This window comes from Peromyscus leucopus, chromosome 9 (genome assembly GCF_004664715.2).
Source record: "Peromyscus leucopus breed LL Stock chromosome 9, UCI_PerLeu_2.1, whole genome shotgun sequence".
NCBI lineage: Eukaryota > Metazoa > Chordata > Mammalia > Rodentia > Cricetidae > Peromyscus > Peromyscus leucopus.
In genome coordinates this window covers 96104912-96249090 of record NC_051070.1, presented here as the reverse complement: position 1 = coordinate 96249090, position 144179 = coordinate 96104912, and the positions used below count along the sequence as shown (strand labels likewise).

Here is a 144179-nt window from a genome sequence, read left to right as displayed (position 1 = left end):
AGACCCAGAAAGACAAACAAGGTATGTACTCACTTATAAGTGGATATTATCTGTAAAGGAGAACCATACCACAATCCACAGACCCAGAGAGGCTAAGTAACAATGAAAGCTCAAGTGAGGGATACATAAATCCCACTGTGAAGGAGAAATATAATAGGCATTGCCAGTGGACAGGGACAGTGAGCTAGAAGGGTAGGCTGAAGATGGGAACAGGAGGGGTCAGGTGTTGTGCAAGGGAGGTGGAGGACGAGAGTACTGGGAGAGACAACTGTAATCTGGGGCATCCCTGGGATGAGCTAAAAACCTAGAGCAATGGAAACTTCCAGGAATCTATTAAAATGACCCTACCTAAGACTCATAGCAATAGGGGATATGGAGCCTGAACTGGCCATCTTCTATAACCAAGCAAAACTTCCAGTGGAGGCACTGGGACACCAACTCACTACAAACCGTTTGACCTAAAATGTGTCCTACCTACAAAATGTGTTGAGGTAAAGATGGCATAGATGTTGTGGGAGTGGCCCATCTGGAGACCCATAGCCTGAGAGGGAGCTCACCCCTAAGGGTCAGGACCCAGAGGCCCAGGATAGAACAGAGGAGGAGAGGTGGGTGGGAGGGTAGGAGAGGGGAGATAAGGGAAAAGAACCACGAGGAGAGGAAGGAAGGGAGACTTTGATTGGGATATAAAATCACAATAAATAAACAATAACAAAAAGAGGTGGTGATTATTGGTGACACCAGCTTGCAGGCTAAGCAATGCTGCACATTGTCCCCATTGGCTCTACTTGTGTCCTGATGCAGAAGTGAGGCCTCAAGACACAGGACAGCTGGGGCTTGGGAGAACTGGAAGACTTCTGAAGTCTCCTTTTCTAGTTTAGTAACTTAAAGGGCATGTTTGCTCTCGGCTCTCATCTCCACAGCTCAAAGTCCTGGTTACCTCAGTTGTGGCTCATAATTGAATGTGTGATGCTACTTCTGTTTGAAACAGGACTGGTTGTTTCTTTTCTTTCTAATCTTTTTGTTGACCAGACTGTGCACATTTCAGAGATTCAATCAAGAGTTCTGTGCACAAGAGGGAAGGATTGCTCATTCTGCAAGAAGTGCTTTGGTGGTGGCTCCAGCTCTGGGCTGGCTGATTCAGCTAGGGGATCCCATTCAGCTAATGTCTCTAGAACCAAGTGGAATGACCTCATGCCATCACCCCAAGGCCCTTTTCAGGCTTTCCATTTAGAAAATTCATCCCAGGAAACAGTACCTTCTCTACATGATGACTGCACATTCATCTTCAGAAACTTCCTCCTTTGGGGAACAATTCCTTCCCACCTCCAAAAACAAGCTAGATGGATCTGGGAACTGTGACTCCAATCATGTGACTTTTCCTACTGCCTTCTGTCTTCTAGGCTTATTATCCATTAATTTCCCAGTGAAGGCAAGAACCATGTGTTCTTATTATGTCTCCCAAGCTCATTACATGAAAGTTGATTTATACACAACTGTTGGGAAATATTCAATGAGAAAATATCTTTCTGAATGATAATATGATTAGAAGAATATTTAACGGAACCCATTTCTTCACAAAAATAGAAACGGACATAGTAATTCAGAAACCAAAATGCTTTTAGCTCCCTTTTAGAATAGGAAGACACTGGGTATACATCCTGATAGATATAAAGCAATAGTCTTCCCTATAACCATCAATAACCTGTACAGCTACCAGAAAAGGACTAAGTCCTTGCCTTTTCAGGGTCCAAATAGTCCATTAAGAGTTAACTAAGCCAGTGTAATAGTAAATGGAGTCAATACTGCTGTCATGCTCCTATTTATTGTCTACGGTCACAGGTTTTATTATATTCAGCCACAGATTATCCACAACTATGAGTTTCTTTGGTATGAGAATAGATATTCTCCATGATTCAGAGGTTTTCTATATCCTCCACTCCTTGAAATTCTTTTAAATAGATGCATTCTGCTGAGAACTCTCAATGGCATGTGTAATGCATGAAACATATCAAGCCATTCAACTATGAGCCATTGATTCATGCCCTGACATCACTGAATTGAAATTGTTTACTTTTTTTGTTTTGTTTTGTTTTGTTGAGACAGGGTTTCTCTGTGTAGCTTTGCGCCTTTCCTGGATCTCGCTCTGTAGACCAGGCTGGCCTTGAACTCACAAAGATCCGCCTGCCTCTGTCTCCCAAGTGCTGGGATTAAAGGCGTGTGCCACCACCGCCCGGCCGAAATTGTTTACTTTTTAAAACAAGAGGTTCATGGGAGTTTTCATAAAGCAACCCAGAAAGCCAAATTCTATTCATGAAATGTATCATTGCCATGTGGTTCCCATGATGATGAATTTTCTTCTCCACACCAACACAGCCTTTGAAAGGATATTGTGTTAGGTATATGTACTGTCTTAACATTTTCTTTCTACAAAGGAAAAGTGAGAAAAGAGCTCTAAAAAATGGTAAGGACTCTGAGAGGAATATCATTGATCTAAATAAAGTCTTTTAAGGTGTGGTTGACCAAATGATGCACTTGACACCTTGGTCATTCAGATCAGATCAAGATAGAAACACAGGGAGAGACATGCAGTCTATGCTGACCACTGTCACAATAGGAGCAATGATAGCAATTCCCAGAACAGTCAAGTCTTTTGCGCCATGAGAATAGTAATAATTGAATTTCTTTTCATACCCAAACCTCTCTATGTCCTATAATATCTTGATCAACAAATAATACCTGAGCCTCGACTGACCCAAACACTGGAAGCCTGTAATAAACCAAAGAAGCCCTAACTACTGAAAACTGTCTGTGATGCCTGCTAACTCAGGGGACACCGATTAATACATCACTTGAGAGCTGCTATCAAAAGCTCCACAGCCATCTTCCAAAAGCTGTCGATCCTGGAGTGGGTTTTGGTGTCTCTGAATAAAGTGATCTCACCTGGGGCCATCTAGTTTTGTGAAGAAACTGCATCAATGCACTTTAGTCTACATAGTGTTAATCCTGAGATTCATGAGAGAAAAAAACAGTTCCACAATTTTGAGCCAAAATGTAGCAAGCTTTAATTAAATATTGACTATTGTCCAAGTAGATGGACTTTGGCCAGAACTACTCCCTGGAATTGCCAGCTGAGTGGCTCCAACACAAGTTTTGGAAGGGCTCTTATGGACAAAACAATGTGTCCTCCATATTTTCCAATGTGGCCTTGTTATTTTCTAAGAACTACAACTCCCAGCCTTCCAGGAAGTTACCCAGCCCTTGGGCAGGTGGGGCTTACAGGTTAGCTTCGGGTCTTACAATAGGTGAGTAAATTCGCACTCATTGCTTGGTGGCCACTTAAGAGACTGGTAAAAGGAGCCAGAGACAAGCTATCTGGCAGCCACTTTAAAATTATTACTGACATACTTATGAAAATTCTTGTCTAAAACTTCAACGAGGACAAAAGTGAAAAATGAAACAAATGATACTTTGGAAGTATTTTCTATAATTTAAGTATTTCTATCACTCTCATACTTAATAAGAAAGAATAGCTTACAACGAACTCATCAAAACAAAATCTCCATGAATAAATGATATGATCAGGAGGAGGATGAGAAAATGGGGCCTGGAAGGAAAACTTCTTTATAACTGCATTAGTATGAGCTGCTAACCCAGAACACTGTCTAGTCCCAATACAGACAATTAATGGCTAAAAACAGAAGCAAAATAACAATTCTAAAATGTTTTAAAATATTTGATAGTAGCATTTTTTATTTAAGGAAGAGGAGGATAACCATTGTTCTTATGCCTAAAGTCATCATTCTCCACTTTCAACTCAGAAGCCATTTGCTGCCGAATAGCCTGCATGAGCCTTCCAGGTCTGAGTGAGTGCATCCCTGTGCACACTCCAGGCTCTTGCATGATGAGTTTTTAACTGCTTGCTTCTGTATTGTATCTGCTGCTAGACTAAGAACTTCCCAAGTCAGTTTGCTTTCTATCTCTTCTGTCCATATAGATGGCTCACGCGAATACCACTAGGAGTATTAAGAGATGGAAGAATAAATGCTGGAGGCCAACACTAGAGAACATGAATGAACATAACCGAAACTGATGTTAGAATTGATTAGTGACCAGAGATTTTTAAACTCCTGACACATAGGAATTGTAGGTAGCTAGGTTGTCTTATCATTGTCTTCTCAGTCCACAGAGGGGTCGTAGAAAATATTGCTTGGGTCTTGTCTTGCTTGGTTTTATTGCCAACTTGACACTGGGGAGACAAAAAACCTCAGTTGAGGAGTCACCCAAATCAGATTGGCCTGTGGCCATATCTGTGAGAAACTGTCTTGATATGGGAGAATATAGCAGACTGTGAGCAGCACCATCTGTAGGTAGGAAGGTCTGGGCTGTGTAAGAAAACTAACTGAGCATGAGATAGAGTAAGAGCTAGTAAACAGCATTCCCCTGTGTTTTCTGCTCTAGGTTCATGGCTCAAATACCTGTCCTGACTTCCCTTCGTCATGGACTGTGACCTAGAAGTAAAAGCTGGAATAAACCTTTTCCTCCCCCAAGTTGCTTTTGTTTGTGATGCTTATCACAGTAACAAGAAAGGACTGAGACAGATATACAAGTGAACATTTTCTGACTACTTTTCTAACAGAAGACAGAACAGGCTTTTATGAGTTTACCTCACTTTAAAATGCACTGATCATACTGGTTGCTCAACTGACTTTCATGCTATCATGGGTCTTCATGCCTCACAATCAGCTCTCAAAGAAAAGACATTAGACTCCCTCGATGATCCATAGGCTATACTTAGTGGTAGACAGCTGTCATCCCAGCACTGGGAAGACTAGGGCAGGGGTTGGAGGTCAGTCTAGGGCATTCAGAAAGACCATTTCTCAAATGAAAAAATAAAATTTCATCCCTGAACAACCTTAAAATTTGGGGGGATGGAGAGATATCTCAATGGTTAAGAACACCTACTACTTTTCCAAAGAATCTGGGTTCTGTTCCTGGCTTACTGTGTCTGGTGGCTCACAACTGTGTGTAAGTCCACTCCAGGGGGTTGGAAATATCCTTCTGGCCTCTAGGAGCTCTTACACACATGTGGCATGTACTCACACAGGCATACACACATACACATAAAAATAAATCTTTTAAATTGACTATTTTTTTGAATCTCCTACAACTCATGAATACAATTCTCTTCTTTGGGCCTGACAGCTGAAGCTCTCCCCATGCTTATGTAGTCTTATTCAAGAGATTTTACTTATTATGTTATTCAATGAATTCCTTAGGGAAAGCAAACATAATTGTGATTGTCAATGACTGTATCTACTCTATCTCTGATGTGTCATTGAAATATTGAGGAACCCTCTGGTTCTAAATACTGCTGCTGTCTGTGTTCTTTTGTTTCCTGTGTTTTCTTTCCAACCTATGCTACCCTCTTGTTGTTCCACTGAGGGCACTTTAGTGGGGAGAACAGACTCTTGGATCATATTATCTAATAAAGTTCACTACAGAGCTAGTCTCCTGCCCCTGCCCTCATAATATGATTGAGATAGAGTCTTACATTCAAATGGCATCATCTCGGACCTGAAAACATTAGCATTGTTCTGTTGTTGCCTTACCTAAGTCAGAGTGCTGATCTAGTCTGTAATTGTGATAAGCCTGCCATGACTATCTAGGAGACTCTTGATACAGTTGAAATAAAATGAAATGAAAGATGGAAGTAAAACTTCCTTTTAAGCAATCCAGGTTCCATGAATTTTTTCTAAACCTTGACTTTAACATCTTCTGATGTGGCAATCATTTATTTGAGAAAAATCTAATAAATATTCTTTTTTTACCTGAAAAACTTGTTTCCTAGATTTTTATCTGACAGTCAATCCCATGTCCACCATTTATATTTAAATCATTGTCCTAGCACAGAGGATAAGGGGTGGATGTGTTGCTCAGAAAGCCATATTTGCAAATTAACATGATCTATGGTCTTAATTTTGCTGTTGTAAAGAGGAAGATCCAGAGAACTCAGCATGTGAGCAATTCCTCCAACCTCCAATTGCCTCCCCTTTGCATGTGCATTTGCTCCCAGTTGCCAACAACTACAAGGATTGTCCAGACTCAGTCCTCCTGCACTGCAGCTTTCCACCAGCCAGGACTCCTGGTGCCTGGGGATTTGCAAGTCCCAAGGGGAGAGACATGTGAATGCCAGAAGGAAGTGGGAAACAGAAAGACTATTCCCTGATCAAAAGGGAAGCAGCTATGAAGGAGAACCTCAGGGCTCCCCTCTGGGTCAGGAAAAACAATCCTCCAGAGGACTTTACCTGGGGCTGCACACCCTTCTCTGGCTTTCTCACCTTTCCTTTTGTTTCTACATCATCAATGGTCTCTTTGTGGAGCCCTTCACAAATGAATCACTTAGACATGAATCCTGCAGGAAGGACTGCCTCTAGGGAAGTCATCTAAACACAGCCTGTAAGACACAATTATTCTGTGACTTTCACAAATCATCCAGTCATAAGTAGTAGGTTTGTTAGCAACATAATTATTTTGTTCAAACTTAAAAAGATGACTTCAGCTATGCATGAAAATAACCAATGTTATTAAATAATATCTTAGAGTAATTAACAAAATATGTTGTTAAATCACAAAAGAAAAGTGGAAATAAGACTTCACAGTATGCTAAATATTATCAAAGAATGAAAGGAAGTTAGGAAGGAAAGAAGGAGGAAGGAAGGAAGGAAGGGAGGGAAGGAGGGAGGGAGGAGGGAGGGAGGGAGGGAGGGAGGGAGGGAGGGAGGGAGGAAGGAAGTTTGGTTCATATAACATTCGAGTTTTGGGGCTGGAGAGATGGCTCAGAGGTTAAGAGCACTTACTGCTCTTCCAGGGGTCCTGAGTTCAATTCCCAGCATTCACATGGTGGCTCATAACCATCTGTAATGAGATCTGGTGCCCTCTTCTGGTGGGCAGGGGTACATGCAGGCAGAACATTGTATACATAATAAATAAATAAATAAATCTTTAAAAAAAAAAAAACATTCAAGTTATAGTTGAATGTGATGGCATTGCTGCTGAGCTGCACCTGGCCTGGCTCCAGAGAGTAGCACCTAGCCCTAATCCGTCTTTTGTTTAGCAGACACTCTTTGTTTCCCTTGTTGCCCTCTATCTGAATCTTGTCTAGGAGTTTCCCAAGGATACAAAGGCCTATGCAAAACTTGATTCAGGAAACCTGAAAAACCATGGTACCTGATAAATCTAGGATTTTGCACTTGGCATTGTATTGTTGGGAGCCCCTTTCAGATTGTTTTGAACATACGGAAATTAACTCGCTAAACTGTATTGGAGAGAAATAAAATTGACCCTAGGCGAAGGGAAAGTGCTTCAGTCCTTTGAGGCTGGACCCCCCTGCAGCCATAAAGGCTAGATTCATTCTTAAGATGCCTATGAGTCTTCATTCCATGGACCTGCATGAACCCACACACCTGTGCCATGACCACACAGTTACAGTTGAATGATGTTATGGCTATTCTTGATTGTCAACTTGACTATATGTGAAATGAACTACAATCCAGAAATGGAGGACACACCTGTAAGAGATTTTCTGCTTGATTTTGATTTGAAGCAGATAAACACTTGTAGTCCAGACATTTGAGGTAGGAAAACACACATCTGTGATCTGAATCTTGAGGCAAGAAGACATATGCCTTTGAATCTTAAAGCTGGAAGACACAGGCCTTTAATTTACAACATGACATGTCTTTAATCCAAATCTTGAGGAGGGAAGACATACCTTTAATATGGGCCACACCTTCTGCTGGAAGCCTATATAAGGACACAGAAGAAAGAAGCTCTTGCTATTTGCCTGCTTGTCCTCGCCTTGCCAGCACATCCATTACTTCACTGGCATTGAAGCCAACTTCTTCAGGATTCTAGTATATACAGAAGACCAACTGAGACACTCAGCCTTGTGGGACTGAGGAACCTCTAGATTCTTGGACTTTCCATTTATAGCTAGCCATTGTTGGATTAGTTGGACTGCAGCCTATAAGTCATTCAAAAAATCATATGTATGTATGTATGTGTATGTATATATATGTATATATATATATATATATGTGTGTGTGTGTGTATATATATACACTCAATAAGTTCTGTGCCTTTAGGGAACTCTGACTAATACAAATGTATATGCCTCTCCCTTAATTCATATGCTGACAGCTCCCCTGCATAATCTAACCACATCTAGAGGGTCTATGAAGAAGTGATAATGCATAAATGAAGTCATAAGGGCTGGTTCCTATCCCAATGGGGCTAGAACAAGAACAGGAGGAGTCTACTGGGTTTCTCATTGCCACATGAGGATGCAGCAAGGTGGCTCACTGAAGGCCACAAAACGCCCACCACCTCTAACTTTTCATCACCTTGGTAATAGACTATATTAGTTGCTGTTCCATCACCATCACCAAAATACCTGATAGAACAAAAGAAAAAGAATTACTTCAGCTCACTGTTTCAGGGTTGTCTCTCTGTGGTAGTGTGAATGGTGTGTTAGAGCAGGGCCACTCACATCATGATAGACAGGAAGCAGAAATGATGGCTGGCATTCCAGCTTTCCTCTTTCCCTTTTAGTTCTATCTGGGTCTTCAGTATAGCAGATGGTGTCCCCCACATGAATGGCAGGTCATTCTCTCTGGGAACACCCTCACAGACACACCCAGGTATGCTTTACCTCTGTCTGTGCTGGCTAGTCTTAGGTCAACTGATACAAGCTACCATTATCTGAAAGGGGGACTCTCAACTGAGAAAAATGTCTCATTAAGATTGGGCTGTAGGCAAATCTGTAAGGCATTTTCTTAATTAGTGATTGGTATGGGAGGGCCCAGCTCATTGTGGGTGGTGCAATACCTGTACTGGTGTTTCTGAGTTCTATAAGAATGGAGAATGAGCAAGCAATGAGGAGCAAGCCAATAAGTAGCACCCCTCCATGGCCTTTGTATCATCTCATTACTTCAGGTTCCTTTCCAGTTTGAGTTCCTGTCCAGACTTCCTTCAGTGATGAACAGTCATATGGAAGTATAAGTCAAATAAACCCTTTCTTTCCCAAGTTGCTTTTTGGTCATGGTATTTCATTGAAGTATTAGAAACCATAATTAAGACACCTTCCTGGGTATTTCTTAATCTACTCAAGCTGCCAATCAAAATTAACCAGCTCCCTGGAGATATAAAGTTTTAGTTCTTTATGCTACCCAGTCTATAATATGTTGCTATGATAGCCTATATTTGGTAATTTAATATTTATTTGTATATATTAGAAAAACAATTACATGATAAACCATTAAATTGAAAGCTCATAAACAGAGTGGTAGATCAATAAAAGGTCTGTCAAACCAATACAAAGCGTGAGTGATAAGACCAAGAGAGTTAAACTGGAAACCACTAACCACTGTAAACTGCAGGAAAATGTAAAAGAATTCAGCTACTATCACAAAAGCTATTACTTGGAAGAGTCAAGGACTTCTCCAAAGGTCAAGCCATGGCTTAAGGAGTCTTGGTGATATTTTAGCTTTTGTATATATATTAGCCAATTCCTGCAATGATTTCCTTGTATGCTATGTATGTTTCCAAGAACTCATAACAGTGTATTGTAGCTAGAGTTTTCCTGCCTGGCCCACAGTCAGGACAAATCTCTGTCACCTGCCAGTCCCACAGCCGCTCAGAACCAACCAAGTAAACACAGAGACTTATATTGTTTAAACTGTTTGGCCTAATGGCTCAGGCTTCTAGCTATCTAGTTCTTACATCTTAAATTAATCCATTTCTATAAACCTATATCTTGCCACATGGCTTGTGGTTTACCAGCATCTTTACATGTTGCTTGTCATGGCGGCAGCTGGCAGTGCCCCCCAACCTTCCTGTAATCTCAATTCTCCTCTCAGTTAGTCCCGCCTATTCTTCCTGTCTGGCCACTGGCCAATCAGTGTTTTATTTATTGACCAATCAGAGCAATTTGACATACAGACCATCCCACAGCAATGTATTTTATCCAAAATACATATCAAGCATCCAAGGCCAAACAATCTCCTGAATTAACGCAAATTAAGCTCAGACCCTCCTTTCTTATACAGCCTTGGTGGTATTTATACTAACATTATAGACTCCTAACATTTACCTAACTACCTCTAGGAATGTAGTTCAAGCACATAAATTCCCTACTAAACAATTTTAGCTCTTAGATAAGCTCCTCCTTTACCACTCCCCTTTTGCATTGTAAAAGAAAGCCTGAAGGTCACTGCCTAAGGAAAACTCTTGTCTGCCTTTATGACCCTGTAAGAATTCAAGCCTGGTGACCTTGCTTTAGCTAAAGCACTGTTATTGCATGGGTATATAACTGTAATCAGAGACATAAGGAAGATTTGGGCTGAAGAACTAGATGGAGAACTAGAAGAATGAGATGGAAGATAAGAAAGAACCAGATGGGGAAGAATGAGGTGTGAAAGACCAAGATGGCGCAGAACTAAGATGAGAGAATTAAGACAGACTTAGAGGGGACAGCAGATAAATGCAGAGAGAAATCAGGCAGGAAAGGAGCTAGGCACGAGAACAGAACTGAAGCTATGTAGATAGGATTTTATTCCAGAGGAATAAAGTAGATGGACTAAGAGCTCAGTGTATTTAGATTCTATTCCAGAAAATAATTTGTGCCGTTCTCTTCTGTGCCTCTGGGAAGAAGATTAAAGCTGGTTCTTAATAATATTCGAGAAGTAACAGAGACTTTGGTAACACATACATATGTGGAAACTAAACAACATTGTTATAAATAAACAACAGGACAAATGAAGGAAAATTACAAATTAAAAGTACTGGGAATAAATTAAATTAAAGCTAATGGGATGCATTAATTACTAAACACTCCATTGTCTTGATGTACCCAGTTGAACCATTTTCCATAGACATTTGTTCATAAACACACTAAAACAAAAATCAAAACATGGATTTTGCTACAAAGAAGTTTTTGATAGTCACAGCTCTGAAGTGTGCAGAAACTAAATTAACCCACAACAAACTCTTCTTAAGATCTTGCACTTGGTCCTTTCTGAGGCGTGGTGTTGCGTGCTGCGGAGCTCCGCTGTTCGCTCCTGCTGAGGAACAAGTCGGTCAGAAAGCCGCATGGCAGCCATGGCTTTTAAAGATACCGGAAAGACGCCCATGGAGCCCGAGGTGGAGATTCATTGAATTCGAATCACGCTCACCAGCCGCAATGTGAAGTCGCTGGAGAAGGTGTGTACCAAATTGATCAGAAGTGCAAAGGAAAAGGATCTGAAAGTGAAAGGACCAGTGTGCAGGCCTACCAAGACACTGAGAATCACTACAAGAAAAACACCTTGTGGTGAAGGTTCCAAGATGTGGGATCGTTTCCAAATGAGAATCCACAAGCGACTCATTGACTTACACAGTCCTTCGGAGATTGTTAAACAGATTACTTCCATCAGTATTGATCCAGGAGTGGAGGTTGAAGTCACTATTGCGGATGCCTAAGTCAACTAAATTGACTTAATCACTTGTTAAAAAAAAAAAAATCTTGCACTTGGATTTGTATTTATTTCAGTAGGAGTCAGTGCTAAGAGGAGACACAGAAAAACCAGGACTAAGGTTAGCCCAGCATCACAACATACTGAAAAGATTAAGAGGCCAAATGAGTGGGAGGGAATCATAATCATAACCTGCTAAGAATGCTTTACCAAGAAGGCAGTACACTTTGAGCAGAACAGTCTTATAACTGGACAACAGTGGATTGGTGGGTGTGATGCCAACATCCACATTTCCCCACATGAGGTACTAATGGCAAAGCATCAAGAATTAAAATATTTAAGTATTAAAAGTATTATAGCAGTATCTCGAAATAAACATCCATCCATTAGAAGAAGTAATATTAATTTCTTTCCAAAAATAAAATGTTCTAAAACTCTAACTTGAATTTGTCCCACCAGGACAAATTATGTGTTTGATCCAGGGATCTCAGGTGAAAGAAAGCAAAACCAAATGTAGTACAGGTGCAGCCAAAGCAGTGGTCACTGCACAGGCTGCCACTGCAGATGCCTAAAGACCCCAGACCAACACTGTAAACGTCTATCTTAAAAAGACTGTAAGACAAAAAGGAAATGCCTTAAGACAAGGAACAGAAAGGAGGCAGAGATGAGAATGGAACTGTGAAGTCGAGAAGGGAAAATAGCAAAACCAATGTTGGTAGCTAGAAAGAATAACAAAACTGATCAATTTAGCTAGACTGGTGAAGAATAAAAATAGAAGACTAAGATTAATGAAATTAATAGACACTTAAATTAAGAAAGCTCATTACAGGGCTGGAGAGATGGCTCAGAGGTTAAGAACACTGACTATTCTTCCAGAGGTCCTGAGTTCAATTCCCAGCAACCACATGGTGGCTCACAACCACCATCTGTAATGAAATCTAGTGCCCTCTTCTGGCCTGCAGGCATACATGCAGGCAGAACACTGTATACATAATAAATAAATAAATCTTTAAAAAAAAAAAAGAAAGAAAGAAAGAAAGCTCATTACCTACAATAAAGATTATAGGAGAATGCTAAGGATGCCCATTAATAAGTCAGGAAAACTGTTATAGACACAAATTATCAAAACGTATTCCAGAAAATATAAAATATATAAAAGGATTTGTAGCATATAAAATATAGGATTAGTAATTAGCAGTAGTCACTGCTAATTTATCTTTCTCTAAAGATAGTCACTTTAGAGAAAGCCCAACCCCAGATGGCTTCACCATTAAATTCTACCAAACTTTTAAAAAACGTGCTCTAATCATTAACACCTTTTCTGAAGTCAAGAGAAGAGAAAAGCTGTCCTAACTTCTTATCTGCCAGTCAGAATTGTTCCAATGCTCAGTGTAAAGAAGTCACCCTAGAAGAAAAGAGCAGGAGAATGACTTTTCTGAACTTAAACACAGTAAAAACATACACTTGAATCCAGTGATATGAGAGAAGGACCATTCACTATAATTCCCCATGATCAAGAGGACTTACCAATAAAGTACAAAGTTGGCTTAACATGCAAAATTTAATGTACTATGCAGCTTTAAAGATAAAAGACAAAAAATACATGAGCAACTGAATAGATGTAGAAAAATCCAACACTATAATGTCATAAAAGCCCCCAGAGAGGAACAGATGGTTTCCCCAACCTAGTGAAAGATAGTCATAAAAAACATCAAACTTTTAAAGTCATATTGGTAATAATATCTTTAAGAATTTAACTTCAGATATCCATAACAACTAGATGGTGTCTCTAAAATCTTTTTTTATTTAAAAAAAAAATGTACTCATTTTACATACCAACCACAGATCCCCCTCTAATCCCTCCTTCCACTTCCTTCCATCCCATCCCCCTCCCCTCCTCTGAAAAGGTAAGACCTCCATAGGGAGTCAACAAAGCCTGGTACATTCAGTTGAGGCAGATCCAAGCCCTCCCTCTTGCATCAAGAGTGAGCAAGGTGTCCCACCGTAAATAATGGGCTCCAAAAATCCAGCTCATACACCAGGGATGGTTCCTGATCCCACTGCCAGGGGCCCCTTAAACAGATCAAGCTATACAATTGTCTCAATTATGCAGAGGGCCTAGCCCAGTCCCATGTACGCCCCATGGTAGTTGATCTAAAGTTCATGAGTTCCCACCAGCTTGGTTCTGTTGTCTCTGTAGGTTTTCCCATCATGATCTTGATGTCCCCTTGCTCATAGAATCCCTCCTCCCTCTTTGACTGGACTCCTGGAGCTCAACCTGATGCTTGGCTGTGGGTCTCTGCATCTGCTTCCATCAGTTATTAGATGAAGGCTCTATGATGACAGTTAAGGCATTCACCAATCTGATTACTAAATTCTATATGCAACAAAAAGAGCCAAAGTTTCTTGGGGAAATGACAGATTTATTCCAAATCTATTGACAGGCAATGAACAAGCAGAAATCAGAGCTCACACAAGAAGTATTCCTGAAGGGCACTGAATTCTCATCTGAAAAGTTTTGAAGCCAAGTAGAAATTTCAACATACATGTGGGCGCCATGGGCCCTGGCCCCCAACTGTGAGTGGCTGCCGCCTTGCTTGCTGACCTTCACCAGATGTCCTCCCTATTCAGATTCCCTGCCGGTCTCCTTCTCACCTAAGGATCACCGGAGAGCTTACCGGAGGTTCTTTGTTCCTGTATCCTGTATTTTGGTGTAAACAACTTAGATGCAAGAATGTAGAACATTGGGTCTAGAATGTAGACCATTGGTAGCAAACTTCTGCCCTCCGGGGTTCCTCCATTTGTGTTGTAAGCCTGTATTTAAGGTTTCTTCCCTCTTACAATAAAAGGCATTCGGCATTCAGTCGTGGCGAATGACTCGCTGTCTCTTGTCTCTATTTTTAATCCGCAGCCCTTCGCTCGGACATGGTGAACGGGTATCGGTAATGCGGGTGTTACCACTACACATACATAAAAATACAGATCAAATGTTACAGAATCTTTAAATCCTTAAATTCATAGTGATATAAAAAAATATTATTCACCTTTGGAGAAAGCTAAATTAAAAACTTTGAAAACTAGAAAGTTAAAGAAAATACTAAATATTTTAGTTGTCTTTCTCTATATACTCTGAAGTGGGTAATCAAATTAATAAAAGGCTGTCTGTATAGACACACTCCAGCTAATAAAGTAGAGGAGATAGCAGAATTGAGGAAACACCATTTTGAATACCTTTAATAAAATAATGAACAAGCAATAATATCTAATGGCTGTTAGCATATAAAAATAATTGGGCTTTTAATGCCTCCAGATTGAAGTAAATGTCATAAAAATCATATCTGAATCTGACCTAATGTCTTTAACTAACTGAAAAAAGCCACACAAGACAGAAAATAGCTAAACACCACAGACATGCACCAAGCAGACCAGAATATAGGAAATTCTGTAGATATTTCTTCAGAACTGATGATTCATGAGAAAACCAGGCAAATATCAAGACAGGCTTCAAATAACTCAGTTAAGAATTAGGCCTCAGTTCCTGCTCCTTGAAATTAAGCATGCCATTTCTGAAGAAGCCACAAACAAAAGACAATCAATCTTTAATGCTCCTGACAGCAGCTCAAGGTATACTAAGCCTGAGCCAGCCCCCACAGCCCCACAGCAGCAGCTCAAGGTAATAACCAAATAAGGACAAAGCCTGGGACTTGTCCAGGCCTGCCCCCAAATGGAAAAGCTATAGTCTTAGCCAGCCCTTGCTAGCCCTAGCCAATTAGGAATGTACTAACATAATTGCCACTTGCTTAAGCCAATCATAGATCAAATGACCTAACTGCCCTAAGAATTCCCCTTGACTATGCTTTAAAGGAACCCACACATCCCTCCTCAGATCTTCGCCATCTTGCCTTTATATGGGATGGCAGGTCCCAGCATACTAGAATACAAATGTTCTTGTTGATTGCATACATGGATGGTGGTCTTTTGTGGGACTTCTCCAGGACCCTAACATATGGTGCATTGGCCGTGACTGTCCTCTCCAGACTGCTGACATGTGAGCATTTGTCTGATAACCTGGCTGGTGAATTAGTAAAGGAGCATTCTTTGTCTCTTTGTCTTGATCTGTGTTCTGATTGTTACAATGTTACTTTTCTGTTTCATGTGTTCATTGTTGGTTTGATTTTTTTTTTATTTTATTTATTTTATTTTACAATACCATTCAGTTCTACATATCAGCCACGGGTTCCCCTATTCTCTCCCCTCCCACTCCCTCCCCTTACCCCCAGTCCACGCCCCATTCCCACCTCCTCTAGGGCAAATCCTCCCCCAAGGACTGTGATCAACCTGGTAGACTCAGTCCAAGCAGGTCCAGTCCCTTCCTCCCAGACTGAGCCAAGTGTCCCTGCATAAGCTCCAGGTTTCAAACAACCAACTCATGCAATGAGCTCAGGACTTGGTCATACTGCCTAGTTGCCTCCCAAACTGATCAAGCCAATCAACTGTCACACCTATTCAGAGGGCCTGATCCTGCTGGGGGCTCCTCAGCCTTTGGTTCGTAGTTCATGTGTTTCCATTCATTTGGCTATTTTTTTTTCAATAATTGAGTAAAACCAAAATTTATTATAAGCCACAGTTGTCCTGAGCACAACAATTAATAAATGGGGCCTCTCGAAACTGAGAAGCTTTTGCAGGACAAAAGACACAGTCAATAAGACAAAAAGACAGCCAACAGAATGGGAAAAGATCTTCACCAACCCCACATCTGACAGAGGATTGATCTCCACAGTATATAAAGAACTCAAGAAACTAGACATCAAAATACTGGACAGTCCAATTAAAAAATGGGCTAAAGAGCTAAACAGAGAATTCACAAAACAAGAAATACAAATGGCTGAAAGACATTGTTGGTTTTAAATGTGGCACTTTTACTATGTGAGGAAAGGTCATGAGGCAAGACAAAACCCAGTATCAGAGCTTTATTATGAGGAGGTGGGGGACAGAAGAGAGGGTCCCCCGGCCCATTGGAAAGACACGTGAGGAGAAGGGAGAGAGGGGGGAGGAGGAGAGAGCAGAAGAAGGGAGGAGTCTGTGATTGTGATGCCTTTTTAAGGATTTCCTTGCACTCACGCACATGGGCTTATGGAGCTACGCCAAGCATGTGCAGATTGCATGACTACGTTGTGTACATTGCACAATCACACAGTACATGAATTACATAGGACATAAGACCCCTTACTTGGCTACTGAACTGTGCATGTGTGATCATATAGCTGCAGGAGTGGCCGGAATCCTAACATTCGTGTCTCTGGGAAGCTCAAGCTAACTGAATCTGATCCTGAGTATAACAAGTGGATGCACTTTTGGCATTCATGCCATGTGGGTTGAGAGACATCTCTGACTTACCTGTATCTGTAAGAGAAAGAAGGTACCCCTGGTTGAACAGGGATTTGCAGGTAGCTCCTGCTGAGTAGAGCTTGCATAACAGCAAGATAGGCCATATGATGGACAGGACTCACTAACAGCAAGAGAAGCTGTCACCCCAATTCTAGTGTGCTGGTACCTGGTTGTCTGTGTCATTCTTTGTTGCTGTCTACTAACTTTTTTGATTTTACTGGAAGGGAAGAAGCAAACAACCTCTATGCACACCACCACCCCACCCCACCCCCCAACCCCCACTCCCCCACCCCCGCCAAGCATTTTACTGGATTGTTTCTAGGATGTTAGCTGCCTCCTTCTGTTACTCCCTTGCTCTGGGGATCACTGCCTGCAACTGTTAAGTTACAGTGGCAAGATAGGCAGCCTCAGCTCTCATAAGGACAAGGGCACCTGAGCAGAATTTCAAATGCTGGACAAAGTTAATAAATTATTTTCACAGGAATACTGACAGCCAGGCACTCTGGCAGTCAGCACCACTCCCTCTCCCTTCTTTCCTAAGCCACATTCCTCACTGTTGATATAATTTACAACTTTATAACGACACCCAGGTCCTTGCCACATCTGGCCACCTCAACCCTTTCCTGTCCTGATGCTGCCTAAGGAACCACTGAATTAAACCAGCTTATATACTTTTAAAAGGTGTTAATTTCAAAATAAAAATCAAAGATATATCATGTTTGGGAAAAAATATGCTTTTGTTTCCACAGGAAAGAAAAATTTGTTTTGTTAGAAGCATCATACAGATACTTGTTTACCTATGCTGTTGTCTGTTTTTTTCTGTTAACCTCCTTTCTTATTTTAGAGGAGATGGGGCAAGCTGCCTCTGGCTCAATTCTCGTTAGCATCCTGTTGGACAACTTCAAGGATTTCCAGGCCCAACATTATCAGGTAAACTCTCCATTTTTTTATAAGAATGAATGACCACACTTGATGTGAGATGGCCAGAGGAGGGGACCTTCAACCTCCCAACCATCTATCAAGTCAAGAATGTAGTATATGAGTCACCAGGGCACCCTGGTCAGGTACCCTACATAACCATCCATCAGTTCCTTATAGAGACTCTCCCTAAGTGGTTGAAATCCTTTCCTCCTCCCCCAGGATGGTTATGATAGTAGCCACTGAGAAGAAGTCAAGTGGAGAAGGCAAGCCTTCAGCACCATTGTATCCCATCCTTCTATCTACTAATGACTTGGAGGGGGAATTCTTGACCCCAACCTCCTACCCCCAAATGGCTCAGGAGGAGGGACTGGAGGAGAGAGAAGGCTAAAGTGGAGGCCAGAGGGATGACAATGAGGGGAGAAGGGAGATTGAAGAGTCTTCCACAGATGCATGCTAGGACTTGGAGGAAGGAGCCACCAGCCAAGACTGACTCCATGGCCCTCCCACTACATGCTATGGGCCCACCTGATGCTAATGACAGGCAACAATTGATCAAATGGCCCTTTGCCACTAGTGATTTATATAATTGGAATATGCAGAACCCTAAATTTTCTGAGAAGCCTGCAAGGCTAATTGGCTTGTCAGATTCTGTTCTTTTCACTCACCAGCCAAAGTGGGATGGTTGTTACCAGCTACTTCAGGTCCTCTTCACCACTGAGAAGGAACAGATCATGGCAGAGGCCTAGAAATTGGTTCTGGGCCCAGTTGGAAGGCCAACTACCAATGCATACTTCATAAATGCTGGTTTCCCCCTGACACAACCTGACTTCAATATAGAAGAGGGTAGGGAGAAACTAAAAGTCTACATTCGGACTCTAATGGGGCTGTCTCTGGGCTGCTACAAGGCAACTAACAAATTTGTCTAAAATAAGTCAGGTAGGCCAAGAGCCTGGGGAAATGCAGAGCCTCTCTGAAGAGATAGATAGAAGCCTACAAGACCTATACACCCTTGGATCCAGAAGTGCTAGAGAATAGATCTGCAGTGAGCATAGCTTTTGTCAACCAGTGAGTTCCAGACATCCTCATAAGTTACAAAGACTGGAAGGTTTTGATAGTAAGGGATTGGCTGAACTGATTGTAGCTGCAGAAAAAGTGATCAATAACACAGAGACCCCAGAAGATAGACAGACCAAAGGGCTAACAAAAGTTTTAAATAAGCAAACTCAAGGACTCACTACAGTCCTCTAGGCTGCATCAGGTGTCCCTGAAGCTAAGAGGCAGGCAAGGAAACTGGCTTTTGTAAGTTAAAAACAAGGAGGGAAAAGCCTAATGACAAGGCCAAGAAATAAGCCCAACTTACAAGAAGACCAATGTGCCTATTCTAATTAGGTCACTGGAAAAACAAATGTCCTGAACAATGGGGCGTAAAAGCAGAGCCACTAGAGGCACTAAAACTAGAAGAAATGGGTGATAGAAGGTGATGAGGCTTGGAGCTCCTCCCTGAGCCTTGAGTAACCCTAAAGGTGAAGGGGAAACCCATAGATTTTCTGGTAGACACCAAAGCACAGCACTCTATCCTGAAACAACCCCTGGGACAAATGTCCCAAAAGCAATCCTTGGTACAAGGGGACACAGGGATGAACAAGTACTCATGGTCTATCCAAAGATCAGTGTGGCAAGCCACAAAAATATATCATAAAGATTCAGCTGTGGATTAAAGCTATACTTTGACCAGCCAAGGGGCTGTCAAAAGGCAAGCCATTTATTATGAATATTTGGTGCTATCCAGCTTTCAATATTTCAGCTGTCTTCTATGAAATTCTTGTGTGCCCAAATATTTCCATACCTGCTGAACTTCTAGGTAACTAACTCCCCTGCTGAGCCTAGGAAACAAGCTGACTGGAGACACATAGTTTTGCTTCTTATGCAAATGAAGCTCAGACAATCCCTCTGCCTCAAGGCCTAGCAGCTCTCCAGAGGAATTGACTGAGAACAAAAGAGGTTTTTACATATCAAGGTGGAATGTAGAACAATATTCCTGAGGAAGCAGAGAACCATATGACCAGGAAAAAAAAGGGCAGGCATTTTCTGTAGAGCAGACAGAACAGCATGGCCAGAAGACAGAGGTTTTGTAGATGGTAAGGCAGAACTCTGGATAGCCAATAGATCTGTAGACATAGGAAAGGGCCAGATAACCCACTCTTTCATGGTCATCCCTGAATGACCATACCCACTGCTGGGACAAAACTTATTAATCAAATGGGAGCCATATCCATTTTGACTGGGCTGGAATATCAGTGCCTGACCAAAAGAGTGAGGCACTACACATGCTCATCATGTCACTCATAGATAAATATAAGTTGTTTACAAGCCCCCCAAATCAAAAAGACAATGGAGGCCTACTATAAGAATCACTAACCTAACTTCCCCAGGCCTGGGCAGAAACTGGAGGATCTGGGCTGGCAATGCACAGGCCACCCATACTGGTACAGGTAAAAGCTGACAAAATGCCAACACACATCAAACAATACCCAATGCCCAGGGAGACAAAACTGGGCATTACCCCTCACATCAAACCTCTCAGGAACCTGAGTATACTGGTTCCCTGCCAGTCATCCTGGAATATGCCTCTGTTATCCATTAAAAAGCCCAACTCTAATGACTACTGACCAGTGCACGACCTCAGAGAAGTTAACAAATGAGTGGAAGACATTCACCCCACAGTGCCTAATCTTTATACACTTCTTAGTATCTTGCCCCTGGAAAAGACTGTCTATACTGTATTAAATCTCAAGGATGTTTTCTTCAGCCTGCCATTGGCCCCAGCCAGGCAGTCCTTGTTCACTTTTGAGTGGACAGACCCAGAAGATGGATTCAATGGACAACTGATGTGGACACACCTGACCCAAGAATTCAAAAACTCTCCCACCGTCCTTGATGAAGCTTTCCATGAGGACTTGGTTAAGTACCAACAATCCCACCCTAACATTAGCCTATTGCAGTATATGGATGATCTCCAAGAGTAGACAATACCATGGACACCTGCAAAGCTGCCACTAAGGAACTACTCAAAACTGTGGGAGATCTGGGGTATTGTGTCAGCAAAGAAAGCTCATCTATGCCAAAATGAGGTAATTTATCTAGGATACATACTCAAGGTGGGCAAGAGATGCCTATCAACAGCAAGGAAAGAGACCATCCTGAGGACCCCTAGGCCCAACAACTGATGAGAGGTAAGAGAAGTCCTGGGATCTGCTGGTTTCTGTAGACTCTGGATACCCAGGTTTTCAGAATTGGCAGGGACCCTATATGAGGCTACAAGAGGGGAAACAGCTCCCCTTGCATGGACTCTGCAGATAGAAAAAGCCTTTGATAAAATTAAGGTGGCCCTGCCAAATGCACCACTAACAGATGTCACCAAACCCTTCCACCTCTATGTAGATGAGAAAAAGGGAGTTGCCAAAGGTGTACTGATGCAAACCTTTGGTCCATAGAAGAGTCTGATGGTCTACTTATCAAAAATACTGGACCTAGTAACCATTGGATGGCCTTCTTGTCTTCACATAATTGTGGCAATAGCCCTACTAGTTAAAGACTCAAATAAACTGACTTTGGGACAAATTTTAAAGGTGACAACTCCCCATGCTATTAAGGGGGTTGTTAAACACCCTCTTGATAGATGGCTAATTAATGCCCACCTTACTCATTGTCAAGCTCTTTTCTTAAATCCACCTAGAATACAGTTCACCAGCAACAGTGCTTTGAACCCTCCACCCTGCTTCCAGATCATAATTTGGATCAACCTCTCCACAACTGTGTCATCATCTTGAGTCATCTCCACGGAATCAGACTGGACCTCAAAGACATCTTTCTGATGAAGGATGAGGTAACATGATATACTGATGGCAGTAGTTTCATTAAGGATGGTACCAGATATGCAGGGGCAGCAGTCACTACTGAGGATGAGATTATATGGGCAGAGGCCCTTCCTCCTGGGACATCAGCACAAAGGGCAGAACTGATAGCTTTGACCAAGGCATTACAACTGGGAAAAGATAAGAGAGTTAATATCTATACTGATAGTTGATACGCATTTGCCACAGTACATGTTCATGGCACCATCTACAGGAAAAGAAGGTTATTAACTATTGAAGGAAAGACTATTCGAAACAAACAGGAGATTTTAGACCTCCTACAGGCCAGATGGCTGCTCAAAGAAATAGCTGTTATGCACTGTTCAGAACATCAAAAAGGGGAGGACCCCAGCTCAAGGGGAAAGAACTGGGCAGATGCAACAGCAAAAGAGATTGCGCTCCAGAAAGTAGCCATTATGCTGGCTTCACCACCAAAGCTGGCAGCAGCTATACTGCCAGAGTTTCCAGCTTACACTGACCAGGAGCTTCAGAGGATCTACACATGTACAAATGCCTACAAAGAGAAAGCATGTTTCAAGACCCCAGATGAATGGATCATTCACCCATCAGGCTTTGCCCCTCAATTCATCTGGCAGAGACATCAGAGTACTCACCTGGGAGAGAAGAAGATACAAGATCTTCTGAGGAGAGTACACCTCAAGGTTTTTGACCTTAAATTTAAGACAGCAGAAGCCATAGGCTGATGTCCCACATTCAGGCTCTTGAACACAAAAAATGGAGTCACGAGAATGGGGCACCAGGAAAGAGGGACCCAATCAGGAACCAACTGGGAAATGGACTTCACTGAGGCAAAACCAGGCCTGTATGGTTACAAATATTTATTAGTTTTCATATATACTTTTTAAGGATGGACTGAAGCCATTCCAACTAAACATGAGACAGCTGCAACAGTAGTCATGAAGCTACTGGAAGAAATTATCCCAAGGCATGGCCTTCCAGGGCTCTTAGACTCAGACAATGGGCCTGCATCCACCTCTCAGGTAATACAGAAGCTAGTCAAGGTAACGGGGACTAATTAGAAACTTCATTGTACATACCATCCCCCGAGTTCTGGCCAGATAGAATGAATGAATCAGACCCCTAAGGAGATCTTAACTAAATTGACTCTTGAGACTGATGGTGACTGGGTTTCTCTCCTTCCCCTTGCTCTTTACTGGGTTTGCAATCCCCCCTATACTTTGAGCCTAACCCCATTTGAAATCACATATGTCAGACCTCCACCCATTCTGCCTAACTTTAAGGCAGAATTGTGGTGATATTTTATTTGTGCTGAAATGTGGTGATATTTTATTTTGTGTTAATAAATAAAGTTTGCCTGGAGATCAGAGGACATAGCCAGCCATAAACAAAAGTTAGGCAGTGGTAGCACACGCCTTTAATCCAGTCATAGGCAAGCAGAGTGTCTGTGTTCAAGGACACACTAGGGAACAGCCAAGCATGGTGACACATGCCTTTAATTCCAGTACCAACCATAGAGACCTGGAAGTCTGTATAGACAGGCAGTGACAAGAAAGTGAGGTAACTAGTGAAAGGATAAACGGCGCTGGTTGTTCGATGGAAGAGTCATGAGCCATGGTTACCAGAGTTAGAATGGGCTTTATTAGAAAGAAGAGGGGATAGGACAGAGAAGCCAGGCCTGACAGAGAGGAAACAGAAAGAGAGGCACAGAGAGAGGTGCAGAGAGAGAGAGTGTGGGGGTCTGTGTGTAGCTTTTTAAGGTGGGGACACATAGTCGCTCGCTGATGATGAAAGGCATTAAACCTGGAGGAGTGACTTCAAGATTCTTACATTCCAGACTTTTGCTGACTATACAAAAACAAGTAAATAGGAATAGGGGCATCGTTTTTCCTGGAAAAACTGCTTCAAGCTGACTTGGTGGGCATTGGCTGGCTCTTAGGGGGGATAGGGAAGGAGGTCTTCCAAGGTAGACAGGCATTGTGGGATGACCGGCTGTCTGTCATCTGGTGCTCTGGAGCCATGCATCACTCTTGGCTTGGCACTCTGGCTGCTTTTGTATCTGACAGGATGCTGGTAAGACAGGAAAAACCTGAAGTACGTGTGACCTGTCCAGATGGATTTAAGCTGGTTTCTGGAGCTTGAGAAAAAAATTTGAGCATGTTAAGAAGCAGCCATGAGAAAATTAGTGACCATTTGCGGTGCTTAGTACTCTGCTTGTATTGGTTAGTGTTAATGGGAGAGACAGAGAGATTGGAACATGTTAAGCTTTATCAGAGACAGATTATTTAAGGCCCCTGTTTCCTATACTAGTTTAGCATCCAGGAGACACAAGTGATCAATTGTTAAAAACATTTAACAGTAATAGATGGTTATATTAAAGTCTGTTTTTGCAGAGCCTAGACACTTTTTGGTCTGGGGTTATAAATACCTTTTAGCTGTTACAGTTTCTTACTTGATGATCGCTGTGGTGGTCCTGTACCATTAGTTGAACCGTGAATTAGAACAGGGAACTGGGAAGAGAAAAGCTTGTGGTACATGAGAGCTTATTTCTTTGGAATTAGGGACAAGGCAAAAATCAGGGACCTGTAAGCATAGGTAAGTAAGCATGGAGTAAGGCACATGGAAGGGAGCAATGAAATGAAAACGCCTATCTTAGCTGAAAATCTTTTCCCATTTAGTAACCCTGAAAGAGCAATTAAATCTGGTGAGGTGGGTAAAGCTGTCCTCCATACCCCAACAATAGGGAAACGAGGAGAGGTGACATCCCAAAACTCCCAGGACCAGGTCAGTGGCTCTGGTGTGCAGAAGGAAAGAAACAGATCGCTACCCTGGTTTCTCTGTGTGAGATGGGAATGGCCAGGGGAGGACCCGAGCAGCTTCAGTCATCACGGAAAGCCAAGCTTACAAAGTCAGCCAGAAGGTGGTCTTTATCCGGTGTTCCTATGCCGCTAGGTGCATTAGGACAGTCAGTTGACCAGCGACCCTTTTGGCAACATTTTGGACAAGGCCCTATCAGAGCGGTGGTGCAAACCCAGGCCCAATGGCCATCTTTCCTGCACTTGAAACAGGGACCCAACAGCTTTTGGGAGCCAGCAAGTGCCACACTTGGCAATTGTTCTCAGGCTTTTTTATCTCTTCCCTGGCACACCTTGAATGCCACAGATGACACTTTTGCCTGGAGGGGGGGTCAGTAGCCTTGCTCTCCAGATGCTTAAGTTTTAGTCGAGGAGGTCTGGGGAACAAGAGATGGATTTTACTCTGTGTCCTGAATTTTTTTTTCCTTGATGTTGCTGGCTTGAGGACAGCTTTTGGAAGATCTGCCAGGAGGCAGACTATAAACTGATTTCTGACTTAAGAGCCATCCTGACTACTACTTATTTGCATGGATCCTAGCCCACTCACTCCAGACCCATCTGTGCATCTCATGGCAGCTTGAGAATGACTGGGAGGAGTTAAGGTGAGTTAGGGTGAGAGTCAGCAGAAGTGGCCCACACAACAGTAGAGAGCCCGCCCAGTCATTCAGGAGTTAAAGTGAGGCAGACTAAAGCCCACCCACTGCTGGAGAGCAGAAAGCAGAAGTCAGATAGACAGAAATGGTTGTACGTGGCAGAGAAAACATCAGAAATGGGGAGAGAGAAGGGTTCAGAGCTTTAGCAGAAAGCTTGGGGATAAAGTAACTCTTTTCATTTGCCCGTTTGCTGGCAGAAGTTCCCTTGAAGCTGTTATGTGGCCAGGTTTACTGGTATCCACCCCATTTATCACATGGCTGTAGCCAAGAGAGAAAATAAAAAATTAAAATATCCAACAAGATCCTAGGCTGCTATTCCAAGCATCCCTAAGATAGAGGAAGGATCTATGAATCAGCACAGGTTACCTAAAATGCCATCATGTTATGAGTAAGGGCTGAGAGCATATGCAGCATGTCTGACAGCATCCTATACTTTGTCAAGATAGAATGTGTCCTTGCCTGTGAATACCGAGGACCACCCCCAGGGGGTCCAGCACTCAAGGAATATAGGTCAGGCTGCAGAGCCATGAGAAGGGATTCACCAATCGCACGTGCAGTGGAGGACACAGTGGTGGCGGGGCAGGTGCCACTGCTGCAGCAACAGCGGTTGCAAGCACAGTCAATCCCCACTGTACTGCAGCGGTGTCCGTGGGCAGGGTCTCAGGCAGGCCCTCGGTATAGAGTTTCTACCACACTCAGCCCCGGACGCTGGGTGTGACGAGAACTCCAAGATCCGAGTCCACAGCACCAATGAAAGGATAAACAACGCTGGTTGTTCAATGGAAGAGTCATGAGCCATGGTTACCAGAGTTAGAATGGGCTTTATTACAAAGAAGAGGGGATAGGATGGAGAAGCCAGGCCTGGCAGAGAGGAAACAGAAAGAGAGGTGCAGAGAGAGAGCATGGGGGTCCGTGTGGAGCTTTTTAAGGCGAGGATGCAGTCGCCCACTGATGATGAAAGGCATTAAACCTGGAAGAGTGAGAGCAGGATCCTTACAGCTCGACTAAGAGCCAATGAGAAGGCAGAACAGCAAGGCAATAAAGGCACAGGTTAAACAGGAAGAAGCACTCTTGCTTGGGAATCTACAGCGGCATGGTGAGCTAAGGTTAGCTGGTGGCTCTTACTACTTCTCTGATCTCTTTGGCTTTCACCCCTGTATTTGGCTCTGTGTTTCTTATTTAATAAGACTGTTTAGAAATTCATCTACACAGAATTGTTAGCTAAATTTGATAACCAAAGGTTTCTCTCCTCCCTACAAGTTCTCTCTCAGGTGCAGAAACATCTCTGGCCCCAGCGGCACACAGTCTACAAGAAGGAACCACCTCCACTGTCCCATGGGTTCTAGCCAGAAGATCTAGTAGTCATCAAATGACATCAGAAAGACTCCTTAGAGCCTGGCTGGAAGGGATCCCATGCTGTCATGCTGACTACACCCACAGCTGTTAAAGTGTATGGGGTCCCCACCTGAATTCACCATTCCCATGTGAAGCCTGTACATCCACATGCTGACCCTGAGCACTATGCCCCAGAAGAAGCCAACCCTGGACTTCAGAGGGCCATTGCCCACCTGCAGGACCCTCTCAAATTGAGAACTCAGAAAGTCACTGACGCAGCTAAGTAGGCTGAATAATGACCATGTTTGTCCTCCTCCCTAGTCTGCACCTGCTAGGATTCCCCCTATTACATTTAGCAGCTGGGCAGGATATTTACAGCCCCCAGCAGCCCTACAAACCTGTAAACCTAGAAGAAACATCTCCAAGATTCAAGATGATGCACTACTCAAGTGGGGAATAGATAGCCAGGCAAATATCAAGACAGGCTCCAAATAGCTCAGTTAAGAATTAGGCCTCAGTTCCTGATTCTTGAAACTGAGCATGCCATTTCTGAGGAAGCCACAAACAAAAGACAATCAATCTTTAATGCCCCCCACAGCAGCTCAAGGTATACTATGCCTGAGCCAGCCCCCCATAGCCCTACAGCAGCTCAAGGTAATAACCAAATAAGGACAAAGCCTGGGACTTGTCCAGGCCTGCCCCTAAATGGAAAAGCTATAGTCTTAGTCAGCCCTTGCTAGCCCTAGCCAATTAGGAATATACTAACATAATTGCCACTCACTTAAGCCAATCATATCTAAAATGACCTAACTGCCCTAGGAATTCCCCTTGACTTTGCTTAAAAGGAGTCTACATGTCCCTCTTGGGGTCTTCTCCATCTTGTCTTTGTATGGGATGGCAGGCCCCAGTATGTTGGAACACAAATGCTCTTGTTGATTGCATACATGGATGGTAGTCTTTTGTGGGACTTCTCCAGGACCCTAACTGTTGCTTGGATTCTAACGGCTCTCTCGGGGGAGGGGAGGAGAAGGTGTGGCATCAACAGCACAGACACCTGAAGTTTGTTGAAGACAAATAACAAACTCCTTTAGTCAATAACAGGGATGGCCTTATATACCCTCCTCCCAGCACCCAGTCAATGTGGTTATCCCTCATTGGCTGGGCATGATCAGGAGCTCTGACAGCGACTCTTGCTAGGCCCTCAGGCAGACTCTGCACAATCAGGAACTCTGACGGCAACCAGGACCTCTGACAGCTCCTGTTTCTAGGCCCTCAGGCAGACTCCAGGTTGGCTCATAAGGAATACATTATGTGTATGCCTTGGCAACTGGTCTGAGCCAATTTCCTCGACCCTATGGGCCTGTCCTACTACACCTAATAATCCATTTTATTCAGCAAATATACCACAAATAATACAAAGGATGTGAGGGTGAGGCAGATGCATTTGTAAGTAGGATTTTTTTTTTTTTTTTTTTGTGATATATATTTTTTATTTTACAATACCATTCAATTCTACATATCCGCCATGGGTTCCCTATTCTCCCCCCTCCCACGCCCTCCTCTTACCCCCAGCCCACCCCCCATTCCCACCTCCTCCAGGACAAGTCCTCCCCCGAGGACTGTGATCAACTTGGTAGACTCAGTCCAGGGAGGTCCAGTCCCTTCCTCCCAGACTAAGCCAAGTGTCCCTGCATAAGTTCCTGGTTTCAAACAGCCAATTCATGCATTGAGCACAGGACTTGGTCCCACTGCCTAGATGCCTCCCAAACTGATCAAGCCAATCAACTGTCTCACCTATTCAGAGGGCCTGATCCAGCTGGGAGCCCCTCAGCCTTTGGTTCATAGTTCATGTGTTTCTATTCATTTGGCTATTTTTTTCAATAATTGAGTAAAACTGAAATTTATTATAAGCCACAGTCGTCCTAGGGACCTCCATGCTATATATATATAGCCTTTATGGTTCTATGGGTTGTGGTCTGATTGTTCATTTTATATCTAGAATCCACCAATGAGTGAGTACATACCATAACTGTCTTTCTGGTTTGGGTTACCTCTCTCAGGATGATTTTTTCTAGTTCCATCCATTTGCCTGCAAATTTCATGCTTTCATTGCTTTTCTCTGCTGAGTAGTACTCCATTGTGTATATGTACCACATTTTTTTCATCCATTCTTCCGTTGATGGGCATCTAGGCTGTTTCCAGGTTCTGGCTATTACAAATAGTGCTGCTATGAACATAGATGAGCATGTATCTTTATGGTATGTATCAGCATTCTTTGGGTATATGCCCAAGAGTGGTATGGCTGGGTCTTGAGGTAGTTCGATTCCTAATTTTCTGAGAAACCGCCATACTGATTTCCACAGTGGTTGTACAAGTTTACATTCCCACCAACAGTGGAGGAGTGTTCCCTTTGCTCCACATCCTCTCCAACATTGGTTGTCATTGGTGTTTTTGATCTTAGCCATTCTAACAGGTGTAAGGTGGTATCTCAGAGTCGTTTTGATTTGCATTTCTCTGATGATTAAGGATGTTGAGCATTTCTTTAAATGTCTTTCAGCCATTTGTAGTTCTTGTTTTGTGAATTCTCTGTTTAGCTCTTTAGCCCATTTTTTAATTGGACTGTTCAGTGCTTTGATGTCTAGTTTCTTGAGTTCTTTATATATTGTGGAGATCAATCCTCTGTCAGATGTGGGATTGGTGAAGATCTTTTCCCAATCTGTTGGCTGTCTTTTTGTCTTATTGACTGTGTCTTTTGCCCTGCAAAAGCTTCTCAGTTTTGAGAGGTCCCATTTATTAATGGTTGTGCTCAGGGTCTGTGCTGTCGGTGTTTTATTTAGGAAATGGTCTCCAGTGCCAATGCGTTCAAGAGTGCTTCCTATTTTCTTTTCTATTAAGTTTAGTGTAACTGGATTTATGTTTAAGTCTTTGATCCACTTGGACTTGAGTTTTGTGCATGGTGACAGATATGGATCTATTTGTAATCTTTTACATATTGACATCCAGTTATGCCAGCACCATTTGTTGAAGATACTTTCTTTGTTCCATTGTATAGTTTTGGCTCCTTTGTCAAAAACCAGGTGTTCATATGTGCATGGATTAATGTCAGGGTCTTCAATTCGATTCCATTGGTCCGTATGTCTGTTTTTATACCAGTACCAAGCTGTTTTTATTACTATGGCTCTATAGTAGAGTTTGAGGTCCGGGATGGTGATGCCTCCAAGGGTTGCTTTATCATATAGGATTCTTTTAGCTATCCTGGGTCTTTTGTTTTTCCATATAAAGTTGAGTATTTTTCTTTCCAAGTCTGTGAAGAATTGTGTTGGGATTTTGATGGGGATTGCATTGAATCTGTAGATTGCTTTTGGTAAGATTGCCATTTTTACTATGTTAATCCTACCTACCCATGAGCATGGGAGATCCTTCCATTTTCTAATATCTTCTTCAATTTCTTTCTTTAGAGATTTAAAGTTCTTATCAAAAAGGTCTTTCACTTGTTTAGTTAGTGTTATCCCAAGGTATTTTATATTATTTGTGGCTATTGTAAAGGGTGATGTTTCTCTGACTTCTTTCTCAGCCCTTTTATCATTTGTGTATAGGAGGGCTACTGATTTTTTTGAGTTGATCTTGTATCCTGCCACTTTACTGAAGGAGTTTATCAGCTGTAGAAGTTCCCTGGTAGAGTTTTTGGGGTCACTTATGTATACTATCATATCATCTGCAAATAGTGAAAGTTTGACTTCTTCCTTGCCAATTTGTATCCCTTTGATCTCCTTTTCTTGTCTTATTGCTCTAGCTAGAACTTCTAGTACTATATTGAATAAATATGGGGAGAGTGGACAGCCTTGTCTTGTTTCTGAATTTAGTGGTATCGCTTTGAGTTTCTCTCCATTTAATTTGATGTTTGCTGTTGGCTTGCTATAAATTGCTTTTATTATGTTTAGAAATGTTCCTTGTATTCCTATTCTTTCTAAGACCTTTATCATGAAGGGGTGTTGGATTTTGTCAAAGGCTTTTTCAGCATCTAGGGAGATGATCATGTGGTTTTTTTCTTTCAGTTTGTTTATATGGTGTATTACATTGACTGATTTCCGTATGTTGAACCATCCTTGCATCCCTGGGATGAATCCTACTTGGTCGTGATGGATGATTGTTTTGATGTATTCTTGGATTCGGTTTGCCAATATTTTGTTGAGTATTTTTGCATCAATGTTCATGAGGGAGATTGGTCTGTAGTTCTCTTTCTTTGTTGCATCTTTGTGTGGTTTGGGTATCAGGGTAATTGTAGCCTCATAAAAAGAGTTTGGTAGTGTTCCTTCTGTTTCTATTGTGTGGAACACTTTGAAGAGGATTGGTATTAGTTCTACTTTGAAAGTCTGGTAGAATTCTGCACTGAAACCATCTGGTCCTGGGCTTTTTTTAGTTGGGAGACTTTTGATGACTGTTTCTATTTCTTTAGGTGTTATTGGTCTATTTAAATGGTTTATCTGGTCTTGATTTAATTTTGGTATTTGGTATTTATCCAGAAAATTGTCCATTTCTTCCTGGTTTTCCATTTTTGTGGAGTACAGGTTTTTGAAGTATGATCTGATGATTCTCTGGATTTCCTCGTTGTCTGTTGTTATGTCTCCCTTTTCATTTCTGATTTTGTGAATTTGGGTGCTCTCTCTTTGCCTTTTGGTTAATTTGGCTAGTGGTTTGTCTATCTTGTTGATTTTTTCAAAGAACCAACTCTTTGTTTCATTGATTTTTTTGTATTGTTCTCTTGTTTTCTATTTCGTTGATTTCAGCCCTCAATTTGATTATTTCCTGGCGTCTATTTCTCCTGGGTGAGTTTGTTTCTTTTTGTTCTAGAGCTTTCAGTTGTGCTGTTAATTCCTTGGTATGGGATTGCTCCATCTTCTTTATGTGTGCATTTAGAGCTATGAATTTTCCTCTTAGCACTGCTTTCATAGTGTCCCATAAGTTTGGGTATGTTGTACTTTCATTTTCATTGAATTCTAGGAACTCTTTAATTTCTGTCTTTATTTCTTCCTTGACCCATTGATGTTTCAGGTGGGCATTATTCAGTTTCCATGAGTTTGTGGGTTTTCTATAATTTTTGTTGTTATTGAGTTCTAATTTTAAGGCATGGTGGTCTGATAAGATACAGGAGGTTATTCCAATTTTTTTGTATCTGTTGAGATTTGTTTTGTGTCCAAGCATGTGGTCAATTTTTAGAAGGTTCCATGGGGTGCTGAGAAGAAGGTATATTCTTTTGTGTTAGGATGGAATATTCTGTAGATATCTATTAGGTCCATTTGAGTCATAACATCTGTTAGGTCCTTTATTTCTTTGTTAAGTTTCAGTCTGGTAGATCTATCTTTTGGTGAGAGTGGTGTGTTAAAATCTCCCACTACTAATGTGTGGGGTTTGATGTGTGTTTTAAACTTTAGTAGTGTTTCTTTTATGAATGTGGGTGCTTTTGTATTTGGAGCATAAATGTTTAGAATCGAGACTTCATCTTGGTGGATTTTTCCCGTGATGAATATGTAATGTCCATCCTGGTCTCTTTTGATTGATTTTAGTTTGAAGTCTATTTTATTAGATATTAGGATAGCTACACCAGCTTGTTTCTTAGGTCCATTTGCTTGGAAAACCTTTTCCCAGCCCTTTACTCGGAGGTAGTGTCTGTCTTTGGAGTTAAGGTGTGTTTCTTGTATGCAGCATATGGATGGGTCCTATTTTCTTATCCATTCTGTTAGCCTGTGTCTTTTTATAGGTGAGTTGAGACCATTGATATTGATGGATATTAATGACCAGTGATTGTTAATTCCTGTTATTTTTTTGGTTGTGTTGTGTTGTCCTTCTGTGGTGTATGTTGGTGTAGGATTATCTATTGCTTGATTTTTCATGGATGTGTTTAGCTTCTTTGGGTTGAATTTTCCCTTCTAGTGCTTTCTGTAGGGCTGGGTTTCTGGACAGGTATTGATTAAATCTGGTTTTATCCTGGAATATTTTGTTTACTCCGCCTATGGTGATTGAGAGTTTTGCTGGGTATAATAGTCTGGGTTGGCATCCGTGGTCTCTTAGTGTCTGCATGAGGTTTGTCCATGATCTTCTAGCTTTCATAGTCTCTATTGAGTAGTCTGGTGTTATTCTGATGGGTTTGCCTGTATATGTTACTTGGTCCTTTTCCTTTGCAGCTCTTAATATTTTTTCTTTATTCTGTGTGTTTAGTGTTTTGATTATTATGTGGCGAGGGGACTTTTTTTTTGGATCCAGCCTATTCGGTGTTCTGTAAGCTTCTTGTATCTTCATAGGTATTTCTTTCTTTAGGTTAGGAAAGTTTTCTTCTATGATTTTGTTGAATATATTTTCTGTGCCTTTGAGTTGGTATTCTTCTCCTTCTTCTATCCCTATTATTCTTAGGTTTGGTCTTTTCATGGTGTCCCAAATTTCCTGGACATTTTGTGTTAGGACTTTTTTGTCTTTATTGTTTTCTTTGACTGACGAATCTATTTTCTCTATCATGTCTTCAGCGTCAGAGATTCTCTGTTCCATCTCTTGCAATCGGTTGGTTATGCTTGTTTCTGTAGTTCCTGTTCGTTTTGTCAGGGTTTCTATTTCCAGCATTCCCTCAGCATGTGTTTTCTTTATTGTCTCAAATTCATTTTTCAGATCTTGGAATGTTTCTTTCATCTGTTTAATTGCTTTTTCTTGGCTTGATTTGATTTCTTCCCATTTTTTGTTCATTTTTCTTCCATTTCTTTAAGGGAGTTTTTTATTTCCTCTTTAATGGAGTTTTTCATTTCCTCTTTAAGGGAAGTTTTTATTTCCTCTTTAAGGGAGTTTTTTATTTCCTCTTTAAGGAAAGTTTTTATTTCCTCTTTAAGGTAGTTTTTCAATTCCTCTTTAAGGAAAGTTTTTATTTCCTCATTGAGGGAATGTTTTATTTCTTCTTTAAGGGCCTCTATCATCTTCTTAATGTCATTTTTAGGGTTGATTTCTTCTGTTTCTTCTGTCATGGTATGTTTAGGTCTTGCAGGTATAGAATCACTAGGTTCTGATGTTGCCATATAGGTCTTTATGTTGTTGCCTGTATTTTTGCACTGGCGTCTACTCATCTCTTCCTCTGTGAGGTGCAGGTGGTGTCTGTGTCTGAGAGTGCCTCTCTTGTTCTAATTTTTAGTCTTGGTTTAGTAGTGGTTCTTGGTTAAATTGGTACTATTGGGCTGTTTCTTCAGGGGCAGCTGATTTCGATTGGTGAATTATATACTTATGATTCTGGTGATCTGGTTTGGTGTCTGGGTAGCGCCTTCTTCTGTGTTCCCAGGTCACGTTTTGTTCATTTGTCAACTCCTCAGCTGATCTTGATTCCTCAGACTTTAAACTGTAGGCATCTGAATCCTCTCCCAGATGGGTTTCAGCTGAGCAGGGTAGTCTCACCAACACCTCCAAATTGTTGGGTTTCACAGGATCAGCAGCTGGGCCCTGGGTTGTTCTCAGACGGAGTGTTCAGATTCGTTCTGGTTCTGACCCACCGAGATAGCTTCTTCCCCAGATGTTGGGGTTAGGGGCGTCCCTGTTCCAAGCTGCGTCTGCTTGTCTCAGTCCCTGGGCCTGTTTACCTCTGCAGTCCGCCACTGGGCCTGTATGTCCCTGTCAGCTGCCGCTGGGCCTGTCTGCCTCTGGAGGCCGCCACCGGGCCTGAATGTCTCTGCAGGCTGCAGCCGGGACTGAATGTCCCTGTCGGCCGCTGCCGCCGGGCCCGTTTACCTCAGCGGGCCGCTGCTGGGCCCGTCTACCTCCACAGGCCGCCGCCACAGGCCTACCTGCGTCTGCTTGTCTCTACCGCTGGGCCTGTCTACCCCTGTGGGCCGCCGCTGGGCCTGAATGTCTCTGCCGGCTGCCGCCGGGCCTGAATGTCCCTGTCGGCCGCTGCCGCCGGGTCCGTTTACCTCAGCAGGCCGCCGCTGGGCCCGTCTACCTCTGTGGGCTGCCGCTGGGCCTGAATGTCTCTGCCGGCTGCCTCCGGGTCTGAGTATCCCTGTCGGCTGCCACCACTGGGCCCGTCTACCTCCACGGGCCCCCGCCGCAGGCCTACCTGCGTCTGCTTGTCTCTGCCGCCGGGCCTGTCTACCTCTGTGGGCCGCCGCTGGGCCTGAATGTCTCTGCCGGCTGCCGCCGGGCCTGAATATCCCTGTCGGCCACTGCCGCCGGGCCCGTTTACCTCAGAGGGCTGCTGCTGGGCCCGTCTACCTCCACAGGCCGCCGCAGGCCTACCTGCGTCTGCTTGTCTCTGCCGCCGGGCCTGTGTACCTCTGTGGGCCGCCGCTGGGCCTGAATCTGTAAGTAGGATTTTTATCACTACACATACAATGACATAAAATCTTTCAAAGGCAAACTGTAACAAATTGCTAAGAACTATGGGATGAAGGCCTAATTGATTACCTCAGTGGAAATCCAATGGAATCAGAAATTTTCAATTATAATTCAATACTGAGAAAGGGAACCAGAGAAGATAGGTAAATTTAAACAACTAAGAAGTCAGAAAGCTAAACCTACTCATTGCATTAAGTATGTAAAATATTCTACTTACACACCTCAAGTAAAGGTGAAGATTTCAGATTAGTTACAAAAGCAAGATCCAATGATACACTGTATAAAAAGTATAAGGATAATCAATTGGAAATACTAATCAAAAGAAAATTAGGATGACTGCATTCACATCATTTGAAGCACAGAACAGAGAAGGAAGGTATCGGTAATATATAGGATTATTTCATAACACTTCAAAGTACTCCAGAGAAGATATTACAATCCTGAGTACATAAATATCTAAAAAGAATACTTGGAAAAGTGAAGTCTGAACAGAAAAGAGAAATTGACACACAAACTATTCCATTAATATTTAAACACTCCACTCTCGCTAATAAACAGAACCAGGATACATAAAATCCAGATGGGGATAGAACACCTTCACAGCTCCACTAGACAACTTCCCCTTCCACATTCCAGAACATGTCAACCAACTAAACCAACATTATTCTTCCAGGTGTACATGGTACATCTACCAAGACAGATTGCAACGTAGGCCATAAAACACACTTTCAACTATTGAAACCATATAAAGTATATTCAATAACTGTAAGAAAATTTACCTAGACTCCAGTAGTAAAAATACGAAGACATCCTCAAATACTTGGGAGTTAAACAACATACTTTTAGATATCCTATGGACCAAAGAGGAAGCCATAAAGAATTGAAATACATTTTAAATTGAATAAAAATGACAACACAGCTTGTAGAAATGTTTGAGCTGGAACAAAAATATTGCTTAAAGATAAACTTTTGATATTAGATGTGTAGGTTTGAATCAGAGTGGTTTCACTCAGTGACATAACCTCCACCTCATTAGGAGAGAGAGAGAAAGCAGAAAGAAAATAGTGATAAGCAGACACCAGTAAAACTGAGAACAGAAAATGAATTCTTAAGACTGATGACCCCAAGAGCCTGGTATTTCTAAAGAGAGATGGGTAAGTACCAGCAAAGCTGACAAAGGAGAGGACGGTGACCACTGGGAATGAGCGAAAGCATCACATCCCAGAGGCACCAGGAGCCAACTTTATGCCAATAAACTTGCAATTTATATAAAGTAAATTCCTTGAAGAAAACAGCAGCAAAAGCCCACTCAAACTGAAACAAATAATATGAATAACCCTGCAATTGTTAAAGAAATAGAGTGTGTGGTTTAAACATCTCCAAACAAAGAAAATTCCAGACCCAGATGACTTCACTAGGAATTCTACCAAACATATATAGACAGTAACACCAGCACTGAACAAAGCCTTACAGAAAAGACGGTGAAAAGAAATGCCTCCTGTCATCTTATTGGGACAACACTGTGACAGTAGTGGGACAAAAAAAAATTACAATGAAGAAGTCGCAGTAATTAATACATGCCAAGTGATAAAAATAGAAACTTAGAGATCGAACAATTAATTACAACTTCAGCTTCATGTCAACTGTAAGCTTCCTAGATCATCTGCATCTGGACATTAAAAAAGGAATAAGAGGAAGGGAGAGAGGGAGAGGGTGTTTGTAAGGGAGAGGAAGGTATGTAAGGGAGAGAGTGTGTGCAAGGGAGAGGGTGTGTGCAAGAAAGAGAGTGTGTGCAAGGGAGAGGAGAGTGTGTGCAAGAGAGAGGGTGTGTCCAAGGGAATGGAGGGTGTGTGTGAGAGAGAAGGTGTGCAAAGGAGAGGAAGGTGTATGCAAGACAGAAGTTTGTATAAGAGAGAGGGTATGTGCAAGGGACAGGTGTGAGTTCAGGACTTGGTACTTTTTAATAATAATGATTTATTGCTGGTTACTTTCTTCAGTGTGGGAATTGTATCAATCACTCTTTTGAAGGGTCCTTCAGAGAAACACTCTGACCCAGTAAGATATCTGACTCTCACAGTCCTAGAGACACGATGTTCTTTGGTGTTTTCTACATCAAAGGGCAGTGATACTTCTCAGGGAAAGGCCAGTTAGTAGTAGTTAGTTGAGGCTTTGAAGATCATATGCTTTGTGTCACATGGCTCTGTGTGTGTGTGTGTGTGTGTGTGTGTGTGTGTGTGTGTGTGTGTCTGTGTGTGTGTCTGTGTGTATGTGTCTATGTGTGTGTGTGTGAGTGTCTGTGTGTGTGTCTGCCCTATTTACAAACTTTTAAATAAGAACTTCTTGCCTCTCAGGCCTGAAAATGCAGGCCTCAAGCTGCACATGGGGCCTGATCTAGGCTTGAGTGACTCATCATCAGACCACAACGCATGCCCAGAGATGTACAAGCAGTGAGACTAAGAGAAGGCAGGTGCTACCAAGTGGTACCCCGACCAGAAAACATGGTCTTCACAACTGTTTTATGGGGTTGTGAGTTAATTCTTTGGCAGCTGCTCTCATCCCATGGCTCCAACAACAGTTAATAAAAGAACTCATCAAGATGATAAATACAGACAAGAGAGTCGCGAAGTCAGGGTTGTTTTCCTCTTCAAGTGTTCTTGAAGAATGAAAATGAAGTCAAGGCTGTGCTTAAGCCTTCTCCTCTGCTAAATTAACTGCAGAAAGTAAAATGTGCTCTAAATTAAATCCATGCAGCAAAATAATTCCCCCTCCAACAAGGATCTTGAATCTATCTCATTCCATCCCTGCTCACACCTCACCTCACTGGTGTGAGCTCCAAGGCAGGAGGGCAGCCAATCAGAAGCAGTGACCACATCTCCTTAGACTTTGATATCCACTTTTAAAATCCACAGCAGAAACAGTGGGTTTTTACTTCTGAATACCAGCTTGGGAAAAGAACAATTTAGAATCCAGAGGGGGAGTTAAACCTGGATTCTATGTTCTGAGCAAGTATTGAGATAAGTAAAGACAAGGATCAGGGATGAGTCTCCTGAGATCATATGCTGCAGAGGAAAGAGGATGGAGACAGTGTGGAAAGGCGGGACCCATTTTGAAAGGATGCTGCAAGGCCGCTTCTTGCTCAGCTTGATGTGTATCACAGAGCTTAGTTTCTGTGCAAGGACCAAGGGCAGCAGCCCGAGAGTTGGCTGTGCCAAGAACATCTGCGGGGGCTCGCAGGCCTCTTACTCTCAGCCAGCAGTGATGACACACGTGGTTCAGAGAATTTAATTAGCCCGAGCCGAACAACAAGGTGGGCAAACTAGAACCCACTTACGGCTCATTCCCTCACCCCCTCACACACATTCCCTCCAGCAAGGACAAAGTTTGAACCCTGCCTCTACATGTTGCCCCTGAACATTGGGTGCACAGAACACACCACTAGCAAGTGGCCCAAGTAATCTTCCAAGGCTGCTGCTCTGAATCTCTATAATACACTGGCTCCCAAATTCATTTCAGCACTAAACCACAACAGTCATTTGTTGTTGTTGTTGATGATGATGATGCTAAAGTAAATGCTCCTAGAATATACTTAGGAAGCCTCATCTTTTCCTACACAGAAATTCCAGATAGGTGTCCCGAACATGTCTGAAAGCCCCTGTGCATGTCAGCTCACTGAATCCCCACTGCCATGCTGGTAAGCACTGCAGCTGGGGGCTGGTTAATTGACTTTCCCAAGGTCACACAGCTGGTAAGTAACACAGCCAAGAAGCGAGCCTGGCTCAGACCAATGCCAACATGTTCCTTTCCATGGTGGCAGATCCCCAACCAAATGTGCACAGAAAACAGGAACACAAATTGCACTATAACTTCAAGGGCTTTGTTTATTTCATGTAAAACAAACTGTCTACTCAAACAAATGCCTGTCCACTACTCTCCAACTTCTTGGCCTGGAACTAAATATAAACTCAATTTGTTCCGCTTATAATGCTGGTCGTTTACAAATAACTTGTCTTATTAGATTAGATTCCTGGCTTTAGCAGTTACTTGCAGGAATTCCCAGCACAGGATTCAGCTACATAAATAATGAGACAAAAAAAGTAAAGGGGGAAAGAAGTGAGTCAGGCAGGGAAAGGAGACCACCGTCAGTGACTGAATTTAGTGATAAGACAGATTACAAGTGTCTGACTGGAATCAGTGACCGACTTCAAAATACTAGTATAAAGCAGCACTTAAGATTCTACAAACTGGTTTGTAGTATTTTTTTGTGAGTCAAATCCCCCATGTGGGGATTTAAGCAACATTACTTAGCTTTATCTATAACCAATTTAACACTGTGCAGTTAATCTCCTGACCAAGTCCAATTATGTCTAAGAAGCTGAATCAGCCTTCAACAGCGCCCCCAAGTGGCCACATATCTGAAACATTTTCTAGTTGAGGCCCAAGTTTACTCATTAGATCTGAAAATTAATGCTTTTATGGAATCCCTGTTGTCACCACCTAAAATTGCTTCTTTTTAAGTAGCAACCCATTGTAATATAAGTATGCTATGTCTTTACAGAGCATACACACGGGTTCTGGTGCTTGCTCTTATGAACCTAGCTTCCATGAGCCCGACCAGGTTTTAAGGATGTGCTAGGTTGTAATGTGTCTTGTTTCTTTGCCAGTGTCACAGAATACTTACTGGAGTGACTAATGAAATACGGGGACCACCCAAGCAGACAGAATCTAAATTCCCCTCAGGACAAAATGAAACACATTTTTTTTTCCTGAGTTCACTAAATCTCTCCTCAGCCAGATAGTCACCAAGCCACAGGGTGATTTTGAAATCCAGCACAAATAACAAGATACAGCCTTAGGGTGGGCAGTACTCAGCAAGCTGCTTAGCTGGCAGGGTCTTTCAGTCTCTGCAAAAAAAGACAGAAGCCATATCCCCAGTTAACATCTCTGCCTTACACTCTGGGTGACTTCCCAATGCCTGTACACTGAATCTCCACAGCACATGTCCAGTTAAGCCATGCTTGTTAGTTGGTTGCTTGGTTGGGGTTGTTTTTGGCTGTGTCACCTAGGCTGAGTTTAAACTCATGGTCTGCCCACCTCTCCCTTCTCCCTCCCTCTTCCGCAAGGCTGAGATTACCAAAATACATCGTCGTCTTTCTCAGTCTCAGTATACACAGCCGCCCCACAATGAAAGTTGAAGTGGCTAGAACTGAAGCAGTCATAGTGACTCACAAGAACATGCTGGATCAAAGGCTGGAGTTCTTAAAAGCCACCAGCAAAATGAGAGAGGCACAAGGTCACACAAACCAACACAGGGCTGCTCTTCCTCCAAGAGGCATCCTTGCCTCTATGGTCTCCTGGCACTGCTCTGTTGCCACCCTTCTTGTTGGGTTTCCTGCTAGTGACCCCCACACTCACCTGGCCAGGGCCAGCCAGAATTCAGATGCTTACCTGCATCGCTGCAGAAGGATGCCTCCTGGTATCTCACAGGTAAGCAGTATATTCTGAGTGGGGAGACACAAACCTCCTGCCAGGTTCTAGTCACACAGTTCTAGAAGCATAGGTCAGTTATACCTCTAGATTTTTTACTGCTGCAGAAAATCTAATTCAGAGCCTGTTGTTGCTAGAGTTTTCCGCCTTGCCCACAGTCAGGACAAATCTTTGTCACCCGCCAGTCCCACAGCCGCTCAGACCCAACCAAGTAAACACAGAGACTTATATTGCTTACAAATTGTATGGCCATGGCAGGCTTCTTGCTAACTGTGCTTATAGCTTAAATTAGTCCATTTCCATAAATCTATACCTTGCCACGTGGCTGGTGGCCTACCGGCATCTTCACATGCTGCTGGTCATGGCAGCATCTGGCAGTCAGTCCTTCTGCCTTCCTGTCCTTTTATTTCTCCTCTCTGTTAGTCCCGCCTATCCTTCCTGCCTAGCCACAGCCGATCAGGTTTTATTTATTGATCAATCAGAACAACTTGACATACAGACCATCCCCCAGCACAACCAAGTGCAGACCATCTCAGACACCTGCACTCAGGCCCATGGTCCTAATCATCCTCTATGCGGACCTGCTGGGTAACGCCACAAAGAACCCAAGAAGGGCTCCCACAGGACATACAGAACATCCCACAGCAGCCTGTTCCCCTATTTCCCACCAAATCCAATTCCCATTTCAATTTTACATACACCTTCAAGCCTTGAATTCACTCTCCCATGAGGTTACTTTACAAGGAGCCCAAGTTGCAAGTCTCCTTCCTAACTGGAAAGTTGTCTTCCCAGCAGGTTGCAGACATCTGCATCTTTCCTCTTCAGTGTGACTCTGTTTCTCCAGATGATGAGCTGGGAATGGAAAGAGACAGTGAGAGGGTACCAAAGTCTTTTGGGGGTGAGTCAAGTGCTCAGCTTCATTAATTGACTGTAGCAGCTATAGATGACTGGCTATGCACTCCCAGACTGCTCCTTGCTGTTACCCTCAGCCTTGTGTCCCAAACACCAGGTAGGCTCACCAACCAGGGACTCTTCCTGTCATTTTTGCTCCTGCTTGTCAAGTTGAAGGGGAGCCTCTTGGTCATAACTTGACACTATTCACCCCATGTTTTTCTGTTCTTTCTAGTGAATGGTGTAGAAAGCTGTAGGGGTTTTGTGAAATCCAATTTTTATGTTAATAAGCTTTAAAATTTTCCTCAATTAAATAGAAGCTAAGTATCAGTGTTTAAATCTTTTGAGGTGACACTCCACCAACTGTTAACTGGGTCGGTTTCCACCGGTAGCCTCTCACGTGAGCACAGTCTCTCTCCATTCCTGCTGACAAGGCTAGGAAGGAGGAAACTGAGATTGTTAACCTTTCAATGCTGTCCCCAAAGCCACTACACATACGTTACAGATTCATGCTAGTCGGTTTAACCAGGAAATTAGATGACAGATGTCCTTTTCCTTATCAAATGTGCTATATTGTTATATTTTAGAAAAAGCATGATGTTGAAATATGATTCAATCTGTGTCTTTCCTTCTTTTAGTTCTTATTTGTATATATGTGTATGCATGCATGTGTGTGCTTGTGAGTGTACGTGTGCATGAGTGTGTGTATGTGTGCAGATATGTACACATGAATGCAGATGCCACCAGATACCAGAAGAAGGCATTGCATCTCCTGAAGCTGGAGTTAGAAATTGTTGTGAACCATCTGATGTGGGTGCTGGAACCCACCTCCAAGTGTATGTGTTCATAAGCACCGAGCCATCTCTCCAGCACCCACAATGCCTTCCCTAATGATTTCTGACTGTGCAAAGAAGAAAAGGAGATGAATCTTTCAGAGGAACAGTTTTATTTGGGAAAAGCACTGTGTTCTACAGTTAAATAACTGCAGGCTGGAACCTAGAGACTCTGCTTCTGGGCAGTTTGCACGAAGAGCTTCATGATATAAGCTGTAGGCTCCTCTGAGGACTGAGCTTAAAAGAGATTTTACAGTCCCATCTGGATTCACTTCCAGGAAAGTCAAAGACTCCAAGTATCTCTGATGTGATTTTTCCACTCATGAAATTCTGTGATTTCATGAAAGAAATGTGAGAGAATTATATCGGCGTTTAATGCAAAGAATGCAGGAAGACATGATGGAAAATTCAGCATGTAAATTTTAAGGCCCTCACCTTTACCACAAAAAATTGTCAGTATCCAATTTATATAAGATTATGAATCTGGAAGGAGGGTGATAAAATATCTCTTCTACCAAAATGGTTGTGCTGGCCTGAAAGAGCCTTGTGATTTCATAACTGCTTATGTGAGACTTTTTATCTCTGATGACGCTGTCTTCTAATATTCCCTTTTATCTTTACTTAAATGCTTGTGGTGAGGGGTCTGTCTTCTCCTACTTCCACACATTCCACCAGACAAATTCATCTCGTCTCAACATGGATTTCCCATAAATCCATCAAACCCTAGACCTGTCTACAAAGTGCCCGGCCCCAGTGCTCTACTGGGAACTTAAACTGTGCACTATGTATTTGTAGTTGCAGCAACACATTTTTGTCAGAAACAACTAAGGGAAGAGATTTTTATTCTGGACTTCAGCTTCACAGGGACTGAAATCCACCATGGGAGGAAAGCATGGCTGTAGTTGGAGTTTTCTCCAGTCTTCCCAGCCCCACAGACCCTGCAGCGACTTATAAAATAATCACTCAGAATCTTATGTTAATTAAACTGCTCAGCCATTAGCTCACGCCTACCACTGACCAGCTCTTACACTTAAACTCAGCCCATTTCTGTTAATCTATATGTTGCCATGTGTTCTGTGGCTTTACCTGTTGCCTTTACATGCTGCTCCCTGGATGGCAGGCTGGCATCTGCTGAGTCAACCTTCTTCCACCCAGCATTCCCTTCTCTCCTTGTCCTGCCTACACTATCCTTCCTGCTTGGCTACTGGCCAATCAGCATTTTATTTATCAATCAGTCATAGCAACATACATTCACAGCATACAGGACATCCCACAGCACATGGCAACAAAAGCTACTCTGTACAGCTAATCACATAATGGGACTGACCAAGAGTTAGCATGAAGCAGCCAAGGATAATATCACCCAAGGGCTCACTTTTAGTATCTCGTTCTCTCCAGCTATGTCCTATGTCCTGAAGATTCCACAACCTTGAAAACAGAGCCACTAGCTATGGAGCAAGTATTCAAGTCTTATCATAAGGGCACTTTAGACTCAAACCAGAACAATCTGCATAGTCCACAGATTTCCCACACTCTGCGTGTCCCAAACTGCGCAGTCAACTCCCTCCTTAGTTGGATATCCTAGGACAGGATAATCTAACTGCCTAAACCACAAACCATACCTAAACCAAGACTAAACTCTCTCCTATTTTTCTTCTAATCGGCCCTAAGATCTAATAAATCAGTAAAATCTTTGTAAGAGCCAGGGTTCCCTAGAAAAATAGAACTAATATAATGAGTATCTACTAAAGGAGGATTTATTAGATTGGCTTACATAATACAATTGTAGTATTCCAATAATGACCATCTCAGGGTGAAGATGTTGAGAACCATGAGGCTGAGTGCACATTCCCAATCTGATGCTGAAAACCTGAAGGATTCCTGGAAAGCCCCTAATCTTCAGTCCCTGTTGCAAACTCAAAGAAGTTGGTTTTAACATCAGCAAAGGAATCAGTAGCAGCAGCTGCAATATGTACACAAACTTGCCAGTAAGGCTGAAGGCTAAGTGACCCCCTCCAAAAGAGGGAGGGGCAAAGATTTCCTTTTTTCCTTTCCTTTTATCTGGGCTACTATCGGAAGGTGCCACCCACATTTAGGGTAGGTTTTCCTTTACTTAAGGCACATCAAGATAATCCTTTCCAGACATGCCCACAGGCCAACATGATGCAGATAATCCCTCACTGGGATTCTCTTCCCAGGTGATTTTAAATTATACCAAGTTGACAATTGAAGCACCTTCACAGTCTTCTTTATGAATGTTTCCCTAATATGTTTAACTGTCTATCTCCACCTTGGCTCCCTCCACCCAGCTTGAAACAATGCCTGAGAATCCTCTTCAACTCAAGTCTTTCCTTACATTCACTCTTGAGCATATGCATTCTTAGAGTTGTTCAGCTATGTAGCAATGTGCCTAAGACCCAAAGCCCTCTGCTACATACACTCTAGCAACAAGCTCCCAGAAAACATGCTCCCAGGATCCTCCAGGCTTCTGCAGCCTCTTTAAGAGCTCATATGCAAGAATGCCCAGATTCCTAACTGGGAGAGAAGTTAGGCCTGCTTGGAAGCTCTTCTGAGCTCTCAGAACTGCCATGGGTAGCCACCCCTACTTAATCAGAAATGCCAAGGGTGGCCATCCCCACTTAACCAAAACTACCAGGGTGGCCAGCCCCACTTAACCAGAACTGCCAGGGGTGTACATCCCCATTAACCACTCCAAGACCAGAACCCAGTACCTAGGTGGCTGAGGCAAGAGGATAATGAGTTCTAGGCCAGCCTGGACTACATAGTGAGACCCTGACTCATAATAAACAAACAAACAAATAAGTGAATGAATGAATAAAATATTATTTTCTAGTGAAAAATAAATCATAAGACTAACATATTTGAGATCAATTCCTTGTTCTACCATCTACTAACTAGACAACATACATTTCCTCTGAGACTTGTTTTTCTCTGCAGTGAAAACAAAAACAAAGGAAAAATGTCTCGTTACTATTACTGGCCCTGGGAGATCTGCAGACGGACTGTTAGTTACTAGTAGAGGATGGGGAGAAGGGTGGGAAAATCAGCATCGTGGACAGAGATGAGTATGGGAACACAGAAACACTGGCTGTTGTTGGGCAGGAAGTTGAAGCAGGAGGAAAAAATAGCTCAAGACCATTCATTCCTTGCTTTATAGGAAAGGCTGGACCTTCCCAGAAGCCCTGCCTCTGCCCTGGCAACAGACACAGACATAGTGGGAAGTGAAAAATGTTCTCCAAACACTTAAGGGCTTGGGAGATGATGCTCAGACATAAGTGGAAAGCATCCCACGGCATCCATTAAAACCAAAAATGGTACTTCAGGACTCTTTAGCAGCTTCTCCCTGATGCACAAGTGTCCAAGAACTTTATACCAAAGGCCGTATAAGGACAGAGACACTGGGAGTGATGACATTCAGGAGACAGCATTGGGCCAATTCTCATTCTGACTCTATGGAACTGTTCAAATGTGAAGAAAGATTATTCCTCATTTTCATGAAGCAGTTAGACCAAGTTAAGAATACCCTGCTACCTGGTGAGTATGTTAGCTCTTCTCATCATAATGAAATGCCTAAAAGAAACAGTTGTAAAGAAGGAAAGATTCATCAGGCTCATGGTTTTGGAGATTTCTGCCCATGATTCAGCTCTGCTGTTTTGGGAGTCTGTTGTGAGACAAAACATGGATGGATGCATGTGGCAGGTCAGTGTTGTCCTTGTGGTAGCTGAGAAGATAATGCTCAGAGATGGGGTCCCCAATGTAACGCCTCCAAGAATCCAGTTCCTCCAAGACCTACTTCTAATGTTTCCATCATGTCCTCAGTAGCCTGTAATAGACTAATCCATAACAAGGCTACACCCTCATAAGCTAATTGTTTCCCAAAATCCCTACCTTGAACACACAGAGGGACCTCACCTTCAACATCTGAACATTTTAGAGACCACTCAAATCCAAGAACAGTACTGAGCTCAGACTATGGGTCCCTTCTCCAGGGATTTTTATTTAGGGACAATACATGGTTTGAGAATAGTCTCTGGTGGTTCTGATGTTTCCCACTATTTCAGATAAGCCTGGGTAGAGAAAGGGACCTTGCAGCATTCAGGCTCCTGAAAGGACCAGGCGAACGCCATAATAGGCTGCTCAGTCTTCTCTTAGAGATTAGACCTCAATTTCAGTTTCCTGAGACTTGAGCAAGCAATTTCTGGGAGGGCCATGAACAAAAGACATAGTCCTTGCAGTAGCTCCCTTTCTGTATGTGCTCTGACAGCTCAAGGTTCAGCCAATTGTTTACTGTCTGGGACCCCTAAACAGCTTAGAGGTATGTGCATGGGTCAATATGAATGTGCTAGGCCAGCCAGCTTCCATGGCAACTCAAGGACAAAGCCTGGGACTTGTCCAGGCCTGCCCTAAAATGAATAACTGTAACCCACAACTAACCCTAGCCAATTAAAAATTACTAACAAGATTGCCACTTGAATAAACCAATCCTGAGTCTGTTCCTACATAGGAACAGTCTGTAGATTCCAAACTCTCCTTGCTTTAAAAACCCTGCCCCGTTGCTACTCAGGGTCTCTCCTGCTCTGCTGCTGCATCAGACAGACAGAGAGTCCCAAGTTAAATCGCAATAAAAAGACTCTTCGCTTTTGCATCAGATTTGATCTCTTGGTGGTCTTTGGGGGACTCTGGGTACAACAATTCCAGTTGCTCAGGGCCAAGTGTTTCCTTGAGACACTCAGGTAAAGCCAATTGGTAAAGCCAGTCAATCAGTTTCTGTCACATGCTTCTTCAAGAACATTCATGCTTAGTTGAGCTTTCTGCCTAGGATGTTACCTACATGAACAGTAAACTGCATCAGCATCATTTAATGGACCTTTCTCATCTCCTTCTGGAAGAAGTGTTTCTAACTGTGCTATCAGATGTGTTGGAGCTACTTAGCAAAGTGTTTGAGCACCCAAACTTTGAGGCTGGACATATGAAATTTGAATCCCACTTCTACTTGTTTAGTGCATTCATAGTGCCTTCCAGCCAGATACCATTTCAGAACTGAAGAGGATTGATGGCCCAGGTGTAGGGGTGTTGCCAGCTGACCTCAGGCAGCCAGCTTTCTCCTAAAACTGTACTGTGCAACAAAGGGCTGCTTCTCCAAGGTCACAGCACCTTCCGGTAGAAACTTTGATGGGATAAAGGCAAAGCCATCTGCCCCAGTTCTGGGAAAAGTAAAGGAGTATCTCTGCCCCCAGGGCTCCCCTGTGGGGATGACAGATAACTCTGTTGAATCTTCTGAGCATCCTGATGACATCTCCTTGGCCCACACCTGCCATGTTGACTTGGGATCACTCCCAAAGACCTATCTCCATGTAGAAATCTCCATGCTAAATTCTGCTTCATAAAGCATACTACTGTTAGTTATTTGGTGGTGCTTTTACCTTGTGAGGAAATGTCAAGAAACACGACAGAATCCACTAACAAGAGTTTTATTAAGATAAGAGAGAGAGACAGATGTGCTCAGGCCTGCAGGAAAGACACAGAAATAGTGGGAAACATCAGAACCACCAGAGACTATTCTCAAACCATGTATTGTCCCTAAATAAAAATCCCTGGAGAAGGGACTCATAGTCTGAGCTCAGTACTGTTCTTGGATCTGAGTGGTCTCCAAAATGTTCAGATGTTGAAGGTGAGGTCCCTCTGTGTGTTCAAGGTGGGAATTTTGAGAAACAATTAGCTTATGAGGGTGTAGACTTGTTAAGGCATAAAGAGAAAAACCGGGAATATGGCGCCAGTTTATAAAGGCTGGACCGCACCTGCGTACACAGGCTCATGTGGCTACTCCATGCATGTGCGTAGATCACATGGTTGCATTGCCCACTTTATGCTACCATGCAAAGCCACAGGGTCCTGGTCATGTGAGACGTTTTGATCCAGAAATGGCTATTTTGACTGGGAAATGGCTAGGCAGAAGTACCTAGATCCACTGAGCATGCCCAACCATGGGAGCATGTTGTGAATTCATATCAACTACCTCCAGGGGCAGCTCACTTGTAAGTCTTCACATATCATTCAACTTCCTTAGATAAGCATTATAATAAACTTCCTTCACAGTGATATCAGTAGATAAAATAACAATATGTTTGAATTGTACTGAAAAATTAGACATGTGATAAGTATTGTTTCATTATGCTTACATTTAGTACTATTGGTATTGTTTTATTATTGTTATATGTTAATGGTACATTGATTCCTATTTCCCCTTTATGCAATGTAAATTGATTGTTAAGATGCAACAAGTTGGGCAGGAAAGATGAATCAGCTGGTAAAGGACTGATGACCTGAGTTCAATCCCCAAAGCCTACATGGTGGAAGGAAAGAACCCATTCCCACAGGTTGTTCTATGACCTCCCCGTGCACACACACATACACACATGCTTACGAGTAAATAAATGACAGTAAAAAACAAGAGTGCATGAGTTTCAAGGGACCTTATGTCTAACTATAACAAAGGAGGAGGAGGGGGAGGAGGAGGGGGAAGAGGGGGGAGAGGAGGAAGAGAAAGAGGGGGGAGGAGGAGGAGAAGGAGGAGGGGGAGGAGAAGGAGAAGGAGGAGGAGGAGGAGGAGAAGGAGGAGAAGGAGAAGGAGAAGGAGAAGGAGAAGGAGAAGGAGAAGGAGAAGGAGGAGGAGGAGGAGAAGGAGAAGGAGAAGGAGAAGGAGAAAAGAAGAAGAAGAAGAAGAAGAAGAAGAAGAAGAAGAAGAAGAAGAAGAAGAAGAAGAAGAAGAAGAAGAAGAAGAAGAAGAAGAAGAAGAAGACCCACAACAGCAACAAGCCCTGAGTCTTACAAGGTCTGAATCACACATTTCCCTTTGGGCACGGTTCACTTGGAATCCAGTATGTGAGCCCTCTCAGCAAGTTACCTGCTAACACAAGTGGGTTCCTGTGAGGGGTGATGGGGAAGACTGGCTGGCTGCCAAACTGCTCTTTTGTGAGCAGTATGCATACCTTAGCCCAGAGGTGCAGGGATAAGAGTGTTTTGATAAAGTAGAAATTAACATATGGAGCCTAAATCACAAATTTGCAAATGGTAACAGCAGGTTACATTTTATTGCTCTCATTTGTCTAAAATTGACATCCAGTTGCTCCTGGCTTCCCTTTGAGTGACATATGAAAATCAAAACTACCTTGAGCCCAGACAATTAAATCTTGTTCAGCAGTGAGACCAGTCTTGGCAAGTAAGCACTGCCTGAAACTCATGGTGCAGGGACAGGTGTCCTTTTCATTATTTTCTTAGGACAGATGAGGGACATTATTCACTTGTGTGTGCCTACAGTGGGCAAATATTTCACTCAGTGCCTTGTGTGCCTCCAAGGCCCAAAGCAAAAATGGTTCTATTAGAAGGGAGAGGGGAGCTGGGCTGCATAGAACTTACCCTTCTCTGTTAATTGATGTCAACATCACTAAGAGCCCTGGCATAATGATGAGAGGAGAAAGAGCAAGATGTAAACACAGGAAGCTGTCTGGCCACAGCTTTGAGGAGAGGCTGTCCTGAACCATCATGTCTGCACTCCTGCTCCAGCACCACGTGGCAGTAGCTCCCAATCCTGCATCCATGAGATATGGAGCTCCTGGGGTATCAAATAAGCATCCTGCATATTGACCTCATGAGGCTTGGGTTTCCCACTCAAAAACCTGTTTCATGGTTAGATTTCTACAACCCAGTAAATAAGACCAGAATCTTATGCTTGTAGAAATCCAGGACTAATCCTTTTCTCTACATCATCAGTTTCCAAAAACATCCTTACCCCAGAGACTGCTTCCCACCATCACCCCAGGGCAATACCCACCCCTGTAACCTCTGCATCAACCTCCTCTTCTGAAACTGCAACAATTCCTAGAAGACTGACTCTCTTCCTACAAGACTGTCAACTGCCCTCCCAATCCCACCTCCACCTGAACAGCTAGCACCCTGCTCCTGCTGCTTTTAGTAGCAGGCTCTTTCTTTAGGTCTTTTTCCTGAAGGTGTCTTCCCTGACCATGCTAATGAATAGACCAAAAGCTCATCATAGCTCCTTTAGGGGAATTATTAAGATTATCTCAAATCTCTCCCACCATCAGATACTCTTTTCATTCTCTGTTTATCTGGATGCCCTTTCCCTGGTATCCTTCCAGGAAACGCATCATAAGAGAACAGACTCCTGGCTGTGCTCCAGGTGAATTCCCCATGCCCACAATGGCTGCTCAGCAAACATTTATAGAATCTGTGACAGTTACTGAGGGCCAGTTATCTAAACCAGGACCAAAATGATAAAGGTACAAATCACATAAGATGGCTCTCCATGGAGCACCATGTTACTCACTCTTGGGTGTGTTATTTTGTTTCGCTTAAACCATGACTCTCTAAAGTATGCTGTGAGTGGTATGTAATCTCCACTGTTTCCCTAATCTGAAATTCCTAAAGAAATAAAATTTTACAAAAGTTAAATATTCCCAAGTTCAAAGTGAGAGAGGAAAGGGGTGGGGGGAGAAGGAAGCTGGGTCTGTCTTCAGAACCTGTTCTCCTCCTACAGTTGGAGATCACAATCTCTCTCTCTCTCTCTCTCTCTCTCTCTCTCTCTCTCTCTCTCTCTCTCTCTCTCTCTCTCTCTGTCTCTCTCTCACATACACACACACACAATTTCATACGTACATATGATTGCTCTTGAGACCCCACTGAATCACATATGTATGATCTGTCTGTATAAACCAGGTGATCAGAGACAACAGGCTCAACATCTGTGTGTTTCTTCTCTCTCTTCAGGGAACTGCAGTATCCAAGTCCCCCACCTTCAAGAGGATGATAGGGGGTTTTTAAAAAGTATTTGTAGGCCATTTCAGACTGTCCCCAAGAAAAACTATTTTCCAAAGGTCAATTTAATTGTTTCCCTGGAATGTAGACACAACAGATTTTTACAAATAGTGTGTGTGTGTTTTTTTTTTCCTTTTGGCCCACTATGAAAAGAAGGGGTTGTACCAGATGGCGTCTGAGATCCCTACCAACTTGAACCTCCCAGAAACAAACAGAGTAGAAAAAATACAGGCTTTGAAGTAAAACTGACCCAAATTGTAATGGTGAATCTCTCTAGGCCTTTATGATTGTGTAAAATTGACATAACAAATTTACTTGTAAGAGTGGCTATAGACACTAATACAGTACTTAGTACAAAGCCCAGCACACAGTATTTTAAAGTGATGACCATTATGATTGCTATGAGGAAATTTGTTTCCTCCTAAAAAGATACACTGAAGCAGTAAACCGCCATTTATAAATGATGTCTATGTAGAGAGCATCAAGTTCAAATGAAGTCACTGGGGTAACCATAGGACTGGTTTACTTATAAAAGGAGTAATCTGGGCATACAGAGAGACATATACATTGGGTGCAATGGGGCAGAGGTAGAGGTGATGCCTCTACCAAAGAACATTTGTGGTTTCCGGCAAGTTTCAGAAGTCAGGCAAGAGGTATGGGCAGAGTATCCCTCACATCACTCAGAGGAAATCAGCTGCCACTGCCTTGATCTTCGCCTTCTGGTTTCCAGTACTGTGACGCAGTTTCTAGTGTTCGAGTTGTCCAGTTTAGAGCACCATGTTATGATAGCCCTACAAATTAAGACATGGCTCTGAACAGCTTATTCTTGGTAGATTTGTAATGTGTTTTCATTTCACAGTTGGTATTTGTCAAAGTGTTTTGACATCCAGCTCCCTTATAACAATCTTTTACTTGATTATATGTACATATGTGTAGCGAGCTCCGACGTGGTGAACAGGTATCGGCAACGCGGGCGTTACCGCAACACATATGATATGCATGTATAATATACACACACAAAATACTGGAAGACTGATAAAAATAATATAAATTTCTCAAACTGAAAACAAACTGATATTTTCAGCTGTACTACTTTTTAATCTGCTCATGAACCATAACTTGATTTCACAATCCCCATTTGAGAGGCATTAGCTGGACAACAAACTCCTGCTGAGTGTGGCCATGCCTTTCATAGCATGTAACCCAGTGCCCGGATGCTAATACCCAAATGAGCCCTTGGTGAGTGGCTTTTCAAACCGACAAATATTTGATGCCTTTGTATGTCACTGCCTTAGGATGCCAGGATATCCAATGTCTGTGGGAATTTAAAAATAACTACCAGGAAAGTATGTGCTGATGGCTACTGGATGTTCTTCAATGTTCGGACCATACTATGGTGAAAAGACATATTAGATGTCCGCTTGATACATGGGCTAGTTATTCTGGATGGCACTGGCTCTCCCCAGTGACACATACTCATGTTGTGTGATGACTAAAGAAACTCTGTTTTGTACAAGGCATCCACTTTAGTAGTCATTGGCCTTTGACCTAAATTCCTGAAAATCCTGACCCCTAGCCCCTGCCTCAGAGCTGTATAACTGTTGTGAAATGATTAAACACTTGCCCTGGCTTCTGTACACTCACTTATCACTGTGGGCAAGGGGGATGTGGTGGTTCTTCAGGTAACCAAGGGAGTGAGGCAGTTCCTCACATTCCACAGAAGTGGAGCAATTGGGGTTTGCACCCTGGAACCTTTCCTCTGCCCTTTTCAGTGCAGCATGTCCCTGGTTTGGCTTAGAGGCCATGACCCTGCTAGCAGTTATTATAAATTTGGCTAGTTATAATCAATATTGAGTCTTGAACTCCAAAAATATTTTTGGAGGCCCCAGTGAGATTTTGCGGGACCCCAGACTCAGGGATAGGGATCCAGGATAGGCCCTAAGTAGCAGCAAGTTCCAGACCACCTTGGAGGCCTGAGGGAGCCTGAGACCACTACTGCCATAAAATAAAGGGTCAGGCCATAGACAGGAGGAAGCGCCACAGCTCGGAGGCCCAGGGATAAGCAGCCCTAGACTAAAGCAAGCAAATGTGTGTACTTAGGGGCCTGGGGGAGCCCAAGACTGCAACCACTGCAAATTTGTAAATTGAAACAAAAACAAAAATAAGGAAGGCCAGCTGAAGCATGTGCTTACAACAGGACTGATCGGGCACTTGTTCCTCCAGACACTTGGAAAGGCCTGCTGATGCATGCTTAAGACAGGACTGGTCAGGGAGTTGTCCTGGAAGTCCAGACATCTGGGGAGACATTGGAGAGATCAGACACAAGTATAGACCCAATCTCCAGGGACAGAGCAGGAGATATCCTCTTGTCTCCTGGTTTGGGCATTTGAGTGAAGGTGGCCATCTTACGCTTGTGTTTGTTTGGCCTCTGGCTGTGGGAACACTCTGTCCTTTCATGTTATTTGTTTGTTTCTGGTAGATTTGTGTTTTCTGGTGTGCTTATAAGTTTTGTTGCAGATATGGGGGTCAGACTGAGCACAGCCAAGTCGCCCCAGAGTTGCATGCTGCAACACTTCTGGGAGGTGTGCCAGGTGGACTACAGAGTTGAGATGTCATCTAGAAAGCTCTGCACTCTCTGTGGACTAGAATGACCCACTTTGAATGTGAGATGACCATATGTAGGTCTTTTGACCCTGCCAAGAAATTCTGGAAAGTGGTCCCAGGGAATCCTGGCCACCCTGGTCAGTTTCTTTACATCGACCACTGGCTCTCCCGCTCCTTGTTAGAATTCTGCCCTCACTCCACCTACGTGATTGCACATGCGCAGCTCAGGAGTTAAGCAAAGGGTCCTGCGTCTTATGTCATCAGTGTGTGCTGCTGACTATGTGCAAGCCATGTAGTCAAGCAATCAGGGCATGCGTGCTATCGCTCCTTACTGGGAGCCCTTAAAAGCTGGACACAGATCCCACCCTCTCTCTGCTCTGCTCCCTCTCCCCCCACCCCACCATCTTTCTCTCTCTTTCCTCCCCAGGCCTGGTCCTTTTGTCCCTCCTCCCCTTCCTCCTAATAAAGCTCTCCATTACTAAGCAACCAAGTTCTGTTGTGACTGTGACCTTTCTGCTGGTAACCAGAGCCACCACCAGCACCCCTTATCATTCATTTCATTCCTCAAGCCCTGCTATGTGGCTAGAATGTTGTGCCCTTAAACAGAGTTCCTCTGTTCTAGTCACTAAGCCAATGAGTCCAAAGCTGAGTAAAAACCTAAGTAAAATGCCTGGACTCTCTGTTCTGACCCCTGCAGAGGAAGAGGAGGATTTCCCCGCACCTTACAATCCAGGCATCCAGCCAATCCAGGACCTGACCATCTAAATGGGACCATGTACTGAAGTCCCAGGAATCTATCTCAACCTTCCCCCCCTTCACACACCTAAAGCAGGCTGGATTATGCTCCACCCCAGCCTAACCAGACCCTAGCCATTCTCCCTCTTATAGAGGAAGCCCCTAGTAGACTTCCAGCCCCTTTGGTGGAAGGGGCCAATGAAGAACAGAGGCTCAGTCCTCTTTTTTATGGTTTCTTTTCAACCAGTGATCTATATAACTGGAAAACCCATAATCCTCCCTTCTCTTAGAAGCCTCAGGCCTCACCACACTGTTGGAAACTCTTTTCTTTGCCCATCAATTCACCTGGATTGTAAGCAGCTTCAAAGCACCCTTTTTAACTGCTGAGGAGAAGAATCAAATCATGACTGAAGTCAGGAAGGCTGTGGTGGGTCCTAGGTAACCAAGGTGAATGCAAAAAGAAAAGCTGAGCGAATATTGCCCTCTACCCTACCAAACTGCTATCCTAACACTGATCAAGGTAATGGATACTAGACACCCAGTGCTGGGCCCCACTGACTGGAATGAGAGCCCCAGCCAGACATCCAACTAATCTCTCAAAGGTTAGTTGGAAATTCAGGAAATTGTGAATCTACTGATGGCTTCCTGCATTGCCTCTAGATGGTTTACTGAGAGTTTACCCCCATTTTCTGGATGCCCCAGAAAACCAGCAGACTCTAAATATTATTGATTTTGTCACCCAGTTGACCACAGATATTCACAAGAAATTACAGAAATTAGAAGGGCTGGAGGGACTGAATAGGTCACAATTGTTGGAAATAGCTCAAACCTTTAACAACAGAGATCCAGATGAGAAGAGAAATGAGAGTTTGACTAGAATAATGGTGGCCATATCCAGAGACAGGCCCAATAAAAAAATCAAAAGTACCTCAGTCAAACAAATCAGCCTCAAGCTAGGCTGGAGAAGGACCAATGTGCACTTGGTAGAGAAATGGGACATTATAAAAATAAGTGCCCACATGCAGACAGGAAAAATGAGGACAGAGCCTCAATCTGACAGGATCAGATTGACAGGGTTGGGGCTATGGACCAGTGAGCCCTCGGGAGTCCATGATCACAGGAAAAATCAGTGGGCAAAACTCTCTGGTTCATGGAGGATACTGGTGCAGCCCACTCAGTGCTGACTGAACCCCTGGACACCCCCCCACTAGAAAAGAACTACCATTTAAGGGGTCATAGGGAATCCAAGAAGTGAACCTTGGACAAGGTACTGTGACTCATTCTTTTCTTGCCATGCTGGATTGTACATATCCCCTGATTGGTAGAGACTTGTTGAAAAAACTTGGTGTCATCCTGAAGCATTCATATACTGATCAATCCCGGTGCTTATTCCTTAGTAGAAGACTATAACATGACAGAACAGAATATTGAGGAGCTGGGAGTGTGTGACCCCCTCCTAACAGAAATAATGCTAAAGTTCCCTGGAGTGAGGCCATAGACCAATTCCCTTAGACTGGCTTCACATCAGCTGCCAATTGTACAATTCTCAAGCTCAGCCTCACTTATAAGGATAATGTGGTATCCAATCTCGAGAAGCTAAGGCAGGCATTAGAAAGCACATTAACTGCCTTAGAGATACAGGAGTTTTGGTCCCCCGCCAGCCATCTTGCAACATTCACTCCACTATTCCCTGTCATTAAGTCAGACACCAGAGACTGTCATCCTACTCAGGACCTAAGGAAAGTGAGTAAGAGAGTGGAAATTATCCATCCAACTATACCAAACTCTAAAACTTTGCTCAGTCTATTGGATCCAGAAAGAACCTTATACAGTCTTCTAGACCTGAAATGGGCCTTTTTCTCTCTGCCTCAGGCACTTATGAGCCAACCTCTATTGGCCTTTGAATGGACAGCCCCTGGGTTCAGTGGTCAATTGACTTGACCTCAACTATCACAGGGGTTTAAGAACTTCCCTACTCTATTTGATGAAGTGCTTAGTGAGAAGGTGCTTAAGTACATCCAAGAGCACTCAAGCATCACCTTCTTGAATTATGTGGATGATCTCTTCCTTGCTGAACACACCCTGAAAGAGTGCAAGAAAACCACAGAGGAAGCCATTGAAATGCTCCTGCAGCAACTGGGCTATCATGTGTCTGTAAAAAGTTCCAATTGTATCCCAATAAGGTACCTTACCTGGGGTTTTTGCTTAGAGGGTAGCAACAGGACCCTGATCCAAGCTATCCTGAATATCCGAGTCACGGGATAAACAATAAGTAAGAGAATTCCTGGGTATGGTTGGATACTACAGATTACAAATACCTAACTTTGAAGAAATAGCAAAATCATTATACCAGAGCCTAGGAGGAAATGGTCCCCTAAGCAGATAGGCATTCAGTAGTCTCAAGGTGGCCTTGATGTCACCCCAGCACTCAGGCTACCTTGCTAAACCTTTCCACTACTCTGTGGATGAACAACATGGGGTGGCAAATGGTATACTGACTTGAATCCTGGAAAAGGCCTGTGGTCTATCTGTCTAAATGCCCAGACCCATTGCAACAGGATGGCCAGCTCACACACAGGCCATGGCTGCTACCACATCGTTGTTAAAGAAAACTGATAAACAAGCCATGGGACAGGAATTAGTTGTCACTCCTCACTCCACTGAGATGGTCTTCCAGGGAGCCCCCGAGCACTGGCTGTCAAACATAGGCCTCATTCATTATCAGGCTCACCTTTTAGAGGCATTCAGGATCAGATTCTCTCCTTCTGCAGTGTTAAACTCAGCATCCCTGCTGCCTGACTCCGAAGAACAACCATTCCATGACTGTGCCCAGGTCATCAACCACCTGCAACATGGGTGACCGGACCTCCTAGACCCGCCCCACCCCCAGAAGACAGGTGTGACCCTGTTCCCCAACTGAGGCAGTCATGGGTTCAGGTATGCAGAAGTAGCTGAGGTAATCTGGGCCCGATCTCTGCTGCAAGGGACACCATCCCAAACGGCAGAACCGATATCCTTGACTCAGGCACTTAGAAGGGGAAATAGCCACACTGTCAACAACATCTGTACCAATAGCTGCTGTGCCCTGCCACTGCACAGGTCCATGATGCCCTGTGCCAGGAGTGGGGCCTGACGATCTCTGCAGGAAAGGAGACCAAAAACAAAGAGGTGATTGCTGAGGGCCATGGCAGTATACAGCAGGTGACAATTAGTGTTTGACAAGTCCATCCACCAGAGGTATAACTCAAAGCTGTGGGGTCACTGACTGTGGAAACTGGTTGGTTTCTATCTGTAGCTTTTTCATGTGCCACCATTATACCTCCCTAAAGAACAGCTGTGGAGTTCCTTCCGTAGCCCACTGATAGTGTGTTACAACTTCAGGCATACTTACAGCTGTGGATTGCCAGGCTATGATTTCTAGTTAAGCTATATAATTCTGATATATAGAAATAATACTAGGATAGTCTTCTTTACTGACACAGGAAAGTAGCAGTACTTTCAGTCTCAAAGATAGCTAATTTTAGACTTCAGGACAAATTAAAAACAAACTAAACTGCCCCTGCAGAAAATACACAAAGACTAATTCCCAAGTGTTGCTTGTTGTTAAATCAAGGCCAAACTGTTTACATTGAGATATAGTTCCTTGCAGTATTTCTCCTGCATGTACCCTGACTGCTCAAGGTTCAGCCAATTGTTTACTGTCTGGGACTCCTCACCAACTTAGAGCTATGTGCATGGGTCAATGTGACATTATAAGCCTAAGAGAAACTATGTGACTTATCTTGTGTTATGAGTATAGATCAGACCCTGAAAATGTAACATACATTGTGCAGAGTTTGGCTAAGGGAGGAGAGTGAGCGATGTGAAGGAATGGTGTAATAGCTGGGCAGATGGTAAGAGTGAGTGTGTGAGTATGTGTAGGTGTGCATGCTGAGTGAGGGATGTAACTGAATGGGCAGAGAGAAAATGTAACATATAATTGTTCAAAGTTGGGCAGAGAAGAAGCATGAGAGTAAGATGAGAGAGGGAATGAATGAGAGAATGAGTGAGTAAAGAGTGAATAAACGATGTAATATGTGAAAGAATGTAACAGAATAGATAGAAGAAATGTATAGGTGTAACTATGCAAACTAGGTGTGTGGCTGTGTGGAGAATTTATGGAGAATTTAACAGTGTGAAATGTAACTTGGCTGTATGGAGAATGTAACAATGTGGAATGTATCTTATGGAGACAGATTTTCAGAGAGGATTTTTTTAGATGAAGTAGAAGAGAAAGTTACCATCAGAAAGCATGTGGGTTTCCTTATTTCTCACCTCAGACAGATAGGAATTTTTCCTAAGCCCTTGCCACCTTTGTGAATTTTTTTTACAAACCCTGGTGCTGACTGTGGGCTGGCCCCCTCAACTCAGTTACAGGAGATCTCTGCTCTCCTAGGAGCTATTTGTCTGCCAGAGAAGCTTGCTGCTGTCTATTTCCTAGGACACCAAAAGGGGGACTCGGTTGAATCCCAAGGCAACAGATTTGTTGATGTCATAGCAAATAGAGCAGCCACAGAGCCAAAGTAGGTCACTGCAAATGTTAGGATTTTCCCTCAGTCCTCACCTTCCTGCCTGAGCCAGGACTGTTAGAGCAATTGTTCTCAGCCTTCCCATGCTGCCACCTTTAACACAGTTCCCCATGTTGTGCTGACCCCAACCATAAAATTATTCCATTGCTACTCCATAACTGTAGTTTTGCTACTGTTGTGAATCATAATGCAAATATCTGTGTCTGCCAATCGTCTTAGTCAACTCTGTGAAAGGACCATTTGACCACCAAAGGGTCACAACCCACAGGTTGAGAACCTCTGCATTAGTAGATACCTACACCAGTGAAGAAGAAAGCTAGGCCATGAAGCTGGGGTTCAATAAGACAGTGGACTGGTGGGTTCTTCCAGATGGATGTCCCACCCTACCAGAAGTTTAAGGGCCATCCCCTCTCCAGCAAATTCACCAGAGTACACACCTGATATTAACAAAAAGAATTAATGGGAGATGGGGCAGGGGGCGGGGGGAGGAGGAGGATGGGAACTGAGTTGCTCCCTACCCTTCTTTTCAAGATCAGGTGTTGCCTATACAGGGACAAGCTAATAACATTTGAAATGTTTGGTCAACCACCTCCACTTTTTCTTGCAAAGGGAAGGCCAGAGACCATTGAAATGTCTAATTATTCCTTCCTCAAGTCCTTACAGGCATTTCCTCAAATGACCTGAGATATCCAGAGTCATCCACCACCACCAGTGCCACTTTTGACTGAACCAGTTTACAGGTTCCAACGCAGGGACTTGGTATGAATCCCTCACCTGCTCGGAAGAATCCTGGAAACTTCCTGAGAATGGTTGTAGATCCTAACAACATCCACAGCTATCAAGGTATCTGAAAGGACCAAGCAGATGCCATAACAGGCTGCTCAGTCTTGTCTCAGAGATCAGGCCTCAATTTCAGTTTCCTGAGACTGAGCAAGCAGTCTTTGGGAGGGCTGTAAACAAAAGACATAGTCCTTGCAGTAGCTCCCTTTCTGCACGTACTCTGACTGCTCAAAGGTCAGCCAGATGTTTACTGTCTTGGGCCCCTCACCAACTTAGAGTTATGTGCATGACTTGCTAGGCCAGCCAGCCCCCATGGCGGCTCAAGGACAAAGCCTGGGACTTGTGCTGGACAGCCCCCAAAGTGATAATTGTAACCACCAACCAGTAAATTCAAAGGTTACATACCCTCACCCAATTAAAAGAGAACAGAGATAAAAATAAACCAATCCGAGTTGAACCCATGCAAACCCCCCAAACCCCCCTGAAGGGCTTGTGGTTTTTGCCTTTAAATAGCCAGCCACACAAAGAAAGAGGAACTCCTGCCTGCCTCACTGTGTTGGGTGTAGGAATGAGTCCCCTGTCTAGCTAGACTTGTATCTGCAGAATAAACCTTGCTGTTGCATTCTGGACATCCAATGTCTTCGGTGGTCTCTTTGGGGGGTCACAATCTGGGCATAACAGTATCAGGAACTGTGGTTTGGATCCACCTATCTAAAGGCAAACATGACTGTCCAGAAGGTAGGTGAAAAATGGAGGGTAATACGAGATCCTCAGTGTGGAACCAAAATAAGACCAAAATGCTCTCACCCCAAAACTAAAGGCCTAAGACTGCTCCTTTTAGCTACAGGTCATAAGTTACTGGAACAGGCCAGAAGTTACTGAGACCAGTCAGTTCAGATTCCAGAAACCAGGAAGTATAAAAATACAGAGTCACAAGGTAGTCAGGAGGTAATGGCTGCCGGACTATGGAATGTCCTCTCCCTGGCCCCCTAGGCAACTGCTTGACCATAGAATGTCCCAACCCTAGTTTCCATAGTGACTGTGTAATCACCAGATGCCCCCATCTGGGGGCAGCCAATGAAAAATGGTGGTGGGCAACTACTTCCTTAGAAGGAAAACTGAATTGTGATTTCTGGAATTCCTAGACACAAGCCAATCAGAATTGTACCTGTACTAGCACCCCTAAATGATGTAACCTTGTGACTTTTCCCTTTAAAAACTGAGCTTGCAGACAGGTGGGCGCTTCCTCCAGCCTCCACTGCGTTGGATGTATTGGACGAAGTCCCTGCCTAGGCTTGTATTGCTTTTGGATATCCAGAATTAAACCTTGCTTTTGCATTCCGGCATGCTCGTCTTTGGTGGTCTCTCTGGGGGTCACGATCTGGGCACAACACTCAGCACCTCCTAAAGATGATGTTCATCTATCTGTACCTCGGGCTCAGACTGGCACTAATGGTGGGAACCTTAACAGATATCTCTTACACTTGCCAGCTAAAAATATTAAGGTTTGGAATTGGGAACCACATTACATTTATGTAGCACCAATTAATAGAAAAATAATAGCTCCCCTCCCCACAAATATTGTTCTATCCCAGCCTGTGTTAACATTTGATCTATGAGAACTTTATGAGGCCTTTATATTCCAGTTAGAACCCATCAATCCCAAATTGTAGCATATGATACACAGATGATAGATTTATAGGATGTAATAAAAATATACTAAATGAAACCTTTTTCTGTATGTCTGGCAGATGGGCCAACACAAAATAAATAAATAAATAATAAAAGAATTATCATTGTTCTAACCCAAACTGTAAGACTGAGTTTATCCAAGGACATCTAGATATACACATCTATCTTCAGGAGGAAATGCCTCCCCCAAGAGGGGAAATGTAGCCCCTCTACCTAAGAGTCGTGACCTGGAATGAATTGAGCACACAGTCCTGGCTTGAGGGCCTGGCCTGGGGTTTCCAGTTTAACGTTTAAAGGATATGAATATGAATGGGCTGTGGGATTTTCTTTACAAAAGATGCCAGCCCAGCAAGCTAGCCCTACAGCCTAGGTAAAAGCTTGCTGCCTTAGGCAAAGGTTTAAATGTCTCCCCAAGATCCTCCCTGGAGGAAGATTTGCCCAAGAGAGACACCCATACCTTTGCCAGAGCTCTCTGAGACAGGAAGACAAAGAGAAAAGGGGGCCAAGGACTTATGAGAAACGTAGGCAAAAAGACTCGGGAATAACAGTGAAATATTCTAAGGCTAGTATGTTTCAGAACACCAAAGACACAGCATCTCCCTGTGAGCAGCTCCTACAAACAGCCAGGCCAGGAAACAACTCCCTCTATGGAGCTGTAGACAGGTGTTTGGACAGCAACGCTACAGGAAGAGCTGGCAGAAGAGCTGCTTCCCAGGCAGAAGCTGCCCCAGTGACAGCTCCGATGCAACAAATGGTTACAGTACCAAATATTTAACCACGACTACAAAATAAACTCACAGAAACTCAAAAAACCGAGCAGGATAAAATAAAATGACAAAAGAAAAAGGGAGGCATGAAAAGAAAAAATTAAAACAGGCCAAACATTATATAAATGAGAGAAAACCTAAAATTGAAACAAGAAAATAAATACCATGAAGGAGGAACCGTGGTTAACAGGTCGTGGCCATTAGAAAGTAACAAAAGCAAGGCCAGGAGCTTGAAACAGGTGTACAGTACTGTGTGTTTACACATAAGTCAGTCACAGTCTAGACTCGTTATAATCTAGACTGATTATATAACCTTCCAGGGCTTATTACAAAGGGAAATCACTGGGCTGTAATATTTCACATGGGCTCTTTTGACCCAGTTTTATAAACAAAACAAAACAACAAAAGAACCTCCATTTCCCTGGACCAGTGTTTTCTTAATCCTTACTCCAAACTCTGCCCTTATCTGACTCACTCTATAGGGCTCAGTACTCGAACCACACCTTCCTTAAATTTTGATTAATATTAAGGACTATCCTTAATATTACACTTCCCAGGGTCCCAGAAGGGACGCTACCATAGTCAAGGGAATAAATCCAGGTGCGCGAAGCTCTTTCATCCAACTCATTTATTTGTTCGCCACCATCATTCTGTGCTAATCCTGCCCGCTTCTCTCAGGACTCATCTATGTCTTTTCCAAGCCAGCATCTTCTTCATGTTTACAATACAACATAAGAATTGCAAGGCCCCCACCAAAAGCTTCCTGGCAACTTCATTTGCAACCTAAAAAAGGGGGAAGAGAATACAGGCAGAGTTAGATAGGAGCTGGAATAAACCAGAGAAGGAATTTATGTGCTAGGAATCTATCCTTACTGTGATCAGGTGAAAACATTATGGGTCTATCATAAATGTGCTCAAACTATAAACTTACAGGTGATAGGGTAAAGAAATCTATAAGTCACTAAAAATAAAACTGCCACTATTTTTCTCTGCTACCAGTTTTCTGACAGGGCGGGGGAGGAATACTGATAGCTAGTCAATCTGCATCACAGCTTGAAGCAACTGGTAGGAGGAAACCCCTTTGATCTAAGAAGTTGCTCTGGGGCAGTGGAAGATCTGAACTTGATTTGCACAAGAAACAAAGCTATACACCTAGGAAGCCAGGCACTTGTCCTGGGATCCAGGTTGTCTCCAAAAGGACAGTTTACCTAGCTTAGGGCCTTCGGGCTCCTAGCAGGTGGTCTGGTAGCTATTCTGTTCCTCTCTTGTCTTTTAATGCTTTGTTTGGGGTTGGCCCTATCTTTGGATGTGGCTAAAAGAAAATATTTGCAAAAGGCAGACACCCAATTCAAATGCTAAGAGGGGAATTGGGAGCTCAGGGCCACAAAGTTCCACCTACTGACTTTATCCAAGTACTTTGAGCATAATGCCCAAGACGGAGGTTCACACACATACACACATTCTGGGAAATTATGAGCACAAGGAATTCATAGCAAGACACAGCTGAATATTAAAGCTGTGTAACACCAAATAGTCCATGCTAGATGGCTTCCCACTTGACTGACCAAGGTATAGCTTATTGTATATAGCTGGACTTCTATTTCATATTCTTGTGGCTCACCACAATTCTCGATTTTCCGTTTAATAAACGAAGTGTGTGGATTTCTCTTTGGGCAACTCATACTGCTGATCCTAAGCATCTGAAGATGACTGGAATAAGAAATAAAAATAAAATGATTAGTGATCCCATAGCTCCCACATTCATAAGGAGACTCCAAAAGGAGTTATTATTCACAAATTCTTTTACTGAATTGGCAAAATAGTTAGCTACTTCTACTGCAGAGGAAATTTGGAGTCTGGAATGCCTGATGGCACTAATCTGGGAGTGAAGCATGTCTATATTTACACCTAGCTGAAAACTATTCCAGACACCTCTCAGGTGAGCTTGCACCTGATCCCAGGACATATCTGATCCATTGAAAGGCAAAGGCGTGACACAAATCCATTTGTCGTCAGCAAGACGTGATACTGTTAAACATGTCTTAATATTCTGAATCTTAAAGGTGCCCCACACTCTGGGGTCAGTCGGTAGACAACTAGAGACAACTCCAGAGTGGCAGGAATCACTGTCACTAGCCAAGCCAGGGAGGCCAGCAGCCTGTCTTCTGCACCCCCACTTCTTTTGGCCCTGGGGACACCTTCTCTGTGGCTTCTGTGCTGTCTCCCTGCAGCTAATGCACAGAGCTGCTCTGCATGGGACTGGCTGTCAGTGACTATATCTCAGCATCAAAAGAACTTTGGAGTCAAATAAAAAAAAAAGAGGGGGCCACTTGTTTTGTTTAAAAATTATTTAAAATTCAAAATGGCCACAGCAGAATTTTAAAGCAAACACAACAAAGGTCTGTGCACAGATACTGTTGGTTATGCTGTGGTGCTGTTCCTCGTGGCTGGTCGCCGCCCATGGTGGCCATGCCAGCGGAGGAGAGTGCTGATTGGAAGAATCACAGCCATGGTTACCTTTTTAGAGCTTTATTGGGGGTAGGGGGAGAGAGAGAGAGCGCGGGGAAAGAGAAGAAGGAGGTCCAGATGGAAGGAAGGAGCAGAAAGGAAAGAGAGGAACACACAGAGGGCCCACCCGCTTTTTAGGCTGGGACGTCGTCCAAGGCTGATGACGTAATTAAGGACCGAATCCTTACAGATACCATGCCTGTAAAGTTGGCCCTGGTTAAAACTTTGAAACACACGTGTAATTACAATGCTAAACTCCATTCAGCTTTATTGAAGGAGGAGAAAATTACAGTAACAAGCAAGACCAAGGGCTTCAGCTTGAATTGTTCTTTGTTAAAACATTAAAAATCTCCAGGTTGCAGGCTACTGCCAGGGACCATCTCTGGGTCCATGGTTCTGCTACAGTCAGGGTCTGTGCTGATGTCCATGGCCTGTGGTACCACTGAAGGCCACATAAGTACCTAGGATCTGGGCCATAACCTGTTGTCATGTTGATGTCTGAGGACTGTGCTGCCACCAGGTCCTTGCAGATCTGTGTGGCCTGTGCAGCCACATGGGGCCCTGGTGTCATCAGGGCCTGGGCTACTGCCGCGGACCATTGTCTGAATCCATGGCCCAACAGCAGCCAGGGGCTGGGCTGATGTCCGTGGCTCATAGGAACCATGCGTGTTGAAATCCGAGGGCCATGCTGAGCCAGCCCTTCTCCTCGCTGGCCTCGGGATAGCTAGCTGGCCCTGCACCTCTCTGGACACTGCAGCAGGAGAAAGCAGACCCATACTCAGGAGAGATGGCCCTACTCTACATCACAGGAGTAGGAGAGTTGGTGCTGATGGCATGGGCCTAGGAGAGCTGGATCTGTCCCTCACCGACCAGCTCAGCTACCACCCAAACCCATCCACCCCCACACCACACCACACACACACACACACACACACACATACACACATACACACACACACCAATAATAATAAAAGAGAAAGACGCTGCCTACTTGACAGCGGGGAGCGGGAGATGAGAGTTTGGTGGGAGGGGATGAAGGAGGAAAGGGAGAAGTAGTGTAATTCTCTTTCAATTAAGAGTATATTAAATAAAATAAATATTTCTAAATCATTAAAAATTTGAGTCAAATATGGAAAAATAATAAGATCTGATGAAGCTAGGTGAGTGATATGTAGATGCTTGTCATACTTCCTGCTGGTTTTTTCTATTTTGCTTCTTAAAGAATGATCAAAGCAGGAATGTCTAGCTATAAACAGACAACAGTTTTCCAATAAAAGTTATAACATTCCCAAAAAGTGGGTGCAATTTAGCAGACATAAATCTTGTGGTAGATTTTGAAACTTTATTATAGACTTTTGAAACCAAATTAAAAATTAAGGAAAATTAGATTTAAAGTGGTGAAACAAAAAGAGAAATAACAGTTACCAGAGGCTGGCAGAGGGAGAGAAAAAGGCAAGCTGCCGTTCAAGGGGAATCAGACTTCAGTAATGCAATATTAAAAGGTTCTGTGTAGAGGAGACAGCTCAGTAAGGAGACATGCCTGCCACCGAGCAGAGGATCCGAGTTCCAGTTCACATAACCAGCATGGTAGAAGAAGAGAACTGACGTGAGCAAGTTGTCCTCTGAATCCACAGAAGGGTCAGAGCATGCACACTTACCTCTCCACACATAAAATCAATAAATCATGAAAATGTAATTTTAATTAAAAACTTTGGGGACTACACTGTATGTCATTGTGCTTCTAGTTAACAATGTTGCACAGTGTGCTTTAAAAGCTAAGAGCACAGATCTTACATTACATGGCTTTTTATCAGAAAGTGTTTAATCAGAGAATAGAGCATGTCCCCAAGCTTCAATTTGAGAACACTTCTTAGCACTGTTAGGAAGTGGAGCATACATGCACTGGATGTGGAAACAGTTCTAGAATAAACATTGTGATTGCTGCTGAGAAGAACCCCAAGTTCAGGTGGAGCTCGTTTTGGCTGGTGACAATGGGCCTGGAAAACCCACTCACAAAATCTCATTTGACTACTGAATGTGAGGACACACCACCACCTTTGCTTCTGAGTGCCATCCTTTCATCCACACTATAGATGACATGGTTGGTTTAATGGATGGTATACAGCTGTCCAGGAAAGACGCTGTGAACAGGGAGATGACCATCACAGCATGATGTAGCAGAGAATCACAAGCAAGAATGTTCCTGACTGGCACAGAGACCTGGAGTGTAAAAACATCTCACCCATACTGGGTGGCAGCAAACTGGATATGAAAACCAGAAGGCAAAGGCACAATCCACTGTTTTCCACCAAAGAAAAGTAATTTTCAGTACTGTCTTAATTAAGGTTTCTATTACCATGATAAACACCATGAAAAAATTAACTTGGGTAAGAAAGCATTTATTTCATCTTACAGTTTACAGTCTACCATGAAGAGAAGTCAGGGGAGGAACTCAAAGAGGCTGATGCAGAGACCATGGAGGAGTGCTGCTTACTGGCTTGCTCTTTATGGTTTGTTCAGCCTGCGCTCTTACACAACCCAGGACCACCTGCCCAGGGGTGGCCCTGCTCACAAATGCCCACATCAATCATCAGTCAAGAGAATGAAATACAGACTCACCTTCAGGCAGAGCTTATGTGGACATTCTCCCAGCTGAGAGTACCTCTTCCCAAATGACTCCTAACTTGTGTCAAGTTAACACTAACCGGGACAGGCAGCGTGCTGTTTCTGTCAGTGGAGCTACTTCTTGGAAAAGTCCTACCTCAGGCTCATGAGGAAGGCCACTGGGAACCCCAGGATGGAGCTGCCAGGCCTGTTTGCAGCCCACCAGAGGCTGTAATGGACCCAGCTCTAGCAGCTAGGTACAAGCATGATTTGCACAACCTCTCAAACGGCCTGTTGTAGGCCCGTATAAGGTCGCACCGCTGGATATGTGTGTGGATAAACAGACATAAAAGGTTTCTGAACACACCGAGACCAAAGATGAATTCAAAATCAAGTCCCGAAAGAGGCTGCAGTGTCACTGGCACAACTTTACTGTGTGCATCGGGCGACCTCACTGTGGCCTTGGTTTTGAGTGTACAGCATGCCATCCACACTGCACAGGCCCCCACAACGTCGACAGATACTGCCCCAAACACCTAGGCTTGACTTTGATACCACTGCATTTGATGAATGGCGATGTTTTTGTTACACACTCATTAGTTCCCTGCTCCTATAGAAATAGTGGTTTAATTATGAAATAACATTGGCATGACATTTTCACGCTGCCATTCTTCAGTATGTAAGTATCAAATCAGTGTATCTTTGGATAGGATTGCATTAGCATGTTTATGCTTTAAAATTTTTGGTGAGTTGCTGACTGGAGCTTCATAAAAAATGTTAAATGAATGTTAACAGGATAAGGACAGAATTTCCAACAACTGCCAAAATTATCCTAAATGTGTGTTTTGCCATTTTGTACTGTGCTTTTATGCAAATCAGCACCCTCAGCATTTACGGTTCTAAAATGAGACTATTGGTCAACTCTGAAAAGCCATTGAAGATGCTCTCTGTCCTGAAGGATCAATATCCATCCAGGATTAATTATTTATGTAAAAATAAGCAAATCCATCTCCTTGGTATACAAAATTGCCTTTCTCTTTAATAAATGTGAATTCATATTAGTACCAAAGAATTATTTTTAAATAAATCCCTTTATGAATCATTATCAGTGAGTATTTGCTTCACATACCTATTTTATCACATATAGACTCAGAGTTCTGTGAAAATTTCTCAGGAAAGGCCTGAGTCAGAGGTTGTTGACAACCACTCTTCCAGAGGAGCAGAAGTAAGAAAATGAAGTGAAGTTTCATCTGGCAGAGCAGAACACATATGGGATGCTGAGGGAGGTAAATAAGTCGTTCTTATTTCTTCTTTAAGGAAATGAAAACAAAGCTGTAGTTGGGTGCTTGTTCTTGCAGAGGACTGAAGTTTGTTTCCTAGCACCCAAGTCTGGTGGCTCACAACCACCTGACATTCCAGATCCAGGGTATCAACACCCTCATCTGCCTCTGGCACCTACACTCAGATGCACATACCCAAACATAGATACACATACATATAATTTTTAAAGTGACAGCGTATCTTGAAATAAATGTTAAAAATGAATGATGAGACATTGTGGTGATATTGTGTTCCCCAAAATACTGTGTACCGTAATAAACTTATCTGGGGTCAGAGAACAGAAAAGCCACTAGTTAGGCAGAGATAACACACACCTTTAATCCTAGCATTCCAGAGATAGAAATCCCTCTGGATCTCTGTGAGTTCAAGGCCACATTGGAAAAAGCCAAGCATGGTGACACACGCCTTTAATCCCAGAAAGCCAGCCTTTAATCCCAGAGAGTGGTGGTAGAAAGCAGAAAGATATATAAGGCGTGAGGACCAGAAACTAGAAGCATTTGACTGGTTAAGCTTTCAGGCTTTGAAGCAGCACAATTCAGCTGGGATTCATTCCGGATGAGGACTCAGAGTCTTCCAGTCTGAGGAAACAGGACCAGCTGAGGATCCGGTGAGGTGAGATAGCTATGGCTTGTTCTGTCTCTCTGACCTTCCAGTACTCACCCCAATAACTGGCCTCGGGTTTGATTTTATTAATAAGAACTTTTAAGATTCCTGCTACAAGACATTATTTCCAGTTTCTTTTTAAAATAGAATTGAAGAATAAAGGTTAATCATAATGTTCACCATTTTTGTGTTACAGTCATGTCATTGAAAGTAGATCTAGTTATTAACAAAATTAAACTAACAAAGATTTGTCAGTGCCATGTAAACTATTAAGACATATGAATGAAAATAAATTATAGATACCCTCTGAGCAGCCAAAGAAAATGAACTGACTTGTACCTCAGCTTGGTTTTGATGCTTCCCTTCCTACTACGAAAGGGAAAATGAGAGTAATGATTTTTCTGCATAATTCTACCCTCTATTAATATTTAACAAAGTCCTTGTTAAATAGTGTGGTGGTTTGCAGAGGAATGGCCCCCATAGAATCATGTGTTCAAATGCTTGACCCATTGGGAGTGGCACTATTAGGAGGTGTGGCCTTATTGGAGGAAGTGTGTCACTGAGGAGGTGGGCTTTGAGGTCATCTATGCTCAAAAGAGGCCTAGTGACTAGACTCCTGCTGCCTGTGGATCAAGATGTAGAACTCTCAGTCTCTTGTCTGCCTACACACTGCCATGCTTCTTGCCATGGTGATCATGGATTAAACCTCTGTACTGGGGGGGTTTGTGTGTCAACTTGACACAAGCTAGAATCACCAGAGAGGGAGGAGCCTCAGTTGAGTAAATGCCTCCATGAGATCCAGCTGTAAGGCATTTTTTCATTTAGTGATCATGGAGAGAGGGCACAGCCCATGGTGGGTGGTGCCATCCCTGGGCTGCTGGTTCTGGGTTCTATAAGAATGTGGGATGAGCAGTCCAGGGGAAGGAAGCCAGTATGCAGCTCCCTTCCATAGCCTCTGTATCAGCTCCTGCCTCCAGGATTTTGCACTGTTCGAGTTCCTATCCTGACTCCATCCAGTGATGAACAGCAATGTGCAAGTGTAAGCTAAATAAACCCTTTCCTCCCCAATTTGCCTTTTGGTCATGATGTTTCATTGCAGCATTAGAAACCCCAAGACAACCTCTGAAACTGTAAGCTACCCCAATTAAATGTTTTCTGTAGTAGCATTCCTGCTGAGCTGCACCTGGCCTGGCTCCCAAGAATAGCACCTAGCCCTAATCCATATTTTGTTTAGCAGATACCTTTTGTTTCCTTTGTTGCCCTCTATGTGAATCCTGTCTCAGAGTTTCCCAAGGATACAAAGGCCTATGCAAAACTTGATTCAGGAAACCCGGAAAACCATGGTACCTGACAAATCGAGGAATTTGCACTTGGCATTGTATTGTTGGGAGCCCCTTTCAGGTTGTTTTGAGCATATGGAAATTAACTGGCTAAACTGTAATAAAGAGAAATAAAACTGCCCTAGGCAAAGGGTTAGGCTTCAGTCCTTTGAGGCTGGACCCTTCCACCCCCTGCAGCCATGATAGGCTAAATTCATTCTTAAGATGCCTCTGTGTCTTTATTTCACGGACCTGCGTGAACCCACATACTTGTCTAGCGACCACACAGCTACAGTTTTCCTTTATAAGAGTTGCCATGGTCATGGTGTCTCTTCACAGCAATTGAACCCCCTAACTAATACCAACAGCAATAGTAACCATCATGCAAAGACTTAGGAATATTCACCAGCGTCAGCTTTATGAGAACAGCATGGATAAGACAGCCTGCTCAGAAAAGGACAAGACTTAGCAGACTAACTGCCATCCTTTTTTTTCTTTACAGTCATTATTCTTTTTCAAATCCAAGTATAGATTGTGTGAGAAATTCTGTTTAATATTGCCAGTCTGGTAGCAGTCACAGGAATGAATGCCTGGATAGTTTCTGTTTGCCATATCCATTACATGGCTCTCCAGAGATTTGGTTCCTGTGGGTGGAGGTTCCTAGAGGAACCTGATGTCTTCTGCTTTTTCTCTGGACCACACTGTAAGGATTATGTCTTTAATTACATCACCAGCCTAGGACAGCGTTCCAGCCTAAAAAGCGGCGTGCCCTCTCTGTGCTCTCTCTTTCCGCACTCTCTCCGTCCGCATTCTCCCCTCTGTGCTCTCTCTCTCTCTCTCTCTCTCTCTCTCTCTCTCTCTCTCTCTCTCTCTCTCTCTCTCTCTCTCCCAATAAAGCTCTAGAAAGGTAACCATGGCTCATGATTCTTCTGCCACCACAACATCCAGCATGCTCTTCTGTCAGCACAAGCGCCGCCGCTTAACCAACACACCCCATACCCCACACCCCACACCCCATTCTTCTTCAGGGCTTCAAGTTCTACCTGAAGCAAACCCTAGAGTTTCCCTTAGTCTTTCAAATCCATGTCAGAGAGCTTAGTCAAGTATGGGTGTGAGAATAGGAGGGTAAAAGTGAGGTCAAGTATGTAAGACTCTGGCTGGGGCCTTCCTCATATGCAGGTAGCAACTGACTTCTACCTGAGGCCGAGGCTTCTTGGGTAGTCACTTCCTGGGACTGTCAGCTCCAATTCTGGCTCATGCCCCTTGTCCTTGCCCTCCAAGTTCAGTGGCAGAAATGGGTCCCCACAGTCCCTAGCCCTAAGTCTTCACTGCTCAACTCATCCACTTTGAAAGGCCCATCGATGTCTTCCTGGGACAGAGGGAAAGAGAGGAAGACAAATGCAATATCACAGTAGGGAAGAGACACAAGCAGAAAGGTCAAGTTCTCCATCAGGGACCCAGCCACCCTCTCTCTTTCCACTGCCATTAATGTCTCCATTTTAGTGGAAAATAAAAACAGTATTAAATAAAGGCCATGCAGTCAAATACACAAATTATTATGTACACTGTATTCAATTATTCCCCACTTCGGAAATGTTTGCATTTTGCAAAATGCTTTTGCCCAGTATATTAACCCACTTTTCATCACTGCTGGAGGAAGCTAACTTTATTAAGAGAGTTTATTGAGGTCACAGTTTGGGTGGCTCAAAGCCCTACTGGCTTGGTCTCTAGTGAGAGGGAGGAGGGTGACAGAGCATGCAAGAAGTACATGCTCTGCATATGGAAGACCTCAGAGCATCAAACAGCAACCAGAGAGGTTGAAGTCCTACAGTCCTCCTCAAAGTGCATACATACCCCATCACCCTCTGCCTGGGTACCACCTATACAGTGCTGTATGCAGACTGTAATCACAATGGATCCTTTGAGTACTCAAACTGCAGTTTCCAAGCTCAACATCATCTCATCTTTTATACTTCACCTATCTTGAATTGAGGAAACTGGTGCCTTGGTACCAAGTAAGTGGCTTGAAACAGGATACTTCCGGAGGAGACAAGAGCCCTTGGGGATTGAAAAGGCATTTCTGTTGTAACAGATCTACTTACCATAAGCATCAGCCTGCCTGATTCACCTTGTGACCTCACTGATACAAACCATGGCTTTCTCTGCCTAGTAGCATTTGCTGAAATAGAAGAGGTGAATTTATGTAATGTCCTTATGCTAGAAAAATCTCCTACCCTGTCCTTCCTACTTCCAGTTATGGACATAAGGGCCATTTTCAGGAGGCAGTCAATCCCTGGGGGTTTTACCTTCTTCCTTTATATATAGGACCCAGAGAACTCCCATCCCCTCACCTCTTAATCTCCCACCGTGCCCATGTGTAAACTGGAAAGCCATCTCACAGTAGCCTCTACGGCCAGAATAAGCTTCCCTTTGAGGCTTCGTGATCTTTGTTTGCTTAACAGGCATGCTGAAGGGATCGCTGCTCTGCTTGGCGTCAGTTGGTTCTGTGTCACGTACATGGCCTGTGTAGAGCTTCACTTGAGGAAAGTCAGCATGGAGACAAGGGTAAAACAAGCCCCATTTTGCTGTGCATTGAAAATCAAGACATCTGGCTATCTACATGACATTTTCACACCACAAATAACTGTAATTCCAGATTGGAAAGGGTTCTCTGAATATGTGACCATTTGATGCCACACTTGGCTTACAGTGTCTCAAGGTGACTTTCAGGGTGTTCTCTCCTTGAAGCTTTTGCTTAAGTTAACTTGCCTGAAGTGCTTCCTTTCCACAGCAAAGAGTACTCATGAGGTTTGGGTTTATTTTTTGTTTATTTGTTTTTTCCTTCCTATGAACCACACAAACTTCTCCATTTTCAGAAGGATCATCAGGAATCTGATTCACAAGCCTGCAAAGATTTCCACTTCATTGTCAGTCATCATTAGGCATGGCTTCCAAGAAAATTCCTAAATAAGCACATAAGTGATTAAAGAAATTTATCGGCTCACTTCCTGAGGAAGATTCCTTTCTAAAGTTTCCCTTCAGAAGACAAGGAATAGCCAAGAATGACCTTGTTTTCCATGACAGTATGAATAAGTAGTTGTGTTTTTATGGAGTGTGGTTAGATGTGATTTTGGAGTGCCTTGCCTGGGCCAAAAGTAGTACGCTCAGTTGCTTGCACAAGTCTGCATCCTCCTCTGTGTGTTGTGCTCTAGTGTTCTTCAATGGATGTTCTCAAAATTACTGTTCTGCAGAATCTCTTCACTATGAGAATTGCCAGGAGACTGGCTGGTATGTGAGCTCTGTGAGCAAGCCTGTTGAGAAGAAACTGTGGTCGAACTTTTTCTGACCCACCAGCCAGCTCCTAAATAACCACACAGAGAATTCTTATTAATCATAAAAGCTGGGCCAATAGCTTAGGTTTGTTTCTAACTAGCTCTTAAATTAACCCATATTTTTATTAATCTACATTCTATCACATGGCTTTACTTCTATCCCATTTTGTGTGACTGACTCGTTCTGCATCTGGCTGGTTTCTCTGCCCTTCTTTACAGCATTCTCTCTGCTCCCCAAATCCTGCCTAGCTATTGGCCATTCAGCTTTTTATTAAACCAATCACAGTGAAATATCTTCATCCAGTGTAAAAGAATATTCTACAATGAGAAACAGGCTCCCATTTGAGCTTCAGTCATGCAGGGTTTATAGCATATCCAAAGCTCATCATTCTAAGCAGAGAGTTCGAGTCATTCACACAAAGCTCCATCATTTCCCCACAGTGAGCAATCTTCAAAATATGAGACTGCAAAAGTTACCATGCAAAAATAGACCAAGTGTTATTTTATAGCTGGGATTTAGAGGGACATGGCAGTGACAGATTTGGGATAGAGAGCAAAGCACTATGGTGACTAGAGAGATGGGTGAAGTTAAGAGTGTATGCTGCTCTTCCAGAGGACCTGAGTTCAGTTCCTGGCATCCACATCAGGCAGCTCACAACCAACTGTGACTCCAGTTCCAGGGGATCTGTGTCTTCTACTGGTCTCTGCAGGTACTGGTCTCTGACAATCACATGTACATGCAAACAAATACATGACAGAAATAAAATTTTTAAATAAATCTACAAAAGGACTGTGAATAAACAGTCTTTCATCATCCTGCAGGCCATCAGGAAGTACTCTGGATTGGTGAAAGTTGGCTCAGCTTGTTACATGAAACTTTGTAAAGCTAGAGCAAACATGTTTATTTCCTTGATGAATAGACCAGTATGACTTACTGACAAGTCTTAAAGGAAACATACATTTCCAGGAACTAAACCTTTATGTTTTTGTGTCTGCAGCCAGGAAGGAGTTTCTATAGATAATACACAGTTATAACAATACCCAAGATTGTTCTTGTACCAGAGGAACTAGCAATAATGAAGCCCCATCTCTCTTTTATTTCCATTTTAAACAGTCTCTCTTGTTCACACAATGGATGTTGAATCTTACATACAAACAAGTATCCCAATTTTGATTAAAAAATGTAACTCAATCTATGGGATGACAAGAGGAGGCATATAAAGAAGAATTCATATCTGTTAGCTATATGTGAATATATGTGAATGACTTATTGAGTCAGTAAAAATGTGAACCACTTCCTACTTTCTTATAGCTTTTCAGGGTGCCAAAACACAATAATGTCTGATGTTCCACAAGTGTGTGGATGTGTCCCTAGTGTATGACATTGTATCAGGCATGCATCTCTGACATTTCACAAGTGCATGTTTTCCTAGTGCATACTACCCACAGATAGTTTCAGTGCTATTCAGCTATTTTAAAAGGCCTGGAATTTTCTCCCTACCTCATTCATCCATTTCATGGAATGTCCAAAGATTTGTTGTTCTATCTGTGAAATGGACCTGAGACATTTATGTGTTGAATGGCACATGATAACTAATGAAAACTGCATTGTAGTCCTCAAGGAAATACAATAATTAGCTGCTAATTTCAAATTAACACTACATTCTGAATTGAAATAACATAATTTCTATGTCATATACCTAAAGCAAAGAAATTAACAGTTGGTAGTAACTGGATACAAATATGAGCATACGAACTTTCATATACTTCTTCTGGGAACTTGGTTAGAGTCATAAACAAGACTTTCGTTTCCACAGATACCCATCATGAAGATAGTTGAGGGGATGGAAAGATAAATCAGTGGTTAAGAGCACCAGCTGCTCTTGCAGAGGAGCCAGGTTTGATTCCCAGCATCTACATGGTAATTCACAGTCTTTTGTAACTCCAGTTCTAGGAAATCTATTGCACTCTTCTGGCCTCCAAGGGCACAGAACACATGTGGTACACAGATAATACATGTAAGTAAAACACCAAAAGCATAAAATAAATAAATAAAAAGAAAGAAAATAGCTGAATACTCTTGAATAAGACCCTCTTTTGGCTCCTTCCACCATGTTTATTAACAGACATAAGCTATAGCACCAAAAAGCATATGAGGCACATGTATACACGGGTGAGCATGAAATTACTCCATAACCATGTGCACACAAGACACACAGAACCTAGCATCTTCTGAGAGAATGTAAGTACAATTTCCGAAAGTCTGTATGAGACACAGAGCAGGGAAGGGACAGCTGGTATTTCCTTACTGTGCCACAGCGACATCTCTAATAGTCTGTGTTCTACCATGAAGAAGGTTAAGGTACTTCATCTGCTCTGAGATAGTCCCAACACATCCCGAGTGGCTTACACACACAGTCACTCCAGCCCTGGGCACCGATAGTCCCACATAATTGGGGTATAACCCTCACTTTACCCAGACCTTACCATTTGTAATTATGCTTTTTCAGCATGATTCTTGATTTGCACTTTTGGTGAAGACAGATGACCTCTGAAAGGTGTTATGTCTACATAAACTCCCTTCTCTGCCCTTTAGGGCAATAAGCCTGGTTTGACTCACTGGTCTGGGTCCCGCATCAGTCTGAAGCTATTATTTTCACTTGTCAGTACAATGTTCACATAATCATCCAAGACAAAAATCTGCCAAATAAACTTAATCATGAAACTTCTCTTTATAGTGTGCTATCTACTCTGGAGACTCAGTAACTATGAATTTCAGCACACACTAGGACAGCCACACTCCAAACAGCCAACTGATTGCTGGTGGTATGGATAACCTGGTGAGAATAGTGCATCATTCTGGGGACCAGGCTATAGGCCAAACGGAGGTAGCTTGTCTTATGGTGAAAGAAGGCAAAATCAAACATACCAGGACATTTACACTGCAAAGAAAGTAACACAGCCAAGCCCAGGGTCAAAGGTCAAGGAAAACCACGCTGGGCATCAGGTAATGATACCAGGAGTATAAATGCATAGAACCCCTGAGGGACATGGCAAAATAGTAGGAATGACAGAATCTGTCATAGCCAACAAGTCAGCAAGAGAGAAACATGTGACAAACAGAAAACCTGGATTCTGAACCTTGTTCACCCATCCAGTGCCTCATTTGCTATCCTCCTGAGCTCCAATGTGACCCCACTGAGGCCCTGGCACAAGGAGCAGGTAGAGTGCATGACTTGTGAGCACTCATACAGCCCTGTTCTCTGAGCTCTTTATCACACACCTCAGATCAATCCTTGTTTCCATCCTGCATATGGCTTTAGGAGCCTGACAACTGGGTGTTAATAGTTGAGCCTTTGCTTCTGTTGCTGATCATCAACTCATTCCCATTAATCTCTTTGGTATTTTCTGTAGGCACCTACAATTAGCCTCTCTTGTGTGTCTCCCCATCCTTGACATTTAGCCTTAATCCTTAATTATGAAAGATTGCTCTAGAAGGTCTCCTGATTCTTTTACAACTTAGCCTAATAATTTTTTTCTAAAATATTCCTTCCTCAAACCTACTTCTAAATCTTGTGACTTCCTCCCAATTTCATAAATTTATTAACCAAGTACTCAAACATCAAAAACCTCTCCCCTGCTTTCTTTTTGTGCTCTATCCACTTCAGTTAAGTAAACAAAATCCTTCCATCTTTCTACTATCAACCAAAAATACCCACAGTGTGGAGGCACATCCTTCCAGTGTTTCTTGGGCTGTTTCCACTCCCTGTTAGCATCTGTCCTAGGGGGCCATTCCGCAACTTTGGCAACTCTAGTATCTTGGGGCTTCCAAATCAATCCAGGCTTCACCTTCACAGCTTCATGAAATGGTCTTTCTAGGTCTCCATTCAGGGGCACCCCTTATACATACCTGGCCTTGGTGGCTTTCCTTAGTCTCAGGGGCAAATTCCATGGCCCCTTTCTTCTCTCCTTAACTCCAGAACCATGTGGCTTAAGCTGCCAGGTCCTGCTGCTTGCTGGGGCTGGAACATCTTCACCAGCTTTCAGTCCTCGCTGCTTAAGGTTGGCTGTCCTAAAACTTGCTCTGTAGACCAGGCTGGCCTCAAACTCAGTGATCTGCCACTTTGGCCTCCAAGAGGGCTGGGATTAAAGGCACGCACCACCACACCCAGCTCTAAGCTTTTCTGTGATTCCTTTCACAAGTTGAAAACTTAGCCGGGTGGGACCTTGCCCACTCTTTATTCCATTTCTTAATCTGTTTATATCCTTGAATACAGGATTTAGCTTTATTCTATTTCCTGGTGCCCTTCTTGTCAATCTGTACATTTTGTATTTATATTTGCTAAATTTGCTCTTTTTCAATGTAAATTTTCATCACAGTTAACACTAATAACCACATGACAGTCTATATTAGGCTGTTTTGAGATTTCCTCTGCTAAGGGAATTAATCCAAAATTCTTCACTTTAGCTTCAGCTGGACTCCTCAGACAAGGGCAAAAAGCAGTTACATTCTTCACCAAAATATCACAAGAATGACCTCTAGGCCATATATTAGTATTCTTCTCCTCTGCAAACTCTTGAGCAAGGCCCTCACAGTTCATCAAATAACTCTCAGTACTAGTGTCTTCCATGCTCCTAGTAGTATGGCCCATTAAACAGTGCTTAAAGCATTCCACTGCTTTTCTAACCCAAACTGTCAAAGTTCATATTTCTCCAAACAAAAACATGTGTCAGGCCTATCACAGCAATACCCCAGTCACTGATACCAACTTCTGTCTTATTTAGAGTTTCTATTGCTGTGAAGAGACACAATGACCACAGCAACTCTTATAAAAGAAAACATTTAATTGAGGCTGCAGTTTACAGTTTCAGAAGTTCAGTCCATTATCATCATAGTGGGGAGCATGACGGTATACAAGCAGACATGGTACTGGCTACATCTCGATCAGAAGGCAACAGGAAGTGGACTGTGACACTAGATGGTATCTTGAGCATATAAGACCTAAAGCCCACCTCCATAGTGAAACACTTCCTCCAATAACACCACACCTACTCCAACAAAGTAGTGCCACTCTCTATGAGCTTATGGGGGTCAAGGACACACAAACCACCACAGCACCTCAGTCTTTTGTTCTAGGTCTGAAAGCTAACAGAAGGTAACTGTAATGCTGACACTGCAGGACACATTTAGTGTTCTGTGTAGTCCAACACCTGTATCTTAACTTTCCTCAATTAAATTGCTTAAAGAATCCAGTTTTCCAAATATTCCTAGCAGCAGCCACACCTCACCCTATATTCATTAGGGAATGAGATGAGTGACGCCTTTGATAAATGTTTACTTCTGATTTGCAAAATAGTCATGAATTTTTAATTTTTTTTTATTTATGTGTACTCTAGTTTGGTTTCTGTTGCCCTGATAAACACCATGATTAAAATCAACTTGAGAATGAAAAGCTATATTTCATCTTACACTTTATGGTGAAGTTAGGACAAGAGCTCAAGCGGAAATCTGAATGCAGGAACTGAAGCAGAGACCATGGAGGGATTCTGCTTAGTGGATTGCTCTCTGTGGCTCACTTAGCCTGCTTTCCTGTCTAACCCAGGACCACTTGCCTGGGGGCAGCACAGTCCATAGTGGACTTGGCCCTCTTGTATCTATCATTAACTGATAAAATGTTTCACAGACACACTTAACAGGCTACTGTAATCAGAACAATTCCTCAGTTGAAGTTCCCTCTTTCCAAGTGACTCTAGTTTATGTCAAATTGAGGAAAACAAAGTAACACAATGTGTGTACATCCATGTCTGTGTGTCTTTGCACACATGTATAGAGGTGCCCATGGAGACCAGAAGAGTGCCTAGATACCAGCATCAGATACCCTAGAGCTGGGTGAAAGGACCAGGCGAAGCCATAACAGGCTCCTCAATCTTCTCTCAGAGATCAGACCTCAATTTCAGTTTCCTGAGACTTGAGCAAGCAGTTTCTGGGAGGGCCATGAACAAAAGACATAGTCCTTGCAGTAGCTCCCTTTCTGCACGTACTCTGACTGCTCAAAGTTCAGCCAGATGTTTACTGTCTGGGACCCCTCACCAACTTAGAGTTATGTGCATGAGTCAAGGACAGAGCCTAGACCACTGAGCCAGCCCCCACAGTCAGTACATGCTAGGCCAGCCAGACCCCATGGCAGCTCAAGGACAAAGCCTGGGACTTGCGCCACACAGCCCCCAAAATGATAATTGTAAACCTCAACCAGTAAATTCAAAGGTTACATACCCTCACCCAATTAAAAGAAAACAGAGATAAAAATAAACCAATCTGAGTTGCACCCGTGCAAAACCCCCAATCCCCTCCCCCCAAACATTGCCCAGAAGGGCTTATGGTTTCTGCCTTTAAAAAGCTAGCCACACAAAGAAAGAGCAACTCCTCCCTGCCTCACTGTATTGGGTGTAGGAACGAGTCCCCTGTCTAGACTTGTATCTATAGAATAAACCTTGCTGTTACATTCTGGGCATCCAAGGTCTTCAGTGGTATCTTTGGGGTCACAATCTGAGCATAACACTGAGGTTATAGACAAATGTAATCTACCCAATGTGGGTGCTTAGAACTGAACTCAGGTCCAGTACAAGAGCATCCACAGCTCTTTACAGCTGAGCCATCTCTTCAGGTTACTGTATTTAGTGTGAATAGTCCTATTTTTAAGTGTTTGGAAAGTATGCTGCTCTATCACCAGTCTCTTTCTGAAGGAGTCCTGGACATTCCTCCTTCCTCTGTTTTTCACCCATCAGAGCACTTCTGCTTCTCACACCCTGCCTCCCCTCGTTCGGGTTGCAGCCTCATTTCCCTGAGAGGACCTCTAAGTTGATCAGGCTTCTGTAGCCTGGATTATTACTTTTGCTTCTTTGTGATTTTGTTTAATTTTTAATGTGTATTTTGTTTTCTTGATTAAATGAGAACTCAGCAAACCTTCTGTTGAATTTTTAATTATAGCAAAACAAATTAAAAGTATGCTTAAACACTGATATTCATGAATACACACAAAAATAATTACTATGAGACATTTTACCAACTTTTGGAAAATGTAATAACTGTTATCCTGGAATCATATCACAGAGTACATAAGGGGGTGGGTGGGCGAGAGGCTTCCAGTGTCAACAGTGAGCCACGTAGCAGGGTTATTCTCTCCTGGCCTCTTTAGACAAGATCCAGGAAGAGCCTGGCAAAGTGAGGACGATTCAGCATAGACAGAAAGAGGGACCCAGACAGAGCTGCAGACTCAGGATTGGTGAGAAATTTTCATTTAAAGAGTCCCTTGGAAGTTTACAAAGCACCAAATTACCTTTGCCTTAGAAAGAGCAGCAAACTGCAGCCATTCCCGGGGGCTGAGGCACAGGATCCTAGACAGACTGAGTCCTTCTGACCATGTGCTGAACACAAGCCACCCAAATAGCTAGAAAGGGGAGTCCCAACACAGTGGGAAAGCTCCACACTGAACTTCAATTATGTTGTCATTAAAATCATTTTCACTATTAAATGGTTGTTTAAACTGAGGCTATAGTTTAAAGACAGTGCCCAAAATGAAATTGAGGGGCTGAAATTTGGGCTGGAGAGACAGCTTAGTGGGTAAAGGAAAGAAGAGAATTGGCTCTCAAAGTCATCCTCTGACCTCCATATTGACACAATGACATGTATTTGCCAACACACACACACACACACACACACACACACACAGAGAGAGAGAGAGAGAGAGAGAGAGACAGAGAGAGAGAGAGACAGAGACAGAGACAGAGAGACAGAGAAAGAGAGATTTTTAAAAAGACTGAGGGAAGAGATCATCAGATAAAGGCGACTGCTTCCAAGCCTGAGGGCAGGTGTTCTATCCCCCAGGTCAAAATTATGGAAGAAAGAGACAACTCCCAAAAGTTGTCATGGGACCTCCACATAAATACACATACACATGAGGAGAACAACAAATAAAAATGTAAAATACAATTTTTAAAGAAGCTGAAATCCTAAAAAATCAGCCTAGAATAAACAAAAAGTATCTTCACAACCCTTTAAGAAAGCCTCCTGTTTGGGTGTTCCTGAAAGTCTGGGCCGTGGGTAGATGAAGAGAGATAGAAAATGAGCCAGAAGGTGTGGACGGCTTGCACAGGCTACAGCAGCAGCTTACTGTCTGGCCTCCTACTAACACCAGCTCTGTGTTCTCAGCTGCTCAGAAACCTTCCACAGCCAGGCATTGTTCCTGAAGAGAAACTACCACCCTCATGACTGATGGCACTAGGCTGTCCAGGAAAACCAAATACTTCAACTCAGCCAAGGTCTCCCAGTATACTTTTCCCCTCCCCCTGCCTGGCTCACCAGCAACCTCTACTCAAAGTTTTCATTGCTCCATCTACCACATTATCCAAAACTGTCCCTATCGCCAACGCTCACACCCCTGTCTTCTCCTCAGCTGCAGCCACATTATCCAAAACTGTCCCTATCTCCAGTGCTCACACCCCTGTCTTCTCCTCAACTGCAGCTTTCTGTCTTACTCCTCTTCTGTCAATAGCTACAATAAGCATGTGTGTTGTCCCCCGACGAAAAGTCATGCTTCTAAATGCCTCAGTGTAATGGGCATCCCACAGTTCCTTGCTGAATTAAAGAAACACAAAATCAAACTGTAACCTGTTTTGCATTAATTTTAAGCATTTAATATTTAGATGATTGTTTATCTTTCAACCATAATTTTGTAACTTCCCCATAATAAGACCCACCCCCCAAAATCATATTTTTTAATAATTCTAGTCAAACAGAAAATGGCGAGCCAATAAAGTGCTGGTTAGTCCATCTCTGCATCTTGGCTTGACCTAAGCACAATCTTCATAAAATGTGGTTCCCAATGTAGCCTTGCAATATAATGATTATTTCTGAAATGTGATGCAATCATTGAAGACTAGCCACATATGTCCTTTCACAGTAAGAGGAGAAGAAATACAGTGCAGCAGTAAAAAGTCTGGTAATTGTTTGGATGTTTAAATTTACCTACACTTTCTGGTTTGTCAATTGTACACCTAACCTTACTTAAAATACCTTCCCAGGGAAGCTACATTACCCCTTTATGCAAAGCTTATGTGATTTCAGAACAAATCAAAGACTGAAAATTAACAAGCAAAACCATTTGAATAATGGTAGAGAAATAGTCCCACTATGTTGTGGGGTATTGACCAAAGACGACTACTCAGCCATGGATTTAAGCCCATTGAAAGTCTTTATTAGCTTACTGACTACACTGGGTGTTTAGGATCCCAATGTAGCACCAAGCCTTTCTCAGGGTGAGCTTTTAAGCACAATAGCCATATTCTGGGTTGACACACTTCAGTTAACAAGATCAGTTAGCCAGAAACAGAAGTACAGAAGCCAAAAAGCAAGGCTAGTCCGTTTAGAGACTTTTCCAGAACTCTATGGACTGACTTCAATGTGAGATTAGGTCTTTGTTTTTGTGTTGACAGGTGGTGCTGTCTACATGCTGAGTTTTACAGCCTGAGTGGTACTTCCATTGTACTAAGGTCTGGGGTAAATTACAGCTAGAGATTTTTAAATCCCCAGAATAAATTAAATTCTTTAGCAACTAAATAATCCTCTACTCTTTGTATAAGAAGTATCTATCACTGTAAGTACATGTAAAACTCCAACAGTGCCTAGAAACACTTAGTAAATATGTTATAGCAAAACCAGAGAAGGAGTTTTTCCGGTATGCATATTACAGAAGTTTGTCATAGAAATGCTGTGTTATGTCCCAGACAATGCTAGCCTTGAGAAACTAAAGTTAATGAGGCAAAATTTTCAAAATTCCCAATATACTTGGTGGATAATAAACTTCTTTACAAGAAATTAATTCAGATCACTCTAATTCACTCCTAAACTGCCAAAAGAAAAAAATGACAGTTAAATAAAAATGATAAATGAAAGAAAAAAGTCTCTAATAAACTCTAATAGGTTTTCTTGCTAGTATTTCATCCTAAATGAAAAGTGGTGATAGGATTTGTTAAGTCCAATTATACCACTAGTGGTACCTTGAGGATGGAATACTTCCTGATGAAGGAAAAAAAATACCAAAAGATAACCTCAGTGTACCATATCAACATTGATTCTTTGAATTGCTAGCGTCATAAAAAAAATAAACACTCTGCTGGTCCAGCTTGGAAGCATACACCTTTAATCCCAGCACTCAGGAGGCAGAAGCAGGTGACTTTGAGGCCAGCCTGGGCTACATAAAGAGTAGAACAGCCAGGGCTACACAGGGACACCCTGTCTCAAAAATCACAACAAAAAATGAAACACTGATTAATTGTGAGCAAAAGCAAAGACCTTTGACTATCTCAAATCAAATTGTACACTTCAAACTTATCCAGAGGTCAAAGAACAAATCAAAGTGAAAATTAGAATTCTGAACTGAATTAAAATGAAAATGTAACATCTCAAAATTAGTTAGTTGCTGTTAAAGTGTATTTAAAATAGAAATCATGTGACTATCTGTTACCCCAGACCTAATTCTCAGGGCCACCCCTAGCTCTGCAACACAACACTAGCTGCAGCTTCCTCTCCACCCTGTCTACGTCTCCTGTGGATCCCACAGACTATCCTTCTGCCCTCCCCTCCCTTCTCATCACTGTGTCCCAGCCACCAACTCAGGCAGACATCCCCTGCTCAACCACAGGCCACACCTTCCAGAAGACCCAGGTAGGCTGCCCACAGACCTTCTCCATTTTCTCTGTTACCCCAGACCCCATTCTCAAGATCTCCCCCAGCCTCCCCTCCTCCCAGGCTTGAACACCAGCAACTATTCCTGGTGAGCACACCAGCCAAGTGGGCAAGTATAACAGACAACATACTCTCTGAAAACCCAGAGAGGAAACAGAAACCATGGAACAAAACACACACGCAACAAAGAAATCAGCACCTAGAACTATAATCACCCAAAACCCACATGTCTAGACACCAGAATAAGAACACAGTCAATAACAGCCAGGGCAATATGTCTCCACCAGAGCCCAGCTATCCTACCACAGCAGGCCTGAAATATTCCAAAATAGCTGAAGCACAAGATAAAGACCTTGAAACCAACTGCATGAAGATGATAGAGGTCCTTAAGGAAGAAATCAATAAAACCTTTAAAGAAAGTTAAGAAAAAACAAACAGTTGAAGGAAACAAATGAAACTATTTGTGACCTGAAAATGTAAATAGAAACAATAAAGAAAACACAAACTAAGGGAATTCTTGAAATGAAAAAGTTACACCCTGACCCCCCACCAGCTACAACACTTGGGAGAGCAGGCCCCAGGCCTCACCAGAGCAGCACAATAGAGTCAACCCTGTTAGCTCAGGGGTAGATGAGCCAGCCCTGAAGTTCTGAGCATGGGACTGCTCCTCCATTTCTCATCTGTCTTGTGGCAGTGTTGGTGGGGGAAAGAAGCCCTCCCCCTGTTCATCAACACCTGAGGCAGGTGGAAGAGCTGGCTCTGGGGTCAAAAGATGAGGAGAGTTGTTCCTGACCCCCACCAGCTGCAACACCTGGGAGAGCGGGCCCTGCACCACAACAGAGCAACACAATAGAGCCAGCACTGTTATTGCAGGTGTAGGTAAGTCAGGCTCAAAAGTGTGACCATAGGAGACCTGTCTCCATTTCCCATCTGGCAGACCAACCCTATTCAGGGAGAGTCCTACTGGGGGCCCAGCATTGAATGTATAGTGGAGACCAGGGTCCTACAACCAGACCAATGACTCTTTGCAATGAACACTTGCAAGGAGAGGTATATGGACCAAGGAGTATATGACATAACTTGTTGGGTCACGCTGCAGCTTCCATGATGAGATTTTTAATTTCTTTTCCTTTTTTCCTCATTTTAATTTCATTTTTTCTCTTGAATTTTGTTTTATTTAGGGGGTGCAGGGGCAGAGAGCAGATGCAAAGGGATGGGAAATTAATGGGATCAGATACATGATGTAAAAATATACAGAATAATAAATTTTATGAATAAAAAAAGAAGAATTTAGAAATGAAAGCAGGAACTACAGAGGCAAGCTTCAACAATAGATTATAAGGATTGGAAGAGAGAATTTTGTTGGGAAAAAGATAGAAGAAATTAATATATCAGTCAAAGAAATTTTTAAATCTAAAAAATTCCTCACACAATGGCTGAGTGGAGGGAGGGATGAGAGGGAGAGCAATGAAAGAGGTATCTTGGTAGAGGGAACCATTGGGGGTTAGGGAGAAACCTGGTGCTAGGGAAATCCCCAAGAATCCACAAGCATGACACCAGCTAAGACTCCTAGTGATAATAGAGAGGGTGCCTGAACTTACCTTCCCCTATAATCAGATTAGTGACTACCCTAATTGTCATCATAGAACCTTCATCCAGTAACTGATGGAAGCAGGTGCAATAATTCACAACCAAGCACTGGACTGAGCTCCTAGACTTCAACTGAAGAGAGGTGAGAGGGATCACAGGAGCAAATGATGTCAAGATCATGATGGGAAAACCAGAGACAGCTAACCCAAGCTGCTGGGAGCTCATGGACTCTGGCCTTTCACCAGGGGAACATGAATGGGACTGAACTAGGCCCTCTGAATGTGGATAACAGTTATGTGGCTAGATCTGTTTGGGGAGCCCCTAGCAGTGAGACCAGGACTCATCCTGGGTGCATGAAATGGCTTTTTAGAACACATTGCCTAGGGTGGGATACTTTGCTCAGCCTAGACACACAGGGAGGGGCTTGGACCTGCCTCAACTTAGTATGCCAGACTTTCTTGACTCTCCAAGGAAGGCCTTACCCTCTCTGAGGAGTGGATGGGGGGTAGTATGGGAGAAGGTTGGGGGGGGAAGGGAAGAGTGGGGGAACTCAGATTGGTATATAAAACAAACAAACAAAGAAAACTTAAAAAAAAAATTCCTCACACAAACCATCCAGGAAATCTGGGACACTCTGAAAAGACCAAACAAACTTATGAATAACTTATGAATAGGAAAAAAATAAAAATAAGAATGCTGGCTCAAAGGCCCAGAAAATATTTTCAGCAAAATCAGAGAAAATTTTCCTAACCTTAGGAAGGAGATGCCTATAAAGCTTACAAAACATCAAATAGATTGCACCAGAAAAGAAAGTCCCTGAGTCACATAATCAAAACACTAAACATACAGAACAAAGAAAGAACATTAAAAGCTGAAAAGGAAAAAAACCAAGTAATGTATAAAGGCAGACCTATTAGAATCACACCTGGCTTCTTAACAGAGACACTAAAGGCCAGAAGGGCTTGGACAGATGTGCTGCAAACACAGATGCAAGCCCAGGTTACTATATCTAGCAAAATTTTCAGTAACCATAGATGGAGAAAATAAGATATTCCATAATAAAGTCAAATTTAAACAGTATCTATCTATAAATCCAGCCCTACAGAAGGTACTAGAAGGAAAAATCCAAACCAAAGAGGTTAATTGCATGCATGAAAACACAGGAAATAAATAATCTCATACAAGCAAAACCAAAAGAAGGGAAACACACACACACACACACACACACACACACACACACACACACACATACACACACACACACCATCACCATCACCATCACCATCACCATCACCATCACTATCACCAACAACAATAACAAGTAAGAGGAGCTAATGATCATTGGTTGCTGATATCTTTCAATATCAATGGCCTCGATTCCCCAATAAAAAGACAGAGATTAACAGAATGAATGCAAAAACAGAATCCATCCTTCTGCTGCATCTAAGAAACACACCTCAACATCAAGGACAGGTATTATCTCAGGGTAAAGGGTTGGAAAAAGATATTCCAAGCAAATGGATGTAACAAGAAAACTGGTGTAGTCATTTTAATAAATAAGAAAGCAGACTTTAAGCAAAAATTAATCAAAAGAGATATGGAAGAACACCAGATATTCATGAAAGGAAAAATCCACCAAGATGACATTGCAATTCTTAACATCTATTCCCCAAACACAAGGTCACTCACTTTTATAAAATAAACACTACTACAGCTTAAATAACATGTTGACCCTCACACAATGATAGTATGATATTGGGAGACTTCAATACCCCATTCTCACCTAGGGACAGGTCATCCAGATAAAAACTAAACAGAGAAATAATGGAGCTAACAGATATTATAAACCAAATGGACCTAACAGATATCTATAGAACAATTCACCCAAACATGAAAGAATATACCTTCTTCTCAGCACCTCATGGAACTTTCTCCAAAATTGACCATGTACTCTGACACAGAGCAAGTCTCAATAAATACAAGAAAACTGAAATAACTCCCTGCATCCTGTAAGACCACCATGTATGAAATCTGGATATCCATAACAGAAAGCTTAAAAACTAATGGAAACTGAATAACTCTCTACTGAATGAAAAATGTGTCAAGATGGCAAGGAATAATCAAACTCATAGCTCAAATTAAAAACAAATAGAGCAATACAAAGAATCAATGAAATAAAGAGTTGGTTCTTCGAGAAAATCAACAAAATAGATAAACTCTTATCCAAATGAACTCATAACCAGAAAGAGAATATCCAAACTAACAAAATTAGAAACAAAAGGGGGATATTACAACAGACACCTAGGGAATCCAGAGAATAATAACATACTGTACTCCACCAAATTGGAAAAATCTAAAGGAAATGGAAAATTTTCTTAATAGGTACCATTTGCCAAAGTTAAATCAAGGTCAGATAAACAGTGTAAATAGACTTACAAACCCTAGTGAAATAGAAGCAGTCATTAAAAGTCTCCTGACCAAAAAAAAAAAAAAGCACAAGGCCAAATGATTTTAGTGCAGAATGCTAGCAGACTTTCAAAGAAGTGTTAATATCACTACTCCTCAAATTATGGTACAAAATAGAAACAGAAGTAACACCCCCCAGTACATTTCATGAGGCCACAGTTACCCTGATACCCAAACCATGTAAAGACTCAACATAGAAAGAAAATTACAGACAAATTTCCCTTATGAACATAGATACAAAAATACTCAATAAAATACTTGCAAACCAAATCTAAGAACACATCAAAGATTATCCACCATGATCAGGTGAGCTTCATTACAGAGATGCAAGGATGGTTCAACATACAAAAATCAGTACATGTAGGACACCATATAAATAAGCTAAAAGAAAAACAAAACAAAACCACAAGATCATCTCATTAGATGTCAAAAAAGCCACTGACAAAATCCAACACGCCTTCAAGGTAAAAGTCCTGGAGAGATTAGGCATACAAGAGGCAGACATACCTAAACGTAATAGAGGTAATTTACAGCAAGCTTATAGACAACATCAAATTAAATAGAAAGAAACTCAAAGCAATTCCATTAAAATCAGGAACAAGACAAGGTTGTCCACTCTCTATCTATTTAATCTAGTACTTGAAGCTTTACTAGAGCATTAAGACAACTGAAGGAGATCAACAGGATACAAATTGGAAATGAAGAAGTCAAAATATCATTATTTGCAGATGATATGATAGTATACAAAAGTGATCCTAAAAATTCCACTAAGGAAATTTTATAGCTGATAAACACTTTCAGCAAAGTAGCTGGATACAAGATTGAAGAAGAAGAAGAAGAAGAAGAAGGAGGAGGAGGAGGAGGAGGAGGAGAAGAAGAAGAAGAAGAAGAAATCAGTAGCCCTCCTAAGTACAAATGGCAAACACATTGAGAAAGAAATCAGGGAAATAAAACCCTTCACAAAAGCCTCAAATAATACAAAATATCTTGGCATAACTGTAACCAGCAAGTGAAAGACATCTATGGTAAAAACTTCAAGTCTTTGAAAAAATTGAAGAAGATATAAGAAGATGGAAGATCTCCCATGCTTATTGATCCATAGGATTAATATGGTAAAAATGGCCAACCTACCAACAGCAAGCCACAGATTCAAAGACATCTCCATCAAAATTTCAACACAATTCTTTACAGACCTTGAAATAATAATCCTCAACTTCATATGGAAAAACAAACAAGCAACAATAACAAAAAAAAAATCTCAGAATAGATAAAACAATCCTGAACAATAAAAGAACTGCTAGAGGTATTACCATCCTGATTTCAAGTTGTACTACAGAGATATAGTAATAAAAACCACATGGTATTGGTGCAAAAACAGACACATTGATCAATAGAATCAAATCAAAGACCCAAACATAAATACACATACCTATGGACAGCTGTTTTTTTATAAAGAAGCCAGAAATACACAATGGAAAAAAGAAAGCATCTTTAATAAATACTGCTGTTCTAATTGGATGTCTGTATGTAAATGGATGCAGATAGATCCTTATTTGTCACTCTGAATAAAACTCAAAGACCTCAACATAAATCCAGTTACACTGAACCTGACAGAAGTGAAAGAGGAGAATTGCCTTGAATGCATTGGCACAGGAGACAATTTCCTGAACAGAAGAACATCATAATCACAGGCACTAAGATCGACAATTAACAAATGGGACCTCATGAAACTGAGAAGTTTCTGTAAGGCAAAGGACACCATCAATAGGACTAAAGATGTGGGCCATTTACCCACCAACCCCACAGCTCTCCAGAGTTTTCTTGAGTGTGAGCAGCAGGAAATATTACATAGAAAGATTTAGATTATGGAGATAAACAGATAGAAAATAAAGGATAGCCTTGAGAGGGCCCAGAACCTACTCCAAGGGGCCCTGACTGTCTCTGCCCTAGGGTATTTATAGAGATGCCAAGGGGTGGAGCAAAAGACCTCCCCCCAGCACAGCCAAGTGCAGACCATTTCAGACACCTGCACTCAGGCCCATGGTCCTAATCATCCTCTATGCGGTCCTGCTGGGTAAAGCCACGAGGAACCTGAAAACAGGCTCCCACAAAAAGGGAAGCCTAAAGAATGGGAAAAGATTTTCACCAACTCCACTCTGATAGAGGACTAATATCCAAAATATATAAAGAACTCAAGAAATATACATCAACAAACCAAATAATCCAATTAAAAAATGTGATACAGCTCTAAACGGAATTCTCAGTAGAGGAATCTGAAATGGTCAGGAAACACGTAAAGAAATATTCAACATCCTTACCCATCAGGGAAATACAAATCAAAACTACTTTGAGATTCCATCTTACACCTATCAGAATGGTTAAGAACAATAACACAAGTGACCATTCATGCTGGTGAGAATATGGAGCAAGGGGAACACTCCTCCATTGCCGGTAGGAGTGCAATCTTATACAGCCACTATGGAAATTAACATGGCAGTTCCTCAGAAAATTGGGAATTGATCTACCTCAAACCCAACTATACAACTCTTGGGCATATAACCAAAGGACACTCCACCATACCACAAGGACACTTACTCAACTATGTTCATTACAGCTTTGTTCATAATAGCTAGCCAGAAACAGAAAACAACCTAGATGTCTTTCAAATGAAGACTGGATAAAAAAAAAAAAAAAAAAGTGGTACATTTACCTCACCAGCTGAGTATTACTCAGCTGTTTAAAAAAAATGACATCATAAAATTTGTAGGCAAATGGATGGAACTAGAAAAAAATAATCCTGAGTGAGGTGTCCCAGGCAGAGAAAGACAAATAAGGTATGTATCCACTTATAAGTGGACATTAGCTGTTAAGTAAGTAATAGTCAAGCTACAATCCACAGACCCAGAGAAGCTGGATAAAGAGGAGGGCTCTAGGTGGATACACGGACCTCCCTGGGAAGGTGAACTAGAATATACTCTGCAGACAGACTGAGGGTGGGTGGAGACAAGAGCAGGAAGGATCAGGTGGGATGGGGGTAAGGCATTGAAGGAGAGAGTGCTGGGAGAGACATCTGGAATTGTGGAGCACTGGGGGTGTGGTATAGAAACCTAGTGCAGTAGAAACTTCCCAGAATCTATGATGGTGATCCTAGTCAGAACTCGTAGTAATTGAGGATACAGAGTCTGAACCGGCCATCTTCTGTAGCCAGGCAAGAATCCCAGTGGTGGGACTGGGTGGTTTTTGCTTGTTGTTGGTTGGAGAGGTCCTGTGGGGATGTCTAAATAGCCCAGGCAGATGCTAGGACAGAGGGTCGCTCTCTGAAAACTGACAAGAGGGCCCCATTGCCAAGGACAACATCCACACAGCTCATTGAATGTAGAGAGGTTGAGCTGGTGCCTGCATAGAGCCTACATCTGTAGATTTTGACTATTTTAGTGCAAGAAGGTATTTTGCAAGCTACAGAAAGAGAAACCTAAACACTAACTCAGCCACAAAACTCTTGACCTACAATCTGCCCTCCCTGCAAGATATGCTGGGACAATGGTGGCACAGAATTTGTGATATTGGCTAACCAATGTTTGGTTGAACTTGAGTGCCATGCCACAAGAGGGAGCATATGCCCTATACTACATGGATGGCCAGGAACCAGAGACTTGATAGCCCAGCAACCTAGGGTAAAACCAAACAGGACTGGCAAACAAAACAAAATCAATAAAATGATTCCTAATGATATTCTGTTATACTCATAGATCAATGCATTGTCCAGTCATCATCAGAGAGGCTTCCTCTGGCAGCAGATAGGAGTAGGTGCAAAGACCCATGGCAGGACATTTTGTAGAGAGAGTCTAAATTGGAGGTCTCCATCTGGTCCTTCCTCTAGGAGATGGGGAACCCTGAAGAAGGAGAAAAGAATACAGGAGTCGAGGGGATGGAGGGCACAAAGAGAACATGGCCCACCAAATCAACCAAGCAGGGCTCACACAGGCTCACAGAGACTGAAGCAGCAAGCACAGGGGCTGCATGGGTCTGCACCAGGTTCTCTGAATATATGCTGTGGCTGACAGCTTGCTGTTTCTGTGGGACTCCTAACAGGGGAGCAGGAGTATCTCTGATTCTTTGCCTGCTCTTGGGACTCTTTTCTTCCCATTGGGTTGCCTTATCTTATTGTATCTTGTTTTGTCCTATTTGGCTGCTTTCTCTTGAAGGTCTGCTCTTTTCTGAAGAGGAAATGGAGGGAAAGTGGATCTGAGGAAGCAAGGAGGTGGGGGGAACTGGGAGCAGAGAAGAAAGGTATTTGATCAAAATGTATTGTATGAGAAAACAATCTATTTTCACTAAAAATAAAAAAAATTGAAATTTGCAATATTTATTGTTACTGTCAGAAAACTTTAAAAGGTCTCAATCCAAAAAACCAATTTAATAAAACTATCAAAAAGAGCTGGGCATGGCAGTACATGCCTTTAATCTCAATACTCAGGAGGCAAAGGCTGGGGGATCTGAAGTTGAGACTAGCCTGACCTAAACAGTGAATTCAAGCCAGTTAGGGATATACAGTAGGACCCTACCTAAAAGCTAATTGGTTGATTAATTCATTGATTAAATTCACAATAACAAAAGAAATGATAATGGTTAAATTTGGAAATCAGTGCTTTAGAAGAGGGGACACAGCAGAGAAAAATGAATAAAACTGATAGTAGTTATTTGAGTTTAGTAAATTAATAAAACTCTAAGCAAACTGACCATGAAAAAATGAGGAAAATCTTATGTTACTATTATTAGAAATTAGAAAGGATGTATCAGCATGGATTCTGGAGATAGCAAAAAGTAAAAATAAAATATTATGAACAACTTTTGGCAACAAATTTAGTAGTGGAATAATACAAATGAAAGGTATGTTTGTGAAAACACATGGATTAAATGTCCTGTGATGACTGGACCAATGTCTGCATAACTGATACAAAAATATAACTCAGACTTTAGAAAATCTGTCTGCATAAACCTGTCTAACATGGAACAGAGGCGACAGAAAGGAAGCCAAGGGTATATCACCCTGTGGTACACTTCATTTCCTTCTGCATTCCTTGAAGACAAATTAACCACATGGCTATACATAACTTCAAGCCGCTTTAATGATTTCAGTTCTTCAGCAACCAGCCACATCACAGGTACAGCCACCATCACTATGTGAGGAAAGAGAACAAATATCATTAGACAGCTAATCATCTCTGCCAACATGATGAGTTCACTTACAGGTTCCAGTAGAGTCAAGTTATAAAAGGGATTGGTAAAAATCCCAGACAAGCCTTCAAGGAAATTGCTACCAGATGCCTAAGTTTTAAAATTACCGATTTTAAGTGACTGTTTAAGTGATGGCCTCCTCTACTTTGGACCCTGCCATCCCTGAGTTCCACAGAGACCTGGAAACTCTTTAATTTTTTCCGGAGAAGCAGGCTTCTGCATTTGATTTATTCTAGTAGCCCACAGAAAGAAGTCCTTCTGAGTCAGAAGTGAATGCTGGAGCTCTACAGAGATGCCTCCTCCTCAGTGAAGCAGAGCAGTGAGCAAGCAGTCAACTGTCTGACTGAGTGATAGCAGTACATGTGTGCTCATCTGCTCCCCCTGGCACAGGATGGTGTTGCCTTTTCTTTAATTTATAGATAAAAATAAAATAAAAACCAGGAAGACAGGATTGAGCAGAAGCACCGTCACAGCGCTGTCAGGGCTCTCACCAGCTCAGCTCTTCTGCTTGCAAAGAGCAACAGATGGGATGTTAAAGCTGAGCTGTGATGCCTCTTACACTCCTAGCATCAAAACAAAGCATATACTTCCTGCTTCCTCCCTCTAATCCACTAAGAGCAAGGCGGCTATTGCAGGCACCAGAGTGCGCACAACTGCATCTATTTTGGGTGATTCTTTTTTAAGTGTATGTGTTAGGAGATGAATGAACAAGCCCAAGCAAGAAAGACATGTTTACACCCAACCACCACTCTATGACAAATACACTTGGCCCCACAAGGCCAGTGAAAATAAATACTTCCCAGTTATGGTCTGTGTTAAACATTTATGTATTAGGCTCTTAATTGTGTGGAATGTTTAGAACAACAATGCCCAACAAAAATTTAATGCAAGTCACAATGTAAGGCATATGTAATTCCAAATGTTCAAATATCTACATTTTAAAAATGAGAAAGAAATGGTTGTATTCATTGCAATAGTATATATTTCAAACAAGTATATCTAAAGTATAATTATACTAACATGCAATCATTGTAAAAATATTATATTTTATATGTCTGCATATACACATGCAGTAGTCATATAGTACATATATGTATATCTTTTATATAGTATATATGTATGTATATATGTATTATACATGGTATTGTATATAGCATATATGTGTATGTATTCTACATATGGTATAGTATATAGAGTATATGTATACTATATATAGTATATATGTCCTAATATATGTGTATGTGTGTATATAGAGGAAGTGGTGGAAACTTTAAAATAGGGGGTCTTACTATGTATCCTAGGCTGGCCTTAAACTTACTATATAATACAGGCTGGCCTCAAACTCACAACCTTCCTGTTTCCTCCTCCCAAGTGTTGGAATTGCAGGTTTGTGTCACCACATGTGGCTTTGAAATCTTATAATATATATCTTACATTAATAGAACCTCTAGATTTGGACTGTCCATCATTCATGTATAGTGTTTATCCAATTAGATGGTACAAATTTAGAATGTCCTAGGGTTCTTACTCATGACTTGTAATTCACATGAATATCCTAATGATGAAAAATGTGCAGCGTATCCCACATTAATGAACCTGCCTTTTTCCTTATCACACGGTGGTGAAATGTTAATGAATCAAACCAGAAGTTGTATAAGTGTTTTGAATATCCACACTGAACAGAGCCTAGACCCTCAAATTCACATGTAGCACAAATCTTGATTGTTGTTTATCGATTTTACCCAGCAGCCAATCTGTTGATCTCATAGAATGTGTTAGATATAAATGTTGAGTCTGTGAAATAAGTATGACAGAGTCATCATCAAATCTCACCAAGTTTTGAGATGCTCCCAGACTTTCCTGTAGATGAGGTGAGCCAGAGGGTACTTCATCTCTCACAAAGACCAAGTTAGGAGTTATCATCTGTGGAGGAAACATCAATCCTTGATTTTCTTTAGGAAGTAATTTGTAAGATGCCACATAAAAGAGAAAATGGGGTAACAGGGAGGTAGGGAAACTGCCATAGGAATGTGTCATCTACACATTGGAAATCTAGAAAACATTGTTTAAATTATTGGCTTTTGGTGGACCTGGGTACAGGACCCTGACATCCACTCATAACTACCTAAAGTAAGACTCCCATGCTACACAGGAATCAGAGAGGCTAGTCAAGACTGTAAAGGCAATGCAAAACCCCGAAAGCACTGGCTTCTGTCTTAACACTACACTTTTGACAATCTGAAAAATGAATAGCCTATAAATTATTCCCCAGGCCTCTTTAAGACATCTCATGTGTAAGCAACAGGAAATACAGGTGACAGGTGCTGGGCTGTGCTACGACTAAAGGGACTGAAAGGTAATTTCTGAAGACAGCCACTTCATACAGCGTTCTCACTTAGATGGAGCAATCCCAATGTGCAAGTTAAACACTGTCACCTTGTTAGAAGTCTTCCAAGTGACCTTTTGTACACTAGTCACGAGCTGTTTCTTCAGCACAGTAAGATTTTAGTAAACCAAGTGAGACATTCTTATGAAGAAAGAGCTTATGAAGTATTCAAAACCATGAAAAATGTACAATGGGTCTAGAGTCAAACCTCATGTTTATTCAGCATCTGCATCACTGAGAAGCCAAAAGGAAGCATCCTCGGTACACATGAAGATGCCCAGGGCCCAAACAGCCAGATAGTTTACAGCTTATTCTTTCTGTAGAACTTAATGGGAAACGATGTAAAAACCTGATTGGTCAATAAGTGACCAGTATCAAAAACCAAAAGTTCTCCAACAACAACAACAACAACAAAAAATACTTGAGAAATTCCTGGCTTTTCTGGCCCTGAAATATACTATCATGTGCTACACAACAATAACACCTATCTCATAAAATTCTTAAGGAGTTTATAATAATCTATAAAAAAAATCTTATAAATAAGCCTAATACAAAGAAAGTATTCAATTAATACATTCTATTCTACTTTGTAATGGCCATATATTTGTGCTTAATGATGGACACAATAGTATAATGTGTGAAATTCAGAACCGTCAAATCAAGTAGGTAGCATTTCCATCTCTTTAAATATAATGAACATTCTACTTCTAAGTGAATGATTTGTTGTTGTAGATTATGGTTGCCCTGTATACTATGTAACATTGAAATGGCTCCCTGCTCTGTGTTTCGACACCCCTCGTTCACTCTCATCCTCTTTGGAGACTCCCATGACCTCTTTTCTGGTCCTGACTTCTGTGTAATCAACTGTTATTTTACGTGTGAAGATAGAGTAACATGGAGGCTGTGTAGCAACCCTGTCAGAAGTTGTACAGAAGCAAACTGAGCTTCAGACTCTATAGGTCCTCAATGTTCCCACTCCATTTACAGAGTAAGCCCTGATTGGGGGGGGGGGGCTTCACTCATTCTAACACTCATTCTAACATCGCTAGTTTCACAAAACTGATCTCAGTTAAGAAAATACGACTGTACCTTTGCCACTTCTGATGGAGTGTGCAGAAATCCCAAACAAATGCTCAGCAAATGAGCCAAGTAAAAAGGAAGTGAAGCATTACAGGAGCAAGGTTGTCTTAGTTTGGGTTTTCATTGATTTCAAGAGACATCATGATCGTGGCAAGCCTTAGAAAGAAAACATTGAATTGAGGAGGCTCGTTTACAGTTTCAGAGGGTCAATTATTGTCGTAGCAGAGCACAGCCATGTGCAGCACAGGTGGAGCTGAGCCTGCTACATCTTGCAGGCAGCAGGAAATCAACGGACTCACTGGGCGGTATCCTGAGCATAGGAAACCTCAAAGCCCGCCCCCACAGTGATGCACTTCCTCCAGCAAGGCTATGCCCACTCTAACAAAACCACACCTCCATACCTCCTAATCGTGCCACTCTTTATTTGATTATAAGACTATGGAATTATGGGAGCCAATTATATTCAAACTACCACAGAAGTGAAGGCTCAGCTTCCAGAAAATGAAAAATGCCATTGTGATGCAAGTGGACTGCAGTTTAAAAAAAAAACAACAACAAAAAAAAGGAGGTGGAAGGAAGGAGGGAAAGAAGCAAAAGAAAAGAAAGAGGAAGAGAGAAAATAAGGAGAAATGAGAAAGGGAAAGGAGGAAGAAAGGATGGAAGGAGGAAGGAAGGATAGAAGGAGAAAGGAGGAAGAAGAAAAAGAAGGAAGAATGAAGAGAGAGAAAAGAATAAAGGAGAAAAGACAGAGGGATGGAGAGAGGAGGGATAAAAGAGGAAAGGAGGAAGAAATGAAGAAAAGAGGGAGGAAGGGAAGGAGGGAGAGGAGGGGAAAGAAAGGATGAAGAAGAAGGGATGGATGGAGAAAGGAAAGGCTCTATTATCTTCTATATTGCTGTGATAAACACCATGACCAAAAGCAACTTGGGGAGGAAATTACTTATTTCATCTTACAGGTTACAGTCCATCCCTGACAGAGAACAGAATAGGACTTCCATGAGGTCAGGAACCGGAAGTTGACCACCACAGATTAGCCATCCTGGAAGGAAATAGAAGAGAAGGGAGGATAAGAAATGGAATGGGAGTAGGGAGGGGATAGAAGGAGAGTGGAGAGGAGCAGAGAAGGGAAGGGAAGGGAAGGGAAGGGAAGGGAAGGGAAGGGAAGGAAGGGAAGGGAAGGGAAGGGAAGGGAAGGGAAGGGAAGGGAAGGGAAGGGAAGGGAAGGGAAGGGAAGAAGGGGGAAATTGCAATAAACAGCCCCAGGAGAGATGTTCAAGAAGACAGAGGGAAAGAAAATCTTTACCACCAGGTGAAGAAGCTTCTTTCTTTCTCTAAACTACAGCTTGCAGACCAGAGAAGTAATGAAGGCATACACTAGGGTCTCACTTGGCATCAACTGACAATGCACAGCTTGCTTTCTAACACTGTCCAGACAGGTACACTCTGACTCCCAACGCTCTTTGATTCAGTGATGGTTAAGCCTTTGCAGTCTATCCATCTCCTTACCAAAGCTAACAGCATCTTGCATCTGGACCACAGAACTTGGTTCCTGGTTGTGTCCCATCTAATTACACAATGATTAGAGTGAATTAAGCCTTCCAGTGGCTTATCATCTATACCAAATGATGCATCATGACCCGAAGGCCTTCCATAACCTTGCCCTGCCCATTCCAATACCATCTGTCTACTTTCCCACTCAGCCCTGGATTATGAAGACCCTAAAAGCTATATACTGACTGCCTATATACTGAACCCTGTGAAATTTAGCCTAATTTTCAACTTTGTGTGATTTAGAATCGAGGAGATATGCCTCTAAGTGTGTCTGTGAGTTTCCAGAAGGGAACAACAGATGGGGGAAGATCCAACATCCAAGTGAGTGGTACCTTCTGGTGGGTGTTTGGAGAAAAAAAAAAAGGCTGTGGCACCTGCCTGCCCACCCCTCTTCCAAACATATGGGTTGATAGCTGCTTCCACCATTCTGCAGTGACTTAGACTCCAGATTCTCGGTCTTTCCAGTGTGAATTCAACACCAGTGGCTCTTCAGAGACTTCCAGGTATCCAGCACCAGTTTGGCGCCGCTGAGACATCCAGCTTTATAAGGTGAGCAGCTCCTAGGTTCTCTGTCTCCAGCATGCAGACAGCCATTGTTAGGCTACCAGCTCCTATCATGTAAGCCAATCTAATAAATCTACTTTGGTGATAATATATACATTCTATTGCTTCTGTAAAGGACCTTGCCTAATACAAACCCCAGGTTTTATTGATATTAGATTGGTAGACCAAGAAGCTGAGTCCATGAAGTCAAATTTGGACACCAAATGTGGAAAAAAATAGTTAGTAGCTATATATTGTAAAAGTGGCTGATTTTCAATTAGTCCATCAAATATTTTAAGTGGAGTTCTGAAGTATTAAGTGGTTACCATTGAGTATTTCTCTTTTCAATTTTGTGAGCTTTAGATCCATGCATTTATGGACTTTGTATTGTGTGCATGTATATTTATAGTTTGTATATCTTTCTGAAAGCCTTTTAAATATTCCTTCTGTGCTTATAAAACATCTTTAGTGCAGAAAGTGTTGCTCAACCCACCCAGTGTGACTATCCACATGTCCTACCTCGTATGTCACACACTGGTATCCAGAATAATGAGTCACCCCCAGTTTCTTTACCAGTAGGGCTTTGCATCCTAGGAAGACTCAGTGTCTTCTCTATTCCAAGTGTGTACCGGTACCATACAACCTGCCAATCAATGAAGTCGCAGCCATAAGAAGTTACCGCTTGGATCCTCAACCAGGGGGCAAGGAGCAAAGTTCCTGAGGACCGTGGCAAAACTGAGAACTGCTGCTCCTCAGCCTGAGGCCTCTTTTCAGCCATCCTTAAGGATCAGATCACAGCAACCCAAGGAGAGCTGTCTGCTTTCTTGCTGGGCGGGGATAGGGTGGGGGGTTGGGGGTGTCTCTGCAAACACCAGGGTTGGCAGAGTAATGATTCATGGGAGACAAGAAGGAAATCTCATTTAACAAGGCTTAGTTAGCCAATTTTGGTTTAAACATCTAGAGTCTGAGTCTAGCAGTTTATTGTAGGCATTTTAAGCACAGTACAATTTGGAGGCAGGGTGGAGTTTCCTGGTGTAATACAAATCCCCTGTGCACAAGGAGGCATAACTGTATTGAAACTCTTCTCAAAGTACATGTCACCTCTTCCATGAAGATGGGTGCTAAAGACAGGCTACATGTATTATCTTAAGGGCCTGTTTGGGGGATCTGGTGTGTTCTCGGTCATAAAGATAGCGTAGAGGTCATTTGGGTTATTTAGCTACTTCCAGTCCTGGCTGTGGAAGCTTAGGGGAGCCGCTCACCATACAGATAATGCCAAGGTCACCTAACTATTAGGCAGCTCTGATCCTACTTGTGGGAGCTCAGTATATGGCCTGGCCCTAGAGATAACACAAATCACCAGGTTATTAACTACCTTTGTTCCCAGCCATCTGGATGGAAAAACAGGTATACATCTCTCCCATTGAAGAGATAGTCGTGTGTGTTAAATATTCCCAATCTTCCTAATGCTCACCATAAGCACAGACCTTTGTGCTCCAGACGCTTGCTAAGCACCCCTTTGGCTGCTTCCTCGACAAGGCTGCCTACATTGACTCTCCAGCAGTTGGCATCATGGAGTCACGGCATCAAAGCAAGAGAATGTACACCATTGTCTATGAAACCCTGGGGTGCTAAAAGACCCTTTCAGTATTCTACAAAAATCGCACTTTTTAAATAGATATGTAAAATTGTTAAATTACCTCTGATTGCTACATAACGTAGGTTCAGATTGTCTGGATTTGTACAACCAAAAGAAAATAGAGGAACAAACTTGATACAGTGATTGTCAGTCACACTCAATTCCATGATTCCTTCAGAACTGCTATGATTTTTTTTTTAATTTTATTTATTTATTATGTATACAGCATATATGACAGCAGGCCAGAAGAGGGCACCAGATCTCACTACAGATGGTTGTGAGCCACCATGTGGTTGCTGGGAATTGAACTCAGGACCTCTGGAAGAGCAGTCAGTGCTCTTAACCACTGAGCCATTTCTCCAGCCCCCATGATTTTCTTTTAATAACTTTTCCTATGATATTTGATAATTTAGAAAAGAATATTATGCTGTTATCTATTTTTTTGAGACAGGGTTTCTCTGAGTAACAGTCCTAGATGGCCTGGAACTCTCTTTGTAGACCAGGCTGGCCTCGAACTCACAGAGATCTGCCTGCCTCTGCCTCTGCCTCCCGAGTGCTGGGATTTAAAGGCGTGTGCCACCACCGCCCAGCTGATGTTATCTGTTCTTTTTTTTTTTTTTAATTTTTTTTTAAAGATTTGTTTATTTATTTTGTATACAGCATATATGACTGCAGGCCAGAAGAGGGCACCAGATCTCATTACGGATGGTTGTAAGCCACCATGTGGTTGCTGGGAATTGAACTCAGGACCTCTAGGAAGAGCAGTCAGTCAGTGCTCTTAACCTCTGAGCCATCTCTCCAGCCCCCATTATCTATGCTTTATCTGACATCTGATTTCCATTTTGCTTTGGCAGAATCTGCAAGGTCATTACAGGGACTCTCCAGTGAAGTTGTTAAAGATTCAGGGTGAAACACAAGTGCTTCCTACAGCCAAGACGTGGAACTAGAGAGCAGGATGTGGACAACCAGGAGCAAATGGGAAGATGTGAGTGATGGAGAGGAATGAGATGAGAAGGGAGCTCTGAAGAACTGGCCCCACACTGTCTCCCCATCAAAACCAGTACTGAGTGCTGGATCGATCGACGCAGAATTAGATAATCGGCTTGGAACCAGTAGCAAAGGTGTCATTAAAGCGGCAATATGTGGGTAGACAGAGAGGAATGGGGACATAATTGGGGAGGTCTGTGACACTTTAGAAAGTATTTGTACATTTATTTTCCAGTTTGTTTTATGTGTCAGGCTGTTAGATACCTTTTGGAGCCAAAATTCTGTCTCCTACATAAACCAAATGCTTCCTCCCTTTGCTTGATTGGATCTACCGAATGTTTCTAGAAGCCAAGTGTCTTAGTCAGTTGTTTCCATGCAGCAAACAGTCCCAAAGTCTTAGTGGCTTGCTATAAAGCAATCATTTAGGGCTGAGGAGATGGCTCTAGTTAAGTGTGAAGACCCCCAGAGCTCACATAAATGGAGACCTGCCTGTAATCCCAGCCTTGGAAAACAGAAGCGGGTGATCCCCAGAGCAAGCTGACAAGCAAGAAGAGCTGAAGTGGTAAGTTCTGGGTTTCATTGACAGAGTCTATCTCAATGAATGATGTGGAACAGCAACAGAGGATGATTCCTGACATCCACCCAGGCCTCCACATATATGTTTACACATATGCCCACAAACATGCAAAAACATACATGTACCTACCTGCAGACCATACATACACACACACATAAAAAATGGAAAAAGAAAAAAAAACCTAAACATTTATTTTTTTTCTCTATTGTGCCTACTCTCTCCACAGTAGATAACATCTCAGCCTTGCACTCCAGGTATATCTCTTCCACATGTCTTTCACCTCCTTCCCATCGATCCCTGGCTGCCTGGGATGAGTTCCTGTCATGCTGAAGTGTCCACTGGATGGTCAGAAACACACAAGGTCTCCTGGGAGATCATATCAGAATTGGCCCACTCTCACTTCCACCAAAAAGAAGCATGTTCAACCCCAGCATCAGGGGAATGGAGAAGAATCTGCTCACTTTAATGGAAAGCACTCAAAGTCACACAATCTAAGATATGGTTTCATAATTCATAAGAATGATTCTGACTGCCAACAGTGACTCAGTCTGCAAGTCTGAAACTTAGTGGGTGTGCAAAGGCCAAGTGTAGAGGCAAGAGAAGGAGAAAAAGAAAGGCATGATAATGACAAGGCAAAGATCTCTGCTTTTCCATTTTGTCTGAGGCCTGTGATAGCTATCACACATCCTCCACATAATGTATCTCTGCCTTCGTCTGACATTTCTCCCTGCCCCTTACTAGACAAATGACCTTGGAAAAGTCACCTGATATCAGGTTATAATTTCTTCATCCTCAAAATGGAGAACATTAAGACCTACCTCACAGGGTCAAGCTGTCCAAACAAATCTGTGCCGAGTTATTTGCTTGCTGTTAAATACAGGATGGCTTATGTTGAACACTATGGTGAGCTCTTCTCTCTCAGATACTGTTCTGAGAACCTTGAAATATGCATACCATTAAGAACCTTACAGATCATTATGACAAAAAATGGTCTAAAAAAAGAATATTTTTAAAGGAACAAATATGATGCTTGGAATTTGGATAAGGTGGGATGTACACCTGTGAGGAAATGTAGTATATCGGGAAAGTTGGGAAAGGTTTCACAGAAACTGTGGAATTTGAACTAAGGCTTTCAATGTATGGAGAAGTACTCAGGGAATGAGGAGAATTCTAGAAAGTACGGTTCACTGATGTCAGCATCAGTGGGAAACTTTTGATAGCATCTACAAGAAGGAGTGTCAGCTCCCGACACTGTTTCCTCCTGGAAATTTGATGGTAAAGTAGATGGGCTGTACTGCCAGGAGCCATCCCCGGTGATGGATGTGGTCCTGCAGAGGGTGTAAGAAGTCGGCAGAAGGAAGTGAGCCAGGCCATGGTGGTCAGGAGAATATTGCAGCCTGACTGACTAGCAGCCAGAGTGTTTCTTTATTTATACAGAATTTAGTTAGCAGGGATACATTCATGATGTTCCAAAACATAGATCATATCATTTTTGGTTTTGGACATGTGTTTTACTTCCTTTTGTTCATCTTTTAGCCATCATTAATAAACTATGGCAGAACAGAGTTATCATTTCCAAAAATTTCCCTCAAGTTTTGACATCATTAATAAACAGTTATCATTCTTACTCATTAACCCCATAACCCAATTTTTGAAAATCTAGAGGCATATGACAGGCTGTGCTCAGGCTGGTTGTTTTGTTTGCTTCAAGGACATTAGACCAAAACAAAATCTTCAACAATCCTGGGCATTTTGCCATGTCCCAAGCAGTGTATTATTAACTGTTAGTGGTCAGAGTGCCCAGGAAAAATCCTCAGGCCAAAGCTGCAGTTATTACTTAAATTTTGGCATAATACAATCAATGTTCACATTTATATCCTTATAGAATTTGTCTATATGTCTAATCCTGGCATTCTGTTGCTCCTTGGTCATATGGCATTATAGTGGCTCTGCAAGAGCTAACTTCTAAGAGAGGGAGGTCCTAACACCTCATACTTTTATCATCTTTCCACTCCACACTTTGCTTACCAATATGTCTCTATGTGGGGCAGAGTTGTATGCCACATAATTGTCTGAGTGTACGGTGGGAAGAGGCTTGTAATCTGAACTGTGGACAATTCCTCTAGCCCACCGAATCTTGTTGAGCTTTTTGAATTTACTTTGTTTTGAATATCTTGTTCCTGTGTAAGCAGAGGGACAGATGTTTCAAGAATGTCTCATAGCCTCATAAAGAGACCTCTGGCTACTTTATGTGTCACAACCTCCAAGGCATAAGGAAGACCTTCAAGTAGATAAGGATATCTCCCTCAAAGTGTGTGTGTGGGGGGGCGGGGGGGATAGTATGTTCAGGACTTTCCTGGATAAGCTTAGAAGCAGCATTCCTGGGAGAAGGCATAAATGATTCATAAGGAATTTTCCATACAAATATTAAAAGTGCCCCAAGGATGTAACAGGTGAAGATGAAAACCAAAGGTGGCATGGCAGCCATCATGTGACTCAGCTTTGCTGGATCTTTGTCAAACAGCTGTGCTGGCTTTGTGACTTCCGCCATTCCATTCAGATACAGCTGTGCCACTGTACCCCAGTAAAGGGCCCAGTTGACACATGTTTGATGGCAGTTCCTATGAACCACTCAAAACTTCCACTGTCTTACTTACAGAGACCATCATTCTGAAAAGGGGTATTATGAGGGGAGAAGCTTTCAGGGCTTCAGGCCAAAATAAATACATTCTTCCTGTGAAAGAACATGACTAGAGGCATGGATTCCTGGAACCTATGCCATCCTTAGGGAACATTGCCTTGTTAAGGCTCCCACAAACAAACAGTCCTTTGGGATGTTGGCAAGAGTGGGGGCAGGGCTTTTCTTACTCAAAAATAAACCACAGAAGTCAACCAGGACAGACTGCCCCTCCATTCTCTACAGCATCTCCTGTCCTTTTTCTGACCTTCTGAGTGCCATACCTAATGTCTCAACTGTCAATCCCAACCATGACATACCTGTGGACTGCCTTGAGCAGAACACTGTTCTACGTCCTCACATGCTTCCATTAAATAATATTTCAGCACCCCTGCAATCCCAGCACTCGGGAGATCATGAGTCTGAGACCAACCTAGAATATACAGGCAGACCAGATTTAAAAAATGCAAAGAAGATTATTTTCAGACATTGCTTATTTTGTTCCAAAGGGGACATTTATTAAACCTACCTATGTGTTCTGGAATATTCTGTCAGAAAACACTCCTTTTCTTTTTCCTGGCAGAACATAGATAGTCCTGTGGCCCCCTCCCCCACTGCACATGTCCTGTGTGTGGCAAAGTGCATGGACTATCTATCTATTTGGCTTCTCCAAATAGTCTTGGCTGGAAAAGAATGACATTTTTATCCATGTGCAAACCAAGCTCTGAAATCAGCTTGTCCTTTCAAGCATAACAGCTGGTAAGTCACATCAGAATTTGACACTTCCTCTACAAATAGTCAGCAGTTAGAGAGATGGGGTCAACTGCACCCTTGACCCAGCTAAGAGGAACACTTTTTGTCAAAGTTTCATGGTGTGTATTGGAGGCTCTGATCCCAGCTGGGGTGGCTGCAATATTGTCTGTGTTGTGAGCCTATGTCCTCATTGCTCTTATTAGTTTTTAAGAGCCCCGTAACAAGTTGCACCAAATGGGCAGTATAAGCAACAGAAATATTTTTCCTCACTGTTCTGAAAGCTGGAAGTCAAAGATTGGGGGTCAGAGGGGCTGGAAACTTTTGCAAGCCCTTTCCTTGGCTGTTTTATCCATGTCTGTGGGTACATGGTTTTCCCTCTGTGTGTGTTTCTATCTTCCTGTGTTCTTTTGGCATAAAAACAGCAGTCACATTGGATTGGAGCCTAGTGAGAGCTGGACACCACTCAGGGCACTGATGAACAAACATGCCTGCTTTTACAGCTGATATGCTACAGGAAGCAGGTAGTTAATGAATGGAATGCAGATATAATAATTGTGCAAAAGCTGAAAATACTGTGGGGGAAAGGATGGGACAGGTTGTAATTCAGGCTGCAGTGAATTCAGGGAGGGAGCATCCACAGCAGGCCTATGCGTAGGGTGGGCAGGGCCTCCTTCTCTACCATGCAGACACCAAACCAAGGGTGGCACTGCCCACTTTCTGGCTGGTCCTCCGTAACGATGAAAATAATCAAGACAACGCTAATCTACACAATCCTTCATTAAGACTCTCTTCCTAGGTGATTCTAACTTGTGTCAAGTTGACAACGGAAGGTAAACATCACAGTGTCCCTCTATAATTCTGCTATTGTTTTAGTTATGTATTCAAAGTAAATATCTTTTAGAAGCATTACTGTTTATTTTTCTGACATAAAACAGAAGTCAACTTAGAAGACAACTGTGCTGCTTGTCATGAAGTGGCCCTGATTATGACAGTGCCATGAAAATTCAAGTCAGCAAGTTCAAACTTGTGCTTGAATCTGCAGCTAAACAAATCAAGGGAACAATTGGCTGTTCTTCTGATCCAGGCCCGGGGAGAACTGAGCAGGAGAGATGTGTTCCGCATCTCTGGGGAGACTGCCTGACACAGTGAGAGCACAGACTTGAAAATTAACTTTCCCAAACACCCTTTCATGGCCTACTTCAAAATAATTCTGGTTACATATGACCGTGCTGTTTAGCTATTTTTTTTTTTTTATCAGTCTCCCTATGCAAATTCAATCCAGTGGGAGCTGCCCGTTGGCAGTGAGGCCTGTGATTATCTCACTGTGTGTGATTCATTTCACAGCATAATGTACTTTCAGCTGCTGCAGGAGCACAAAGGAAAACTGCCAGCATTCAGCAGTGCAGGGTCACACAACCTGCTCATCAGCCTGGACCTTGGGACAGACCTGTTGATGAGCATTCCCCACCCAATGTTGTTCAGGGCCACGATCTCACTCTGTGCAGGTTGCTCTGGGCTACAGCTGCTCACACCTTTCTTTAAGAATTGGAGCCATCTATGAGCCACACAGAGAGCTAAACTGTTTCCAACACCTGCCAGCTTATCAAAAATGTAGATCTTCAGGCCCCTATCAAAGCTGAGAACAAAACCTGCATTTTAACATGATCCCTGTGGTGATTTGAGTAGGTATGGCCTACATAGGCTCATATATTTGAATGCCCAGTCATTAGGGAATGGCACTACTTGATAGGGATTAAGATGTGTGGCCTTGTTGGAGGAAGTGTGTCACTGGAGGTTGGGCTTTTGGGTTTCAAATGCTTAAGCCAGGCCCAGTGTCACTCTCTTCCTGCTGCCTGAGGATCCAGATACAGGAGTCACAGCTCCTCTCCAGCACTATGTCTGTGTGCATGCCACGATGCTTCCTGTCATGCTGATAATACTAAACTTGTGAAACTGTTAGCAAGCCCCAGGTAAACATTTTCCTTTATAAGAGTTACCTTGGTCACAGTATGTCTTCACAGCAATAGAACACTGACTAAGACAATTCCCAAATGATATATTGTGCATATTTGATCTGATCAGTACTGAAGCTTCAGACATCAGGATTCTTCTCCGGTGTTGTTTGGATCCTGGCTATGAATCTAAAGTAGATCCCCACCTTTGTCATGGCACTTACCCTTCTCTCTGTTTGTAAGACTTCAAGCCTTGTTCCACCCATTCCCACTTCTGTATTTAAGCCCTTGCTTTTGCTCTTGCCTTTTACTTCACACCTTTTGTGGCTTAAATATAAGAGAGTAAAATAACAGTGATAATTTATGAAAACTTCATAAGGAATCATATTGTCTATTTGCCTAAAATTAGATACAGTACATAGGAGTCTATGTATTTACATATATAGTTTAAATGAAATTCTCCCACATAGGCTGGCAATGCTCCTCCAATAGCTATAGACCATTTAACAAAAGCCCCAATACCAGGCATGAGAAGCCCCCTTATGAATTGTTGGTTAGTGTTGTCCTCGAGACTCTCAAAACATTATAGGCTCTTGTTGATGCCGTCAGTTGCCTCCCAGAAGTTTAAGATAAGTACCTATTGCTAAAGACACAATGCACTTCAGACACAGGGCCCACATGATCTGAGTTGGATCTGATTTGAAAGCCTCCTCCCGGTAGCTTAGCTTTCATGGTACCAGAAGGTGCTGTCCAAGCTTCCAAGGGAAGGAAGAAACCACTGTCCCTATACAGTTATGATGCCTATGAACTCCAAAACCAACCAGCATGGCATGATAACCCTAGGGGAATTATAATGCCCACTGAGCAGCAGGGAAATCATGCCTGGTACTGGAACTCTAACTAACTCCCTGGGGCTAGTGAAGCCATGGATCTTGAAGGCGAACATACAACTGCCACATCACCTAATGAGGATGATTCCTCACTGCATTCTAAATATTTCCCTTATACCCACAGGTAAGTGTCACTCTCCCTCCTCAACAAAGAAACTTCTCTTTGCCACAGATGGAGACCTTTACAGAAAACCAGAGCCAACCAAAATACAGAGAACAAGTGATTGTGTCCCAAGACCCAACTGATACATCTACAACACAACTCTCATACCTAAGACTCGGAACAATGAAGAAGAGAGAGTGGAAAGATTGTACGAACCAGAGGAACGGAAAGTTTGCTGTGAGACTGTGTCTCCCAGAAATGTTAAAGAACCTACACCCATGAAGTCTCAACAACATGGCTGCCTAAACAAGACCTGAACAAGAATGACAGCAATAGACAAGCTAATGCAAAAGGGAGACATCTCACAGAATCCCAACCTAGACACAAAACTCCAAGCAGGTAAGGAATGCTGAGAGCTGGAGAAAGATCCTCCCCAGAGAAGAGCACACCAATTGGTTATTCAATACCAAGTGGTCATCCCTGAAATCATATACATACAAGTAACATTCTTCATACCGAGTAGGTTATATCTATAGAGGTAACAAAAAGAGGCCAGAAGCCATGAATTTGAGAGATAGTTGGGTTGGGGGGTGGAGGGAGAAAAGGAAAGGAGGAAATGGTGTAATTGCACTTTAATTTCAAAAAAATAAAAAACTAAGAAATAGAAATGAGGATGCAACAACTAATTTTTTTCTCTTCCCCCTAGATGCTCAGAGATGCTGCAGCAGAATCTGTGGCTTAACCTTCCCAACATCCCCTGCCCTTCCTAGGACTCCAGCTTTTCCTAATTCCCTTTTGAGAAGCCAACCCTCCAGTCACAGACTATGAGTTTCAAAATCCACAGCTACTGCTATTAGGTGGCCATATGACTACTCTCATGAAAGAAGCCTTGGGATTGTTTGGGGAACCCCCACCTCACATGCCAGAGTATTACAGCAAATCTACTGGAAACAGGGTAAGACATAGTGTTTTGAAAAATCCTTTCCCAGGGAGATGTAAACATCCACCCCCCACCAAGGGTCCCAATGAAAAACTAAACTATATTTCACCAAAGGTCACCCTGGGAAGCTAATAACTTTATTGGGCTTAATTACAACACATGGATGAGAAATTACTTGTAAGAGCATGCAAATCAACCATGCTGTAAAGTCTTTACCCAGCATGAATGATGCCTTCCCTATATCACCATATGTGGAGCCCCTCTTCAATTAACCTCCCCTAGACTATATACTCAGTAACTCCCAAGACCCTGAGGCCATGTTAAAGTAGAGCGGAATTGCATAGAAATGACTGAAAGGAGTGGCTGGAATCTCAGGAGAGAAGCCAGTGATCCTCTCCACCCCACCCCCTTCTGTGAGAGAATGTCAACAATCAACAATCCAAATGATAATGAACTCTTGCAAGCAGGCACAGCTGATCTGATGAAGATGGCTGCTGTTTCACTTAGAAACCAAATGCTAGAGCAGGTAGACTTTCCATCCAGTCACCAAGCTACTAAGATGGCAGTCTAAAGGAGCTGTGACCAACCCCATATCTTCCCAGGAAAGGCTGAGTCACAGTGGAGCCATTTGCAAAATTGAAGAGCCTCAAGTTGAAGACAAACTCACACAGCCTTGCTTGAGCTTCAGGATGCTCCTATCCAGATCAGTATATCCTCCATAAGCAATGTTCATGAGAGGGATGCTAAGACTTCCCTACATTCTCCCTAAAGAATGGTCCCTTGTGTCTGAAGCCTGTCTACGGTGAACCACAAGCTCCCAGTAATTTTCTCTCCCTTTCTGACTGGCCTTATGTTTCCTGAGCACACTATGTTGGAATCTTCTTTAAACTTAATAGAGAAGAGTCACCCTGGAGCAGTGTTGGCAGAAGCATAGTCATCCTCAAAGGCTCCTAGAATGTTCTCCTAGAAGACTCACCTTCAGCTTTTCCACAGGCACTAGCTAAGGACTGTTGGACAAGATAGCTGAAAAGTGCTTTTGTCCAGTGCCCTAGTACTAGTATCTGGGCTTTCCAAGACAGCAGAGAACCTTCTACTTAACATCACAGTACAAAGCTTCCTATTCTTTAGGCTGTGACTTCCATATGGGGTTCCTTAATGAATGTGAGGGTCTCAAAATATTAGACAACAGTAAAAAATTTCTAAACAATCAATAACCAAAAATTAATTCAAAATCAAGTGTAATGAATTAAGGTTGTTTCTGGCAGTGTTCACCATGTTGTATCATGTGACCTCATTTCAGCCTGTGTACTACACATGCCATCATATCATATAGTATCCCAAATACCTCAGACAGTGTCTTTAACTATACATACAAAATAGAAACATAATGGTTTAGTGGTGGGTGGGGGAAGACATAATATTTCCTTCCATCATTCTTCAGCATGTAAATATCAAATTAGTGTATCTTTGGATTATATTAAGCCAACAAGCACATCTATCTCATTACCATGCAAATTTGCTCCCCTCCTCAATAAATAGTAAAATTATTTGTATATAAAACAATTGTTTTAAAACAAATTTCTTTATGATTTATTATCAGTAAATGTTTAATGTGTATTTTATATGCTTGAGTCTGTATAAAAAGCTGTAGGGCATTAGTCGAAAGAATATAAGAAGTCTTATCCTAGTAAACAACTCATGTACTCAAGCACAAATGCACAGCTAGAGCCAGTGTCTATCTTGGAGACATCCTGGTAACAACACTAACATGCCACACCTGGTTTCTTGGAAATCATACCAAATCTGCTCTACCCATTCATGATATTCTTAAGTGCAGCTAAGCATTCAAATTCAAAAAATTTCCTTATTCATAATCATTCATTTCATCAACTTGGTACAAAACAGAGTCACCTGGGAGAAGGACCCTCAACTAAGGAATTGCCTCAGTCAGGTTGGCCTGTGGCCGTGTGTGCTGGTCGGTTTTTGTCAAATTGACACAAACCTGGACAAACCTGAGAAGGGAATCTAGTTGAGAATATGTCTCCATAATATAGCCTGTAGACAAGTCTATGGAGGCATTTCATAATTAATGATTGATGTGAGAAGACCCAGCCACTGTGGGTAGTGCTACTCCTGGGCAGGTACCCCAAAGTTGTATAAAGAAACAGGCTGACTGAGCCAGAGAGAACAAGCCAGTAAGCAGCACTCCTCCATGACTTCCACTTCAGTATTTGCCTCCACATTCCTGCCTTGAGCACCTGCCCCGGCTTCCCTCAATAGACTATGAGCCAAGATACGTAAGCCAAATAACTCCTTCACTTTGCCTAGTTGCTTTTGATCATAGTGTTTTATCAGAGCAATAGAACCCCTAACAAAGACATTATATCTATAATTATAATTGATCTTAATGATTAAAATGTGAGGGCCCAGCCCATTGCAGGTGGTACCACCTCTGGGCAGGCGGGTTTGTGTTGTAGAAGGAAAAAATGCTAAGAAAGCTATGGAAACCAAGATAGCAATCAGAGTTCAACCCCAGTCTTTGCTGCAGTTCCTTCCCCGAGATCCCTGCCTTGAGCTCCTGCCCTGGTTTCCTTTGATGATGGACTATAACCTGTCAGCTAAATAAAGCCCTTTCTTTCCCCAGGTTGCTTTTGGAAATGGTATTTATTTATCACAGCAACAGAAACTCAACTAGGACCATAGGTCACACTTCTGTTTGTCTAAAGGTCATAAACAAAAATCTAGAGCTTTCCAAAAGGACAGTCTCAGGCACTCTGTTTCCATAAGATTCCTATAGCAGTCTAGTAGCTTAGATGTGAGGAGATGAGACTCACATCAGACAAATATAAATCTACCCTGACCTAAAGCTGCAACCCATAAAACTCTTAGCTTCCACTATTCCTACCTGGCACATATACAGATGAAAGAATGTTGACTCTGTGGGAAGGCAAAGGACAGCTTCCTTATCAAGTATTTATAGCTCCTCACAGTCGCTCTTACTCTTGATGCGATTTGCCTACCAAAAGTCACTCCTGCAGGAGCAATGCTGCCTAGAAACAGAGTTGCCATTCTGTCATCATCAATTCACCAGGGGAACTGAGCTACAGAGTTAGCCAAAGGGCAAGTTCTCATTCAGAAGGGGAAAGGGGTTGTTAAATATTTCTCCACAAAATATTAAACACAAATTACTTTGCTATAACCTAAAGGGGATCTAACAGAGACTTACTGCTCCATCACTCCAACGGAGACAGCAGCAAAGCAAATAGAAGCATAATCAGTTCTCATTTAGAATAGCGTTCTCCAGGTGTGATGGTTCATGACTGTAATACCAGCCCTTGGAAGGCAGAGGCAGGAGAATCATGAGTTTATGGTCAGCCTGACCTAAAGAGAGAGACATTTTGGAAAAAGACTAAGGAGAGGGAGGAGGAGGGGAAAAGGAAGAGAAGAAAGAAGACTGTGTCTGTGGTGGGACTGGGATTCTCCTGGTCAATTCTCCATGTATGGAATATTCACCCAATCAAGTTTCTGGTTTTTTTACCTCAAAGAAAACAAATGATATGATACTTTTTTCACTGATTTCACAACAAATATATCATTTAAAGTCATATGACTTTGGGTTGCTTATGTAACTTAACTAGGGCCATAGATTGTACCTGTCTTCAAGAAGCCAATTAAGACACCCAGATAAACAACAAAGGCAGACAAGGGAGATGTATTCAGTGTGGCCACATTAGGACAAAGAAATCCAGTAACCCTCTCAAGTTCTTCAGGGACCCAAAGTAAGATTAAAGTATAAACACTGGGTCAGGGATATTGTGGTGAATAGTTTTATGTGAACTTGGCACAAGCTAAAGTCATCTGAGAGGAGGGAACCTCACTTAAAATGCCTCTGTAAGATTGAGTTGTAGGAAAGCCTATAAGGTATTCTGTTAGTGACTGATGAGGAAGGCATTGTCTGTCTTAGTTAGGATTTCTATTGCTGTTAAGGGATACCATGACCATGGTAACTCTTGTAAAGGAAAACATTTAATTGGGGCTAGCTTACAGACATTAGGCCATTATCTTCATGGTAGAAAGCACAGTGGCATGCAAGCAGACATGGTGCTGGAAAAGGAGCTAAGCATTCTCATCTTGACCCACAGGCAACAGTAAGTGAACTGTATACCACACTGAGCAAAGCCTGAGCAAAGGAGACCTCAAATCCCACCCTCACAGTGACATACTTCCTCCAACAAGGCCACACTTCTAATGGTGCCACACCCTATGAGGGTCATTTTCTTTCAAAACATCACAGGACCCAACCCATTGTGGGTGGAATCATCCTCTGGCACGGTAGCCTGTATTCTATAAAAAAGCAGAGCAGGCTGAACAAGCCAGTAAGCAGCACCTCTCAATGGCCTCTGCATCAGCTTCTGTCCCTAGGTTCCTGCCCTGCTTGAGTTCCTGTCCTGACTTTCTTTGCACAGTGCTATGATAGAATAAGTCAAATAAACCCTTTCCTTCTCAAGTTTCTTTGGTCATGGTTTTTCATCACAGCAATAGTAACCCTAAGAATGATAGATGGGCACATCTAATATTGCCAGTTAAAGTGTAGCCTATCCAACACTGATACATCATTATCTAGATTTCAGTGTCATCCTATATGGCATTATGACCATTGGATAACTCAATTTAAATTCTTTTTATATGTGAGTTTGTGTATATTCTAGGAAATTTCTTCAGTAGTAGTTTTCATATAACTTTTTTTCAAAAGGCCTTCATTAGTCTTCCTTTTAAAGTTGAATTTAAAGTTGAATTAAGCCTAGAGGAGTTTTGTTTGTTTTTCTGAAAAATCATGAAAATCAACCTAAGAAGATTTCTTGGGTCAATATGTATGAACATCTACTCATCCTCAGGGTTCTGAGGATGAACTTGATGAGGGGGTCACTGGATCTCTTTGTCCCAATATGGCCACACTTCCAATATCCAAACAAACTAGAACTAGAATGACTTAGTTAAGGATGACATCTACATTACATGTACTAAAATAGCTAAAAGTCTCCCAAAGTTTTTTGTACTGTGCATGTGTGCATACAAAGATATATACACAGTACTGCCTAGCATTTTCCTCAGAGACAAAACATCCTGTCTTGGAAGGAAGCTCTTGAAATAAACAACTTAAAAGCTTCAGGAAGTCCCTGAAACTTACCTGATGTACTAGGCTCCCTTCCTACTTACCTGATGTACGAGGCCCTTCCCAGCTTACAGAATCAGTAGGGACTGCTTAGAGACTCTCAGACCAGTTGAACTGCCTGTAAGAGATGTTCTCCAACCTGTCCAGCTGCCTGTAAGTTGTACCACAAGCTCTGGGTTTTCAGTTTTCATTAACTGTCACTCATGATGAGATTGTCTTTTGGTAATGCAGGTACATTTGAATCATTCCTGCTCCTGTAAGTAACCCCTCAGCCATAATCCTGTCAGTAACCCAATAAAACTCATTGTTCAGGAAACAGGACTATGGTGTTATCCTTACTTTGATTTATGCTCAAATCCCTACATAGTATGTGTCAATATTTGTTCACATTTCTCAGGGAATAGTGCCACACAACAAACAGCAAAAAGAAACTCCCAGTATCTTCTCCAGCCTAGCCAGAGACCAAAAACAACATTTATTTAACTTCCTTAGAAATGGAGTAACACTGTAAGTTGTCATCTGGTTACCAAACCATGACAAGGCCTGTCAGACAATCTGAGGCCCTCAGCTTTTCATGTGGGTAGTTGTACCAATGCTGGGATTAAAGGCATAAGCCACCACCGCCAGGCAGTTGTACCAATGCTAACAATATCTACAACTGCCTGGAAGCATGGAGGCAATCATCATCAAAAGTTCAAGGAGCAGCAGCAGCAAAGCCAACATTAAATGCTTTGTCATAAATACACACACCCAGATGACATCATCACTGAGCTCTTGGTCCCTAGAACCACAGGATTACTAAATCTAAAACTAGCTACTATGACTAGATCTATAGGCTTATGTCTAAAACTACATAAAGCCAGGTGGTGGTGGTGGTGGTGGTGGTGGTGGTGGTGGTGGTGGTGGTACACGCCTTTAATCCCAGCACTCGGGAGGCAGAGCCAGGCGGATCTCTGTGAGTTCAAGGCCAGCCTGGGCTACCAAGTGAGTTCCAGGAAAGGCACAAAGCTACACAGAGAAACCCTGTCTCGAAAAACCAAAAATAAATAAATAAATAAATAAAAATAAAAATAAAATAATAAATAAAATAAAACAATTAAATAAATAAATAAATAAATAAAACTACATAAAAAGTTATCAGTGTGTGCTGGCCAGTTTTATGTCAACTTGATGCATGCTAGAGTCACTGGAGAGGAGGGGGTGTTGTGGGACATTTGTATACTGTGTGAAGATGTATTCTTGTGATTGGTATAATAAAAAGCTGAATGGCCAATAGCTAGGCAGGAGGTATAGGCAGGCCTTCCAGGCAGAGAGAGAGAATGCTGGAAACAAGAAAGACAGAGTCACCAACCAGTCAAAGAGAGGAAAGAGGAGGTACAAGATGGAAGAGAGGTAATACCACATGAACATAGATTAATATAAATGGATTAATTTAAGTTATAAGAGCTAGTGGGACAGTCTAAGCTAATGGCCAACCTTTTATAATTAATAAGAAGTCTTCCCGTCATTATTTGTGAGCTCGCGGCCAAAAAAAAGTGCTGTTACAAAGGAGCTTCAATTGAGAAAATACCTCAAAAAAGTCAGACTTTAGGCAAGCCTGTAGGGTATTTTTTTAAATTAGTGATTGATTGGGGGGAGGACCCAGTCCATTGTGGGCAGGGCCACACTGGGTACTTCAGCCTGGATTTTATAAGTAAGCAGGCTGATAAAGGGGAGTAGGCCAGTAAGCAATACCCCTCCAAGGCCTCTGCATCAGCTCTTGCCTCCAGGTTCCTGCCTTGTTTGATTTCCTGTCCTGACTTCCTTTGATAATAAACAATTCTGTGGAATTATAAGCCAAATAAACCTTTTATTCATCATCTTATTTTTGGTCATGGTGTTTCATCAAAGTAATAGAAATCCTAAGAAACACTGTCACTAGAGATAATTGTCCAAGAATACATCAATTAGCTAGTATCCCAATGATGATGTGTAATGTAACCAGCCTGGTAATATGTATTCTAAAGAGTCACTGTGTATTTCAATTTGACTACCCGAAAGATGAGAATCTTTCAGGAATCTCATGCTGGGAGAAGGAAAAGTTACCAGCCAGAGGGAGAACTGATCTCCCTGAAAGAGATGTCACACAATTCTAACAATTTATCAAACCACCATACAGGATGAGACAAGAAAAAACAAAAACAAAAACAAAATGACCACCACAACAACAAAAACTCAGAAAATAATGGGTCAGTGGTGTATGGGATCACACCTTTATTGAGACTACTTAGATGTACACATTGCTGATTCTCTAAACTTTCAAGACTATTCAAATTCACTTCAAGACCTTGAAGACTGATTTGTTTGGTGGTGATGAGGGTTGTCATTGGGTCTCTTTGTCTAATTGTGGTTGCTTTAAATAAATTTATTTTTCTGCTTTTTTACTATTTATTTGGTTGTCTAATTGGCTTCTTGAAGACAGGTGGCTGAACTTGATTTCTTTGGGTTATAACTTATACCCCCAAGTTCAGTCATATAACCAATGCAAAGTCAAATGTATTTAAGCAGTGTATTACTGATCATGATTCTTCAGACTGATAAGTAGCATGCATAGTGTCTACAATCACTATGAAAGCTAACCAGTGGGGATAAAACTTCCAGGTAAGTATCAGCTTCATCTCTTCATGTCCCATGACTCACGCATGTGGAATCTTCAACAATAATGTTTTACCATCTGGTAAGGTTTTCTGGAAGGTACCTGAGAAAAATAGCAATAGTGTGTATATGTTGGAAGTCTGGACCCCACTGACCAACAACATAAACAGAGATACCTTAAGTCTGAAACTAGCTTTTTATTTATTGCCTGTGTGGTCCTGGGGGAGATACTGTCCCCCCCTTATATATACATATCTGATAACTCCATTTAAACTTCCTTTACATATGTATATACTTTAGGATGCATAGTGAAACCTACGCTATGACTTTGTCAAACATATTTAGTGTAAGTAATTCCCTCCCAAAACTCCCTTCTCTATCCTACTGTACCCTGTTTCCCTACTCAGAACTTCTGACTCTATTATTCCCATTTCCTCCTTCTTACCACCTTCATTCTATTCTCTTGACATCCTCACTATGACCCCTAACTACTTTCCTGACTTCTATTGGTACTCCAATTTAAGTACACATACCTAAGGATTCAAAGCTAGCATCCACATACAAGAGATATCTTAATTAGGTTTGGATTGTTATTGTTGTGATTAAGAAAAATCAACTTAGAGAAGAAAGAATATATTGCAGTTTATATGCAAGTCACACTCCACCACTGAGGAAATTCAGGAAAAAAATTCAAGGCAGGAACCTGGAAGCAAGAGCTGAATCAGAAACCAAGGAGGAAAGATACTTGCTGGCTTTCTCTCTCAGACCACTTTCTTATACAACCCAGGACACCACTCACAATGCCCCCCACCCAGGCATCAATCAATAATCAAAAAAAATCTACATTCTTACCTATGGGCAATCTGGATGAGAGCATTTTCTCAGGTGAGATTCCTCTTCCTAGATAACTCAAACTTACATCAAGTTGACCAAAAAAGGGACATTGACCACTTGTCACCTTGACATACAAGCACATTACTATTAACTATAACCTTTCCTTTTTGTTCCAAAGATGTCATGTTAAAATAAATATGATAATATAAAACATTTCAACTCTTAAAATTCCCAGTCTATAAATTTTTCAAAGCTTGAAAGTTCAAAGTCTCTTTAAAATATTTAAAATCTCTGAAAAATCTGTCTCCCTAAAATATCCAACAATTCTCTAAAAATATCCAAAGTCTCTCAAAAATATCCAATGTCATTCCAAAATATCCAAAATCTCATAACTGTGGGTTCTTGTAAAATCAAAATAAGTTACATACTTTTATACTACAAGAGAGAAACAACCAGGGCAAGCAGACCCAATTAAAACAAAGCAAAACCAAAGTCCAGCAAGGTAAAGCTCAGTGTCAGACATCTGGGACTCGCTCATAATCTTCTGAGCTCCAAAGGGATTGTGCAGCCATCTTCTGGCTCTGCCATCCACACCACACATAGCTTGTCTTGTAAGCTCAAGGTGGCTACACTCTGTACCTGCTTCTGCACTTGGTGGTCATCCCACAGTATTGGCATCTCCAAAATGATGAAGTCTCCAATGAATCTGGGGCTGTACCTTCACCTATGGCTTCCCTTGCCCTCTTCATGGACTCAAACCCTGACACATGGTGCCACATCTCAGCCTCTTTCCACTCCTTCATTCCTGGGTTTCCACTGAAACTGAGACTGCACCTTCACCAATGGCATCCCTTGACCACTCTCCAGGAACTCTTACTCTGCCACATAGTGCAAAGCCTCAAATGTTTTCTATGGCATCTTCAGTCCTATAACTTTCTTGTTGTCCAAACACAATGCATGTGAAAGATTCTTACACGTTACCAAGTTTGGCTGCTAGAATGAGATGCAACCTTGGCTCCCTCTAGACCACAGTCTCCACGTACTGACCCTGAGGTAACACTCCCATAGGATTTCACCTTAATGATGCTGGTTTCATATTAATAATAGCTGATTTCTCAGCTCCAGCTAATCAGTGTAAATTGTCCCAGTAAAGCAAGGTTTCACTTCAGTGGCGCTAGTTTCTTTGTAATCACAGCCAACTCTTCAGCCTTAGCTAACCAGAACCACTTAGTCTCAATTCAAAACATCACATGAACAGCTCCAATATGTCAGCTATGGAATAATCCTCTTGTACACTGTAAAGATTTGTCACTCAAATTGGTTTAATAAAATATTGATTGGCCAATAGCCAGGCAGGAAGTATAGGTGGGGTGACTATACTAAGGATGACAGGATGAAGAAGGGCAGAGTAAGGAGTCACTAGCCAGATACAGAGGGAGCAGGAGATGAACATGCCATGCTAAAAGTACCAAGTCATGTGGCTAAATATAGAAAGAAATATGGGTTGATTTAAGTGTAAGAGTTTGCTAGTAACAAACCTGAGCTATTGGCTGAGCATTTACAATTAACATAAGTCTCTGTGTCGTAATTTAGGCAGCAGCCGCCAGGTATTTGGGAGTTGCTGGTGAGATATAAACTTCCATTTACATATGACGCCCAACCTTTTGGCAAGAATTTCCCCATAAAACCTGAGAAAGCTTAAAAAAGGATTCTAAACACACGAAAATGGAGTTAAACTTGACTTCTTGGCAAACACTTTTTCTCTAGTGAGCTGCTTGCTGGCAGTAAACAGAAGTGTGGCTCCTTTAAGAAATGACTTCCTGACTTAGCATTAGTGGCAAAAATGATGGCTCTTTTAAGAGACTCTGCTGCCAAACACTTATATGGTGTTTATGAGCAGCCAGTGACATGCTACTCAGGGGTGGCATGGACATAGAAACTCCCCAGAGTCTAGGCAATACATGTGGCTCCTGCCAGTACCTCTGCCATGAAGGAGACTCTCAGGAAGTCAAGCAATGGGGCAGAGCCAGCTGCTTTAGTCCTAGCCACACCTGCTAGGTAGGCACTTTAAAAACTCACGTGGTCAGAAAAGATAGAGATTGTATCTATATTGTATTCAGATGAGAAAAAACCCTCTAAACAGTTCACAGTGTGTTTAAAAATTATACATAGGCTTGGGGGAGAAAAGAGAAGGTATAGACAATCATAAAAAATATATAGTTTTAAAATAATGAAGTTCTTAAAAATGAGTAAAGTAACATAAAAAAGCCACATAAAGATGGAAAACACACAGAGAGTCTGAATACTGTATATTATAGTGTTGTCTCTGAATTGTTTGACAGCTGAGGAAGGAGCAACAGCTGCTAAGAGACATTTGATTATAAATATTGCTGGATGAATCCAACCTATATATTTTTAAAATCTCTTGACTTCAAAATTTAAGTGAAAAAATGTCTTACTTTGGGAGAGAGGTTTTGCTTTTATTTCCACAGAAAATGAGAGGCTGTAGATTCATTCCAGGTTAAAGGAAATCAGAGTTGATTGAGGAAGACCCCTTGGAAAATCTCCAATGGGAACAGACAGTCCAGACAATCCAATGTCTCAGAGCACCTCTGCTACACTTTCCTCTGAGTTCTGCATCCAGTACAGCTTCAAGGATGCTGACTGAGGTGATTCAGCCTCACAGAATACTCCAGTCAGGACTTGACCATAATCCTAAATTTTCTTAGGGTCCCCCAAAGATTACCAGTGCCCCCAGTCAGCAGGAAGTAGTCTAGAGGACTATGCCCACATTCCCAAAAATGAATTATGAATATTTGTCATTGTTTAGGGGGATTGGTTACAAGTTATTATGGATAACAGTCAGAAAAACAGCTAAACAAAGGAGATTAGATTAAAGGATCTTGTTCTGAAAAGAAAAAGGAGAGAGATAGAAATGATAGGATAAAAGGGTAGATTATTGAATCTACTTTAATCAAAAACCAACTCTTAATCTTACATATTTTATATTGGCTATGATTTTTGATTTATTGATACAAATTTAAAGTTAATTTTGTTGTACTGTGTTATATTTCTACTCTTTTTAAAGGTATTATGTTATGCTACTCATCTAAAATATATTGTATAATTAAGAAATACAGATTAATAGTCATCTATAATAGTCAAACTTATAGTCATGTTAGGTATGTTTTCAAGTTATATTTATATATATATATATATATATATATATATATATAAATACAGTTATATACAGTTATATTTAGATAGATGGCCTTCAACCACTTCAATACCTACAGAATATGGCATTTAATATATGTAATAACCTAAGGCTTTTCATGACAATGAGACACATCTACCCCTGGCAGCACCAATCTACTTCAGCAAAGATGATAGACATTGAAGAAACTTTGTATGAAGTTTGTTTTTCTTATGACAAAAGCTAACCATATCAGCAAAGAAACGGCCTTTGCCCCAGTTGCTGACAGATACTACCCAAACTGGACCAGCATGACATAAGAAAGGTGACTACTGAACTTTGCTAAGACAAGGTAGGACAGCCCTTAAGAATTCCATGCTTCACAGGAAAGTCTGTCAGACATACAAAGTCTGTAGGTCAAAGTGGTATGCCCCAATGTTGCAGAGGAACTTTGGGTGACTGTCTAGGCATCTTGACGTCCCTGTCAATAGGTAACATTTCACCCTTCTGGGGTCTTTAATAGAGTTGACGACTAGATAGTTACAGTTTTCTTTAGTTATAATAAAAGATGAATTAGGAACAAAACTTTGGACTCACAAAGATAAAATAGATAGCAGAATATTTTCTTTAATTTTGCCAAATACAAATAGACTGGATGTTGTAGCTGTAATTCTTACTTGATGACTGTTTTTATTTTATATAATCTTACTATGTTGACATTAAAACCTTCCTTTTTAATCAGACAAAAAGGGGGAAATGCTGTGGAATAGTCCTTTGATACACTGTAAAGATTTGTCACTTAAATTGGTTTAATAAAATATTGATTTGCCAGTAGCCAGGCAGGAAGTATAGGTAGGACAACCAAACTAATGATGGTAGGAAGGAAAAGGTCAGAGTAAGGAGTCACCAGCCAGAAGCAGAGGAAGCAGGAGATGAACATGCCATGCTAATAAAGGTACCAAGCAATGTGGCAAAGCATAGATATAAATATGGGTTAATTTAAGTGTAAGAGTTAGCTAGTAATGAGCCTGAGCTATTGGCTGAGCATTTACAATTAACATAAATCTCTGCTTGGTAATTTGGGAAGTGGCTGCCAGGTTTTTTGGGAGTTGCTGGCAGGACAGAAATTTCCATTTACAATAGTCTTTAAAGGACTTTCAAACTTCCCCTGAAACTTAACAAACCAGGCTTACATAGTCTGCACTTCTCCCAATATTCTTCCAAACTCCCATGGAACAGACTGAATGCTAGTCACTCAACAGCTTTTTCAGCCCAGGGAAATGTGACCACAAGAGAGAATATGCAGCATTTGTCTTTCTGGGTCTGGGTTACCTCACCAAGGATGATTGTTTACAGCTCTATTCATTTGCAAATTTCATGATTTCACTTTTCTTTAGAGTTGAATAAAATTCCATTGTGTGTATGTGTTATATTTTCACTGTATTTTTGTCACTTGAGGCTGCTCCCATTTACTGGCTATTGTGGATAGAGAAGCAATAAATATGAATGAACAAGTATGTCTATAGTAGGATATAGAGCTCTTCAGTTATATGCCCAAGAGTGGCTACACCAGTTTGTATTCCCACCAATAGTGCTCACGTGTTCCCCTCTCTCCACCTCCATGCCAGTATTTTTTTTTTTTTTTTTGCACTTATCATTATACCCGTGGATTGCTGCACCTCACAGTCCTCATCAGAGAAGTTTCTTTTTCGCTGCAAATGGCTATTAATATGAAGCCCCCACAACTGGTCAGTGTACAGGGCATAAAGACTGGGGAGTGTTCAGCCCTAAATGGAATATCTATATCACACCATTTCCTCACAGGGCTCAGGAATTATTGCAGAGGAAGGGCAGAAAGATTGTGAGTGACAGAGATAATAGATGATTGTAGCAAAACAGTGTTTTCTTGGCATGAGAGTACTGTTGCATACATGAACTCACAGGCTCTATGGCCACATGTGCAAGATTTATACAAAGTCAAGCTAGACAAAATCTACATGGACACAGAAGGAAATCACAAAATTTCACTCCTGAGGAGCTATTGGCAACTAGCTGAGGGCTCTATTGTATACTGACCTCTTCCTGTATCCCTTTTTCTCTACTGTCCATTCACAAAGATGTGAGGAAGACTTCTCCACTACTCAATTTTGCAACCATGACGTACACTACTTGCCTAAGTACAGGAAGTCACACAACCATGAACTGAACATTCTGAAACTGTGACCCAAAATAGACATATTCTCCTTGTTTATGTGAGGTATTTTGGTCACAGTGGTGAAAAGCTTGCTTATAACTGGAGCATTTAATTTTATAGAACAAAAACTATTAGATTTAAAGAGAGAGATGGAGTACAATACAGTAACACTAGGGAGTGTCAATATACTACTGTCACTAATAGACAGAACATCCAGAAAAAAAAAAAAAAAAAAAAACAAAATAAGCAAGGGGCTAGAGAGAGAGCTCAGCACCTAAGAGTGTTTGCTCCTTTTGTATAGGACCCGAGTTCACTTCTCAGCTTCCATGTTAGGTGACTCATAACTGCCTGGAGCTCTAGCTCCAGGGAATCCAAAGCCTCTTCTGGCTTTCATGGGCTAGTATGCAATGCACAGCACACACTTACACAGACAAATACACATACAAATACAAATAAAAATAAAGTGAATCTTTTAAAAATTAGCAAAGAAACATCGGAGTTAAACAATACTGTCAAATGAACTAGCAGACATTTGTGGAACATTCTATGTAATAGCCATAAAATATACAATTTCCATCAGTGCATGAGACACTACTTAAAACAGACCACATGCTAGATCAGAAAATAATTCTTAATTACTCAAATCAATTAAAACCATACTCTAGGCTGTGCATGGTGACACACACATTTAATCCCAGTACTTGAGAGGAAGAGGCAGGTAGATCTCTATGATTTCAAGGCCAGCCTAGCTCACACAGAGAATTCCATGCCAGCCAGGGCAGCATAGTGAGACTCTGTCTCAAAAGTAAATCTTATTCTATTTTTTTTCTGATAACAGTGGAATAATGTTGGAAGCCCATATTAAAAAAAGAAAAAGACTTTAGAAATTATACAAATATATGGAGACTAAGCAATATACTTTTGAATATTAAAGAAGTCTGAAAAGCAAACTTAGCATTTCTTGCAATGAAGGAAAATGGAAATTCAGCATACCACAACTTGAGGGGTGCAGCAAAAGTAGCAGAAAGAAAAACGTGTAACAATGAGTCTTTATGCCGGGCGGTGGTGGCACACGCCTTTAATCCCAGCACTTGGGAGGCAGAGGCAGGCGGATCTCTGTGAGTTCGAGGCCAGCCTGGGCTACCAAGTGAGTTCCAGGAAAGGCGCAAAGCTACACAGAGAAACCCTGTCTCAAAAAACCAACAAAAACAAAAACAAAAAACAAAAAAACAATGAGTCTTTACACTAACAAAACAGAAACACTTCAAATAAACAACCTAATGGTGTGTGTTGAGGTCTCAGAAAGAGAAAGAACAAACAAACTCAGAATTAGTAGAAAAACAGTAAAGACCAGAACAAAACTAAATGAAGTAGTTTAAAAGAATAATACCTTCAATCAATAAAACAAAGAATGGCTTCTATGAAAAGATAAGTAAAATTAACAAAGATGGCAAGAGAACAAGATAATTACAATCAATACCATTGAAATTTAAAGGAGTTTTGGGACTATTCAAATAACTGTATGCTAACAAGATTGAAAACCTGAAATACATGTATACATATAACCTTCGAAAACAGAACTACATGGGTATTAGAAGCCTAAACAGACAATATTCAATTCTGTGACTGAACCAGCATTTAAAACTTTGCCCCAAAAGAAACTTCCAGGACCAGACACCATCTCTGCTGAAATATTCCACAGAACTGAAAGAGAGACCTCTTACAAACTCTTCCTGCCAAAACCTGATACACTGAAAGAGGAAAACTAGAGACCAATAACACTAAAAATATATAGAGGTACAAATTTTCTTTAAAATACTAGTAAATCCAGTTGGATAGCACATCAAAATGACTACACAACATAGTCAAGTTGGTCTCATTCCAAAAAGGCAAAGATGGTTCAACATACAAAAATTAATAAACTCAATACATCACATAAGTAGATAAAATGAAGGATAAAAATATAATCATATAAATAAATGTAAAAATAATAAAATTCAGTATCCTTTCATAATAAAAATCTGTGAACCAAATATTATATATATGCTAAACCCTAACTAACACAAATAGAAGAAAACATGAAAGTGTTTCCTCTAAGACCAGGAACATGACAGAGGTGTCAATTTCAACATTTACATTCAATTTGTGTTGTAAATGTTATTCAGAGAAAATAGGCAAGAAAAATAAATGTGAATAGTGAAGGAAGAAGCCAGATTATCCCTCTTTGCAGATGATTTGATTTTATACATAGAAATCCAAAAGATTATTTGCATAGATAAATAAGTTTAGTAAAGTATCAGGATACAAAATAAGCATAAAATAGTCAGTAGCTTTTCTATATACTATTAATGAAATTTGCCAAAGGAAGCCATGGAACAAATTGCATTCACAATATCCTCAGGAAAACAAAACACTTATGAATAAACTTACCTAAGGAAGTTAAAGTTTTCTATAATGACAATTGCAAAGCACTAAAGAAAGAAATTGAAGATGCACTAAAAGATGGAAAGTCTCCCCAATTTCATGCATTGAAACATCATTAAAATGTCCAAACTACTCAAATAAATCCACACATTCAATATGATACTCATCAAAATATCAATAGTCTTCTTCACAAAATTAGAGGGCGGAATCAATCCTAAAATTCAAATGGAAGCACAAAGACCCAATTGACATCTTAAGCAAAAACAGCAGTGACGGTACATTAAAATACCTGAGTGCAAGACATGTTATATAGAGTCGTTGTAACAAAACAGCATGGTACAAGAGTAAAAACAGACCATACAATAAATACACCAATTTACAGGTAAGCCAGAAATAAACCCACGTAGCTACAGTCAAAGGTTTCAAAAATATATACGTGTGCGCATGCGTGCGTGTGTGCATGTGTGTGTGTGTGTGTGTGTGTGTGTGTGTGTGTGTGTGTGTGTAGAAAGGACAGCCTCTAACAAATGGATCTGGAAAAAACTGGATATCCATATTAACTTAACTGAATTTTAATAATAATTTTAATCAAGATGGTTAATCTCGATTGTCAACAGGATCTAGAATCATAGGAGAGACAAACCTCTGGTCACATCTGTGCAGGATCAGCTAGGTTGGGCTAACTGAGGTGAGAAGACCCCAGTAAATGTAAACACCAGGGTTGCAGCCTACAAGAAAAGAAGAAAGCTGAGCATTGTGTTCATTGCTCTCTGCTTCCTGGTTGTGGATGCAATGGGACCAGCTGCTCCCTGCTTCTGCTGGCCTGTCTTCCTAGCCATGAGGAGCAATAAACTCCAACTGTAAGCTGAAATAGACACTTCCTCCCTGAGTTCCTTTCTCGAGTTATTGTGTTGCAACAAAGAGAAAATTAACTAATACACCCCTTGTCATTCACCCTGAACAAAAATCAACTCGAAACAGTTCAAAGATTCTAATATAAAACCAGAGACTATGCAACTACAGAGGAAAGCATGGGGAAAATACTGCAAACCACAGCTACAGGCAATGCTTTCCTAGATGGGACTCCAAAAGCACAAAGAAACAAACCAAAACCAGGAAATGGTACTAGATCACATGAAGCTTCTGCACAACATATGGAATAATTAGCAAAGCAAAGAGATTACCCACAGAATGGGAGCCGCCCATCAGCAGAGGATATAAGAAATTCAAAACACAACAAAATGTAAGTAAACCAAATTGAAAATGAGAAATGATCAGAAGAGACTTTTTTAATATTATTTTTCTCTTGTATATTACACTCCCCCCACCTCTCCTCCCAGTCCCTGCCCCACTTCTCCTCCCCCCAGATCCACTTCTCTGTTTCCCTTCAGAAAGGGCAGGCCTCCAAGGGACAGGAACCAAACATGGCATATCAAGTTGACTAGGCACCTTCCCTTATATTAAGGTTGGAGGAGGCAACCCAGTAGGAGGACAAGGGTCTCAAAAGCAGGCAAAAGGGTCAGAGACAGTACTCACTCCCACTGAGAGGAGTCCCACAAGAACATCAAGTTAACAACAGAAGATATATATATATATATATACACACACACACACACACACACACAGAGGACCTATATCAGATCCATGCAGGCTCCCTGGTTATTGGTTCAGTCTCTGTGAGCCCCTCTGAGCCCTGCTTAGTTAATTCTATGAGCTGTGTTCTCCTGGTATCCTCAATCTCTCTGGCTCCTACAATTCTCCCCTCTCACTTCTGTGGGATTCCCTGGCTCCTCCCAGTTTTGGGCTGTGGGTCTCTGCATCTGCTCCTATCAGTTGATGAATGAAGCCTCTCTGATGACAACTGGGCTAGGCACTGATCTCTTAGTATAGAAAATTTCATTAGTAATCATTTCAGTGGATATTTTTCCCAGTTGTATTGGTTCTATCCTGGGTCTCTAGGATGTCCAGCCTCTGGTTCCTGACCATCCAGGCAGTGTCAGGCATGGGTGGGCCAGTCCTTGGTTGGGCACTCCCACAGTTCTGTGCCACCATTACCCCAGCATGTCTTGGAGACAGGAAAGATTATAGAATGAAGGTTTTGCGGTGTTGGCATCCTGGTCCCATGCTAGGAGCCTTACTTAGTTATAGAAGACGGCCAATTCAGGCTCTGTAGCTCTCATTACTAGGAGTCTTCTCTAAGATTCTCTAAGAATCTTCATTATCAAAGATTTCAGGGAGTTTCCACGGCGCTAGGTTTCCACACCAACTCCCAGATGCTTCCCAGTTCCAAGTCTCTCTCAGTGCTCTCCCCCTCCAAACACCCACCAACCTGATCCCTCATGTTCTCGTCTCCACCCGCCCCCAGTCCTCCCACGAGATCTCTTCATTTCCCCTTCCCAGGGAGATCCATGTGTTTTGTTTTGGACCCTCCTTGTTACCTAGCCTCTCTCGGTGTGTGGTTTGTAGCATGATTAACCTTTACCTTACTTACAGCTAATATTCGCTTGTAAGTGAGGTACTTCTTAAAAGAAGAAATAAAGATGATTGGTAAGTGTATGGTGGAAATGCTCAATAAAATTAGGCACATACAAACCAAAACTACAATGAGATTCCATCATCCCACCTCAGTTAGAATAACTACTATCAAGGGTTATAGATGGATGGATGGATTGACAGATAGATGATAGATTGATAGATAGACAGAGAGATAGATAGATAGAAGATAGATGATAGATAGATAGATGATAGATAGATAGATAGATAGATAGATAGATAGATAGATAGATAGATAGATAGATAATGCTGGCAACAATGTAAAGAAAACAGAAATCTTATTTACATTTGGTGTAAGTGTACATTAATACAGACTGTTAGTTATTTAGCGGCACTCTTACCCTTCGAGGAAATGTCATGAAACATGACAGAATCCACAAAAAAGAGTTCTATTAAGATCTCCTCCACTGTTGGTGGGAATGCAAGCTTGTACAACCACTTTGGAAATCAATATGGCACTTTCTTAGAAAATTGGGAATAAATCTCCCCCAAGATCCAGCTATACCACTCTTGGGCATATACCCAAGAAATGCTCAATCATACCACAAGAGCACTTGCTCAGCTATGTTCATATCAGCATTGTTTGTACTAGCCAAAACCTGGAAGCAACCTAGATGCCCTTCAACTGAAGAATGGATAAATAAATTGTGGCACATATACACAATGGAATACTACTCAGCAGAGAAAAACAATGACATCATGAGGTTTGCAGGCAAATGGATGGATCTAGAAAAAATCATCCTGGAGGATGCTAGATGTGGAACAAGGATGAGTAGACTGCTACTCACATCACCAGTGAGGCTACCTGGAAAACAGGACCCCAAGAAAGACAGGGAGAAATGAATGAGATCTACATGAACAGCCTGGACATGAGTGGGAGCAATGAATGGCAAGGGTTGAGGGAAAGAGAGCAGGAGATCCTAGCTGGATCAAGAAAAGAGAGGGAGAACAAGGAATAGGAGACCATGGTAAATGAAGACCACATGAGAAAAGGAAGAAACAAAGAGCTAAAGAGGCCCACAGAAATCCACAAAGATACCCCCACAAAAGACTGCTGGCAATGGTCGAGAGACAGCCGGGACTGACCTACTCTGGTGATGGGATAGCCAAACACCCTAATAGTTGGGCCAGAAACCCCATCCAAGGACTGAGGAATCTGGATGCAGACATCTACAGCTAGGCCCCGGGTGGAGCGCTGGGAGTCTAATTAGTGAGAAAGAGGAGGGTTTATATGAGTGAGAACTGTTGAAACCAAGCTTGGATAAAGCACAGGGACAAATAACCAAACGAATGGAAACACATGAACTATGAACCAAAGGCTGAGGGGCCCCCAACTGGATCAGGCCCTCTGAATAGGTGAGACAGTTGATTGGCTTGATCTGTTTGGGAGGCATCTAGGCAGTGGTACCAGGTCCTGGGCTCGCTGCATGAGATAGCTGTTTGAAACCTGGGACTTATGCAGGGATGCTGGGCTCAATCTGGGAGGAGGGGACTGGACCTGCCTGGACTGAGTCTATCAGGTCAATCCCAGTCCTCGGGGGAGACCTTGATCTGGAGGAGGTGGGAATGGGGAGTGGACTGGGGGGAAGGGGGGCAGGAAGGGAGAGAACAAGGGAATCTGTGGCTATTATGTAGAACTGAATGGTATTGTAAAATAAAATAAAAATAAATAAAAAAAAAAGAAAAATTGAAAAAAAAAGATAAAAGGGACAGACGAGTGCTCAGGCCTGTGGAGAGACACGTGTGTGGGAAAGAAGAAGGGGGAGCCGGGAATATGGCACCAGCTTATAAAGGGTGGGTAGCGCACACACGTACACAGGTCGACGTAACTACTCCACGCATTCACAGATCACATGACTGTGTTGCGCGCTCTTACGCAACCATGCAAAGTCACAGGATCCTGGTCACGGGAGACGCCTTGACCCGGAAATGGCTATTTTGACCTGGAACTGGCTAGGTGCAAGTGTTGAGGTCTGCCGGGCATGCCCAACCATGCCCAACCATGGGGGTGTGTTGTGAATCCATCACAGACACTATGGAAAACAATATGGAAATTCTTCAAAATCTACAAGTAGACCTATTGTATGACCCAGTTATCCTATATTTGAGTATATTACCAAAGCAATAAAGTCAGCATACAGAAGAGATAACAGTATACCTGAATACTTCAGCTCTACTCAGCTAGCTAAGTTATGAAATCAGGCACTTGACAACAGATGAATGCTAAAGAAAACATAGCATATATACGTAGTGGAGTTCTATCCAATAAAGAAAAAGAAATCCTGTAATTAGCAAGAAAATAAAGGTGAATCTGGGGACACTGTGTTGAGTTAACTGAGCCAGACAGAAAGAGAAGAATCAAATATTGTCTCCTGCATGTAAAATCAAAGAGATAAATCAAGAGAGGTCACTAGGAATGAGGGCATGGTGGGTGGGGAAGGTAGACGAAAAATGGTTAGCCATTATCAATCCATGGTGTATGCATGTACAGAAATATCATAAGCTAACAGCATGAATTTGTACAATTCATGTACATTTAATGATAATTTTTAGAAGATTCTCTTTGACAAAAACTTTAGTCAGCTATTGAGACTTCTGCTCAACCAGGTTCAGCCTCTCTTTGTCCTTGTAGAAGCCAGCTTGAGCAAGAATCCTGCTAAGACAGAGTAAACCCCCACCCACAATACATGACCTCTCTCAACATCTTATCACCACAGGCTGCTGTCAGTAGTAATGCTACCAAGTCAGTGAGCCAAAAGTCCCCCATCCCTGCTTAGCACTCTTCAGTCATCAGCCCCCACGTTGCTTCTTGGCGAAAGGTCCTTCTTGGCCTTGGAGTTAAGACTTGAGCCACATTTCTCCCACTGTTGACAAGGTTCCTTTGGCTTGCTCCACACCTTCCACGTGAGTCTGACTCACCCTCTCTAGTGAGCATTGTAAATAAGTCTTTCTCTAACAACTGGAACTAAGGGAAAGTGGGAGTAACTGCCAAAGTCACAAGCTCCATCACATCGCACTGTCTTGGGGAGGCAGGGAGTCCTTCTCACTCCTTAAGCCAGGCTGGTCTCAAACTCATGATTTCTTTGGCTTTTGGGCTTAGATCAGTGTAGCAGAACTACAGCCATGAGCCACCACACCTGGCTCTGTGGTACCGTCAGAAGTCATGAGTATTCTGCAATAGGCAAGTCACTCAGAGATGTGTGCATTTGGGCACACACATTCATCAACGATCGAACACCGTGTTACAGGCTGTGCCCTGCTGAGAAATCATGTGGTGTCGTGGCGTTTCTGCTCCTGGTGAGTTTCTGCTCCTGGTGAAGCTGGGACCTGTGAGGAGAAGGCACCTTTCTTTCTCAGTTGCAGCTGGTTTTTGTCTTTGTGTTTTCTTTTGTTTTCAATTCTCTCAGAAAGAACATTTTCCATTACCACATCTTGACAAAGTAATCTGAAGAGTAAGAAGATACACACACACTTACACTTGTAAACTCTATAAAATGTAAGAGTGGTTTGGGAATGGGCCTCCAAATAGTATCTCTGCTTGCTTCTTGGGAAAGTGTCAGCAACCATTCCTCAGGGAACTTTCCATGACTACATTTCCAGAAGCAAGTCTTTTTTTTTTTTTTTTTTTTTTGATAAATAAATGTACTGCTTTGAAACGGTTTCCTGAGAAGTAGAAGAAAATCAGAGATGATAAATAACTATTGTCCGTTGCTGACAAAAAGTAAAAAAAAAAATCATATGAAATCCAAATAAAAATTAAAAGCTACTCTATGTCATGGGCCAGTCTTTATGGACTTTGGAACACGGTTTTCAGGGAGCCATGGGTCCTGTGTCCTCATCAGCGTGAGGTCTGGTCATTTGGGAGTCTGCTACTCAGAGAGCCACTCCTGAAGGAGGGAAAAGGAGGAGGAGACTCCCGAAGCCTTTGGAAGGACAGAGAGCGGCAGTAAGTGAACTGTCAGACATGCTCTTCTTCATCACACAGGCGGGAGTCAACACCCCCAAACTGTGATGCCAGTGACCCCAGCAGGTCAGGATCACATGCTCCTCAGAAGTCACATGATGCAGGTAGCACTGGAAGATGGTGGCATGCTTTGGTGACCTTTGTTTAACAAGCCATGGTTGATCGGCCCTGGTGACCTTTGGGCTTCACTGTGTGGCACTTACTTCTGCCTCCTGGGGCAGTTGGCATAGCATGCTCACCACTGGGAGCCAGGAAAGAAAGCTAAACAAAATAATTATTGAGATGGTGGCTACTTCTATTTCAATACTAGGGCAGGACCCTAAAGGCCTCGTGCATGCTGGGCCAGTGCTCCACCACTGAGCCACCTCCTCAGTCCTATAAATCTGCCCTGTGATTTTACCACTGGGGTATTTTTCAGTGCTGGGATTCAAGTCATGGTCTTGAATTTGGTAAGCAAGTGCTCCACCACAGCTCAACCAGGGCTGAGGACAAACTTTTGGACAGTTTCTATGTCTGGTGCTCTAGGAACACACTGAGCCAGCCATCCTTCATCCAATTCCGGCAATGAGAAGTCTTTTTTCTAAGAAATATTTATTGCAGGCATGCTTTGTGCTGGGAATTGCCACAGGTACTGCAGTGACTAAAGATCAGATACAGATGCCAGCTAATAGATGGAAAGACGCGGTCAGCAGCATCAGTACTGCTTGGGATAAATGCTTAGTAGGCTGAGAACAAGGGTGGAGAGTGACTGCCCAAAGGAGAGTGAGCCAATCTGCATGCAGTAAGCACAGAAGTGACTCTGGGAGGTAACACAGAGTATGAACTTCAGAGGAGGAGGAGAAGGCAAGCAGGAGCAGATCTGGTCAAAAGCTGGGGTAACTAGAAAGCCGAAGCCCCAGAGGCAAGAACGAATTCATCCCAGGACCTTGCAGAAAGCTAACGGTCACCGCAGGGATCTGGAGAGACTATAGTGAGATGCGTCAGGACAGGACATGGCAACCTGAAGATGCAGGTCCTCAGAGGCCGTGGAAAAGATGCAGCTTATCCGCCACAGAAAAGGCGACTTGGCAAGGCTGAAAGTCAGCACAGCTGGTCTCATGAACAAAGATCCCTCCGGCTCTGGGCACGGAAGAGATGATGCCTGTATTACCATATTTATTTAAATTACTGATACATACGACATGTCAACATGAGCTCCCAAAGTGGTATTAATTTTAGCAAAAACCTACAAATCACTTTGCCTTCATCTTTAAATAAATATTGCTTTACTACATTGTCAAAAGCGGGGCCGTGCCGAATATTAGTGTTAATTTTTAATTTGGTGCTTGAGCGCCTCCTTGTGGCTGGATGGGAACAAGCTCCTCGGTAAAGTCAATTTCCAGACAGCAACAAGGAAACTCAAAAACAAAACAAAATTCTACCTTCTAAGAACAACGTGCAAAGCCCGTTATGAGATAAGTGAGATTTAGTTAGAGTTAAAAGGAAGCTTATTATCAGCCTCTTTAGACTGATATTGTATCAGTCTACATTCATGATACCCTCTGCAAGATACATTGTGTGATGTGGTTGGTTCTTGCTGCTGTTCAGTCTTCTTACTGACATCTGCTACAAATTAGAGTAAGATATAAAATATGTGCCTCTCTCTTCAAAACTAATTTCACCAAATAATAGAATGTGTTTAACAAATCTGCAACAACCAGTAGGAATACATAAATCTGCATGTTCCATCTTCTTAGTAAGAAACAGTGGGATGTTTTTATTGACTCAGAAAGACACAAATAAGAATAACTATTCTCTTTATTAATCACCATTTATAGCTGGTGACAGACAGATTGAATTGGAAAGAAAAACACAAGCAGTTGTACACCAGGGACTTTCTTCCTATTGTATCCCCCACTTAATAAGAATTACTGCTAGGAAAATTACTCTCTGAAGGCACATCCACTCCAAAACATCTGCTTCTCGACCCATTTTTAGGTGTACGAAGCGTCCATGCAGTGGGCTATGAGCTAAGAGTGGGAGAGCCTGCTCAGCCCTGGAGAGCCAGGACAGCTTACCTGAGTGTGGAGTTAGAATTTTGTCAACTTAATTCTCTGATTCTCTTTTCATGGTTCTACTTATTATTTCCTATGCATTCCCAGTGTATTTAGAAATTCCAAATAGTTTTTTGTTTGTTTGTTTGTTTTTGAGACAGGATTTCTCTGTGTAGCTTTGCGCCTTTCCTGGAACTCACTTGGCAGCCCAGGCTGGCCTCGAACTCACAGAGATCCGCCTGGCTCTGCCTCCCGAGTGCTGGGATTAATAGAGGCTGTTACAATGATTTGAAACAAACCCTGGAGTCAGTCAACCAGTAGGTCACCATAGTAATGGTGTCTTCCGCTGGACCAGTAGAAATAACATGAGGAACAATGCTTGAAATCTAACTAGGTCCTCACAGCAATGTTGCAGTCAGGGACTGGCCAAAGCGAACTGGAAAATCAAATGCTACACATTTATGTTGCACATGACAACATATCACATATGACTCTTTTCTGACCAATTTTGTGGACTACCCTGGGTAATGTCCATAGAGAATTGTAGTTGGCCATTGAAATAGCAGTAAGTGAAAGTGCTAGCATATTGTTTCCAGAAATGACTCCTGAGGGTAACAGTGGCGTAGAGAAAAAGACCATGTGCCTGCTGTACCTGTACAGAGGTGACCACAAACCCTGGAAACAGCAGTGAATGTTTCATGATGCAATTCTGCCTTAAGTTCTATGAAGTGCAAAGCAGTGCTCCCCCAGTCCTCTCGTGGCCTTTGCTGTGAGTGCCTGCCAGGGCTCCAGATGTTGGCCATGTGGTCAATACTAAGGTGATAGGATCTGTAAGCCTATAGCTTTCACAGTACTGGAAGGCGCTGTGCACAGTGCTGGGGAAGAAAAGTCTTCAGCGGTGTTAGCCAGCTGTGAACACTGAAAGCCATGGCAACAACTGGTGTGGCAGGATAGGTCCGTAAGCTCAATAGCGGCATGCGTGCTATAGGAATAAACAACCCCTTTCTGATTGGATGGAAAGCCTGCCTCACAAAAGAAAACACATGAGTGCTGCTGTCAGTCTGACCAGAGCCCATGGCTGGGAGCTCATAGGACCCAGGGTAAGCCTATTGCTATGATTTTGTTAAATGGAATAGTATTCAACTTGACTCTAAATATGTGTTTCTCTACATGTGTGTTAATGCCACTCTTGGGCTTCATCAGAGAAGTTTTCTTGTGTAGTGGGTAGAGGTTAATGCAGAACCACACAAAGAACATGCATCTGTGGAATGTTTAGTTACAAAATAAGACACCTATATCAGACCCCTCCATGCATGGCGCAGGAACTATCATGGTAAGGGGAGTGGAAAGATTTTAAGAGACAGATGTCAGGAAGGACATCTAAACAGTATGTTCTGGACATGACAGGACTGTAATCTTGAACTTGGCAGCTGTGGTTGCCTGCATAAGACCTGCACATGACTGAGCCATTCAGCCTCCACCATGGAGGAGACAGAGGCACACTTAATGCTAGGGAGATATTGGCAGTTGATGGCTTTCAGAGGAGAGTCAGTTCTCTTTAAGCTCACTATATTCCAGTGGGTGGCCCCACAGCCATACATGGGTAGGACAAAATGGACTTTGGGGGCTATAAAAAAATAGAGGACATAAAGTTGGGAGGGGGTGAAGCACGGATCTGGAAGGGATTAGGGGAGGAGCAGAAGTGAGTGTGATCAAAATGCATAGTACACAGACAGGAAGTTCTCAAAAAACTAATAACGTACGTATTAAAGCCACAGAACCTGGAGATGGCTCAATAGGAGAACTTCTTCTACAAGTATGAGGGCCAGAATTTGGGTCTAGCACCCACGTGACAAACTAGATATGGCTGCACATGTCTGTAACAGCAGCATTGGAGAGCAGAGACAGGCAGATCCCAGGAGCTCCTGGGCCTGTCAGCCTAGCTGAAAGAGTTTCAGCTTCAAGTTCAGTGAGAGACGCTGTCTCAAGGCAACAGGGCAGAGATTGTTCAGCATCTTGTTCTGGTCTCCATCCACAGAAGTGGGGGCAGGAGCTCAAGGCAGGTAACTGGAGCCAGGAACTGCAGCAGAAATGTAGAAGCGCAGTGTTTACTGGCTTGTTTCCCGTGGCTTGCTCAGCTTGCTTTCTTATGTAATTCAGGACAATCTTCCCAGGGGGAGCACAGTTCATATGGCTGGATTGTCCTCCCTCATCAATGGTTAATCAAGAAAATGGTCCACAGACCTGTGGGCCATTCTGATGGAGACAGTTCCCCAATATGGTTCCTTTTTCCCAGATGACTCCAGTTTGTGTCAAGGAGACAAAAAAAAAAAAAAAAAAAAAAAAAAAACACCCAACGAATACAAGATGTATAGAAAGTTAGTGAGTACCAGTCCCTACGCCTTGTTATCACACTTAATTCTCACCTCACTTGTCAGGAGTGGGAATTTGCACCCTCATACACCTGAGGGAGAAACTGACACTTAGTTCTTGACAGAACTGTCCAAGACCAGAACTAGAAGGGGAAGACGCAAGGTAAAAAGAATAAGACAAGGCAGGGAAGAGCAGCCAGGACAGACTGTTTGTATCACATGGGGACTCTAAATTTACCCTGAATGGTATATTCCTAACTCTATCTCCACAGTGTCACTTTGGACAAGTCACAATTTCACCTTCACCAAGCTCATTAATATAAAAAGTCCCAAATACCACTTGAATCCCCATGATGAGGGAAGTGAATTATTCACAATCTCTGGTGTACTGTTCGCCTCTGATATTTGTGATCCTGCTGATCATCCAGGTGACCAGGTGATCACAGGAAGGGTGGCTAGGATTTACAGGAAAATTGTCAATCTTTGAAAGATGGTAGTCCCTCTCTTTTCTAGAATTATGGCAGCCATATTACTTCCAAGGGGCTTCCCATGGACAAGGAAAGTTAAATGTCCATTAATTCAACCCACTTAAATATTAGGCATAAGTATAAATGATTTTTTTCTTCTAAGAACAATGACTTTTGCATAATAGGAGAAGGTAGAGCTACTTTCCTAAAGAAAGGAGCTCTCCAAGGGCACCACAAACATGAGACTGTGGCCTTACCTGACAATACCAGCCACACCCACTCATTTGCATATCACCGTGTTTCCTGGTTCATCATCCACCCTCCAGGATGCCTTCCTTTAACAAGCCATGTAAGGCAAAAAGCTCATGAAGGTCAGGCCTGCAGCAGTCGGAGGCCTCTCCTCCACCTACTTCCTGTAGCTCTTGTCCTCTAGCCCAGCTCACTACAGATTGTCAGGATCGGTCCTGCCTGGACGCCCATCTCCCATCTTTGCGATTTTACCACCGGTTCTCCATGCAGCAGCTACAGAGATTCCTTGACAGTCAGCACCAGAGCTCACTGTTCTCTTGCTGGAATCTCTCCACGGCTTCTCTCACTCCAAAGGAAACGAATTCCACAAGGGCCCACCTACCCTCGTTCCCTTCTTTCCCCGGCCTCATCCACTGCTCACTCTGCCCACCCTACCAGATTTCTTAATAGTCCTTGACACACACTCCAAGCTAGATAGCCTACAGCTGCTGCTCTTGCTTCTGCCGGAAGTCCTTTCTCCTGGTGAACTCCATGGCTCTTGCTGTCTTCCCTTGGGTCGGTTTATAAACCTGTGTCTGTCATGTCTTAGATCACTTCCATTTCAAAACATAGTCTGTATTGATCCCTGACCTGAGCCCCCGTCCTACAACATTTACCTTTTCCATCTAATCTGTTATTCCAAGTATGTGTGGGTTAGCTGTCTCCTTGACACAGTTCCTCCATTAGAACACAGACAACTGCTAGCTGTCCTTCTGATAGTCATGTAATAGATGCTTGCACTTGTTTAATACATTATTTAATTAGACATCTAGTGTGTTCCATGATTCACAATAGAAACTAAATAAATTGAAGTGTTTCTTTTCAAAGTTTGTTTATATTTTACGTATGTTGCCTAAATGTATGGTAAGTGCATCACATGCATGCAGTACTCAAGGAGGCCAGAAGAGGACATCAGTTCCACTGGCACTGGAGTTAACAGACAGCTGTTAACTGCAATGTGGGAGCTGGGAACTAAACTTGGGTTACCTGCGAAAGCAGCAAGTGCTTTTAACCACTGAGCCATTTCTTTCCAGTGCCTTGAAGTGTTTCTTGCCACAGGTTTTATAGTGGCCCCACTTATGCTGAAGAGACATGCATGTTCTTATTTGAAGCCTTCAAAGTCAACTGGAAAGAGAGACAAGACAGCACCTGACTCGCCACCAACAAAAAAGCCTCTAAAACAAGACCTCAGCTGGGCAGGCCATCTTCACTGGGGCTATAATCCTAAAAACACAGTATTGTTAAGAATAACTAAAATACAGTGATGGTAGCCAATATAGCAATATAGCATTGTCATGTATAATTAGTTACATTTAAGCTAATTTAATGTAAATAAAATTTAAAATCTAGTTCCTTTCTTCACTAGCATCATTTCAGGTGCTTGGCAACCACAAGAGGCTGTCAGCTACCTCTTTACAGATGAACTCTGTAGACATTCCTGTGCTTGCAGGAACTTTTCCTGTACAGTACTGAAGTCCAGCAGAGTGGGGTAGCACGGCAGAGGTGTTCCACACTTGGCAACAGAAGCAGAAACAGAGGTCATGGTGGTGGTAACAGGAGGTAGACACAGTTCACATCACAGTAGCCAGGAAGCAGAGAACACAGGCTAGAAAAATGATTTCACCCCAGTAAACTTAACCCACCAGCCAAGTGCCCCCGCAAAGGCTTCACAGGCTCCCAAAAACAGTGCCACAAATTATCACACCATGAGCCTAGAGTGAGGATAGTTCAGATTGAACCCATAATATGGGGTCACTCTCATCCCTTCTTACAAAGCAGAACAGAGAACCCAGGAGTCTTCTGCTTTGGGTATTATTGCCACACCGCAAACCGTGAAGGGGAAACATCATTCCATCTCATTATTATGAAAGGCAGGGATTCAGAGGGCACTATCGTAACAGGTTGGTCTGCTGCAGTGTCTGAGGTCTCAGCTGGGAAGAGAGGGAAGTCTAGCGATTAAATGGGCACTTCTTCCTTCACACATCCTACTGCATGACTTGAAGCTGGACTGACTAGTGTTCGGAACCTGTACACATGTGACCTCAACATGCAGCTGGTCCTCTCACATCATGGTAACTGAGTTTATTGGAGAAGTATCCCAAGTGGAGCAGCGAGAGAGTGGCCTGCTAGAGAGTAGGGATCCACACGTGACCTAAGACTCTCTACCTTCAGAAGCCATGGAGCTGTGTTTCTGTATTCTCATTGTGTCACGCATATAAATAACCATACACAAATACATACAATTCAGAACAAAAATAAAATTTTCTGATCAAAAGATACATAAATGAAAGCATGTTCAGACAGAACAGGGTGACTAGGGAAGGAATCCACAGGGACCTACAAATGACAAAAAATTGAAGTACCACTTTGTGCAATGCCTCCCAACTCTGGACGGCTGTGGATTGCAAACTAGACAAGCTGTTTTGCTTTGTAAAAATAAAGAAACAAGCCATGCTTCTCAAGCTATCTCTCTAATCCATCCTCAAGTCTTCAAACAGAGTCCTGGGCATGATGCCCTTTGAAATGACAGCCATTTGGGTTCCTAGAAATGCAAAGTCCACGTGCAGAAGTGAAGAAAGGGACTGGCATCTGGACTAGCTTTTCAGTCACACCTCCTGCATCTTCAGAAATAAAATGTACCAGACAAAATATATTGTCAAATTGTTGAAGCCAGTGGGAGAAAAGTTAGTTCCACTCCACAAAGAAAAAATATTTGCCCCATAATTTATGGATAACAAAAGTCACCCAAGACAAGATCGCCTAGTCTAGCTGTTTCGTCTAATTAAATGGTTATAGGAGCCTCAGGAGGTCCTGTCTCCTGCCAAGTGACCTTATTCCCACAGCCTTCCCTACCCAGAGTTCAGAGGAACAGGATACTTGAGAAAGACATTATATTTTTTAAACTAGAGACAAAGGGGTGAGTTAAACCATGGGGCTTTTTCCTTGATTACTTTCTACTGCAGAAGCTTCTTCAAGAATGACACATGAAAAATTTAAACTTGCCGGGCGGTGGTGGCTCACGCCTATAATCCCAGCACTCGGGAGGCAGAGCCAGGTGGATCTCTGTGAGTTCGAGGCCAGCCTGGTTTACAAGGCTAATTCAGGACAGGCTCCAAAGCTACAGAGAAACTCTGTCTCAAAAAACAAAAACAAAAACAAAAAAAAATAAATAAATGAACTTTCCTGTTTAAAGGTATAAAAAGGAGTCCCTGTCCTTGTGTCTTCCCTGTCACTGAACCTAGACTTTGCCTTTGACGTGTGTCAGTTTGCACTGTTCCTTAGAACTCCACAGCTCAGAACCAACTGGGCTTGTTTTGATGTTGGCCTATTGACTGAAATGGTGTTGGGACTCCTCAGTTTCCTCTGGCTACTGGACTGGGACCCCATGAGTAGGTCTTAAATGACATATGGGTGAAGTCTCAAAGTCAAGTCTACTTCTGGCTTATCCCACCTGCCCACAGAAGCCAGGGATGATGGTTTCGCTCAGGATCTACTTTAGATGACTGTCCACAGCCCAATCACTCTCACTCTTCTTTCCCCTCCCGAGTCCTTTTCTTTAGTCCCTTTTTTAAATGACTGAATTTATGGGTTTTTCCAATATTATATTGAGTTATATTACACATGACAGGAGAAATATTTTTACATGAGACACTCATATGACTAGCTCTCCCGTCAAGATACAGTATGCTGCTTGGAACTGAAAAGATGGTTCCACAATTATGAGCACTTAGCATGTCTTAATTAGTGTTCTACTGCTGTGAAGAGACACCATGACCAAAGCAACTTATAAGAGAAAGCTTTTAATTTGGGGGTTGTTTACAGTTTCAGAGGATTAATCCATTATTATCATGGCGGGGAACATGGCAGCAGGCAGGCAGGCAGGCATGGTGCTGGAGAAGTAGCTGAGAGCTCACAAGTGATCTGCAAGATACAGGCAGAAAGAGCAAGAGATTGAACCAGTTATGGGCGTTTGAAACCTCAAAACCCAACGCCAGCAACATACCTCCTCCAAAAAAGCCCCTAGTCCTTCCCAAACAGTTCCACTAACTCTGGACCAAGCATTCAAACATATAAACCTATGGGCCCATGCTCATTCAAACCATCACACTGCATTTACAGAAGACACAGGTTCCGTTCCCAACAGCATTATCAGGCAGTTCACAACTGTTTGCAACTCCAGTTCAAGGGGATCCAATGCACTCTTCTAGCCTTCAAGGGCATCAGGCATGTACATAGTGCACATATATACAATCAGGTAAATGCTCATACACATAAAAATAACAAATTAATAAATTAATAATTATTTTTAAAGTTAAGGTTTTTAAAAGATATAGAGTATCCTTAGCATTCTACAAAGCTCATGTGGCCCCCTTTCCAATCAATAGTCAAGGTAATTGCCCCTCTGACTTTAGCCCCCATAGATTGCTTCTGCTGCTCATTGACTTCACGTACATGGCTCTTCTCTGGTTTTTCCATTTACTGCTGTGACGCTGAGACTCACTCGTGCTGTTGTTGTGTATGAATATTTAGCAGACTGTTGAGAATAATCTGTGATTATTATGAATATTTACCACTTCGTTGGGAACATTCAGATATTTTGAGGCGTTTTACTTCAGCAAGTAGATTCTGCTTCTAAGAAGGCTTTAAACTTTTTCTCTCCACTAACTTTTTTTTCCCACATCTTAATCCTATCAACAGACTTTCTCTAGATTCCTCTAGAAGTGTTGAGTTATCCTGAGTTCCATGAGTGGATAGATGAAGAAGATACTCAAACTTTTGATGCTCTTTCCCGGGGGAGCACTTGGTTCCTTAGAATCTTCCACACATAAAACATAATAATAGTAATAATAGTAACACATTTCCTTGCAAATATTATTTCACTTCAGAGTTAGATTTCACACTCTTTCATTATAGAGCAAGTGCTTTTTAGGTCCCAGAAAAAAGTCAAATACAGCAGACACAGGGCACATGTGATAGCTATTCTTGGTTGTCAACTTGATTTTATCTGGAATGAACTACATTCCAGAAATGGAGGGCATGCCTGTGATCTAGATCTTGAGGCAGGAAAAGAACACATCTTCGATCTGGATCTTGAGGTGGGATGGTACATGCCTTTAATCCAGATCTTGAGGCAAGAAGGCACACCGTTAATCTGGGCCACAACTGCTGGAAGTCTATATGAAGACAATGGAAGAAGGAAGGTTTCATTTGTTCTTTGCCTGCTTGCTCTCACCTTGCCAGCACATCCATTCCTTCACTGGCATTTGAGCCTACTTCTTCAGGATTCCAGCATGTATAGAAGACCAGCTGAGACATCCAGCCTCATGAGCAACTACTAGATTCTTGGACTTTCCATTCATAGCTAGCCATTGTCGGACTGCAGCCTGTAAGTCATTCCAATAAATTCCCATACATACATTCCCATACACACACACACACACACACACACACACACACACACAGAGAGAGAGAGAGAGAGAGAGAGAGAGAGAGAGAGAGAGAGAGAGAGAGATTCATTCCATAAGTTCTGTGACTCTAGAGAACCCTGACTAAAACAGCACACTATTCTTCTGAAGCTAAGCTTCAAAGAAAATATCCATTGGTGATTAAAAAAAAAAGAGCTATGGACAAAACTTAAATATATAACAAAAGTCCAGGAACAAAGAATCACTCTCTAGGGAAAGCTCAGAACAATAAACGACCAGCTGCAGGAGAGTTAAGGGAAGCCATCAAGAGGAAGCAAAGTCCAAGCAGGCAAGCTAACAAGGTCGATGTTCTCGAGAAGGCAGGCGCATGAGGCAATAGAGAAGTAGCAGCAAATGAGAACAGGAGGGAAGCGGGAACCATGAGAGGAGTTCAGATCCACTGCTAAGTGAGGTGGGAAATAATCGAGGACTTTAAACAGGAGAAGGACTCTGGAAATTGAATGGACAGTGGCTTGGAAGGGATTAGGAACAGCAGCAGGATGCCCATAAAGAGGTATTTCTTAACAATGTTTGGTGGCTGGTGTCTTTAACTGAGATAGTAGCAAAAGAGGCAAAGAACTGGACAGAATCCAGGCTGCTTCAAAGGGAATCGGCAGATCACGCTGTGGACAAGAC

The 144179-nt window shown here is 42.3% G+C and overlaps 1 pseudogene; it reads left to right on the top strand.

The window, feature by feature from the left end:
* Positions 1 to 11157: 11157 nt before the first annotated feature.
* On the top strand, positions 11158 to 11517 carry LOC114697414 (annotated as a pseudogene).
* Positions 11518 to 144179: the final 132662 nt, after the last annotated feature.